Consider the following 125,344-nt stretch of genomic DNA (forward strand, 5'->3'; position numbering starts at 1 on the left):
CAGACTCGCATAGCAGGCGAGGGGGGATAAGACTTAAATGCAGGTTTTAAGTTCATTTCATCTTAATTGTCTGATACTAGTAGGACAGTGAAATTGGATCAGGCACAGAAATCCCAATGGACACAGCCCAGGTCTGTAGGGCTGTCTGCGTCCTGCCGGCTGCAGAAAACAATACCGCGCTCTCTGTGGCCTGGCACTGCAGTGGCAACACGTTGGTTTTGCTGTACATTCGATGCTATTCCTGGCAAGCCCCTTAGCTGCTCTTTGTACTTACATGCCATAAACACAGTCATGTAAACATATGTAATTATCTCAGCGGGGACGTTGCTGGAATAGCAAGGTTAATTTGGTGTGCTGAGTAACAGGCGAAGGAGGGTGCCCGCAGCCGGGGCTGCAGCGCCCGCTGCCTCTGCACAGCTGCTCTTCTCTTTGTCTTTTGTCTTGCTTTTGAAATAAACAGCATCTGGCCCTTATTCAACTACAGTGGTAAAAAACTGCTTATAAGACTAAGAATATATTCCTTTTTCCCTCTTATTTCCACCCTCCTTTGTCCTCTGAAAAATCTCCCATTGCAGGGCCCATGTCAGAGCTTTTTTTTAAAAAAGACTGAATTTAAAAAATCTCCCTTGTCACCACAAAGGCAGGAGCTCCTTTCCGTTTGGAAAATGACTGATGTGCTGTATTGGTTGTCTCCTCTTTTCCAATCCATTTGAGGGAACAGTCTTTGTTATCACAAGGTTTCTCATAATAATTTTTAAAGCTTCTTTTGTGCTCTTTTTTCGACTAAGCCATTTAACAAATATTATGCAACAAATCCCAGAAGCTACTAAGATAGTTACAAGCCAAGCAGAGATATGCTGGTGTATCTGTTTTTCCAGATTAGAATGTAATCATGCTCCCTGCTCAGGGAAAAAAAAAATCCAACCTGTTCAGCACGGCAATCATTAATGTTCTGGGAGATGTATGTGCATGTGATGAGGAAATCCCCAGGAACATTTGTGATTGAATGTCAGTACAAGAGTGACCGCTCTCTTGGTTTTTGGGGTGGTTTTCCACTTTTTTGTCTGAAAAGAAAGATAAAAGCGCCCACCCCCACCCCCCTTTTTTTTTTTCAGAATAATTGCATTTGCCAAGGGAGGGTGCAAAAGTGAAGGAGTGAAACTTCAGGATTCCTATCTGATAAACCGAATAAATTCATGACTGCCAAAATGTTAAAGTGAACAAAACTGAAAAACCGGCTGTGAGATTTTAAGTATTTCACCAAAAAGCACTGACCAGCAAAATGATAGTTGAATTTAGAGAGACCAAGATTTCTGCAAGATTTGTGTTGGTTTTGGTAAACTAAAAACAGCTTTAGGGTTTAAAATTACCGTGTTAGGACTTTTTGCCTAGTTTTGATGAGGTTCTGTAAAAAAAAAAGCAAAACACCAACCAAACACAACTTGTGGCAGCCCTGAGCAGGCTGTGAGCTTCCTCAGCACAAGTGGGAAAAAAACTCGGAAGAAATTTGCTTTGCTCTCTGCAGAGACTGAGAATACATTCCTCCTGCATGATCTTTTTCTTTTTTTATTTTTTTCCAGGGGTTGCCTTATAAAGGTATAGACAGAGGCATCTCCACAGCTGCCCGGGTTCGCCTCCACGACGCTCCCCAGCGTGTCACCCGCGTCCCCCCATCCCAAGCACGGAGCCAGCCCTGGCAGCGCGGGAGGGCTCCCACTTACCAGCAGCAAGGTGCCGCGGCCTGGCCGTGGGCAGCCCTGGGCAGCGGGCGGCAGCGGGCAGCGCTGGCTCAGCCACTCCATCTCCCCAGCCGGGCGAGAGGCTGCGTCCCCTCCGTCCCTCCACCTGCTCTGCCCCGAGCTGGGAAGGCTGCCTGGGAAGGCTGCCCGCAACCAGCACTAACTCCTCCTCCTCTTCCTCCCCGGCTGCCTGCAGGCTGGTACCCGCCTGTCTGCCCCGGCGCGGGGCTGAGGCGTGGGCCCGTGGGCCAGCATGGCGTCCCCACGGCCCCTTCCCTGCCCTCCCCTGCCAGCCCGAGCCCCAGCATCCAGGCTCCCCGCCTGCCGGCAGGCAGCTCCGCGCACAGCCCGCTGCCCGACCCGCAGAGCCAGGCAGCTCAGACGCTGGCGCCCGGCACCCCCAGAAGCGGGGTCGAGGCCGTGGCAGGGACGAATCCCCCCCCGTCGCATCAATGCCGATACCGAAAATGCCCGCGCCAACGTCTGCTGGAGAAATCTCTCCCTCCAGTGCAAGCACTGGGGTCCTCCCAGAGCCATCTCAGGGGCTCCGAGAGACTTGCCGATGCCATTGGGCACTTTTGCTTTAATTTTCCCATTTATAAAATAGTTATTTTCTCAGATTTAATATTGTTAGGGCTCTGTACTCTTTGGCTAGAAACTACTAGGAAGCTGCTAAGTCCTGTCGTGTTGTTTGGGCCTAAAATGCTCCTGTAAGCAATCCAGCGCAGAGGACACAGCTCCGTTCTGTCTCACGCTGTAACTTTATTACGTTCCTGTCAGTCCTCATAAGCTCTTAGGAAACCATCTTCATTGCCAGCCCGCAGAGCGCAGCGGCCCCAGCCCGGGTTCAGACGCGAGCCTGACGGCTGCACCCCTGCGGGAGACGCTGCGGACGCGCTGCCTGCTCGGAGGCCTCGGCGAGGCGTGAAATACCCCCAGGCCCTGCAGCACGGCAACGGCCGGGTATTTGCTACCCTCAGTTGTCTCCGCTGTTGTCCATGGGCTGAAAAAATGACTTTTTTCCCTCTGCTGGTGTGAAGTGACCCCCGTGTTTTCTTGCAGCGCGTCCCGCCGTGAAGCAGCCGAGCTGTCCCCGTCGCCGTGAGCGGGGACGAGGCAGGACGGGGGGTCCCGGCACCGCAGCTCCCTCCCAGCCACCGGGACCCCCCCGGGGCGCAGCTCCGCCACCTCAGCACCCCCGGGCTGCACCTCACCTCCCCATGTCACAGGCGTGACGCCCCTGCAGGGGCCTGTTCTCCCCGGCCCGGGGAGTGCCGCTGCCCGGGCGCACACCGGAGGGCGGCCGCCTCTCCCGGCTGAGGCGCTCTGCGCTCCCGCCTCCACGCCAGCACCATTTTTCCCCGTTTTCCCCCAAACAGGGCAGCGCTGCGCGGCCCCCCCCAGCCGCCCCTCAGCCGGGGCCACGCCCCGCGCCGACCCCACCCCGCTCTGGCACCGCCCCTCGCGCTTCTGTCCAATCAGACCGCGAGGGGGGCGGAGCCAAGAGGGGGTGTGGCGCGACCGCCATTTTGTTTACGGCGTGGCGGACGCGAAAGAGGCCCTTGGCGACGGCGCGGCGGTTGCTAGGGGCGGCGGGCTCTCGCGATGCTTTCCGGCGGCGCCAAGATGGCGGAGGCGGTGGTGGAGCTGCTGGAGCGGGCGGCCGGGCGGGAGGCGCCGCTGGAGGAGCTGCGGGCCCTGCAGCTCGCCGTGCAGGCCGTGCCGCTCGCAGCCCTCCGCGCCCGCCTCAGCGACGACCACCTGGGAGCGCTCTTCGCCCTCCTCAGCGTCAATGACCGGTCAGCGGCGGCCCGGTCTCACGGGCCTGACCCAGTCCCGCCGCCTCCTCTCTCCCTTTCCCCCGGAGCGGGGTGGCTCCTGCTGCTACCCCGTCTCCTTCCCTGCCTTCCTTCATGCGGGGGCTGGCACAGGTGAGGATCTGGGAGCCGCCGGCGGCGTCCCCCTCCTGAAAGGCTTGGTTCTCTCTCTGTCCCTCCCAGGGAGCAGGTGGCTGTGTGTGTTTCCATCCTGGAGAGGCTCTTGCAGGCCCTGGACCCGGTCTATGTGATCCAGAACCTCAGAGAAGAGCTTCAGAAAGGGCTTTTCCACCCCGATGACTCCGTGAAAATCCTCACCATATCTCAGGTACAGCGTTTTCCTCCAGGAGGAGGGGACAGAGCTCTGTCTTGAGCCAGGCTGGGTTAGTCCTAATCTGTTACTGCTGTTTCGTGTCGTAATTTGTGACAAAAGCAGTACATCAAGTGTTACCTGTAGGGATTGTGCTCTTACACGCTTACGCAATTTCGGATAAATACTGTGCAATGTGTTGGTATGTAATGCTTTATGATGCGTCTGTTAAAGAAAATGTATAAAACTATGTCTTGACAGAAATAACTTGTAAATGAATCTTCTGTCACATGTTCTGGATAAAGCTTTCTAAGCCAGCACTGACAGCGTAAGAACTAAGTGCAGCAATGTTTTGGTATTCGGGATAATTTGAACAATATTGTGGAAACACTGAAGAGGAATAGGCTGTAGTAACTTGACACTTGTTGCATTAATTTAAAAGAACGGAATCATGGAACGCTGTAGTTTGGAATGGACTTCTAGAGGTTTCAGGTGCAGCCCTCAGCTAAAAGCAGGGCCAGCTGGCAGCGGGCTGCTCAGGGTATTGTCCAGTTGAGTTCTGAGTATCTCCAAAAATGGTGATTCTGTCTGGCTGGGTAGCTGTCCCACTGCTTGAATGTGCTAATAGTGGAAAAAGTGTGTTTTAATGTTATTTTCTGTAATTATTTAATCATGTCTTTAGGTTGGGAGGATTGTTGAAAATTCAGATGCTGTTACAGAAATCCTCAACAGTCCTGAACTATTAAGGCAAATAATAAATTGCATTGGTGGAGAGAAAATAGCAGTGGCTAAAGAGGTAAGCGTTGCTTTTTTCTTCCTCTACAAACTGATGTGGACGCTGCACAGAACACCTTTTCTGCTGTGTCTGAGGTGACAGCTTCTGCTGCTCTTTGAAGAAAAGAGAGCTTATGTTGCTTGAAAGATGTTATAAGCATGTAGGTGCCCTAAGCCCAGAAGTTACTTAGATGTGATAGAAAATTTACCTAGAACTGTTATCTTCCAGTAGGTGTTGATGTCAAAGTGAACTGATAGATCTGAATTTAATGCCAGAGAGTTGAATCACAGTAACCATAACTAGCGCATGTCAACGATACGGTAACTCTCATTGAAAAGTGAATCGCAATTAAAATTTCAGATGTGTAACATGATTTAGTATGTTAGTAAAGAACAGTGATACTAAGTCAGATAGTCTTGGATTTTCTTCTCTTTGTGTTTTTCTTATAATAAGTTGCTGTTTTTGTTTTCAGGCCATCAAATCTCTCTCAAGAATAGCACAGACGCAAGATGGCTTAGAGGCTTTATTTGTGAGCAGTTTGTTGAGCGACTTGAAAAATGTCATGGCAACAAGTGATGTTGTTCGATACAGAGTATATGAGGTAGGGGTGTGATCCATGTTAGCATTTGAATGGCATGATGCTGCAGTTCTCTTGGACTGTAGTCCTGAATTACAATCTGGATTTTATGGCTTGCTTTTAAATTAGTATTCATCGCTGCTTTACAACCTTTTCTTCGTGTCTACCTTTTGTCAAGACTAGAAAGGAGTAGGAAGAGTACAGCAGTGTTGGCCCTCAAATAACGTCATAACTTCTCTTTCTCAGTTTATGGTACAAAAGTGTGAAGTAACGTTTTCATCTTTTATTTTCTAACTTGTGGTACCTAGGGCTTGGGAAGGGTTACAGAGAGTTACTAAAGATACAATAAAACGTTTGCTTCTCTGAAGGTAAAAGTGGAATAGCTGCTCTAGTCTCTTAACCTTTGGGTGTGAAGTGCTATTGAAACTTCTGGACGGGGGAAGAGACCAAGAGAGAGATGCCAAGTGTGTCAGTCTGGATAGGTATGGCAAAGGAGAAATAATACAACTTAGCCATTCTAGAGCTTAGTGGGGATAGCAGTGATGATCCTCTGAAGAAAAGATGACTGTGAATAGAAATCAAATGCATGTGCCGTAAACTGGGAACTCCGTATGAACTTGTTTCAGGCAAACATTTAGGTTAATTATGAAAACATTGTTAAGGGAGCAGCAGCCACCCGAGCATTCGCACGCCACCCAGGGAGTCGCACACACACCACCCGAGACTTTAACTGCTAGGACCGGAGTCCCTTCGCAGCGGGCAGCTCCACTGAGCTGACGGGCGCCCCTTTTTGACCCCTCGCTCACACACGCACACACATGCACGCTTACCCTCGGGTGCTTCCTCTCGCTTCAGGCTCGACCCTAGGTTTCCGTGAAGCAGAGTCTCTGACACGACGCACTCCAGGCGAATTTATTGAGTGGTACAGCGGTGAAGAGCAGCTCGAGCTGGGCACCTCCAGAGAGGGACCCTGAACAAAGAAATCCCTGGGCAATTACACCTTTACAGTCTAAGTTCCCCTCCCCTCATGCGATGGTTCGGTCCAATAGTGATATTTGGGTCTGGGGTCGTCTTGTTCCTCGTTGGATCCTTTCCCAGGCTCCAGGCAGGTCATTCTTTTTCCTGTCTTGGTTAGCTGCAGCTTCTGCTGATGGTTTCGGCTACCTTATCTTCCTGGTTTGCACCAGTCTCGGGGCCTTCCTTCATGTAGCTCGGTAGGAGTTCAGCATACGGTCAGCGTATCTAGGTGAAAGTTCAGTTTGCAGTCTAAGGCTTCAGCAGGCCTTTGGATTCTTATTTGAGCTAAAAATGACTTCTACAACATCATGAAATTCTATATTTAATTCAGCATTAGAAGACGTATTTGGCCATTACTGTGAACTGTTATCATTATAATGTTTTTATAAACCGTCCTTTTTTTTTTTTTTTTTCCCCTGTGCTTTTATTAGTTAATTGTTGAGATTTCTTCGGTGTCGGCAGATTCGCTAACTTACTGTGCAAACAGTGGATTAATATCAGAGCTAATTGGAGAGCTGACTGGAGATGATGTGCTGGTCAGGTATGTTGGTAGTGAGTTTGCCAATGAGATTTCCCCCATTGTTCAAACTCTGATGGTCAGCCTTAAAATAACACTCTTTAAACACATTTGTGTGTGTTTCTTCTGAAACCCTTTTTGGGAAGGCATTTTATCTGCCTCTTCTTAAACAGCCTTGAGTGTAAAATACTGTATACTTACATTTGAGAACCAAGATGAAGTTTCCCCAGTACGCTGTGGTAGTTGTAATGCTGGGCTGCAGTATAAACGCTTTAGAATTCTTTCCAACTATACACCTAAAGTAAGATAGCTGAGCGAGCTTGGAGGAGTGTTGGACAGTTGGGGTAGTTTGGTTTTTGGTTTTTGGTTTGTTTGGATTTTGTCTTAAGGGCAGAAAACCTGTTTTTTCTTAATCACCGAGTACTTCAAAAACCCATCTGAAATAGGCCAAAATAACTGTTTGTCTGTTACAGAGCTACATGTATAGAGATGGTGACCTCACTGGCCCATACTCCGCACGGGCGTCAGTATCTTGCTCAACAAGGAATTATCGATAAAATATCGAACATCATCGTTGGTGCAGAGTCTGATCCTTTCTCAGGCTTCTACTTACCAGGTTACATCATGCATTTCTTGTTCCCAGAGTTTACTGCTTGCTTTTATTAATGAGTTAAATTGAGAGGACTATTAAGCCGCTCTTTTTGAAAGCTCATGTAAATTTTTGAATATTAGAACATGTATGTTGGATGTGTACAAAAAATGCTGAAGGACAGTCTAGCACATGAATACTATTACTCAGTAGCAGTGGTAGTACAGGTAGGATCTGGAGAGGCTGTACTATACGTTTGAAGTTTGTGTTATTGTAGGCTTTTTTTTTAATGAATTCAAGATGACAGCTGTTACATCATGAATTAAGTAACTTCCAAAATACTGTCTTGTTCCTTAGTTCTGTCCTTATTCTGTTGCCTTTCACAAATGGTATTCGGACTTAATAACACTAGTTTAGCAGTGAAACAATCTTATGTTAATGTATGTTTAATTTTGACATTGCTAAAGTTATTGTTCCTCCACTCTGAATGTTTTTTTTTTTTGTCTTGTTCTCTCAGGATTTGTTAAATTTTTTGGAAATCTGGCTGTTGTAGACAGTCCACAGCAGATCTGTGAACGATACCCTGTCTTTATGGAAAAAGTCTTTGAAATGGCAGAAAGTCATGATCCGACCATGATTGGAGTGGCTGTGGACACGCTAGGAATCCTGGGATCAAATGTGGAAGGCAAACAGGTTTTACAGAAAACTAGTTAGTATAATTTTTTTTTTTCTTTAATAAAACTTCCTCAGTATGTCATAATATACAAGAGTGAATTGGTTTGGTGTAACAGAGCAAGGAGTTGAAAAATGTATTTATTTATCTAACAATCAAGGGTGTCTTAATAGCTGTGCTATAGCAGATGAGGGGTTTTTTACCTGTCTCGCCAGGCATGGCAGTGTGAAATGCCTGGCAGCTGGAATTCTGGTATTGCAAGCATGATTCAAGTTATTCTTTTCTAGTGAGCTGCATCATACGAATCGTCGGTAGTTGTGTTATTTTAGATTCCTCTGTTTCTACTGATGTCGTGACATTCTCGCCAGGATTAGAAAAATGTGAACTATCGTGTAATGATGCTTTCTGTAAAGACTGCCTTGTTTCTCTTAATATAAAACTGTTCAGAGGATTCAAAGTAGGTGCTAGACTTCTTGCTGCTAGTCCGAGCTTTGCTTTTGAAGTGAAAATCTGTATTGGCAGACGGCTATTGCAGCATTGTGGAATGGGATTGAAGATTTCTAATTACAAGCGTACTAGGGTCCACGCTTCCTGAGATAACTCAGTTATCTGTGACACATAACTTCCTTTTTGGAAATATTTGGGTAGTCTGGAGAATTAACAAAAGCTTTGGATTTCTCTGTCTTAGATCCATATGAAGCAGAGAGAATCTTACACTGCTTTTTATTATAGTAGATCAAGAAGTTGCCTTTCTCAGCTGTGACGTACAACACACTTTCTACCAGTTAATGTCGTATAATGTGACTGAGAGGTAACTTTGTACTCCTGTAGAGGTCTATCTGAATTAATTAAAAGCACTTTGTCCTTATTTTCAAAGGAAGTAGATTTCAAAATCTGTTGAACAGAATAGGGCACCAGGCAAAGAACGCCCCCACGGAGTTACGACTTCGATGCTTGGATGCAATTTCATCTCTTCTTTACTTGCCTGTAAGTTTATGGTTTGCTTTGTTGTTGTTGTCCTTTTTTTTTTTTTTTTTTTTGTAAATCTACAAGAATAAAATTATTGTGCATCTGACCATTGTGAAGACCTTTTTGCAGCATCTAGCTGAGGTAGAAGTGGTAGCTTTCTAGTATTTGGAGTCATTAATGTTACTGTTTTGAAATCCCTGATTTATTTGTTTGCTTAAAGTTTGAGTTTGTTTGTAAGAAGGCAGGTGTTCTGAAATTTGTTTATAAAACATGAAGTCAAGACAGCATTGGGGAGGGAATGAGAGTAAACAGTTTAATATTCTTGTGCTTTAAAGGGATAGTGGCAAACTGCTCTAATCCCTGTGTATGTTCTTTAGATCCAGTGATCTGGTTTTAAATGATCTCTAAATGAGCGAGTAAGCCGTTTTCGTTTGTCTTGCAGGACTGCACTCCAGCATAGCACTTATCTCACGTATCAAAATCGATTTATTTAAATCTGTCCTCCAAGCTAAATGTCCTATAGAAGGCCATTTCTTCATTCGTGAAAATAAGTTGAAAATTTAAACTATTGCAGTTTAATCTGCTGGTGGTTTGTTTTAAATAACTTCCTTAACTGTTGAACATATACTCAAAACTCGAAAGCTTTTCGTAATCCTAATCAAACTCTCTCATTTCTGTACATTTCTCTGATGCGTGTAGCCAGAGCAGCAGACAGAAGACCTTTTGAGAATGACTGAATCATGGTTCACAGCCTTGTCTAGCCAGCCGTTGGAACTCTTCAGGAGCATCAGTACTCAGCCGTTCCCCGATCTCCACTGTGGGGCTTTGCGCGTATTTACTGTAAGTGCTTTCTGTTTTTAAAGGTCAGGTAGTGAATTGTATTGCCATTTGGTCTCATGTTGTTTTTATTAAATTAATGCTATAAACTCCTTGTTGAAGGCCTGAAGTGGTGAGAAATAAGGCCTTTTTCATTGTGCCCTGCTTGCATTCCATTTAAATAATGCATCAGACATGTCATGTCTGTAATGCTTATTTTCTTATAAATTGGAGAGGGGAGGGGGGAAAAAAAAGTAACCGCTATGCTCTCGGGTGATTATTCAATATCGGAGTGCTGTGATAATTCACTTAAAACTTTAAAGCTAAGCACTGAGCTGTACTTGTTTTCCAGTGTTAAACCCTGCTGCTTGATTTGAGTGGTGGTTGTGTAACTACTGTGTGGAATGAATATCCCATTTCAGTTTTTCCTGTTCCTTGGCTATTTGCATAACAGCCTACTGTGTAACTGTTTTTTTGTTTTGTTTTTAAAATGAGGTGTTCCCCCCCCCTTTTTGTCTTCATGTTTAGGCTATTGCAAATCAACCATGGGCCCAGAAGTTGATGCTTGACAGTCCAGGGTTTGTGGAGTACATTGTAGACAGATCTGTGGAGCCTGACAAAGCTTCGAAGGATGCCAAATATGAACTGGTTAAGGCCCTCGTAAACTCTAAAACAATCGCGGAAATCTTTGGAAATCAGTATTACCTGAGGCTTAGGGCTTACTTGCGTGAAGGCCCTTATTATGTTAAGGCAGTTTCTACTACGGCCGTGGAAGGAGCAGAATAAGGTCATTGATGTCTTGGTTCCCCTTCTTGCAAGCCATGTTACTGAAATAGGTGTTAAGATATAAAGTGTCAAGACTCCCCACACTGGTGTCTCTTTAGATTGTCTCTTTAAAGGAACGTGAAGCACTTTGTTTGAAATGACAGTCATGAGAGCAAATCAAAACCTATAGGGCACAGCATAATTTCCCATAGAATGTCGTGGCAGAAGTTCTCTGTGTACTGTCATGAGACGAGTAACCAAGGTGAGCACTCTGTCAACTGCTGACTGTCTCGTTTTGCAGAAATTATCAGTGTTTAGTTCCACTGTTCTTGGGTTTGGAGTTCCTATCGCGTTTTCTCAGTAGATCACAGTTTAATTAAAAAAACAAACACCAGAACACCTCGAGGCTTGTAACCTCAGATGCTGCCGTAGTCTGTCTCTCTCTTTTTTTAAAATTTTTTTATATCTGCCGAACTTGGCACTCGCATGGAACATACTCTTTCAGCCAGTCATATTCTGTCAGAAACCCTGTTGGTAAGAATAAGGTAGGAACATTCTGTCCACATGAGGGAGTACGAACTGGATTCTCTTCTATTTTCAACTCGCTGGATGTAAGTCTTGCTTGAATAAATAATCCTAAATATTGTTTACATTTATGCTGAGGATGGAAAAAAAGCTTTTAACCCTTTTTAAAACAAATGAATGCAAGCTCTAGTGCATAAAACCAAACTGGGAGCTTTGTCTCCCTTGTTGACTGCGACTTTGTATGGCAGCTCAGTTTACTTGCTCAAAAGGAGCATGAGCTATAGCACTACAAGTATACTTCAGAACCAAATCTTAAATTGTTTACACTATTTTTTAACAGAGAAATTTTTTTAATTTTAAGTGTTATTTTAAAAAAAAAAGTATGATTTTAGTTGCCTGAGTTAGAATAAAAGGGGTAAGAAGATAAAGCTTTCCGTTCATGCCCTTAAACATGAAATAGGAATATGGGAATGTGGTACCTTATGGAGTTGTGCGTCTTCCTCTGAAGACGGTCAGCTAGCTGCGGATGAGATGGAAGGCTAGCTGGACACTCCAGTGATGTGTCTTTGTCCATAAAACAGAGACCACAATGTACTTTATACGAAAGGTTTATATTATTTTTGTTGAGGGCATAAGAAATCTGAGGAATAGCTGGAAGGAGCACAATAAAACATGAAATTGCTACCTTGGGGCTTATTTTCGTAGTGTGTCAAGTCAGGTATGCCTTTATGGAAAGTACTGGCCTTGTGTCCCCACTCTGCCAAGCGAAGCAGGATGATGTAGGCACGCAGTAACTCTTTTCTTGCTTGTAGTAGCTTTGAGCTGCAGCGGAGGTGGTGGTATTGCCAGCCAAAAATTGCTGGCAAGGAGTCGAAGTGGACTCGGAGGAGCAGCGTAGCTGGGGAAGATCTCTTTATGTTCCATAAGCTGTCTGAACGCAGGTGATCTGCCTTGTTGCTTACGATCTATATGTACAAAAGTTGTCACCCAACGTTATGCTACTGCTGGCGCTTTCGTCCTGGATGTGCATAATAAACACCTGCTAGTGTGAAATGCAGCACCCAGTGTCTCGTTTGTGAATGGAGGGAGCACAGAAGCTTCGTGAATCCCCCATCCGAAAAAAACACGAAAGCACTACAAAGGAAACGAAAAAGTATAGAAGTCCTTAGTTTGCGCTTGTATTGGACAGTTAAGCTTTGTTATTTTAGGTGGCTTTGTGCGCTGGTAGCTCTGTATGAGCTGTATACTGAAATCTCAGTAAAAGAAATCGATATATAAACCTTTTCTGCAATTCATGAGTCTCTTCCATGTGTGTTTTCAGCTGTTGCTTTTGAAGGCTACTCTGTGTGCTGAGTCTTAAGCATCTGCTTTGCGTGGTACATTTGCCAAATACAATATTTTAGAATACACAGAGATGCCAAACAAGGGGATTTTTTATATATGCACAGATGCTTTATTTTGTTGAGCTTTGAGCTCAATGTTCTGATTAATTGATCAGGCACTTACCCCTTATTATTCACATGTAATTCCTTACCCATCCTGTATATTACCGTATGATTTACCTGTTACTGCTGCTGTATCTCGTATACAATGGGGAAATTTAAGCATGTTGTCCCTGTCCTCCCCCCGTAAAGCAGCAGGTGCAGGTAACTGAGGAAAAAGCAGAAATGGAATGATGGAGAAAGAGGATTGAGGTGACATGCTAAACTTGATGAACTTGGTTTTAAGAAAAAAACAAAACAAAACAAAAAAACCAAACCCAAACCCAAGCTCATCATTTGACCCTGGTTAACAAGCAGCATAACTTGGTGCTGAAGAATTGTGGATCCGTCGGAGCACATCTCCGGTTCCTTCGGTCCCCGCGGGGAGGGCGGACGGGAGCCTCGCAGGTACACGCGCGTCTCCTCCCGCGCGGCTGTCACGAGTGCGGAGCCGATCTGCCCAGCAGGTCTGTCTGCTGCTGAAAGAGCTGGTGTGGAGGAGTTAACCTGGAGGATGCAGGAGTTGTGGTCGGTGGCTGGTTCCTAATTTGGGGAATTCTTACATTTTGAGTAAGGTTGGTGTTACCAGTATGCTGGTGAATTTGTTCTGACCTCACCGCTGTTCTCCAGCATACCGTTAGGGCATCGAGCTGCTTGTGTCGGTGTTTCTCTGATGCCACGACTGACAGAAACACAAGATTCTTTACAGGTAAGTTGCATTTCTTGCCCGGGATCCCCCCGGGCTGGTTACCTCAGCAGTTCCGTGGCGGTTCCATGCCTGTTCCCACTCTGAGCTGTTGTGCAGTTTCACTGTGAAACGCTGCTCGGCCGTAGCTCCCGTTTGTGGACGGAGATTCCCCTTTGCTACAAAGCGCTTTGGAAGTAGGTGCTGCCTCACTCAGATTAAAAAACACTGAAGGAGTTCTGGCATAAGGTAGAGGACTTCAAAAGTCTGGAAAAGACGGGATACAAAGATTCTTGGAATACTCTGTTTCACTTGTATGCATGCGCTTGTGGGTACTTGGGTAGCTAGCGTACATCCGCCTCTCGCTGCTGTGACGCACTATAGCACTGGGAATTCATTTGCTGTTGCGGGGCAGAGAGCTGACTTTGCGAGGAGATTGTTATTACTGAACGTTACCAGGATAAAAGAGCTGGGAAAAGAAAATTCAGATTTTCTTCGCAAAAGTTAAACCTTAATCAGCGAAATGAAGAACCTCATTTTTAATTCTATCTAAGTTAAACTGTTTGAACTTATCAATATAGGTCAAAACCTTGCAGGACACCAGACCGTAGTACGTTTCCAGTAATGAGCAATCTTTCCCATCGCTTGTTTCCTTCCAGTCTTGAAATAACTCCTGCTCTTTCATGTTGGAAGAGGTGAAAATGAACTTATAGCAGCATCGATTGTAGCTGATGTGCTTCTCCCCAGAAAACCGAGAGCTGTGAATGGGCGTGATGCCAGCTTTTTTAGCACAGATTCCGACAAAGATATCGGGGGGCACTGAAACTGGCACCCCCTCGGCGGCCACGTACACCTTGCGAGCGACGTCCTGCGAGATGACGAAAGCGCTCCCATCGCAGTAATCCGGGTAAAACTCTTGGGAGTATTGATGGAGGGGAGCAAAGCCAGGGCTTTTGGGGGCTCTGTCGGGCACTCCGTGATGAACGACCCTCCCGATGTAAATGTCCTCTAGCTGTGTTAAGCTAAGCAAGTACCCAGCCAGACTTGGAATACCGACAAACACGTCTTCGTCTGTTTTGAGAATGTACCTTGCGTGGGGACAGAAAGTCACTGTCCACTCCACGCTCATCAACATCTTCTGTGTCTGCGTCTCAGGAGAATCAATGAAGCTGCCTTCAATAATGTCTCTGTGCTTTTGAGACTCCTCGTTGATCTCCAGCTGGGTGGTTACTGAAGCTGGCTTTCCTAAAGCAAACAGAGTAAGGACAGCGTAACCTCTCGCGTCTGTCACGTTGCCCCACGTCTGCCTGATCACGTTGCGCCTTGTCCTGTTTTCTGGGCTACTGCAGACAAGAATGAGCAAAAATATCTCTTGATCGGAGCACGTTGCTGCACTGGTGACGGTGTAAGAGAGGTTGGCCCTTAGGGGATCCGTATCTAGCTTCCTGGCCCTCTCCCTGATCTCGAGAGTCTTTGCGTCAGTGTAAGAAAGGGGTAACGACCGCAGAAAGTATTCCTCCAGTAAATCTGCTCCGAAAAGCAGTACGTGGAAAAGCAAGACATTAAAGAGAATGAAGCACCACTGGTGAGTCCGGAGCCTGCAGAGTGTCAGCTGGAGAAGAGAAGACATGGGCACTGAATTCTCTCGCTAGTAGAACAGAAAGGCTTTCCTTCATTTCATAATATATTCATGCAAAACAATCACGACTGTTAGACCGTGGTCTTTGTATTATTAGTGTAAGGCTCTTTTCTTCCTAGAAACCTAAGCAACCCTACTTCTTGTGGCACAGCGAGATCCCAAGCTGGGAAGGACGTTACCATGCTGTAGTTTAGAAGGCTTCTTTCTGTGTATCCATGTGGGGAAATACTGAGGAATAATTCACTATTAATATTTTCTGACTATTTTTAACCTGTTACTGAAGGCCTGAGGTGCTGATGAGGACATGGAATGTTAATATGCGTCCTCAGAGGAGTCTTTGGCACTTGGCCTGACAACGCCGTGTGGAAGCTGGCAGGGTAGGAAGCCAAGGGAACGCTGTTGTCCCCCCGTCCCAGAGGGAACACCTCGCGCCGGCCTCCCTGCTGCGGCTGAGCCGCGGGCCGAGGGACTTACCTGCATGGCGGTGGGAGTTCTCCCTGCAGCAGGGTCTGCGTTCACCGCAGAGGCAGTTTCTCCCCGGCAGAGGCTTTCGGGGCAGCGTCGGTATCTGGGTCTGCGGGATCCAGTTACTGCCTGGTACCCAGAGACTATGGCTTCCACCTCACCTGCCTGCGGGGAGGAAAGGTGATCCCAGGGGACGATCGTGTTGCAGCTGCATAAAACACAAAGCAAGCAAAACTCTAGCCTTTTAATTTCTAACACTTGTGGTTGGGACTCTGAGAAATAAAGAAGTGAAGCAACTGCTAGGGCTCACTTGGTAAAAGGGGTCCTCTGGTACCATTGTGAAGCTGTGCCAGATCTGCCAGTTTTTTGTTGTTGGTGGTTTGTTTTTTTTTTTTTTTTTTGTTTTGTTCCTGTTTTGTTTTTGTTTGTTTGGGTTTTTTTGGTTTTTTTACAGCTGTGCTATTTTGGTGTTGGTTCCCCCGTCCGGGGCCGTTGACCCCTGCGCTGAGCACTCTGCATTTCCCGAGATGGAGGTTTGGTGCGTGAACTTGTGGGTTCGCCTCGTGTGGGGTCCCCAGGGACGCGGAGGACGCCCTGAGGCCGTGGGCGCTGCTGGGCAGGGCCGTCTCTAGCACACGGGCAGCGGGCTGGGCAGGGAGAGGGGGACAAAAAGGGGCTTTCGCTGGGCTGGGGTTGCAGCTGCGGGAGCTGCGACCCCGCTCCAGGCAAGGCGCCTCGCTGGGCTCTCTTGATTGCTCCTGGAGCTGAGGAAGCGCAGGGCATCGTTCAGTAGCAGGCGCGTTTTCAGTGGGCCCCCGGAGCAGGGCAGGAAGAAGGGGCTGTGCAGGGGGAGCTGACGGCGCTCAGCCGGGAGGCTGGGGTTGTGTTGGGGTGTCCCCCCACCTCTTACCCCGCCAGCATCCATTTACTGAAGCGGGGACGTGAACCCTAACGAGCTGTGTCCGATGGTCCTTCGCTTTCTGTCCACACAACACCATTCTGTGGTTTTAAATGACTACGTGGATTTATGCTTTTGTGATGGTTGCATGTCCTGGTGAAGGGCTGCGGTGATCCGCCCCTGGACAGGCTCCTGCCTTTGGCGGTGGCCTCGGCTGCGCCGGAGCCTCCGTGTGTTAATGTTGGCTCAGCCGCGGGCTGCGCTGGAGCTGCGCGGCCTGGGGAGCCGCAGGGGACTGGAAGTGCTGGAGGGGGAAGTGCCAAAGACGCCACAAACAGGATGGAGGTGTCAGCAGGGGCGAGGGCTGGGTTTGGCAGCAGGTCTGCGAGCCGTGGGGCCTGCAGAGCACCGAGGGGGAGAGGGCTTTGCGGGTCCCCAGCAGCCCCAGGGAGGGGTGGAGGGGGTGGATGGCGGCAACGATGCTGTTTGATGGGCAAATTGTGGTGGGAGGTGTCAGCCTTCATCAGCACGAGCGTGGGAACTCCAGCCTCCATGTGAGGGCAGAGAGATTGTGATTTTTTTTTAAATTTTTTTTTATTTTGAAAAGACTTTTTTGTAGGTAAAGGTGCATTTCTGTTACTGCATCCTTGGGTGAAAGGGTGCAAGGAGGATGCAGTGTTTCTGTGGTTTGCCTAAGCCACGTGCCTTGCAAGGGCTCAGGGCGTGATGCTCTGACCATTGCAATCCTCCCTGGAGCATCCTTTGCGGAGCCTGCATCAGTCAAATGTCCCAGGGAGATGGAGAAGAGCTTTGATTTCTGGCTTGGGGTGACCAAGGGTTAATCCCCCAGCTCTGGCTGGGCCCCTCAGCTCTCCCAGCGCCTGCCCCTGGCTCTGGGGCGGTGTGGGGAGAGCTTTCCCGCACGCCTTGGGAAATCGGCGTTGCTGTAGGAAGCAACTGGAATTACAGAAGAAACCAGGTCCCCAGAATGTGGTCGCAGCTTGGAAGTGCATCGTGTTCCCCTGAAAGACGGCCCAAACACACACAGCATGTGTGTCCCAACGCAGACCTCGGCTTTAGGCTTTCCAGAACCGGGAAAAACTCCTTTCCCAGAGCTTGTGTGTACAGCTTCATCTGGACCAGCCTCACAACCACTGTCATCCTTGCAGAAGTTGTGCTTTGAAGCTTGGCAAGCTGTCAGCATGGGAAGTGTCAGTTAAATGTGTTCTCCGAAACAAAAAGCTAATAAGGAAATATTTTTTTATGTATAATAATATAGCACTATAGCCCCAGATACCCATTCTGGGAAAAAAATTCCTCCTTTGAAGATGCTCTGTCTCCAGCTAAACCATTTAATAAGCAAATAAATACTAGCATTTGAAACCACTTCCATTAAAAATATTGGCTTTCCCAATTGTGCGTTTTTAGAATAATAATAAAACCCACATGTGTATCATCCCTGTTGCAATTACACACAGCGTGGTGCTTGCAGTACTTCTGAAGTCATTTCTTCAGCCCTGCTTTGTGGTGGCAGCAGGACTTCAAACGGTCGCCGAGAGCGCGTATATAAGATTAACGCCGTCCAACCGCAGCCGGGGCGCGGGCAGCTCTCGGACGCGGGGCTGTGTTTATCCGAAGAGCCTGGCTGAGCGCCACTGGGAGAAAGCTGAGGAACAGAAACAAAAAAGCTGCTGAAGGGCAAAATGACGGAGCTGGAGTGCTACAAACCCCCTCGGCTCCGGGGAGCTGGCCGAGAGGTGATCCCTCCATCGCCTTTAAAACCCAGGCTTCAGGCAAACGTAACGCGCAGCAGCGTGCGTGTGACCTCATCTCGCTTTTCAGTTGGGTCAAGTCAAACACGTTCAGGGAAAACCTCACTCCCAGTGAGATCCAAGAGTTTCCAGCAGAAGAGTGAACTCAGGGCCCCGGAGTGGCTGAACTCAGGTCAGTCTGGGGAAAGGAGAGCTGGTCCCCCAGCTTCACTTAGACCCTGAAAAATCTTGTGGGTGTGAACTAGGGAAACAACCAGGAAAGCAGGTTGTCCTGAGCCGCAGGGCTATAATTTGCTTTATGTAAGGTGTTTTCACATTTCCCTTAAACTTTATGTCCAAGCAAACCTCATTTCAGGAGCAGGGATGTACCGACAACGCTGTAGACAACTTGGCCTACCATAGGACCAGTGAGTGTTTAGACTGAAGGATGTTTGGGTTTGATTTTTTGGAGAGGACGGGGCCCTGAACTCCGGTGATACCCAAAGGTAAAAGCAGAGATGCCCGCAGGGCGGTGGGAGATGCCGTTGAGCAGGACGAGCCCAGGGCCGGCGCTGCGGGGTGGGCAGCTGTGGTGCAACGTGCTGCAGGGGAGCGGCCGGACCCGCAGCTTCGTAAATCATCTCTTCAAGTCTCCTGGCTTCCCGCCCAGCGCTGTGAACATTTGGAAGGGGGGAGCAGAGCCCGGCTCCTTTCAGTTCTGCTCGACTCCGCTTCATGAAAATGCGAAGGCTTTGGATGACACACCGTTCTCTGGCGATGGTGCAGGCGAGGGCGGGCGGACGGGGTTTGTCGGGGAAAACCAGTGAAAATTGATTTTTCCAATACAGATTTGCTCCAGTATAACAGCCCGAGCTCTGCCTGCCCCAGGTGTCCGTGCGGTCCCTCCGTGCCAGGCACTATCCTTCCCTGCAGGGTGGACACCCCTTTCCATCCCCACCATGGTCCCCCTGCTCCCAGGCTCTTCCCAAAAGCCAGGTTGATCCCGCAGGCAGGCTTTCAAATCACTCAGCTGCTCCGGAGACGTGCCAGCCCGTCGGCGTAGCCCGCCCATAGGCAGGTGGTTTTTCTCGCACAAGGGCCTCTTTCCACGAGGCATTCCCCGTGCTCTCATGCTGCCTCTTGTTTTATTTTAAGGGTCAGAGCTGACCCTCGTCCCTGGCACCCTCCGCCGGTCCCCAGCCGGGGTGCTCCTGGGAGCACGAAGCACCTTCCCCGTGTTTCGGACCCTGCCACAGGGTCGCCTCTATTTACAACCCGCCTTTTGCAGCGCCTCACCAGCACACAAAGACTCGACGGCACAAGAGACTGGGAAGGGACTTGTCTGGTTTTTAATAACAGCGTCAGTTGCAATAAATAAAGGGAGACGACTGTTTTGGTCTTAGTCACCTAATAGCAATGTTTTTGCTTAAAGATATGATTCAGCTCTTGCAGGCAATTCTTCACCTTAAGTTCTCCATGAGGCTTGGGAGATGACGGCAGAGAATAAGAGTTACAGAGTCTGCGTTTCATCTGAGTTTTGATATTTAACATCCCTTCAGGTGATGTTTTAAGTAGAAAACTTAAAAACAAGCTAACAAACCGGAGCGCTGACACGCTCGACAAATAGATAAGCCGCTCCTGGTACACAAATGAGGGTGTCTTTTCTTCCTATGTAGTGGCTCAGCTGACTAGGTTAAAAACATGTTTTTATAGCCGAGTTCCTACCATTCATTTTTTCTTTGCATACATCAGTCTCTGAGTTACAGAGCTCTATCTTCTCGTATGGGTATGTTTGATTATTACTTCTTGAGTTTAATGACAGCTTTGACAACTAACTACCACTATATTCCTTGATAAAGACAGCTTAAACCCTCTGTGCATTCTGTAAGTAAGTGCTGCATTCAGCCTCAGAAACACCGAGCTAAATATATGCTGAACAGAGAGAGCATGAGCTTGCGAAAAATGGGGAGTTGCGAGGCCACAGGGCTCCAGCCCTTGGGCTGAGCTGGTTCCCGAGAGGTGGTCTCACCGCCAAGGTGTCAACTTGATGGAAAAGTTGCCTATTTTGCAGCAGACCAGAAGTTTTCCCCTCGTTATTCATTGTCACGGTGTGCCGTGCCGGTTACTTTGCCTTGCCCTTTCATTCCGTGAAGTTAGACTCAGGCTGTATTTGTGCCTGGCAAATCTAGATTTTACATGAAATTCATTTGACACGCACAACATCTGAAGCGTTTGAGTCTTGAATCAAGCTCCGCTTTGATTAAATTCAGTCCATGCTGTGGCAATATTTGCCATCGGGAGCAGATCAGGCGTTGCCGTGCCTGACTCCGCGGCCGCTCTGCAGCTGCAGCGGTGCTGGGCAGCAAGCTGGGGCATTTCTTCTGGGGAGCTCCTCGCCCTGGGGTTTTTGGGGTGCACGTGTGTGTATGTGTGATGCACCCAAAAATGCAAAGCTTGCCTGAGGTTGTGGAGGGAAACAGGAGCTGAGTGCAGGTCCTGGGGCTCATGCAATGCCCCAGCCCATCCTCTCTGTGTCCCATGGTGCTGGATGGATCCAGCCGTGCTCCAGCCGCATGGACTTGAGGTGCCCTGGGGATGGGGAGGGGGCTGCAGCCCCCCAGCCATGGCCAAGGCTCCTGCCGGCGGGGCCGTCCCCCATTGCCCTCCTGGCAGGGGGGTTTTGGGGAGCTCGAGCAGGACGAAGATACCCTGCGAGCCAAATACTCATTTGCTGCTGAAGCACCGTGGCGTGCTGGACTTGAGTACCGTGTTCCTTGGAAGACGACTTTCTCTCCCTCTTGCCTCTGACTCATCCCACCGTCGCCTCCCACAGATTTATTTATTGCTCCCTGACACAGAAACGGCAGAGCTGAGTCTCCGCTGCCCCAAGCCAGGCCCCTCCTCGGGCAGCCGGGGCTGTGAGCTGCCTGGGGCGGCCGTGCCTCCCCCGGCGCACGGCCCTCGGGGGGTCGCAGACCGGGGGTTTGCCTCTCCCGGGAGCCCCCCCACCGCCCCCTGAGCCTGGCTCCACTATGGGGAATGCCTGTGTGTGCACACACAGCACGTGGCCCTGCAAATGGCACTGGGCACCCCTGGATGCGCCCGTTCCCCGGTGCTGCAGGCTCCCTGCCCAGGCGGGAGACAGCCCTGGGGGCCACGTGCTCCCGCCCGCTCCGGGGTGCGAAGGGGAACGCCGGGATGCGGGAGGGGGTCCCCAGCAGAGCTGCAGGGGCTGAGGGAGTCGAGAGGAGGAGGCGCGGTGTTGCCGTAGGTACGTGAAATCCTGGTTGATTTTACTTTTTGTTAATAAGACGACCGTTGGGAAATGAGGACTTGTAGCGTCGATGGCGTTTTGGTGAGTGCTGCAGCTGAAGGCAGGGAGGACCGTCTCAGCTGGACCCATGCCCCCAGGGTGCTGAAGCTTTGCTGAGAGCACCGTCCTGCCTTCCCCCTGCCCTGCCTTCCCCCTGCCTCAGCTCTGGGAGCACAGGGCAGGCATGGCAGCCCAAGGCAGGCGCCGACAGCACCCTGCCTGACCCCCGCGGCATCTCTGGGGCTGAGAGGCCAAGTGCCTGTGATATACTAATGATTAAAGGTGATGTTAAATCACAGCAGCTGGGAAGACACAGTCTTTACCACACGGTAGTGCTGGCTGGGACCCGAAAGGCCTAAAAGAGTTTCCAAAGAGAAGTGAATTTTACCGCTATTGATCTTGGAAGAGTACGGAAGAGGGGAAGGGCAGCATCTCTGGGCGGTGCTCGGATGGGCAGGCGGAAGCAGGAGAGTGTGAAGAGAGCCCCCAAAATTACCCAAAGGCTGGAGAAAATGCCTTGGGGAGGAGGGAGAGCGCTCAGCCTGCCTCACTTTTTGTGAAGAAAAGGAAGAGGTGTTTTGTGTTGCAGTATGTGTTCATGGGGAGGAAGCGCAGGATGAAAGCAGACTCTTGATCTAGTGGGAAGAGGCAGGCTTCGCCGCGGCTGGAAGCCGCAGTCAGACGAAGCCTCGTCAGGAGGAGGGGGTGCGGCTGACTAATGAGCGGGGGCGTGCGGGGAAGCCACGGGAAAGAAGCACCGAGGGAGGGAGATGTGGTGATCTCAGCATCCACAAATGCCTCCCTGGAGGTCAGACGGGCCCGGGGCTGGCCAGGGGTGGGATGCCACCACCTCCGTGTGCCGGGGAAGGGACGGGAGGCCCGGATCAGCCCCTCTGGGCTCCGGCACAGCCAGTTGCCTCTGACAGGGAGAGCGTGAAATGGTCTTGCCTGGCACCGCTCGAGCGTGGCACCATGAGGGAGTGGCAATCCAACACGGACCCTGGCCTGGACATCCACCTTTCCCAAAGGCACCCAGCTCCCAAATGCATCCAACCGTCTGGGCTCCTACTTGGGTTCAGGACAAGATCAGACCGTGCTCTGCCGAAGGGCAGAGGAAGAACAAGCAAGCTCAGCCCGGGGGCCGACACGGCTCCCGTGACGGCCAGTGTCAGAGCGTAGACAAACCCCGTCCCTTGGTCGTTCCCTCTTTTACAATACACGCTATACCCTGGAATACTTTCTGGAGTTAAATAATAGCAGGGCAAGGAAAAAATAACTGATGGGGAAGGAAGGAAAGTATTTTGCTTTTTATTCTGTTAACTGCAGGTTGCAAAGTGGTTTGTTACGGAGGATCCTCTTGTGCCCGTTCAGTGGGAGAGGAAGCAGAGACCAGAAGTGCCGCAGAGCAGCAGGGCTGATCCGGGCCGGAGCTGGGAGCCGGCCCCAGGCAGGACCTCTCCTTTCTCAGGTAGGATCCCACCAAGTGCCATCACCAGGACAGCTTGTCCCTGTGCCCAGTGACCGGGCCTCTGCCCTCGGCATCCCCCTGCTCCGCGGCGGGACTGGGGAGGCACCAGCGCCCTTCCAGGCACGGCTCCACGGCCGGTCCATTGCCGGTGGCAGTGCCAGGGCGGAGGGCAGGTGGGACTGGGCCGACCTCGCCGCTCAAGCTGCAGCGTCTGGGTGGGGATGTTCTCTTCTTCTGGCTCTTTCTCTTTCATTTTTCATTTTCCTTCTCTCCCCGTCCCCACCCCCTGTAGCTGTTTTAAATAATTCCTCCTCCACGCCTGTTGTTATCACCTAGCATGTCAATATGCTGCTGTGCCACCCACCCCTCTCCGCACAGAGCTGCGCGTTAACATTTTGCACCCGATAATGTGAGGCAATTAGTGAATGAAGAATAACTTTTTCCTACTTAAAACCATGATGGGTCGGGAAGCATCACACGGATGATTGCACGGGGAGTATAATTGCTTTTCTCTCAAATGACTCCTAGTGTAGGAGAGTCCATATGGAGAGAGAGGGAGGAGGAAAAGATGCTGCGGGAGAAACGAAGTCCTAGCGAGAAGCGTAAACCCCAGCGCATGAGTGGGCACTTTCCTCTGGAGCTGGGGGGCCGCGGCGGCGAACGGCACCGTGTGCTGGGTGCATCGCGCGAGGGCTCCCGGGAGCGGGCGGCTGGGTGCGAGGGGCAGGGGGCAGCCCAGGGGCGGGGGGGGCTGGGGGCTGCCCGGAGCTGTCGGAGAGACACCACCACTCTGGAAGCAGCGAGCTCCTGGCCCGGGTGGCGTCCCCCTCCCCTGGGGTCTGACCGAAGCGGGCTTTGGCATTTTGGGTGACTGAGGGGGCAGAGGAGCGTTGCAGGAGGCACGGGGGGCTGCCTGGCCGCTGTGTCTCTGGGGGAGCGGTGCCCTTGTAATAAACGGTTCTCGTTGGGGGTCTGCGCAGCCCCGGGATCCCGTGGATCGGCACCACAGCAAACTCCCCAGCACCCGCGCAACAGCGTGGTCTCTGGAAAAGTAATCAAAAGAGAGGTGAAGAAGGAGAGGAGCGTGCCAGCGCTGGGCAGAACTGCTCCCCGGGGCTCCGCTCATGCCTGCCCTGCCGCGGGGCCGGCTCGCTCCCCTCCAAGGCCCCGGGCCAGCGTGGGTCGTGGGTGCGCAGCGGGAGCCCGCAAGGAGGCCGCTCTGTTCGCAGCGGCTCGCATCCAGCCCCCCGAGGGGGGACGCAGCTTTGGGGCACTTTGGGCTTGGCCACACCATTACGGACGGCACCTCCTGGCACGGGGCATCCACCGGGCTGAACTTCAGCGGGGAGAGAAGGCACCTTGGACTCCATCCCGTTAACCCTTTCCCGGAGGTGGCCGGCTCGTTTCCAGGCTGTCCCTGGGCGGGGGCGTGCCTGCAGCAGGGCCGTGTTATTGCAGCAGGGACCCCCTGGAAGATCAATGCTCCCCGGGCCGGCCGCGCAGCACGGCACAGGAATTCCCCAGCAGGCCGGGGCTCGGCCAGCCTGTTTGCTTTTGGCACAACCCCAAGGCACAGCAGCGCTCAACACAAATATTTATACGGCTAGTAGAAATAAAATAAAATAAAATAAAATAAAATAAAATAAAATAAAATAAAATAAAATAAAATAAATAAAATAAATAAAAATTTTAAAAGGAAAAAAAATAGAAGAAAGCCCCCCCCCCCCTCCCCGGGGGGAGGCGTGCGGGAGGAGCCGGGGGGCGAAGGGACGCGCCCTGGGCAGCCGCTGCGGTGCCGGGGGTCGCTGCCCGCAGCCCGGGCGGGGCGGCGCGGGGCGGCGCGGGGCGGCGCGGGCGGCAGGGGGCGCCGTGGTGCAGCGGCGGGGCCGGGCGGGGGCCGGCGGGGCCCCGGCGGCGGCGAGGTGGCGGCTCCCGCCCCGCCGCTCCGCGCCATGGGCTTCCTCGGCGGGCAGCGCCGCGGCCGCGGGGGGCGAGGGGCGGAGGCGAGCGGGGCCGCCGCGGCGCCGCTCCGCCGGTGCGCGTAGGGCAGGACCCCCGCCTGCCGCCCGGGGCATCGCCCGCCCCGCCCCGTAACTTTCCGGCACCTGTTGCTGCCCGCACCCCGCCGGGCTCCCCCGCGGCGGCCGCCCCGTCCCCGGCATGCGGAGCGCCGGGCCGGCCCGCGGGCTGCTGCGGCGGCGGCGGGGCGCGCCGTGATGGGCGGCCGGGCGCGGGAGCGGGAGCGGGACGGCGGCGCTGGCTCTGCCCGCGGCCGGCGGCCCCCGGCCGGCGCCTTCGGCAGCGCGGGGCGCCCGTGCTCTGCTGCGCCTCGCCTCTCCGGGCACCCGCGCCGCTTCGCTGATGCCTTTCTCGGGCGAAGAGCGGAGCCTGCAGGGGATCTACAAGCCGGCGGGGCCGGCGGAGGGCAGGGCGGCCGGCGGGGCGGCCGTCTGCACCGAGTGCTACACCAACCGCTCCTTCGTCTACGACGATGGCAGCGCCCACAGGTACCCGCCGGCGGGGGTCGGTCCGTGGGGGTCGGGGTGGGGGGGTCCCCGGGGGCTGCCTCTGCCGCCGGCGCGGGGAGCCGCGGGGCTGGGGGACCGCGGAGCCCCCGTGCAGAGCCGAGGGGAGCCCCTTCCCTCCCCGCCGGGACCCCGCGGGCTGAGCCGGGCTGGGCCCGGCAGGACCCTCGCCCCGCATCCCCACCGCCCGTCCCATGCCCCGAGCCCGGAGGAGAGTTTCCCCAACGCCTCCAGGCCTGGCTGGGGTCCCCTGTGAACACCCCTCACGGCGGCATCCCCTTAGGAATGGAGTAGTTAGAGGCTGCCTGGGTACAGGGGATGCTCGGAGGTCCCCGAGTTGTTCCGAGTCATATCCTTCGTGGGAAAAGGGCCCATGCTGCCCCTCTGTCGTGCCTGGCACGGACTGAGGCTGTGCTCCATGGCGTGCAGGTCAGGCAGTGTTTAGAGGAGCTGGTTTGGCTGAGCCCTGAAGCCACCCCAAAGCCTTTCGCACGCCGGCGAAAAGGCTACGTTTTCCCTGGGTGCATCACAGCCCACGCTCCAGCTTTGGGTTGTTTTCATGCCAAAGTTACGATGGCCGGTACGAGGGAGGGGCTGCGGTGTAGAAGCGAAGAGGTGCTCAGCGGGGATCACAGGGACCCAACGCCACCGTCCGCTTGTGCCCAGACAGCAGCAGGCGTGTCGCACAAGGGGACGTGTGCTTGTGGCTGAGTATCCCAGCTTTTCCTGATAACTCCTTTGTATTATCATCGATATGATTATATTTACTAGCATGGCTCTTCTGACTGTCACGCTCATCAAATGTCAGCTTAAATGAGCAAATGAAGCGTGTGTATCAATTCATTCTTGGCAGACAAGGACCTTGGCTGGGTTTGTGCCCTGGACTGATCAGCTGGGGTTTTTTTCCTTGACATCTGCTCGCTATGAGTTAGGGGGACCATCTTTGATTCCTAAAAGCGTAGATGGAAAAAGAAGGAACAGTCTCTTCCGTGAACTCTAACTTTCAGTACGTTGCCACTGACTGGTTAATTGGTAAAATCCTCGAATATCGGTTCTTGGGATTAAGTCCCTCATCATTTCCCCCTGCTGCCCTCTCTGTCAGAGGCACAATGTCCGATGTGGCCAAGGCACCGCGGTGCCTCGGGAACCAGGACCACCTAACTCCTGCGAACGCCGGTCGGTTGCCGGGGGGCTGCGGCACCACGGGGCCTTCACCAAACCCAGTTTCCTCATTTTGCAGCTGCGCTTGGTGTGTTTGCAGAAACGGCATCCTTGAGGAGGCTATCGAACGCGTCTCGGGGGAGATCAGAGATCAGGCTAGAGGCGGCAGCTTGCAGGGGGTTCGGACTCCAACGTTACGGGAAAACGATGAGTTGCTCAGCCCAGACAGCAGATATTGCTCCTTATTCCTTACGCTGCAGTACTGCTCGGGGGCATTTAGCCTCATCTAATGCACAACAACGAAACCCTTGTCCAAAGGTCTTCCCCTCTATCTCTTTCAAGTCTGAATAGAAGAGCTTTGTTTTCTAATTATTATTGTACAGCTTGATGTGTTTCTAACCCTCTCTGGCTCTGGAGAGGTTGAAGTGCCGTTGCTTTCCGTGGCTCGGCTCGTCTGCCTCTGCCTTCAGCCCCTTTGCTGCCCTTCCAGAGATATTGAACCAGCTGGCTGCAGCCCTCAGGACTCGGCAGCTTTGCCCGTAGCCTCCTGTTTCCCCAGCTCCAGCTCGGAGCAGCCTGGATCTCTAATGTACTTTTTCAGTGCTGTTCAGCTGAAGAAGCAGAAAATGATTGTGGTAAAATGGCTAAAGAGAATGAGCAGGAGCAGGCAGAGCAGTAAGCGCCATCTCCCCCATTAGATGATCCCGGGGGCCCACTGGCTAATCTGCTGTTTGGTTTCCTCTTCTGCAGCTTGGACCGGGTGCGCATCCCCTTGCGGTGGGTGATCGTCCACGTTTAACAACCTGCTGTCGCTCAGCCTCTGCCTGCGCAAGCGTTTCTTCCTCACCTCCCGTGGGTTTTCCCTCTGTTCAGTTGAAAGGGCCATGGAGGCAGCACCCTGCCCGTGGCTGACACGGGGTTTGTGCCTGACGGGTGCGCGGTCCCCGGGGGAGACCAGGGCTCGGGCGTCCCACGCAGGCTCCTCGGCTCGTCTCCGCTCCGTGCTTCCAGGCGCATACCCGTAGCTGTCGGTGTGATGGCAGACAAGCAGACCTGTCACCAGAGGTGGGTGCGAAGGATGTGAGAGCCAGGATATCTCTGAGCAGCAAAGACGTGTAACACATTCCGTGTACCTTGTGCTAAGTGTTCGAGGGGACTTCAGCTGGGCTGGCCCTGTTAAAATAAATGGAAGCCTCAATTATCCCCTTGCTTAGCAAATCTAGAGATGGCTTAAAAGCTGTGGAAGAGAAATTCCATCTTCTCAGTTGCCTGAGTGTGGAGGCGTGTGTGTAAATGTCTGTGTGCTTTCTCCTGGCCCTCTTTATAAGGGGACAATGGTCCTGAAAGTCCCTTCCAGTCGGAAAGCAAGGGGTTAACTGTAAAAGCACTTGAAAGTATGTTTGGAGAGCAAATACATGTTTCTGGCACCCAGAGGGTACAAATAACCTAAATTTTACTTTCCTGCCTCGTGGGAAATCTGGGTAAATGTTTGTACAAGGAGCTAGTCTGTCATTTAGGGGAATACAGGATTTCCTCCGGCCAGCAGCTCTGCTTCCTCTGCCTTGCCCATGTAAGGGCAGTCTGGCAAGAAGCAGTGATGGATGAGCGGTCATATGGAAGGACTCGTGCAAAAATATCCTGCACAAGTAAGGGGCTTGCGGGAGAAGCAGGGACATGCGAGAGGAGACCTGTTTTTTCCATCCGCTCCCTCCTGCTACTATGCCTTATTTAAGAAGAAAAAGGGGAAAGAAGGCGGCACGCATGATGATACCTGGAGAAGCTGTCTAGGAAGATCGTGTCTTTGCATTAGACGTACGTGGCTTTTCTCATGTCTGTTTTTAATGTCTCTTACAGGATGTCTGTCTGTCTGTCTGCTAGACTGCACCGCTCTGCTTAGGTTCAGTGCTGCTGTTTGTACTTGGGGTAAACAGTAGATGTCCTGTGCCGAGCAGGGCGGGTTCGGGTACCTTGCCGTGGATTTGGGAGCAGGACATGGAGGGAAGGTGGGTCCCAGCTGGAGCGGCTGCTCCGGTGCAGGTGCTTGAGAAGCCGAGGTTAGGGGCTGGAGAGCAGCAACCAGAGAGACCTCGCTGGCACGGCAGCTCTGGACGTGCTTACGGAGCGCCTGCTAGAGACGGCTTGGCTTGACAGGGGCTGTGCTATGGTGGGGTCTGTCCTCAGTCCCCCCCGACTGGGCAGCCAGGACGGATCGTGCTTTCTGGCCCTAGAAATCACAGCAAGATTTGGAGCAGTGGCAGCAAGGTAGAAAATACCTATAGGCACCTTCTGCTGCTCTGGTCAAAGCCTCTGCCCGAGTCCAAAGCCAGGTGTTTGCCTGCTGTCCTCGCTGAACCCGAGGTGATCGGTCGGTTCCCAGGGCTGTGTCTCTATGAGGGAGCTTGGGAAAGTTGATCTGAATCCATGAAGGAAATGAATGCAAAAGAAAAAGAAAAAAAACCTGATTAAACTGGATTCTTGCTCAGTGTGAACCCACTCAGGCAGACTTGGGTTGACTCTCCCATGGCTTCTCCTGCTACACTTCAGGTGTGTCAGCGGGGCTGTCTCAGTTTGGCACAAGGATGGTCCCCGCAGCTGAGAGCCTGTTGTCTCCTAAATTTCTATTTTCTGAAAATGAACGGGAAGATGCTTCTTTGGCAGAGCTTGCACTGAACCAGACTCTGTAGCTAATTAATAACCAGTTCCTCCAGGCGAGATTATTGGCTTAGACATTTATCAGCTTCCAAAAAGTCAGCCTTGAGGATTGCAACAACTGTTGCTCTGGCTGCCCGTGGGGATCTTGGCCTCGCTGTTCCAGGAGAAATTGCAATAGGGAGCCATAAAACTACAGGGCCAAACACCCTGTGTTTTCGGAGTGTTTGTGCAGCAGAGATATGAAGGAATCCTGCTCTTGTTTTCCTCAGCTGATTAAGAAAGGGAAGCGTGCGGCTCTGGCAGGAGTCTGAAATTCGGGGCTCGGCAGGGCTGTCAGCAGGTGGTGCTGCGAAAACTGCCGCAGGGGAGCACCCAGCAGCGCACCTGGGTCAGTGGGAAGAGATTCCGGGGACCCCCTGCTACTCCGTTTAACAAAGGACACCCCAACATGCTGAATGTCCTCTTTAGAAACTGCCGTTGGGTTCTGGCACGGCTGCATGTCACCCTTCGCTGGAGAACAGCAAAGTAGGTCATTGCCTGCGCTCAAGGTTCTTTCTGCTCTGCAAAAATATTTACAGCATCTGTGTGAATCCTCCCAATTCTCCATCAGCGACCTCTTCCTGACCTCCAGGCCTGGATCCCAAGTGCTGCACGCAATTTGTTTTGGAGCCTGTTAGCGTTTCTCTTGCATCCATGCCAAACTGTGCTGGAGTGTGGAACATCTCATTCATCCTCCTTATGAATAAAAACAGGCAAAGAGCCGTACCAGGTCTGAGCAGAGGGGCCTCTGGCCTGGGGTCCTTTGGCAGCGGCCGGTGACAGGGACAGAGGGCAGGTACAGAGCAGCCCTTCCCGGGGCTGTGCTGCTGCAGCCTGTCCTGAGCTGGAGGTTGCACCCAGCGGTTGTGCTTAGAAGACATGGATGGATGCCTCCCCTGGGATTTGCCTGGTCCCTCTTGAACCCCCTGGTGCTTTCTGCCTCCGCAAGAGGATGTGAATTCTCCGATGCAGCTGCTGTGCGTGAAAACATGCTGCTTTTCCTGTGAGCCTGCTGCCCTGTGATTTCCCTGGGTTCCCACAGCTCTTGTGATGTGCTTGCTCCCTGGTCGTCCGCTCTGATTTCACCTGCCTTTCATCGTGTCTTTTACCAGGCTAGGGACGCCTCCTGATCTATTTAGTCTCTCCTTGAACAAAACGATTTTATAACCCCGTAGTTATCTCTGTCGCCCTTCTCCGTGCCATATCATCTCTGAGGAGGGGAACCAGAACTGCGTGTGGCTCCGCGGTGGGTTTAGCTGTAGTATAACAGCCTCTCCTGACGTTTCAGGTTTTGACCACCGCTGACAGTCCACTATTGGCTTCGTTGTATTATCTACGGTGACTTTGGCTCTTTTCTGAGTGCTAATTTGCAGACCTTCTAATGCCTGTGCAGGAAGGTTATTCCCCTCTCCCCCCTTTTGGATTAGTTGGCATTTACTGATGCTAATTTTCATCTGACATTTTATCATCGGGTCACTCAGTGCTTCACGATCCTCCAGCAGCTCTTTACAGTCAGGTTTAGGTTTGACCGTCCTGGATAATTTGCAGTCATCACCGTCACTTCTGAATTCACAGAATAGCAGAGAGCCTTGTGGGACCCCACAGAAAATGTTTGCTTCAGTGTTCCTCTCCTGTTTGTCTCCCGTCTTCTAATCCGGGAGACATCCCCCGCTTCGTCCCGTCGCATCCTGGTCTGGCAGGTGGGTTGACGAGCCTGCCTCTCGGGGTTTATTTCTGTAAGTCTTTGTATCCTGAGCAGTGTGAAAAGACTCTTCCTCCTCCCACGTCTCTCTATTATTTTCTGCTTTCAATAGAAAGGAGCGTTCTGCAGGGGTCTGGAGTGCGGAGAAGTTTCTTCATGCTTCATCCCTAGCTGCTTGTAGCAGTTTGGGGCTGTGCAGAAGGGAGAATTTTCCCAGCAGATCATTAGCAAGAATTAGCACTTTCCTGATCTTGCAGCCTTTTTTTTTTCTTTTTGATGTCAACCTGGAAAATGCTGGACATCATTGGCAAATTTGGTAGAGAGTATAACAGCTTGGGGTGAGGGGGGAGTGAGACACCGCCAGGATCCTGTGCCGTGGGATACCAGATACGCTCCTGTGAGTAATGGTTCCGGAGAGTAACGAGCTCTGCCTTGAGAGCATCTCCTTGCCCACCCTGATGAGAGCTGGGAACAGGTAGCATTGTCCTGCTTGCAACCGGTCATCTACCAAGAGGAGGACTGTGGCTGGTTCCCGGGGTGGAGTGGGTGACATTGATCCCAGGTAAGCTCCGTGTGGGAGGGGAAGCCCCAGGAAAAAAATGGATTGGGCAACAGCAAGAGGGCAAAGGACTGTTAAGCCTCGCTTTAGCTAGAGGTGAGCTTTTCTGTCCCCCGGGCTGGAGGAAGGAGGGCTGCCGTTGCCTGCAGACAGGTGCGCTGGCAGGAGCGAGACTGTGATGGAGCATTAGGATTGTGGGGGGCCAAGGAGAATCCTCGTGGGAGAACTGTAACTGGCCAAGACCCGCTTGGCTTTCTGGTCTTCCTCGCCATGCCAGCTGCTGGAGCAGGGACCCGTGGAACAGCCGAGGGGTAAGTCTGGGCGGTGAGTGTAGCTGCACTGGGATAAGCGATACCTAATGGCTGTGAACAGAGGAGCGGCTGAGGTGCTTGCTGTAGTGTCAATATGAATTAAATTCCCCTTTTTAAGCAGGTAATAGTAGAGGGTTGGCTATTGGCTCCAGGAACAGAGCCGGAGGCTGTGACAAGTGAATTGCTCTTTTTTTTAGTTTAATAATCTGTTTAGGTTTAAGATTTTTCATGGTTGGTAGGCATGAATCATGAGCCCGGTGTTATCCCTGTGTGCAACAGCACCCTGTCATTAAAGGCTGGGTGATTTCCCAGGGGAGTCTGGTGTGCACAGCCTCCGAAATCCCCGGGGGACTGGCGGGGCCTCGCAGTGAAGGCACATTAGCGAGGGATTGTTTCTTACTTCCAGCAGCGTGAGTCCTTGTTGCTTGATTTCTTGAGCATCGGGGATGATTCTGCTTTTAAAGGAACTTGCATGTGCTCCCAGGCTGCCTTGCAAACCCAACACTGTGATGAGGAAAAAAGGGTTATGTCCTTGCTGGGGAAGGGCCGGATGCTCTGGGAAACCTGCTCCTCAGCATATACTCATACAAGGAAGATATGGTTTAATGTTGTAATCCATAAATAGCCCTGGAGATTGCTGGATCAGGAATTTCCCAGCAGGATTAGTGACCTTGGCTCAGCAGGCTGAGTGTGTTTTGGATTTGCCCCTCCTTCTGAGGCTGTTGAGGGCCGAGATGCTGGTAGGAGCGCCGTGGGCGCTCCTGAGCCTGTCCCCGGTGGGAAGGGTCGGGCTGGATGGGTGGCTGCAGGCAGAGCTTGGCCAGTGTCGTGCCCGTCCTGTCCTTGGGTGCAGATCGCTGGTGTAAGTGGTTTGTCTCCAGTGGGGAGGTGAATCTTCACCTCTGGAGGAAGGCGAGCGAGTGAGGTCCTGCCGGTCCTCCCGCGGCAGGAGCCCTCCTGGCTGCAGGAGCAAGGCCCTGGGAGACCTCTGCCCAGGGCGTGGGATGGGAGCAGAGCTGTGGCCTTAGGAGAGCCCAGGCCGGTTCCCTGCACTAGCCACTGCAAACGCTTTCTTCAGCTTTTTCTTTTGGTACTACTTAATATTGCCAAGCAAAGAAGAGGAGATAAGTGCCTTTTCCTTCCAGGAGGTTCTTTGAGAGAGGCTGAAGCCTGTTTGCTGCCAGAAGTCGGGAGATGTTTTTTGAATTGCAGCATGTCTGCAATGCACTCTTGCTAAAGGACGGGGCTTTGAGGTTGTTGCGGGTGGCCCTTGGTGCGTGCCTTCTCCTGTGCTCCTCATCTCCCTCCCCATCAGCCCATCCCTGCTGTCTCCAGCCTGTTCCTTGTCCCACACGGTTGCAGCTGTCTCTGCACAAGGGAAGGATGGGACATGCAATGCCAAAAGTAAAATAGCAAGGCTTAAACTGGAAACTTGGAGCAGGTGTGGAAAGGGCTCCCAGGCTGCGGGTGTCCCTTCCGTCACCTCCCCACCGTGGCACATACCCGTGCCTCTGGCAGAGGAACGGGGAGCGGGAGCGCAGGGGCTGGGGGCGGGTGGTCAGGAAGGCGCTGGGATCAAGTCCGTGCGCTGCAGGACAAGGTGCGTGTCAAGAGATGAAACCTGGCCGTGTGCCGTCGTCTCGCTCCGCTGACCTGGCAGCCCCAGCCCAGGCTCGAGGAGAGGGAGCTGGTCCCCTCACCTGCCAGGAACCCTGCCAAGGGTGCGGAGGGTGTGCTTCCCTCCCTCCTTTCTCCCGGTGTTAGTTAGGCTTTGCAGTCAGCAGGGACATCAGCACGACTTCTTCACCTTTCCTTCTGTTGGAAGCACCCCCAGCCCTGCCCGGGCCCTCCCTGCAGGACGCGTGGAGCCGGAGGAAGGGGCTGGCTGCGGCTCCCGCGCCCTCGGCCGGGGCACCGATGGGTACCGTCAGCGGCCTCCTGGCCGTCGGGGCTGGAGGAGCCGAGGACACTGCCTGCCCGTGCCACTCGTGCTCGATGTGCTGCTGTTGGGATCAAAGAGGAGTGAAAAGACTTCTCAGTGGGGCTTTGCCTTCCCTGAGTTTTACCCTGTTGTGCAAAGTGTACGTGTGCATCAGGCCAGAAGGGAATGGGGCGACGTGGGGCTGAATTGCTAATACGGGGTTGTCTAATAAGAAAAACGGCTCCGGACCTGGAAGGTACAATTTCTACTTTTATCTTCTAGAAAATAGCATTGCCAGCGGGGGGAAGGCTTGTGGAGCTTTGCACTGACTCACGCTTCCTGTTCATTTTCAATGTGAAATACACAAAATGCTAATTTTTCCGTGAGGCCTGTGGTGCTAAATTGCCTCCGCACGTTGAAAGCGAAGCGATGGATGGATTTGTCAGAGGGCTCAGCAGTTCCGCGGCAGTTTTCAGCAACAGCAGCCCCCGACGTGGACAGTCCAGCTGTCCATGGAGGTGCAAAGTTGGATGCAGGAGTTTAATCTGGGAGACTGAGCACTTCATATATTGCGTGTATGTATGTGCGTGTGTATGTGTGTTCTGCAGCTGGCGTACCCACAAAGCATCGCTTGGGCCAAAGCTGCTCGGAGTATCTGGAAATCATGGCTTGGATGTTACTATGGGCCTGTTCGCATCCCTTGGAGCACTTTACACTCTTTGAATCAAAAAGTATTAGATCCACGACCATCGTACAAGTAACAAGAAGCTGACAAAACAATTAAATGAAGTGGAAGGCGGTTGCTTGTGGACAGAGAAGTGCGTGTGAAGTAGAGAAAATGATCTCATTAAAGGAGATCTTTCCCTGATTCCCCTTTTCTGTATCAAGCTCAGGGCGTTAGTGCTGGGGCTTTAGTGCTGGTCTTTTTAGCTCTTTTTCCTACCTGACCACAGAGTCACTTTGCAAGTTCATTAGTTCATCATTCCTGTCGCCCTGGTTTGATCGGTGGGATTGCCCACAAGAAATGCTCCCTTCCCATGGCTGTTCCACGCAGGTGTGGCAGGGGCAGGCTCTGCTCGTGCAGCCGGCAGCATTTGTGCCTCTCGCTGATGATCTTTAAGGTTGGGAGTCATTCCGATTGCAATGGCTTATCACTTGGTCATGGGATTTGTGCTTGGAAAATGGAAGAGGTGTTTTTAATGTATTTTGTGGGGAAAGAACCCTGCCACTTGGCCCGTGCGTGTGCTCCTCCCCACCACGGCCCCTCTCAGAAGGCCATTCAGGGCACACCTTGCTGTAGAAGACCCTCCCGTGGCTCTGGACGCATCGTCTGGGTTCCAGGACTGCTGATCTCTATGAGTGACATCAATAAGTCGCCGTATGACCTCTGGGGAGGGAGACAGGATGGTGGGATAACAATCTGGGGCTCTGACAAGCTGAGATAGCCGACAGCGATGCTCGCTGGTGCTCACAGGGAGACAAGGAACACGCGCTGCGGAGGCTGTGGCAGAGAAAGCGGCTCTGTCCCTGAAATGAGCACCCCAACTCTTCCACAGGGACACCCCTGCAGGGAAACCCTGCCCTGAAAGCTGCTGAGGTTGGTGTCTGGGGACGGGCGATGCCGCGCCGGGGTGCGAGGCACGCCTGTTGTGGGACCTAGCCTGCGCGCGTGTTTGCCCACGCATGTGCAGATCTGCTGCTTTCCTCCCCTGCGTGGTCTTTGCCCTCTCCCCCGGCTGGGCTGTGTTGTGCTGCCGTGCCAGCTCGCTGCCCCTCCTGGCCAGGAGAGCGGTGCCAACGCCTGCAGCAGTCGCATGTCGCGGGAGCGGGGTGCTGCCTTCCAGCCCGGCTCCGGAGACTGAGCATGCATCTCCCCGCTGTCCTGGTTTTGGCTGGGATGGAGTTAATTGTCTTCCTAGTAGCTGGTACAGTGCTGTGTTCTGGATTTAGGATGAGAATAATGTCGATAACACACTGATGTTTTAGCTGTTGCTCAGCAGTGCTTGCACCAGTCAAGGACTTTCCAGCTTCCCCTGCTCTGCCCGGTGCCCAAGGAGCTGGGAGGGGGCACAGCCAGGACAGCTGGCCCGGACTGGCCCAGGGCTATTCTGTACCATATGGCGTCATGCCCAGTATAGAAACTGGGGGAGCTGGCCAGGGGGCAGCGATCGTTGCTGAGGGATGGGCTGGGCATCGGTCAGCGGGCGGTGAGCAATTGCATTGTGCATCACTTGTTTTGTATATTCTTTTATCATTATTATTATTATTTTATTATTTTATTTTTCTCTTCCTTTGCTGTCCTACTAAACTGTCTTTATCTCAACCCATGGGTTTTATTTATTTTTTTTTTTCCGATTCTCTCCCCCGTCCCGCTGAGGGGGGGAGGGTGAGCGAGCGGCTGCGTGGTGCTCAGCTCCCAACCGGGGTTAAGCCACGACACCCACGCGCTCGGGCCATTAGGGGACCCCACAGGGATGTCACTCAGAAGCAAAAAACAAAAAGAGAGGGGGGGGAACAACTGTAACCCGGTAACCATAAGAACTGTGGGAGGAGAAGCAAATAGAAGATGATTGTATATATTTTAATAAATATAGAAAAAGAAAGGGTAGAATTTCCTGTACAGCTTTGTTCATCGGAGAGGCTCTCGGAGCCTGGCAGCGCCTGTGCTTGCCTTCACTGATGGACCAGGGATGCAGGGCCAGCCTCTGCAGCCATGGCTGGTGAAACACAGTGGCAGGGAGGAGAGGACATCGCTGTCCTGGGGCAGCCTGGCTCCAAGAGCCCTCGTGAGAAGTGTCCCATCCCTTAAGTGCAATGTAGACACTGTTGCCTTACGATGGGTCTGGGCCAGCAAAGAGCAGCTGGAGGCTCCTGCCCCACCAGTGCCCGTTTGCTGCCCAAAAGGCTGGGTTTAGCCTAGCCCCGGCCATGGCCAGGCTGGCTTTGCCTCTCAACAACAGGTCATGCTGCAGCCCCACGTCTCTTCCAACAGCAAGAGGAAGGTCAGACCCTGCGTCTGGCTCTTGCTCCACCATTGCTGGCAGGCAGGGGTTGTCCTTCCCGTCCCGGGAGAGGTGACAGGAGGCACAGCAGCAGCTGGCTGCGGTGTTGCAGTATGTGCTGGGTACCGAAGGCTGAAGAAAAGTGGCTTTGCCTGGGGAGGGGATGTTGAGAGTGGACACAAGGTACTTGTTTTCCTGGCTACACATCCAGGCTCCCCGGACATCGTCCTGGGGAAAGGATGGAGTTGGGACAGACAGCTGCCAGCAGGACCTCGTGCCTCTGGCTCCTTTTACAGCATGGAGCAGTGGGAGAGGAGGGATTTAGACTGTAGGTTATGCAAGAATTTGCCCCAAATGTAGGTTCAGCTGTTTCTTCTGTTTGTGCACCCCAGTACCCGGAAGGAGGAGAGGAAGGGCGTTCTGGGAGGGTCTTCAATAATTTTTGGTGCCGACAGAGCAGGGGGTGTCACTGAGAGCTTTGGAGCTCCTGGTGGTGCCTGGCAGGTTTGGGCAGTTACATCGCGGGGGTACCAGGGCGTAGGATTATGGCATCTGTTAATGACCCTGGGCAGTTTGGGGTTGGTTCGAGATGGGAAGCAGGAGGATGGCTCGGTGGTTTCTGTGGTGTGTAGTGAGCAAGGAGGCAGAAGAGGAACTTGGGTTGTGTCTTTCCTCCTCTTTGACATATACAGTCAAAAATAATAACAAAAATCCCAAAATACCTTGCAACAAGCTCCCAGCCCGTGGAGTTTCCTCTGAGGCAAAGCTGCCTTCTGGGTGCTGGGAACCCGAACAGCCTCTGCCGAGCTCCACAGGGCACGCGCGTCGCAGAGCCCCCGTGGCCAGCCGCAGCCCCAGCTGGCACAGGCAGATGTGCGGGCTGTCACTGGTCTTCTGCCTGCATTTCCAGTCTCAGGGGACGGTGCTCTCAGCAGCGTAGCTTTCCTGTGTGCCCCGGGTGGAAATACAGCAAGGGAAGAACACGATTTCGACGAGCCCACGCGTGAGAAAGCTTAGTGAAGAAACCCAAGGTTGGTGCAGCTCTGCAGCTCCTGCCAGAGTCTGCTCCAAGGGGCAGCTGTGTTTGCCGAACTGGTGGTGATTGTGTCTGGCTGCGGTTTCACGGTAGGAGAGATCAAAGGGGAGATCTGGTTTGGATCGCACTCGGCTGGGTCCCAGTTGCCGTGTTCCCAAGATGCTGAGCAGGAGGGTGTCCCCCTCGCGGCGTGCCGATCGCTGCCGGGGAGCTGGCCAAGCTGGGGGAGAGACGGTGTCGTAGCGAGAAAGTGGAATAGTGTTGAGGTTTCCATATGCTGATTGCAGCGTGCATTTTTAGTGGTACATGGTTCTGGAGGAAGGAAGGAAAGGGAAGATAAAAATAAAGCTGCAGTCCTGTATTTAGCTATAAACCACTTTGGGATTTTTTTTTTTTCAGTAGTATTTGAAGACTATGCAATAAACAAGCTTGTTCATGAATTTTTTATTTTATACCACTACTGCTTTGAAGAAGTAGCCGGGTTGCTGTGGCATTTCTATAGCTCAGAATCCCTATGTTTGGGCAGAGAGGAGGGTTGCAAATTCTCTGTGCTGATGTCAGGAGATCTGTGTGCAGCGCAGGAGCACTTTTTTCTAAGACACTGATGTACAACTTAGCTTAAAGTCACTGTAATTGATAAAGACATCTTTATCAAAGAGGTGCATGCAATATTTGTCTTACTGAGCCTTCATCCAGAATAAACAAATGTGCCAAATTTTTGAAATTCTGAATGATTTCATATGCGAGAATAAGAGAAAATATATTCTAAATGTAGCTGCTACTGCAGATGGGAGAAGAACCTCAGATGCAAATACACAGCAGAAATTGTGTTTCCAGAGAGACTGATATAATTGGATTTTACTACAATTTCTTAACACTAATAAAAGACAGTAAATATTTGCTTTGTTTCATGAATCTGACACATGATCTGAGGCCAAGAGAGATGGATTAATTGGGTTTGAAAAGAATCATGTGGACTTTAAACACCCCCCCCCCCCCAAACCCCAAAAGAGAAGTGTTTGACGTTTGAAGAGGATGGTTGTGTACAGCTATGAGCATCCTCAGCTTCCCGTGGCGCCGGGTAAGGGGGGACCTGCCTGCCTGGGCCTCGGGCAGTGGGGGCCGTAAGAGGGGGTGGTGGCTGTGTGTAAAGGTGCCCTTTCCACCTGGCAGTCGGTGCGTCCGCGGCTGTGCAGCCGTAGCGCTCGGCCTTTCCTCCGGGAAAGGAAACACCGTGCTCCTTTAAACAGGCACTTCATAATCAATGGAGATTGCTGTGCGTGACAGTCTCCTTCAAATGCAATTATAATCGCCCACATTTGGAGTTAGGCACCTGGCTCCCCACTTTAAAGGATGCATTATAATAAGAGAGTGGATGATTTTTAAAATGTATTTTTTCTCTCCCTGAAAGTCCAGTTTTAGGATGCTGGCCTGGCCTCACAGCAACAACAAATCTTAGTTGGGCTAGAACTTTGCTGGAGGCGGTCTGGTGAAAGTACGCTTTTGGCAGAATTTATCATAGTTAAGCTCTAAGAGGAAAGACTTAATTGTGGCTTTTTTGTGATTAGATTAATGTTAGCTCCCCCTTTGCAATGTGAGCTAGAGATGGTCAGCTAACTTCTGTGCTGATATCAGTTGATCCAGAGGGAGTCCTTGTGTTGACAGGAGTTTGGCTTGATTTCTCTTACGGACCAAGTTTTGGATCAATGTCTATCATAGAATAACCTCCGTGATGCCCAAGGCCCTGCACAGATGCGTTACTCAGTGCGGAGCCTCGGCTGCAGTGTGCATGTGGCAGCTAAAAGGAATTGAAAAGCTCTGGGGGTATAGAATTAAGTGGCAAATAACATCAGTGAAAATCATCCAAAGCGCTGAGAGTGAGCTGCGTTGTCTTCTGGGGCTGTGTGCAGCAGAAATTTCACATGCTGGTTGCTATTCCAGAAACCCGGGAACAACAGCTGATCAGGACTTTGGAACCTGGTCAGCTGGGAACTTATTTACAGGGGTTTGGGTTGTGAAAGGTAGAAGACGGTCTGAGGAGCCTCAGATCACATCTCTGCAGCCAGCAGCAAAACCCTAGATGTCTGCTTATTGCCAGTTGAGTGTTCAGCTGTTTGAAGCCTGTACAGAGCTTATACAGTATGCGCTGGAGGCAGAGCTGTGGGAAGGTGGTAGGAGTGGGTTGGAGAGGCTTGGGCGAGACCCTTGGAAGTACATCTGGCAGGAGTTGGAGCCTTTCAGCTATTTGCCTGCCTCACGCTCCAAAGTTATGTGTGAGGGACGAAGAATCGGCTCACTGCAGAGGCACCGTGTCTCCTCTTCCAAGCTCTCCCTGTCCTTCCCGCTTGCCACAAAGGGTCTGTGAAACTGGAGTTACTGTCGTGGCACAGATGAATTCCACTGGTGAAGGCAGAAGCCAAAGGATCAGACCTGTGGTCTTGCCTTGCCTGTCTGTACGCTGGCTTTACAGCATTGTATGGCTTTGCTGCCTTGTGAAGGGGAGCTTCAGCTTAACCCTGATCTGTTATAATTAGTAGTTCTAGCTGACACAGGGAGCAGAGTTGTACCCATGTTCTGGTTGGTAAATGTGGTTTGAAAAAGGAGAGCAAAGACAAGCTCTTAGCCCTCTGAAATTATAGTTTGAGAGCTGGTTGAGTTTCATCTCTTTTCTGTGTGGCAGAGCAGACTGCCCGGGGCTGGCCGTACGCGGCTCTGTCTGAGCAATCACTGTGGGTCTCTCCCAGGCGTTGCGATCCCCCCACCCTTGATCAGAGACATCAGCGCACCAAGGGATGGGTGATATATGCTCCCGGCCACGACACTTGGCAGCTGGACAGCTGACTGACTCATCAGTGTTCGCGGTTTCTCATTTAATACCGGGGCTGTTCAGATGATTTAAGTGCCAGCAGTCCAGCGAGGAGGTTGTGCTTCTGCTTCCAGCAGGGTTGTGGAGCCATCGCCTTGTCTGCCTCCCATCCATACTTTTCCTTGCGGGGGGAGGCTGGGGGTGGATCAGGGTTTGGTTGTCAGCTGTAGATCGAGCCGTATCTTGCGAGCGGTTTTATTTCCTCCTGGCGACTGGGCTTTTCCATTGGCTCCTCTTCCTCTCTGTTGTTTGCCTGCTGAGGAGCAAATGTCCTGTGCAGAGCGCTGCCCTGCGCAGCGGGCTGCGGGGCGCTCCGGGGGCCCGGGCTCCGCGCCCTGCCCACCCCGCCGGCCCCGGGCCTGAGGCCGCCGGAGCCCCTCGCCACCCATGCCCCCGGGGGGAGCGCTCTGCCGGGGGGGCACCGCCGCCTGCCCCGCAATGTAATTGCAGCCGGCGGGCTGGCAGCCGCTCCGGGCGCGGGGGGCCGCGGGTCGGGGCAGCGGCGGGGTGCGGGTTGCGCGGGGCCGGCCCCGGGGGAGGTGCCGGGGCGGGGGCGGGCGGTGGGGGCGGGCAGGGCAGGGCAGGCCCCCCCCCCCATTGCCGCTGCCCCCTTCTCTCCCGCAGGCTCTCGTCGCCCGGCGGTTGCGGCGGCGGGGACGGCGGCGGGAGCTGCAAGAGCGGGGTCATTCTGGACATCGCCGCCCTGAAGATGACGGAGCTGGAGTCCGAGGTGCTGCCCCTGCCGCCCCGGTACCGCTTCCGCGATCTGCTGCTGGGGGACCAGTCCTTCCAGAGCGACGACAGGTTCGGGGAGCGGCGGGGGGGGGGGCACGGGGGGACACCCACCCAGCCGGGAGGGGGGTGGCGAGGGAGGCAGGCACGTACCTGGGGACACACAGACGCTCCCCGGGGACGGGGACCCGTGGCGGGGCTCGGGGGCACGGGCGCACCCCCGCGGGCGGGACGCCCACGCAGCGGGGGCGGGGGCCCGGAGCTCTCCGCGGTGCTGATCGCCGCGGGCGCGGAGCTCTCCGCGGTGCTGAGGGCCGGTCCCGCCGCGGCGGCCTGGGCGGGCGGGGGGGGGCTGCGGGCAGGCGTTGGGGTGCGGGAGGGTGCGGGACGCCGCGGGACGCGTTCGCAGGAGCCAGGGGTCGTGACCGGGCGAGAGGGCACCGGGACGCGCGGGGGTGTGCGGGGGGCGGAGGCCGCGGGGATGCGTGTGGGTATGCCTCGGCCGGTACGCACCGCGAACGCGTGGGTGCTCCAGCGCCGGTGGACATGCCGGAGCTGCTGGGCGTTGGGAGCTGTGGGTATGCTGGGCCAGCAGACATTGAGATGTGTGGGTATGCTGGGCAGCTTGCTGTGTCTGGGCGTCCCATCAGGGTTTGGCAAGGAGGAGAAGGGACCGCTGTCTGGGAGATGCATGGGCTACAGTTGGTGAGGTGAGGGGCTGGTGAAACTCCCTGTTAAGCCGTATGCAGAGTTTGGGCTGAGCGCATACATTTATTTAGGAGGTGAGGCTCATCCCGGCTGTTCTCAGAGGCTGTCTTTGCAGCAGGCGATGCTGATGGGAGCAGAGTAACTCTAAAGAGCTGCTGTGGATGTGGCACAACTCTCCCTTTCTTGGGCTGTCTAGAGAAATGGCCTTTATGGGTTGAGTGCCAAGCCTGCTATTCCTGGCTGGCTGGCAGGGAGTTATTACCAGGTTGAGTGAGCTAAAGCAAAAGGAGAAATGCCATGAGTGGCAAGTGAATTCCATGAGCAGAGCGGTTAAATGAAGAGGAACAAGAACGACCCTCCCTTCAACTCTGTTCATATCATAAAAATCAAGGAGCTACAGTGCTAACGGGGAGTCAGTAAGATTGTCATCTTTTCCCACCAATTAATTGCATGACGTAAACAGAGAGAGGTGTAACTCTTGTTGAAAAAAACCCTTCAGTTGCTGGTGAGTTAGCCTTTGGCTAGCTGCTGTGTATTTGGTACGCCCGCATCAAGGCTTTTGTGCGTCTGTGTTAAAAGGTAATGTCATTTTTTTTACGTGTACAAGTGTCATGCAAAAAAAAAAAAAAAAAGTGAATTTGACTTTGAGAATGTGGGATTAACAAATGTTCTAAATAAGTGTTCCTAACTTTTATAGCCCTGCAAGAACTGATCTGTCTTGAAAATGAGTCTGTGATCCTCAAGATTTTAAAGCCCAGATTTCCTTAATGGGCACTTAAACATTAGTATAGTTTTATAGCATAGGGTGAGAGGTTGGTAGGAAATTCTTGCTGCAGAAAGCATCTGGATTTCAGAATGGTTATGATACGGCTCATTTGGATAAGTTTGAAGTTTGAAGTTTTAATAGTTTTCATATTTAAGTATTTGAATGGATCTGAAATACAGAAGATGGCAACTGCAAATTGTGGTTTTTCTGCATTTCACTGGCATACCCCTTAACCTTCGTTTTCATCTAGATTTGAGTGTTTCTGATTCAGAATCTCTCTTTAATTTTAGTGTGGGGATACTCTGGATTATTTAGTTAAATTCATTAGCCTTGTTTCTCAAGATATCTTTATTTCACTGGCTTTATGTGCTACTATCTGTAGTTCTTTGACTTTCCCCTTCATCTAGAAAGTACTGAAAACTTCACAGTGTGTTTGGGAATGCAAATCTGTGAGCACACGTTTGCTATTCACGTGTAGTCCTCTTGACTTCCCTGGGAGCTGAGGGGAGCCACTGCCGCAGGCTTTTGGAAACGTTGCTGTTAGGCCTCAGTTTCAGTCCAAGTCATCAATGGTCCTGGGACCTTATAGGTGAAGCAAGCTCGCTGGAGTAATTATGACTAGTAGATTAGGCTGTTCCAAACCAACTGAATAAGGAGCTGATTTAGGCTATCAGAAGAAAAGCAGAAAGCCTTTTTGGCTTTGCTGTGCTTATAAATACTAAGCAGCTCAGAGATGTGCTTTGAAGTGCTTTGTTACAGCACTGACAGGAATGTGCTGAGGAAAATTCCCCCGCGTAAACAGTATGGGGAACTGTGAACGGTAAAATAGAGCTCATTGGACTTACAGATCTAACACTGAAGGAAAACACCCTTAGCACTAAATATCTCATTTATTTATAAAAGCAATGCTAAAAACATTAACGTCTCAAATATCTGCTTTTGAAAAACTCCTCTACAATGATAGTGGGCTGATGAAAGTGAGGAGGTTTCTGGGGTCAGCAGGAGACTAAAAGGATGGGAGACCGTAGGGGAATCCAGGTTCCGCTGCTTCTGGGGAATTAGAACTGCTTCTGTTAGAGATGTATTACTCCATCCTCATCACAGAGGATGCTGAGGAGACACCAGCACTGGACTGAGGTAAGAGAATGAGGTAATGCCGGAGCTTGAGGAGACGAGAGCTTGCTGGAACAAGTAGATAATTGGAGAGCTGTGGTACAGCAGGAGGAGAGAGCGTGTCCAGATAACCCACGGAACTGAAAGCGCTAATCAGTGAATATGAGGTGGAATAGGTAAAATAGGCTGCTCCTAATTTATTTTTCTTTTTAGAATGCGAAAGGTGAAGTCAGTCAGTCTAACTAAGTAGGGCTTACTCTTTGGCAGGTAGACTGATTGACATGAGAATTAAAATAATACTTTGAACGTTGTGTGGAGGATGGTAATAAATCAGCCAGGAAGCAAATAGGAAAAGGCCGGCTAGAAAAGGAATGGGGGAGGTAAATGGATTTGTGCAACTGAGAGAGAAAAGCCTAATGATAAGCAAATCTAGAGTTGTCAAATGGCAGTGCTCCTTCCAGCATCTTCTTATTCATCTTGGGAGCTCACTGCCACGAGGCATCTGGAAGGCTTTGGGCTTAGCTGTATTTCAGTGCAGTGCAACTGTACTTAAATACCGTGCTTGACATTTTTGCAAGGCAGGTCTTTAGGCTGTAGAAACAGGATTAACTGTCATTCAGCTCTGAATTTCCAGAGGACACAGACTACTGTCTCAGGGCGTAAATCTGACTGATAGGGACCAGGAGGTAATTTCTCCTTTGGGGAGAGAAAGGTTCTCTTTGGGAAGCTTGCAGTTACCTCAGTTGTCTGCCTTAAGTCCTGTCTGGTTCAGAAGTTTCTTTCCCTCTTTTTGGAAGGTTCTGTCAGTGTCAATACTGGGAGAAAAAAGAGATCTGTTCTGCTCTCTTATGGCATTATTGCATTTCTTCTCTCACTGGTGTTTTGTTGTCATGCAAGTATTCAGAGCCACTGGAATATAACAGTCAAGGCAGAGTTTAAGATGTTGAGCCTGTAAGAAAAAGAAGGTGAAGAACTGGGGGCAGGAATGCTGCTTGTGCCCAGCTGCCCTGTCCCACGCTTGGCACGCGACTGCTCCGGCCGCGGGAATCCTCTGTGCGATGGTACCTGCGTGTGCAGCAGCAAGGCCAAGGGGTGCTGCTGGAAGGAGGGAGCTGGATGCAGCATCCCGTCGGTGCTGCAGGTTTGGGCTCCCTGAGGAAGGCTTCTGTTCTAAAGTGATACTGGTGTTTGCTGATGAAAGGCAGCTGAGAAAGCACATCTGCTGAATTGATAAATATTGTTTTATACCACAAGCTGTGGCATCCCTTTGATCTTTGCTGTCCTGACTATGGCAGTTTTTGATCTCCTGCATTCTCTTCTCTCGGGCAGTGCTGACAACTGGGTTGGGGCATGTATAAAAAAAGCCCATAAATAAAATTAAACTGTATCTCAGAGAATTGCCATTAGAAGCTTATTTGTTGCCTAATTTAAATAGTCTGAATACTTTCCAGAAAATCATCGTCAGAAGCCACAGTCCTATTTACAGTAGCAAGAAGGAATGGATGTCACTTTGATTAAGTGCATTTTTCTGAGGCTAATTATCAGCAAAGAATCATTTTGATGGATGAGGATGTTTGGAAAAGCTGCTTGTGCAGAAGAGTTCAGCAACATCTCTATAAAAATTTTCACATCTTCTGTTTCAAATAAAAGATTTTTCAGATGTTGCATAACCAAGAGAAGAGAGGCTTTTAACAACTGGGACAAATTCTTTTAAGTTTCTGCTTCCAGGTTGGATAGATTTTGAAAACTTCTTTGTCTGTTAACTGACGTCTGGTCTTTGTCTCTTGAATTTGTCACTGAGTGGTGGCTCTGAATCATAGGTTGGCTTGTACTTGGCACGAGCAAACCGTAGTGCTGAAATATCAGGCTTGTAGGATCTTATCCCTGCAGTTTTCATGCTAACGTGCCCCAAGTGACTTCCTCATCAAATGCATCATTACAGTAATGGATCCGAGCAGTTTTGTGTCCCTCTGTCAGGTTCCTTGAATATGTCTGTGGCTGAATCTCCACTCATTGCCATTTGATTTAATGGGCAATTTTTCTCATTTTATTTGGAAGATGCAGATGCTAACTTGAAAGTTCCAGTTTGTATCCAGAAGCTAGAGACATTTATTTCTGGGATGGTGAGGTAATGGACAATATTTTAGGTGCTGGACTGCAGCATCTGTTCAGGCTGAGCCATCTGCGCTTGTGAAGGTTTGTACCTGGATTTAGGAGATCCAGCTCTGATGCCTGTGTGCCACAAAATTCCTCTGGCGAAGGCTCTTCATCTCCCAGCAGTCTGATCCCTTGCTTGTGAAAGCAGGATGAAGGTATTTATTGTCTAATGCCCAGCCCCTCAATAAGAGTGGTAAGGCCCAGTCTCCCACCAGTGCAGAATCACTCAAGGGGTGACTCAGTCTCGGGTGCGATGCCTGAGCCCAGCTCCAAACCGAGTAATAAATAATGCTGGTGGAGACGGTGGGGGCCGAAACAGAAACCCAGGAGTGCCTGTGTGACCACTTGAATTGAATTGCTTCTCCTCTGCTTTTGCCACCTGGCAAAGCAAAATCAAAACATTTATTAATTGGATTAGGCTGTTTTCCTGAGTCAACACTTTGTCAGAAAGTTTCTGTCTGACAGTACACAAGCAAGTGCCTGCTGCTGAAAGCTCAGCCAGCCTGCAGCAGTAACTCCGCTCCTGGTTGGAGCGGTTGCTGCTCCGCGTGGGCTCCGGCTCCTGAGCCGGGCAGCAGGGCGAGTCGGGCGGGTGACACATACTGATGTAGCTCTTTCCAAAGCAGATACCTACAGCTCCTCTGTGTCAGCCAAGGCTGTGGACAAGACCGAATTCAGTCCCCAGGTGCCATCTAAGTTGTTGGAGAAGCTGCTGACCAGGAGAGCTTATGGGGGGCAGGCTGGACACACTGCACTCCTCTGATGGGGCTTACTCCTGCCCTCTGAATGCGTGGGCAGGGGCATCCCAGGCCACCAGCCCTCCGGCATGGCTCTTCTGAAGCACGATGCCTTAGGTCTAGACTAGCAGAGCTTATAGCAAAAAAAAGGAAAAAGCACCCGGGGTGGGGTGTTGGCGTACTTAAATCTGCTGCCAGTCCCATTCGCCGCCTTGCGTGGAAGAGTAACCAAGAAGTCTGCAGTCCTGGGTGGCCGGGCCCCTCCAGCGAGGGTGGCCGCAGCAGGTCCGCTCCCTTAACAGAGGCAAAATCAACATGTATCGCCGCTGCGTTCCTCAGCTCGGCTCCAGATGGGCTACGCAGGGGTGAAGAGCGTGTTGGGACAGCTTTATAAAAAGGGTATGGGTTTCCTTCTGTTTGTCGATTTTGTTCTTTTCATGATACGTAACATTCTTAATGGCGGTTTGCTTTTTCAGTTGTTCTGAAAGGCTGCAGTGATGATTACTAACGCGGTTATCTTAACTGAAGTGCTGTTCGGAGTTTTTTTAAATGGATATTTCCTTGTAGCTGTTGGCGTGCCTTTGATATTCATCTTAAGCCAGAAACCCCTGGACATCAGCAGGAATATTAGGGAAGTTATGAAAGTAATAGAGTAAGAGAACAAATGCGCTTCTCTTATAATTATATGTATTATTTTATAAAAAAATGTCATTACTCTTTTCAGGGATATTGCTTTTACTGTAAGTAATGGGCCCTTGCTAGTAATAAAAGTAAGTGCACGTAGCAGTCTGGTGGAATGAGTGGAGGTGTCCCTGGAGTGCTGCAGTACGTCCAGCTGTGCCCTGATGAAAAGGAAGAACAACATTGATTTTCAGTTATTTAGCACAATTTAACATTATGGGCTCAAATTTCCATCCTTCCCTGGTGTGTTTTGTTGGTTTGTTTACTTTCACTTTGGTTTCTGTTCGATTTATTGGGAGGATGGGCTTGAAAGGGAAAAACGTAGTGTTTCAAGTTACCTGAGGGTACCTGTCCAAGTGACGGGGAAAGCGCGAGCAAGGGTGGCAGAGGGCCGCGTCCCTGCTGAGAGCGGTGGGGGTAGTCCCAGCAGAGAGTTACACCCGTTGAGGATCTGGGTTTTGGCTCACGTTGTGTGCAAGAGCAAAGGGGAAGAGCGGGGCCATGGGGAGGAGCGACAGCCCTCGCAACCCAGCAGTGAGCGCTCCGTCTCCTGGCGCTCTGCGAGGTGGGCACGCTGTGAGGGGAGCACCTGGGTGCCTGACATCGGCCTTGCTGAAGGAAAATTAAACACATGGGCAAAATGAACATTTTTAGTCCCCTCAACCAGTTGTACAGGATATGCAGAAAGTCCTAATTGAAAAGTTTCCTGCAGTGAAACTGAAGAAACAGAGTCCAGAGTGGCCTGAAAAATGCTGGCGTCCTGGGTCCTGCCATGGTTAACTAGGGCAAATCTCCTTCCACGTGTCCCTGGCGTGAGACTGAAGCCCGGTAGGGACATCGCCGGTTGCTCCAGCTGTGCATGGGCACCTTTCTGCCTGGGGCTTCTTGTGCTCAGATGGGCGGCTGCTTAAACTTGCCAGTAAGAGCAGAGAACAGAAATCACACGCGAGCCAGTGGAAGAAGCTTGGTTGCATCTAAGATGTTGGCACAGATCTACAAGGGACGTGGGTCCCTTTTGCACCAGGGAAGTATCATGAATGTGAGTCTGCGTCCACAGATCTGGTGAAGGAATGATGATATTTGTCATCGCAGCAAAACCTTGTGTCTGCAGAAATCAATGGGAGTGTCGCCGTTGGCTTGGGTGAGGGTGGAAGGTCAGGCTGAGACCGAAGCTGTCACCGCTGCTGTAGTGACAGTATGAGAAACAACTTGGCAGCTGTAGCTGTAATTGCAGAGAATGCATTAAATTTTTCTGCTATGTTTCCCCACCGCTTTATCTCGTCACAGTTGCATCTTTGTTCCCAAGGGAAATAATTTATTGCCGTTCTGAAGGTGGTGCTCATTCCTTTTCCTCTGCACAACCTGTTCGGTGACTGACTGCGTGCAGGGAGCATCGGAGCTTAGGCATCCCCCGCTCGCTGCCTCGGGGGCGACGGGGCTCGACTCCTGCCGCACCATCGCTGCCTTCTGCAGCCAGCCCCGGCCTAATGCCGGCCCTGCCGGGCGTGAGCTGCTCTCTCATAGACCCCTGTGTGGTCACGGTAAAGGAGATCACAAACAGAGCTTAAATAAATTGGTTAGTAAATCCCCCCCATACATTCTCCTGTAAGGCATAGCATCTCAGAAACTTCATTTTGTGGTAGACTATGCAGCAGAGGGGTTTAGAGAGGAATAAAAGGTCTGAAATCTGAATCAAAACGTCTCTGTTTCTGAGAAGTTCCACCAATAGAGAGGATTAATTCTTTATTGTCTACTATTTTCAGCTCTGCTTATCAAGAGAGACGTGAACACATTGAAGCCCTGCAGCTAGTGCAGATTTCCTCGCCATGCTGCATTTGCCTCTGCTCCACTGGCACTCGCTTGGATCCTTAGCAAAGTTGTAGGTCTTAGTTTGCAAAGAAAATACCCCACGTTCCTCCTGACTGACAGCTCCGTGAACGGGTCATAGAGGCACTGTACGGATCTCTTGCCAGGTACCTACGGAACCGGGCTGGCCGCGGTTTGCCTGCAAAGGGCTGGCGGTGCAGGCTGCTGGGCAGTGCAAGGCTAAGCAGCACCAGCCTTCAAGTCCCTGAATCTGGAGATTTCTTCTATTATCAGTCTATTAATTTGCTGCTTTGCTGCAATAAGAATAATTTTATCTTCTATTCTTATATTTCAGAGAGTTCAGAGTTTAGATTACATTGCTACATCACACTTTGTGGAAAATGGTAATGTTGAATTTCATCTGCCATCATGACCTTATTTCCTTTCTTTGCGGAACATTTAGTTGCCATTTTAGCAAATTCACGGCTGCCTGTTTTACTGCAGGGAAACGATCAAAGTCCAACCCACGGGAGAGCGCAGGTCCTTGGGGGTGAAGGCTGGTGGGGAGGCGGCAGTCTCTGCTCTCCTCTCCTGTCCTCGCAGCCTCACCGTGGGTGTCTTAAAATCTCCCCTGCATAGCCAGAGGGCTGGTGGGTGCCCTGGGTAGGCTTCAGCATCGCCCCTGCAATTATTCTAGACAATAAATAATCTAGAAAATATAATAATCTAATGTAATCGAAATATTCTAGACAATAAATGATCTAATAAATATTCTAGGCAATAAATATGATAATGAAGGAGTTCATGGTGACAGAGTTGAAATACAGGGCTGAAGTCTTGGTGGGACAGATAGGTTGTTGATGTTAGCACGTTGCTAGCAGATTAAAGTAAAAAAAGGCATGTTTTCCAAACCTCTCGAACTCAGAAAACTTATCCCTTCAAGCAGGAAGCCTGTAGTAGCGGGTGAAGCGATGCTTTGCAACAGGTACGTTAACTTGCAAGCATTTTAAAGAGCTGTTTTCTGTTCTAAAAGTACATCAGACCTTTGTTGCAGGGCGCAGGTGTGCTCTGCCAGGGCCATCCACAGCTTGCTGGCAGAACTCCAGGAGCTTTGCGTCGGCTTTGCCTCTTTGGCCTTGCACCGAGGCCACAATTGCACGGTCTTATGTCTTCTTCCTAAAGAGAGACCATCTGGTTCTCTTCTGATCGTCTTTCTTCAAGAGCCGGTCTGGGTCTGTGCTGTTTGCCGACAGTCAAACAGGACACAGAGGCAGTGTTTTGTGAGGAAGCTGTAAAGTGAAGCCTGCAGCCAGGCGGAACGCGTCGCGATCGTGACATCCTCCAAAGTGATCGCTCTGTGGTCGGTTCCAACGTGCTGGGGGCAAGCCCTCTACTTCGGGAACGAAAGTTTCTGCAGTCAGATGGTATTTGCTGTGTGTGAGGGTACCTGTACGCAGGCGTGTTTTCCCCTGTGTTTTTCTATGACATTTTCCCCATTGAATAGGATCCCTCTTGCAATGGAGAGGGTGCAGCTTGCTCACGCTCTCTCCAGTCCGATGCCATCATTGTTTTTCCCTGCCTGCTTTTTTGCAGCAGTTGTGTGGGTGTGCACACACGCGTAGCATGATGTACAAGTAGCCATGGCCGCAGCCTTCGACAGTTCAGAGCCGGGCCAGGACGTGGGCGCAGCCGGAGGGAGGGAGGGAGGGAGGGAAGGAAGGAAGGAAGGAAGGAAGGAGGAATTGTGCTGGAGGCTGAGGCTAACAGCAGGCGCTGAGCGAGCCCATGAGCGGGGGGTGGGTAGCTCGTGGGGTCAGCTGGGTGATGTAAATAGTGAAATGGCAATCAATTAAATGGGTGAGAAAAGTGATTTGCTTCAAGGGCGAAAGACTGAAGTGTGGCGAGAGAGGGGATGTGTACAGCGAGGTGTCGCCTCGGTGAAGCCGAGAGGTTCATTCACCTCTTCCCTTTGCAGAGCTGCTGTTTTGATGTATTAAAGTCTTGGTTCAGCAATAACCTGCTTTTGCTCAGTGTGCAACCGCTGCTGGCAAAGCTGGGCACCAGGGAGGTGCTGGCTGCCTCGCGGCGGCGTGCCGCTGTGCCGCTGTGTGCCTTGGCACGCTCCGGCGGGCTGGAACCGAAGCTTCCCTGGCTCCCTGGCGTTGGAGCCGCTCCCAGCTGCGGCCTGAGGAGCAGCGCTGAGCCCTCGCCTCTTCCCTCGGGGAGCAGAGCAGCGGAGCAGCCTCCCGCTGCCCGGGGAGGGGTTGTGTCCCCGGACGGGTGCTGGGTGTTGCAAGGAACTGATGGAGGAGAGTGCAGGTGTTCGCTGTGGCCAATGCAAACCTCCTCCCGTTGCTTGGGGGTGCCCATCTCGGACACGAGCTGCTTTCTCACCCCCACGGCATTGCTCCCCTGACCTGCGTGGGGCTGCCCAGTGTCTGACCCTTGCTCTGTGCCCCGCCGCTGTCGGTTTACTGAGCTGGATTTCATGCCTGCTGTTGTCAACGGTTTCTTTGTCACAGATGATTTTTGTTGCTGCTCTTTCATAATACTGTGGTAGAGCCCTCTTGAGGACAACGCAAACATGACTCCTATCCAACAAAACTCCCCAAACCCAGGGCAAAATTGTGATTTTATTATTCTCTCCGGGACTCTCCGCTGTCACCTGTCTTCTAGCTTTTGGTTGTAGCTTTGCATAAAGCTGACTGATGTGGTGCATTTGCATGGGAGCTGCTGGATATGCTGTCTGTGGGGTGCAGGGGGGTGTGGAGAGGGTATGTCCATGTCTCCTGTCCAGGCAGCAGTCCTTGTGCTCCCCCTGCAACGGCAGCTGAGCCGAGGCTGGAGGCTGAGACCCTCCACCCGGCCTGATCCTGCCTGGGGATGGGCGAGGGTCCTGAGGAAGGTGCTGTCATCCTCCGGTCTGCAGGCCCTGAAACTCTTGGAGTTAAACGTGCGTCTGTAGGTTGTATCCCCCCTTCCTCGTGTGCTGCTTGCTCTTCTTCACGCGCTGGATCTTTCCTGGTCCTGGTTTGCAGAGGGCTGTGATGAGTTCCTCGCTCCGGGCTGGGGCTTGTTGCTCTCCTGCAACACTGGGAACGGACACAAATACTGTGTTTGTCAGCCTCTGCTAGCTGGTACAACAGCGGGATTTTTTTAAAAAGTTTCATTTTAAGGTCGGGCAAAACCCACCACATCTTCTGTGATTGATCTGTGATTGAGATCTGCTGGATTTTGTTAAGTTTGGGTGGTGATTTCTGCTGCGTGGCGAGCACCCGTGCTCCCCGCTTCGCAGGCTGTGCCTCCCGCGGGGCCTTTCGCAGCTTGTTCGGGCTCTGCGCTGCTCAGACCTGGTCTCCAGCCGACGGGCTCGTGTAGCCACCGTCCACCAGCGCTGCAGATCAGCACGGCAGCAGCTCTGCGGCGGCGGCGGGAAGGAGCCGTGGGGGAGTGCGGCGGGGAGGCTGCGGAGCGAGTGCCGGTGCTAGAGCGGCTGTGTTTGGATTAGTGACTCTGCCACGCTTCCTGCAGCCCACGCAGGCTCCCGCAGGAGCGGGAGTGTTGCTCTGCAAATTTAGCAGCTACCTTTAGGCAGGGAGCAATTACTTTTTGGGCTGTGAGTAGAGTCATCGAGCCTTTCTGCGTGTCTCATATCCGTTCCCGGTATGCCGGTGGTGACTATTAGCGATGCCATCGCTTTGATTGAGCTTTGCTGCCATCGGTTTCTGACTTCAGATCGATACAAGCAGATCTATTTGGGAACTGGACTTTCCAAATGCCGTGCTGCTGCTTTGGCCTGGCCAGCCCTCTGTGAGCCTCGGCTGTGGGTCAGCGCCCCTGTGAATCCAGCACCCATTGCCAGGGTGCCAAGCAGCAGTTAGAGCACGAAGCGCAAACACCGTGGCGCGGTGGCAGCGTACATGCTAGCTCCCCGATGGCAGGAGCTGTCACGAAAAACGTCTCCTCTGTCTAGGAGAGAGGAACATTTCTGGGGAGCAGGTGGTGAAGATGTTTAGCAAATGTCAGCTTGAGACCTTGCCATCCTGTGGGCAGAAGTGACATCGGTGAGAAATGTGTTATCCTGTCAGAAAGCAGTAAAAAATCCACCAGCTAGCTGTTTACGAGCAAGGCAGGCCTTTGCCAGAAGCGGGTGTTTTTCCTACCCCTGAGACTCATGGAGCGAGAGCTCCTCGGAGCAGCGGGAATCCTGCTCCTGCACACGTGGAGGCTGAAGGCAGGAGCCGTCGGCACCGGGCGGGCAGGGCATCACCGTCCCTCCTGGGCAAAGCCTGCCAGCCTCTGCTGAGCCCCGAGCCACGGCTCCTGCCTTCTCTTCTGGGTTCTTTTTTTTGCTCCCTTGGCTCCTCTCTGGGTTTTAGCAAGACGCAGCCTCTGAGCTTCCCCCCGCCTCTGCTCGGGAGCCCGGAGCCTCGCTCTGCGGGGGCGGTGGGAGGATCTCACCTCCTTCCCCTTCTGCGCTGAGCAGGGACCAGGCAGGGGCGATGCCAGACGAGCAGCTCTGGCGAGACGCAGATGCCTCCGTCTGATGAGCGAGGCTTGGCCTTGCAACTCGTGTAACTTGGGGTTTGACAGAGCTTGGGTAGCTGGGGCTCAGCCAGCGCTGCCGTTTATCGCTGGTCCCGACGTGATATCTCTGTTTTAACGGAGAGATCAGGCAGCTTGTGCCCCGCTGCAGGCAGAGAGGAAGCGAATGCTCTCGGTTTAGAGGCAGTCTCAAGTCTTCTGCTGGTGCAGCTGAGTTGGTCTTGTAACTGTTGCCGTTAGGACATAAGCATCTGGCCAAGCCACGCTGCGTTATTTCTGAATGCCTTAATCAATCCCCTAGAGCTATTTAATTTAAAAGTGGCCTTCTGACTGCATGCAGTGTGCTATTTTGTATGTGAGCAAAAAAGCTTAAACAGAAAGGTTTCCTGCAGACGGGTGCTAAATACAGTTTTTTCAAAGCTAAAACACTGTCTAAAACTTTTCCTTTCAGACCAGCTATGGATGTGATTGCATGACTGGGAGTGGGGAGAGCTGCAGAGCCCAAAAGAAACTCATTTGCCCAGTGTCAACGTGTGAAGCGCATAATTACATCTGGGCTAATAGCTACATACGGGAGTATTGTTTGAAAAATTTCTAATTTGATAAAATGGGTAGTAATTGGTTATTAGAAGAGAGTTTAATTGAAATAATTGGCATGGACACTAGTGTGCTAATTTAGCTTGGTATTTATAATGCGCAGTCACATTGTTTGTTCAAGGACAGAGAAATGGGTATTAGGTGGTGCCTGTATTTCTCAGCAAGAAGTTACAGCTGGTCTCTGGAAAGACATTTATTCGAGGAAGCTATTTAGTCACTGTTCTTGAGCTTGGATTTTGAAGATGGATTTGCTTCATTACAGTTTGATGCAATTACACCCACGGTGCTGAGAGCGAAGGCCTTCTCTGACACTTCAGTTCCCACTTCGGATGACTTGAGATTGGTCTTTCTAGTCATCCAGAGCAGCTCCACCTCTCTGGCACAGGGACATTCCCTTCCTGAGGCGCTCACACACACATACGTGCATGAGTGTGCTCGCCCACATGCCGGCATGCAAGCAAGAAATGGGACGTTCATCTTCTCCGTACACCCTTTCATCCCCGCTTGTCTGACGTTCCTCAAGACCTGTACACAAGGCATCAGTTCCAGCTCGGTAAGTCAGCACCATGAGGTTTTCCCATGCGGAGAAAGACTTTATAGACTCCTTCCAGAGTGGAGATGTCTCATGTTGCCATCTCAGAGCTGTTGTACAGGGATTGCCATGAGCTGGAAGGCTCTGCTGCGGGAGTTAGCAATCTGTCGGGTCACTGGAAGTGTTACATGGTGAAGAGATGGTGACACGAAGAGCCATTACATCTCATCAGCCTCTTCCAGAGCTGACATTCAGCAATTGTTCCTTTTCATCTTTCTCCAGAGTGCTTTTAAAGCTCAATATTGTCCCTTTGTTTGGATTCTTCCCAAAAAGTATCTGCACTTAGAACTGCCCAGTGCTGATGGAGAGGTTTATTGCCAGCAGCTATTGTGCTAAAATTGAGAGGAAAAACAATTTCTAGTCAGCTCTTGTTATGGTCTCTAATGGGAGATATTTCTTTCCTGCTAAGAACTTGTAAATGCGTTTTAATGCCAGATGCAGTGCTCCATGGCTAAGAAATGTTCAGCCTTCCAGGGTTCAGCAGCAGCAATATTTCTGCTTACAGACATGTGCAAATCACATTGCACATGTACGAAGGACGAATGCCTTCCCAATGGTCCAAGTTAAAAAAACCCACACCAACAACTATGAAAAAGCAAAGCCCAGCTATCAGACCCCAAAGCTTGCTCTCCAGCGCCCAGGGCCATGCCTCATACAGCTTTGTGAAGGAGTCCCGGCTGGCAGAGCTGTGCAGCAGGCTCAGGTGAAGCCCAAAAGGTTAATTAAGTCCAAAGCCACCTCTTGCGTAGCAAGGCTATGCTGCTGAAGGAAGCCCTGTGCTGGTATGTAGAGGAGGGCAAGCGTCTTCTGCTCCGTCTGTGGCGTGCAGGTTTTTCCAAGAGAAGCTGGCGATGTGCTTTGCCCCAGGAAGGCATCCAGCTTTGGATGTAAGGGGCCAAGTTTGTTCACCGTGGAAGCCTGCTGAAGCAGGTGGCACTGTGCCAGGGCATGGCTTTGCCCTGCCGAATGAAGCTGCCGTTCGCACCCCCAGGGATTGCTTTGCCGGCATCGTGTGTGGTACCGAGCTCCTGAGGGACCGCTCTGCTCCAGAGGGAGCAAGCTGGGGGAATGTGGATCGGGATTTCAGTGGGAGGGAGAAGGCAAAGGAGGGACGTTCATCTCTGTTGCAGGGAATTATGAATGACTGAGATGAAACACATGTCTAGATGAGTCCCGTGCCCTTTTCCAGCACTGTGGGTGCTTTTTTAGGTGCTGATGTGATCCCCCGTTCCCTTTCCACAGAGGATGATTCACAAGGGGCACAGCGGGTGCTGCTGATCCAACGTGTATTAGTGAGCGCAGGAGAGCACTGAGATCCGCTTTGGGGCCCGATAGCTGCTTTTCTTGAGCAGCTTTTGAGAGCTGGAACAATTATCCCACCATTTAAGGCCTTTTTTCCCCTCTAAGTTGCCCTGTTTCCCATTACCAGATCTTAGGGAGAGAAAGGAGTACAACTGAACCTGCTGGTGCGGATATTAACACAATCATGATATAATTTAATCTTGATCCCATTAAACACCCTTAATGATCAGAGAGTTTCTCAGTTGGTTTAATGGACTCTTTTCCAGATGATGAGGCTGCAAGATCAGACACTTGTTGTAAATGTCTGTTTATTAAACAATCTTTCTTCCTAAAAGCTTCTGCCTGGCAAGAATGAATATAAATGGAGCGGATGCTGTTTGCAGTTCAGTCTTTAAGGAGACACTGTGTAAAAAATTGGGGCCTATTCCTTTTTATTTTTGTGTGTCTTGGTATGAGAGGTGAGAACAGGCCAAGACATTTTTTTAAAGCGTGCTTTTTACTTTAAATGTATGAGGCAGTCGAGACTCGGCATCCGTGAAATAGCATCTGCTGTCAGACCGACTCCTGGAGCAGATATTCCCCTCCCAACAGATGATTTGTTCATGGGAGTTGAACCAGAAGCTGATGAGCAGATAGGACCAAAGTTCTATAATAACCTGACTTAAAAATCCTTTTCGGTGGCTTTAGTTCACCTTTGGCTCTTGACCGGGCATGCTCAGCAGAAGGCAGCGCTGAGCTTGCATGCGTACGGCAGCGCTCATCTCCTTTGGGGAGAATTTCAGGGTATTTTGTGCAGAAGAGGCCCCTGGGGCCTCTTACGTGAGGGACATGGTGGTTAACGCCGTCATCTGCACGCTTCACTCGTTCACTTCTGAGTACACAAAGTGTGTCGATACCCAACATTGTAAAAGGCCTTCGCCATTGCGTAAATGCTGTGTTAAGGCTTTTAGGAACACGGTGCCTGTTTGTGGTGGCGGTTTGCATGGCCTGAGCAGTACACAAGAAACCTTTCTTTCCCTTTTAATGTCTTGATGCCGAGCCCTGCTTTGGGCTGAATGTGGAAGTAGAGAGACCCTGTTTGTCAGATCCCCGACGGCATCTGGGCGCAGCGTGAGCTTTGACTTGGGCATTGCACATCGCCCGGCTGGCAGGGACTCCCACTGCAGGGCAGAACTTTCAGCTACAGCCCACTAGTGATCGGTAAGCAAATTTTTTCTCATTGAAGTTAAAATAAGAAACGTACTTGAAGATCAATGATCTGGTACAGCCCCTTGTTCTAGTCCTTCCCACACACCACGATGAGGCTGTCACAGACTCCATGGAGTTCCTGCCTCACTTCTGCAGCGCATTGTGGTTTCTCTTCATACGGACTTGCCGTTTTCTCTATCTTATATAATGTATTACAAAAGGAATGGTGTCAGAAACGGGAAGTGTATGGCAAATGGGACCCAGCATAATCCAGCGACCCCGGAGAGGGAAGAAAATTTTATTGCTGTGGGCCACAGTTGGCAGAGCTGCTGGAGAGTCCCAAAGCCTAAGTTTCTCCTTTGAAGATTCATCTTTTTAAAAAACAAACAAAAAACCCCCATCCAAGAATAAAAGTTTTAAGAAGGTTTTTAGATGCTAAAATTCTCCACATTTTAAGCAGAAACTCTTAGAGCCATTTAATAAGTAAACACTGTTTTGCAGTTTAGCAGAGCATTTCATTAGAATTTTAATACTTTAGGAACAAAGTTGCCACAAAAATGTCACGCAAAAAAGGCTCAGAGTCCTTTAAAACTGCAAAGTAGGAATCACTTTGGCATTTCGAAAGTCTCTGTGAAATTGCTTCCTGGCGAGCTCTGCCGGGGAGCTCTGAGAGGTGTTTTGCAGCAGCGAACGAGCTGAGCACAGGCTCCCGGCTCATTAAACGCCGGAGCGTGTCTCCATCCGGAGCATCACCGGCTCCTGAAGGCTCTTTGATGCTGGACTGGAAATAGCGAGCGCTTGAAGAGCTGGCGAGAGGCTGCGTGGGGAGGCACAAGGCACCTTTTCAGCTCGTGTTGCCTGTCGCATCCCCTGGGAGAAGCTGGAGCGAGTCCCAGGGGAGCAGGGTGTCCCCGGGAGCAGAGCGTTATCAGACGATGTGCGGCAGGAGCCGGGGGTGAGCACGCTGCTGTTGGCCGCCCTGCCCTTAGCCGCTGGCCGGGGATGCTCAGAGCATCCCTCTCCTTTCTCCAGGTCTTGGCTCAGCCGCCTTCACCCACAAGGGGAAGGTCCTGGCCTTGGAGGGGAGCCACCGGCTCGGCCCTCGGAAAGGCTGGAGGGAAGTTAGAGGATTGCCACGGTACTTATGCCACGCGACGTGGGTTTACTGCCTCCTCCTGACCGACCGCTTGGGCGTGGGGACCTCTCCTGCCCCGCTCCTCCTGCAGGTATCGCGAGCGGTACCGAGGGATGTTTACAAGGTGTTTTCAGATTCATGGGGGAAAAGTACTGCACAGAGTAATAAACATTTATAGTGCAAAGACTGTTACAGCTGGGAGGCAATAAATTGCAGCTAATGGCAGTTGAGGGCGGTTACCCAGCCTGCCCATCCCTGGCACCCAGCTCTGCCGGCCCCGAGCCCTGTGCCTAGGGGAGCCCAGGAGCCTCCTGCTCCTCCCGGCTGGGCTTGGGTCCTGCCCTGCCACCGCCTCTGAGCATCGCTGCCTTCCTTTCTGCTCACCGCATTGCTCTGCCTCCCCGCGCAGAGCCGGGGCTGACTCATGCTCTGGAAAGCGCTGCCCGTCCCTGCCGGCGCAGGCTGCCAGCTCTGCCTGGGTGAGGACCCTGGCAACGCTCTCATTAAATCTTGGGAGGCGGATAGTGACCCTGTTGTGTACTCACCTGGAAAAGTGACTCGGCCGTGCCTGATTACTGTGCTCTGCCTGGAGACTTTTCATGCTTCCCTTGCAGATATATATTTAGGTTATACCCAAGGGCTTTTAATTTCCTTGCTGACTTGAGCAGCTGTGACAGGTATAGAGACAGGTATACAGATACCTTCCCTTTTTCCTCCAGCCATTTTAACCTGTCATCAGCTTTGTTAAGAAGTGGGAAGAGATTATGAGCCACTGTAAAGCTTCAGGGTCTCATTGCTCTGCTTGTATGCATGTAAAATGCACCACAGAAATAGGAAACTGTTGTCGGAGGTCCCGTGGCTTTGTAGGGATATTTCTTCAGCATCTGCTCGGGTCTGCTCTATTTCTTCTTCTCCCTGCTAAGCACTCCCAAGTTAACATACTGGGTTTGCAGCTTTCACGTTCGTCGCTGATGAGCCACACTTAGAGAGGTAAAAATGGGTTTGCAAAGGCTGCGATGACAGTTCTGGGATTCAGCGCGCGAGGCTCTTGCGTCGCAGTTATATAATGGCTCTCGCCAGCTCTCCGGGTAGTTGGGGAGTTACTTGGCGAAGGGGACCTGCCGTCCCTCTGCCGGGCTAGCCGAGAGGGGAATTGTTTGCGAGTCCCCTACATCCATCTGCGGGGGCCAGGGTGTAGCCGTGGGGGGTCCGGCCGAGCCCCCCCGGCAGTCGGAGCAGCGGGGTGCTGGGGCTGGCGTGGGCACCGCTGGGTGCACCGGGTGGGAGGGAAGCTGCAGGGCACGGCTGCCTGTTACTGGGCAGGTTTGGAAGTCCTGGGTCTGTAAAGGAGGTGCTCCCCCCTCTTCTAAACGCTACCATTTTGAAATTGTTAACATTTGAAATGTTAATGCAGAGAACTGGGGAAGAGGAGAGAAATCAAGGGCTCTTCTACTCTCAGACACACCGTCCCCCTCCAGGCTTGCAGCCTGCCTGCAAGCTCTGTATGTATTCTCTTACTTTACATAATTTTTCCATCTCTCTCCATCAGCCCAGCTCTTCAAAGGCTTCCTTCTGTTTCCAGCTCTCTTGCTGCTGCTAAATATGCTCTCCTCCATGTTTTCTAAAACGTTCCTTCTTCCCTGAAACTCCAGTGCTCCGGTTTATTAGAGAAGCCTCCCAAACTCTGCTGTGAAGAGAGGCTGGGTGAGGCAGTGAGCTGCTGCCAGGTGCCGTTGCCTGATTCAGCTGCCAAGACTAAATAGGGGAAGCGAGGGAATAAAACGCAGCCAGTTAATTTCTGCCTGTGTCATGCAAATCTTTCAGGCGCCTTCAAGTGCCTGGTGTCTGGTGCGGCACCGGTTGGCCAAAGATTTCCGCAGCTGTGTGATGGTGTTGGCGAATTTGGGTGTTCCCCCGCTCCAGGCTCTCTCCTGTTGGGTTTCTTTGGTTTGCCTTGGTGCCGAGCACCCTCCAGAAGGGCCCTGGGGGATGGAGCTGCCCCCCAAGCCCAGCGTGGCCCCACAGGGCGGGTGCTGCAGCAGGGAGACCCTCGGGGGTGACACCCTTCCTAAGGGGGACGTGGCTGCAGCGGTGGCATCGCCTGCAGTAAACGTGCTCCAGTGGGGACTCCGCAATGGAGACGGGGACTTCGGTACAGTTGTGGGTTTGGCAGAAACCGCTCAGCCCAGTTGCCATCCCAGCCAGCCGCTGTGATGACAGAAATCCCTGCAGTTTGTGAACTTTTCCTGAAATGCTTTTAATGACAGTTTAATAATAACACTTAGCGCTTGGTACAGAGCTTCTCGCCCCTGGAACTGAAATGCTTTGCTGAGAAGGGTAAGGACCATTATCCCCCATGTTCACAGGGGGGAAATAGCTAGATTTTATTTCTGAGAATAATTATAACAAGTGGAATTAATCAACTTTTCATATGAATGGTGTTGCTTTTTAAAGACAAACGTTGGGAAAGAGTCCCAGATACAAAGGAGAACTCACAGTGGTGTAGATCCATCTGACGGCTTCTCGGGGAACTCGTCGGTGCCTGTGGTGCAGAGGCATTAACCCTGCCAAGGCAGCGCGCGGAGGGAACAGAAACCAGTGAAAATAAACGCAAGACAGGGCACAGCGTTTGCTTGCTGGTGCCCTAGATCTTGGCGAGCAGGCGTTGCAGGGAGCTGCCGTTCCCTAGTCCCAGTGTGAATTGCTCCCGCTGCACTTCGCCTCTCCAGCCACTCAAAGCCCCGTTGCTTGGGAAGACTCTCCCGGCTCCTGAACGTCCCCTGGCTCGTGGTGTGCTCCGCGTAGTGCCTGGAGAAATCACACTGAAATAATTGCTGTTTCTAGTTTCTTAGCTGGAGGGCTCAAAGAGGCCATAACCTCTGAACAAGCTCCTGCGAAGTCACTAAGGGTTGGGCTATTTTTCCTCCTTCTCTGTCCTGCTCTACATCTCCCTCTTGCATCTCGGCCCTCTTCAGACTGCAGGTTTGCAGGGGAACAGGGCTGGGTTCTTGTGCTGAGCCCAGGAAAAGAGGCTTGTTTTGGCTGGGACCTCTTGGTGTGACGGTAATGCACACGGTGAATAATAATGCCTCTGTGCACCGTGAACGCAGGTGGGAGAGTCGCTGAGATGCTTTCTCATGTCGCTGCCCTGCTGCTTACAGCCCATTACTGGCTTTGTTTATGGAGATGCCAAGACATGGATTCACCTCAAAGAAAACCGAAGTCCGGGGAAATCCTCCCATTATCTTCGGCAATCGGCTGCCGCAGGCCTCTGCTCGCAGGCCCCGCGGGAGAGGGGGAGGCAGGAGCTGTGATCCTTCAGATACAGAGCGCTACAGGAGCTTAAATGAAGGCCACGTTTGCAAGTACTTTGAATTGCAAAGTGCTGCCGTGGACTTGCCTGGCCCTGACCTGGCGCGGAGCAGCGGTCTGGCAGCACCGGGCCCCTGGCCGCTCCGGGGGATCCACGTCTCTCTCGTGGGGAGCCGGCTCTGGGAAGCCCCAGGTCACCTGGATGCGCGTCTCTGGGAACAGCAGGGAGGAGTCGCCATCCATCCCTGGTTTCCCCCCAGCCCCCTTCAGGAAGGATTTGATCATCTGTGTCTTTGAAACCCTGATCTTCATTGCACGCCCATCTCCGAGGAAGATCTGCTGGCTCTCCACAGCAGCTGAGTGCTGAGGTCCTGCTCCCGTGCTGGCGGCCATCTGCCAGAGACGACCTTCCTCTCCAGGCGAGTGGAAAGAAAGTGAAGAGGAGTTTTTAATTTGCCTCCGGATCAATACAAACTGTATTTTCTAAGCACTTTTATTAATAACTACACACAGAGAAGACTCCCAAGCATGTCCTGCATATTTTAGTCTCTCTGCGATCTGAAGTAATCAAGGTATTGGTATCATATTTTTGACTATAAAAGGAACTGAAACTCTTTGGATTCAACCCTCTCATTAACTGCAACTCCACCTACGGATCGATGGTCAAAAATACGGGCAGAAGGACCCGTCTTGTTTGGAAAAGAGTTACTTGGGCCAGTCTTGTGCGTGGTGTGCTGTTCAGGGGAGCGGGCGAGGGGCTGCTGGGGGTCTCTGGGGTCTCTGAGTGTGTCCGTGCCCTCCCGTGCAGCGCTGGCAGCCCACGGGGATGGAAGGGCCGAGTCCTATGCAAAAAAAGAGCATCAACTTTTTTTTTTTTCCATTTTTTTTCTTTTTGACAAATTTGTTATTTTAACTGAAACAAATGTCAGGGGAAGAATATTCTAGTGAGGAAGCGGGAGCTTCGTCTTCTGTGATTTTAACTTCCCAGTGGAAAAGAGAACAATTAGTAAACAGAAGAAAAAAATCTTTACATTCCTCAAAAATACCGACATTGCCAGGCAGCTCTGCTGAAGAGGGCTGCTTCTGCTGGTGCTCAAGCAGTGCTGCTCGCTGCGGCGCGGTGCTCGCCTGGTTGCAGAAGCCTCGCAGCGAGGCGTGGAGTTGTTTTTGCAGGGCTGTGCCTGAGCCTTGGCAACCTCGAAACATTGGCAGGTTTTGAAAAGCTATTTTGCAAAGTGCACGGTGATGATGTAGGGCATTTCCCGGTGACTAAAGGGCAAAGCCAGCACGCGTACACTGCTTGAAAAACACTTCAGCAAATGGCTGGGCCAGAGAGGTTTGTAATGTTTGTCGAAGTATTAGTAGTGCTCTGAAGTTTATTAAGCTGTTAAGGTCATGCGATTACATTTGTAGGGGTCTTGAAATATAGAAAGTGTTTGTGGTGGTAAAAAAATTGTGTGGGATCTTGCTTTTTCTTGGAGTCAGTGATTGTGTAAAGGGAGGCCAGGACTGCGCTGCAAAGGCAGCACAACCACAAACGGGAGCAGCCGGAGGGGCCGTGCCGGCCCCAGTGGAAAGGTGACTTTCCCAGAGCAGCTCACCAGTGGGTCTGCAGAACCGGGGGTTCGCTAGAGAGATGATAATGAGCCTTAATGAGTTTTCAGCTCAGGGTCCCTCAAATTATCACTGCAGTTGTATGAACGCAGCCCCTTCTGTAGAGCAGCAGCTCTGCGGTGGCTGATAAAGTCTCTCGTGAGATGCTGACGTGGTCATGAACGCGGACGTGTTCTAGCAAAACGTGCTGTCCTACACAAGCTACCTTTTGTGGTTGTTGGAAGTATCTTGACTTAGTCGATGCCTTTCAGGCTGACTTTTCAAGATTTTTGAAGGTATTAAACTGGCTTTTCTTACAGAAAGCTCTGCACACCAACCCTTTTGGGTTGTATCTCAACATAACAGGTTTGTTTGCCAGAAGAATTTGAAAAAAATGCAACCCCTTCCTGTTTCATCAACTAGTTATAATGGGCTGGGTCATGCTTTATTAATAATAAGTGGAATAGGTGCATAAAAGGAGTTTTGGCAATCGGGACTTGACAGCTACCTAGATAAAAGAGAATATTTAACAATGCATTTGCTGCGGATTCAGTCAAGACTAAGGAAAAATCTGCTTCTTTCTAAATCTTATGTTCAGACATATTATTACTACTGCAACTTCTGCTCAGCAATTCCCAGCCATCTCTCCAGCCCCCGGCACAGCAGCGGTCTCTGCATAATGCAGACGTTGAAATGAGAAATCAGCAGTTTGTAATGGGCTCTCAAACTAAAATTAACATTGATTTCCTAGCTTACGGTCAGAGGGTTGGCATTCAGTTAGCCGGATGAATGTTCCTGAACCAGAGGAATTCTTATTGGGACTTTGATGTTACCGAGGTTGTGTTTTGTTGATTTGCGTGCCTGGGTTCCCTTGGAGAACGTGCTGTACAACCAAGGTGTTTGATGTGTCGCTTACCCTCGTATGCCACGGGTGGACACACAGACAACGCGTCCCTGCGGAGCAGCCTCACCGAGCTGTGCTTCAGGTTACGTTTACAGCCGTGGCTCTTTCTAGGAACGCGCAGTTTCCGAGCAGGAATGAGCATCCTGGATGCACCGAGGGATGCGTTTACCTGTTGCGTTACTGGAGTTCTGGGTAAGCGTATAGCAGCCACCAACGGGCATTCCCAGCACAGGGGGCCTGCAATTAGTCTTAAATGTCTTTTCCTAAGTAACAGCCCTTCACTCTCTGAGTTCCAGGAAAGGGCTTTATCCATTCAGTGTGATCCTTTGCCCTTTGACCGACAGCGACGTACTCCTCCAACAACCCCGCGCTCGAGTGCTTTCATTTTTCCTTTTTTCTCGTCAGCGCCCTGGCTTCCCGTCTCCCAGCCGGGAGGACCGGGGTGCTCTGCTCTTCCCGCGCTGCCGGTGGCTCAGCGACCCGGACAGCGCCGGGCTGCCGTTGCTCCGAGCTCCTGCCTTACTCCTCCTCCTTCGGCGGCTCTTACTGACACGACAGCGCTCGGTGCCTGGCTGGGAGGTGGCCGGGGAGGAGAGATGCTGCCGGGGCTGTAGGTCTTTAGGTGAGCTGTGGAACACATCGCATTGCCTGAGAGAGGAATGTTTTTCAGACAGGACTGCAGCAAAGGAATTGCTTCAGCAGCCCGAGGCAGATGGGAGCAGTCCGAGGGGCTCTGTGGGATTATCCAGCCCCGGAGAGGTTCTCCGCAGCACCAGGCGTCGGCTTTTCTCCCTTGGGAGGGAAATGGCTACTCAACGCAGCAGCCCCGTTTGCAGTTTCTCGTGACCCTGCGTTGGATCGCTCCCCTCTCTTCGGGTTTTCGTGTCTCGGTTTGTGTTTGAGTGCTTAACAGAAAAGGCATCTTCATGTAGAGCCTCCTGCAGGCGGGAACTCAGTTTCTCAAAGGGTTCTTTGATGTGGTTTTTGTCACCTTCCATACAGCAAAAGTATGACAGGAGAGTTTCTATTTTCTGTTAAAATTCCCCAGGTCTTTCCCTAATACCTCTTCTGTTCAGTGCTGCTGCTGGATGGCATTAGTGCTGAGATCGTAATTTAAGCATAAACCACTTTTCACATCAAACCTCCATCTTGAAATTAATGTTCTTCTGGAACTGGGAATACAATACAATGTAGAATTTGCAAATAGCTCCCTAAAAGAGAGACCCGATTGCCCCAGTCCCAGTGACTCCTGTTGCCCAGGAGGATCCATCAGGCCCTGAGCTGCGCACAGTCCAGTCCAGAGAGCTGACAGCAGTAATTGTGTCTGGGGCTTGAGAACAACACCCTGAAGTACACAGATACGGAGCAATAAGCTGAAGATGAGGCTGAAGCAAACCATGAAGCAGAAGGGAATGACTCTGTTAGAAAATGAATGCATTGAGCTAATGAATCATTTTGAGGCAAAAGGAGAAATTAAATGTGTGCTGAAAGCTGGCACATTAGGAAATGGGCTGTGGGTTTTGATCCATTTTATGTTTTAAAATGCTGAAATAAGGCCAGGTTGGACGGGGCTTTGAGCAACCTGGTCTGGTGGACGGTGTCCCTGCCCCTTGCAGAGGGGCTGGAACCAGATGATCTTTAAGGTCCCTTCCAACCCAAACCATTCCCTGATTCTATGAAATAAAGTATGTCTTATGGTGAAATCCCATTAAGTAATCGTGCTCTGAGTAGGGAGACAAGGGTTTGGTTAACAGGAGATGGGGACTCGGTTTCTCTTCCCGGATCAGCCGGGGTGTGTCATGGGGTAATTCACCCTTAGGTACCAGCCTTAGGGGGAAGACCAGCAAGCAGAGCTCACACTTGACAGTTCAGTGATAAGAGAGAGGAAGAAAAGGACTGGCCTTTTCTTCCCAGAGTTTGGCACAGGGCGGTGGTGCCGGGTGCTCCGCTAGCCTCGCGGGGGTATGGAGTTGTGCGGTGTGGTCAGGGCACGCCGCTGGTGCCAGAGGAAAATGTCAGCTTTTCGTTCTGGAAGTGAAGTACTTTGGGTCCCAGGTTTCCCAGCTTCTGCCCGCACCTCAAAGGCAGCCTGTGCACAGCTGGCCTTTCTCAGGCTTTGGGGAGACTCTTCCAGGTATCAATATGTTGAGTCTTTGTACATAATGTTCATTTTAAAGAAATCCTGTGGTGGAGTTTAATTATTTGCATTGGCTTTTCATGTCACGATGTCTCACTGAGTGAATTTAGTCAGTCAGTGAATTTAGTCTTTATTTAAAGTATACAGTGGTGCAGCATTGCCATGCAACAGTGGCGTGCAGTGGAGCAGCATTGGCACGCCACGGGGCAGCATCGATGCACCGTGGGGCAGCGTCGGCGTGCAGTGGTGGCGTGCAGTGGGGTGGTGTTGGCGTGCAGTGGGGTGATGCTGGCATGCAATGGAATGGTGTTGGCATGTCATGGGGTGATGTTGGTGTGCAGTGGGGTGATGCTGGCATGTCATGGGGTGGTGTTGGCATGCAGTGAGGTGATGCTGGCATGTCATGGGGTGATGCTGGCGTGCAGTGGGGTGATGCTGGCGTGCAGTGGGGTGGTGTTGGCGTGCAGTGGGGTGGTGTTGGCGTGCAGTGGGGTGGTGTTGGCGTGCAGTGGGGTGATGCTGGCATGCAATGGGATGGTGTTGGCGTGCAGTGGGGTGGTGTTGGCGTGCAGTGGGGCGGTGCTGGTGGGCGTCATTGGGGCGCTCCGTGGGGGCGGTGCCGCCGCTGTCCGTGGTGCTGAGCCATGTAATGGGGTGGTGTTACCATGCCATGGGGTGGTGTTGGCATGCAGTGAGATGGTGTTGGCATGCCATGGGGCGGTGCTGCCATGCCGTGGGGCGGTGTTGGCATGCCATGGGGCGGTGCTGCCATGCCGTGGGTTGGTGTTGGCATGCCATGGGGCGGTGTTGGCATGCCGTGGGGCGGTGTTGGCATGCCGTGGGGCGGTGCTGGCATGCCGTGGGGCGGTGTTGGCGTGCCGTGGGGCGGTGCTGCCATGCCGTGGGGCGGTGTTGGCATGCCGTGGGGCGGTGCTGCCATGCCGTGGGGCGGTGTTGGCGTGCCGTGGGGTGATGCTGCCATGCCGTGGGGTGATGCTGCCATGCCGTGGGGCGGTGTTGGCATGCCGTGGGGCGGTGCTGGCATGCCATGGGTTGGTGTTGGCATGCCGTGGGGCGGTGCTGGTGGGCGGCATCGGGGCGCTCCGTGGGGCGGGGCCGCCGCTGTCCGTGGTGCTGAGCCCCGTGCCCGGGGGCGCAGCGGCCCGCCCGCAGGCGCTGCAGGAGCAGGAGCAGGAGCAGCTATGGGCTGGCGGCATCCCCAAAAGAGGGCGGGGGCCACGACCCGGCCCTTTCCAGTCCCACCTGCGCACGGAGGGACTCACGGGTTTAGCTCCTGCTCGGGACACCCCTGCCCACAGTGAATCCCCTTTTCTGTTTGTTGAGAAATCGATGCCAAGCACGTTCAAGGAGCAGCAGCTTTTGTTCCCACCTGGAGGGAAAGCTGGGCCATGCTGGGACAGGTGCTGTGCACCTCTCCGGGCGCTGTTTTAGCCTGGCCAGGTGAGCAGGGGCTGAGCCCCCGTGCCCGCTGGCAGCTCAGGGGGGAGCGGCAGCGAGTTCCCCTCTGCTCAGCTCACAGCGGGTGCGTTTAGGAGGGGACCTTCCTCTGCTGCTTTGTGTCTGCGAGCCAAGCACGCTGAGTCTATTCCCTGGCATGCAGTCCACACACTGCTCTTTACACAGAGGAATAAGATAAAATAGCTTCCTCCCCCTCACGTTGCTACTGAAAAACAGGGATGGGGAAAAAATAATCCCTCAGCCCCTGCCCTGCTTGTGGTGATAAGAGCAATGCAATCGTTTTTTTAAGGGAAGCAGCCAAGGCAATTGCATTATTTACTAAACAAAGCCATTTCAGAGATTTCTGCATTGTGGTTGGTTTCTCGGTCGTTTTGCACCAAATGCGTTGCAGCAGCAAGGCCAGAGAGTTTGCCTTGACTCCCCTCACTACCAAAATAAATGTACAGGGCAGGATTGTTCCACTGAGCAGCCGTGACTGGGGAGAGAGAAGAAGGAAGGAGATGGTACGTGCCGACAGCTCTAAACTGAATGCGGTGAGGATTGCTATGTACGAGAGAGTTCAGGGGGGAAAGAGGAGGAAGTCACAGAGGCAGCCAAAGCTCGCAGGATGGCGAGAGCCAAGCTGAAGAATTCCCCTTCAGAGAGCAATTCCCACGTAAAAACCGTCCCACCGGCGACGACAGAAGATGTCCATGGGGTGAGCCCCTTGCTGCCGGCTCGGAGGATGGGATCCCTGGGGAGCGATGTCGGACAAAGGTATGGCAGGACTGCAGTGGTGCGTGGGGCTGTGTGGGTGGGGGAGGCAGCACCTTTTATCTTTTAAATGAGAGGGAAAGGATTAGTGCCACCACGGGCTGGAGGGGTGGTGGATCAAATCCTTCTGATAGCTATGTTAAAGAGCCACACCAGCTCCAAAGTTGTATTATGAAACAGGGAGCCAGAGCAGAAGAAAGCTAGTTCCTTTAAATTTTTTATAAGTGCTTCTTGGTTTTTCATATGCCAAAAGCGTGTCTGAGTGGCCGCCCTGGGACCGTGGGGCTGCCCCACCACACTGTTAACTTGTATTGCGCCTTGTCTGTGCAGTATAAGACTGGAGCTTATTGCCACTGCTGATGCCACAGTATGCACTGTACATAAGCACCATGTTTGCATGGAAGAAGAGATGCTTGATCCCCCATCTGAGGAATAATTTATTTGTAACTGCAAAAAAAAAAAAAAGCTACCATACAAAATGCTGCAGCCTCTTTCTGCAAGCACACAGCTGATGTGTACAGAAAGAAATGAGCTGTTTTTCAGGAGGATAAAAATGCTTTACACTGCACTTGAATTACAGTGTTTCAGAAGAAGCCAGGTCCCCTAGTTATGAGGATGCGTATGTCAGTAATTCAGGTCTTGTTCTGTTCATTCCATTTTCTGTTTCGTTTTTTCCCCATCTGTTCAGCCTTTCAGCCCATCCATGCTGTCTTCCCTCTTGGCAAAAATCACCTCACCTGTGATTGTGTACTGTATATCTTCTAGGACATAATTCGGTGCTGTTTCTAGCTCTGGTTTCCAATGCAAATGAGCAGTGTAGGAAAGCTTCTGCTCATGGTGAATTTTACTTGCTTGGCTTTAGATTGGAAGGAATTAATGCCTCAGCTTCAGTATCTTGGCGGATCTCACTGGCGGGCTGGGGGGAAGATGGCAACAAGCCAGGATGAGCAGATGTGGTCCCCACTGGGGAAGCCGAGGAGGGAGGCGTGCATTGCGGGAGCAGGGCAGGAGCATCGCCGTGGTCATTCCCCGGTGCCGAGCTGTGCCGGGCACATGCTTTGGTCTCCAGGTCCGGGAGGCAGAGTCCTGGCGTACTTGTGGAACTGCGAGTTCATGTCTTGGTCTGATGTGTGGTGTGTCAACTCTCCAGATGGCACCGATGCTGGTTCCCTGGTGAGCAGACACTTGGATCTTGTGGGTTGTTGCCTTCTGACTTCGTGAGGCAAGGGCTTACACGTGTGGAAAGCTGCAAATGGGCATCGTGTGTGTGCGTTGGAACTAAATCCCTGAAGCTTGCGTGGTCTCAGCACATTTTGACAAGCAATCTGAACTGCTCCCGGTGTGGATCAGACTGCTTCGCTCTGGTTTTGTGTCTTGCTTTCATTGCTTCAAAAAGACATCAAAGATGGACCTGTTCTGGGGGTACCTACATCTCTGAAGGCACGTCCTGAGCACTACTGCTGGCAAAGCCTTTGGAGTGAGCTTGCTCCCTCTCTGTGCCCTTTCAGGTACTGCTGATGTACCCCTCGTAACAGTGCCAGTGTTCAAATCCAGATGCACTGGGGCTAGAAAAAAACTCATACTTGCAACCGGGGGACTCTTACAAACTCATCCCAGCCACCGCTAATCGGCTGTGGTTAAACATGCAAGAGGGGCTTCTCCTCTCCTGCGCCCAGGGGCTTGGTGGGTTCCTGCCCAGGGCCAGGGAGCCAAACCTTCATCCCAGGGCTGACCCTCCCTGGCTCTAGGGGGGAGCATGGCACGAAGGAGGGATGCTGCAAGACGTCATTGGATCTGGGGGGGACAGGGGGCAACAGTTCCAAAAATCGCATAGCTACAGCGTTTTAGTGGACCCTTGCCAGAAGGCCAAGTGGCGGAGCACGCCAGGGTGCCGCAGGTCTTTATAAAAGAAACCAATTCCATGGGTTTCACTGCAATTTCAAGTGTTTTGCTGCAGTCTTGTTGTAAGGAACTGATGCTGCTGAGAGGCAGAGAAGTTGATGGCAACAGTTTTACACTCCTCCGGCAGTGGGCAGAGCCCTGGGAGCTGCTGCTTGCAGTGTCTGAATTCCCGACTGCCGGGCTTTCCTTCCTCTCTGTGCGCTGCTTCCCAACAATTGAGTTGGCAATTAAGATTAAGATTTGTGCACTTCTCTTTCACTGCGTATGCAAGCGACAAAGGCAGGAAGATTGCTTCAGAAATGATGAATAGCGTGTTTGAGATGCTTCGTCTCCTCCAAAGGCAGACACAAGCAGCGTTATCAAGTTAGCAGCGACGATTGTCACTGGGAGTTGGGAGTGAAATTACCAGGTGATGGTGGAAGAAGCTGCTGCGTTACAGGATGTTCGCAGGGATGCAGATGAATTCTCTAGACGTCTGAAGCCAGTGAAGTTTATTCTCACCTACTTTATTTACCTCTTTACTCTGTCTCTTGGTCATTGCAGCATCTCAAAGCTTTTAGGGGTTCTCAGTCAAAGCAGGAGGAAAGGATTTGAATTCATCTGAAGAGAAACCACTCCACAACCGTGTATTATTCCACACCTGGAGGCAAAAGGGGGGGTTCAGGGCTGACCCTGGGCATCCAGGACGGGGATGCTTCCCTGCGGCTGGAGAGCTGCGGGTGGGATGGGACCAGCGCAGGCTGCTCATGGGGAAGCGGCTCCTGCTGAAGATGCTTGGAGCAACTTCTGTACGTCAGGGGCTGCTCTGAGAAGGGGACGCAGCCAGGGCAGCCTCCCGGCCGCGCCGGGGAGGGCAGGCCCTGCTGCCAGGCCTGCCACCTGGGCACCAAAACTCTCCTGGCACGCAGCAATCGTGCGGCTGGAGCAAGCCGTGAAAGGTTGAGTCTTTCCCCTACGAGCTGGGCTTTTCCTGAGGCAGGTTGGGCCTGTATGGCTTGTGTTGGGGGGGGATTTGAAAGAGAAAGGTGTGATAGGGAAGAAAGTCACGGAAGAGCCAAATGCTGCGCTGTGCTCTCCATCAAGCACCTCTGTGTTTGGAAACTGCTGGCAGGCGTGAGGACGTGTAAATATCTGTGTTTGGATCTCATTTCATGGGCTGGTGATCTCTCTGCAATACCAGAGATGTGGCTTTAAAAACACAAACAAGCCTTTTTACAAGATAATCGTGTCCTGTTTATGCAGCTCTGCTGGAAGCAGGGGAAGCTCTGACCACTACCCATCCTGGGGCACACTGACACTCCTAAGGGATTGCACACATACCCTTAAGGTATCTGGTTTTGAAGCTCTGCCCTAAGCCCTGGGAGGGCCAGAGCCTGGCAGCGCTGCGTCTCCCCTCCCTGCCTCGCGTTTCCACCTTCACCTCTTTGAGCGAAGCTGAGCTGCTGATAGCCGAAATCTGAACCGCTGAGGTTTGGGGAAGAAAATTAGCATTGCAGAAGAGTTGAGTTGGAAGGGACCTTTGGAGGGCTCTGCTCCAACCCCTTCTCAAAGCTGGACTAACTTTAAAGTTGGCTCAGCTGGCTCAGGACCAGTTCAGCTGAGTTTTGACCGTCTCCCACGCTGGAGATTTCTCAGCCTCTCTGGGTGCCTCGTTCAGGGCTCGATCACTCTCTGGGGGAATAATTTTTCCCTTGCTGTGTCTTGTGTCTGTTCCTTCTTGTCCTTTTACTGCGTGCATCCGAGAGGAGCCTGACTACACCTCAGCCGTCAGGGAGCTGAGGGCAGCAGTTAGATCCTTCCCTCCTTTCTCTCCTGCAGTCCCACCTCCCACGGCCTTGCCTCGTCTCTCGATTCGAGGTATTTTTGGCAGGAATAAATGGGACTTTGCTTCAGCCATGTTACAGTCAACGAGGTGGCTGGAGTCTACTCAGCAAGAAATAGCAGCGCTCTGCTGGGGCGAGTTTAGTGCAATGTTTCTTGGAAGTAAAGCACTTTGGGGAGCGAGGAAGTCACCCAAACGTGTCTGGAGATGGAATTTCTGACCAATCGATGTTTGTTCCCCCAAGGGGCAGCCAGGCATTAACAAATAGGTCTCGCTAAATGTGTTTTCATCGCCTGACACTCACACGCAAGCAAACCAGTGGAAAGGTCCAGTCTGGCCATTGAAACCACTGTCATCACTCTGTCCTTGCAGCCAGGTTTCCCAGTGATGGTCTCCGTAGCAGGTTGCAGCAGCAAGTGCCTGGGTGCAATTCCCCCTGCTGTCAAACCATTGCTGTGCCGCATTGCTGAATCCCCTCCCAGGGGGACAATAAGTCAACAGAGAATTTATTTGTTTTTAACCTTTTTTTAACAAAAGCTTTTTCCAGCAAAGAGCTTTTGGAGACCTATCTCTGTCTTCAATGAATAGCATATGCTGGTTTGCCACTTCAGCTTTCGGTGAGGTGTGTTTGTGCAGGAGAAACGCTGTGGCAGGGCCTTCCCCTGAGCAGGGTTTGCTCACCCCTGCCCCTGCCAACACGCGCGGTCCAGCCTCGATTCTTCTGTTGCCACTCTCTTGGCTGCCTGCTGAGGGTTTATATCAGAAATTTGAGAAATGCTGAGGCCGAGGGTATCGGGATGGTTTGGTTATGGAAGGATTTCTGCATCTGTGCCAGACCTAGCTCCTGCACTTCTCCTCTCTGAGCTGGGACCGTCTGTGCCAGTTTGTGAAGGCGGCACTGCCGCGTGTCCCTGGGGCAAGCAGGGACCGGCATCGCTGCAGGCAGGGTCCCTGCGGGAGCCTTCACGGAGAAGACCTGAAAGAGAGCCCGGGGAGTCCAGAGGGCTTTGCTTACAAAGTGCTTTGGCCTTGATCCGCTCTCCCTCTGGCTGGGCTGGGCAGACCCTTGCAGGGACGTATTTCTGGTGGCGGTTATCTCTGTACAGAGAGCGCTGAGTCCACGTCAGGGTTCGCTGTGCTGCGTGGCTGTTTGCTGACAGGGTGTTGGTGCTCTGCGATGGTTGCCCAGACTGGAGCACGGCATCTCCCAGCCTTCCCCCAGCAGTAACCAAACCGCGGGCTGGTCTTGGAGCTGGGGTCCAACCACCCAGCCTGCCTGCGGCTCCGTGCCCAGTGTCCCCGTGGGAAGGTGCCTGCTGAGCATCGCCTCCCCTCGCAGCCTCGGGTGTACTTTCCTTGGGTTGTTCTTCCAGGCACTGTCGTACGACTCTGGGAGGGGTGGCACTGCTCCTGCACCATTTAACCCAGGCGTTTCTTTCTGGCGTAGCAGCGGGCATTGCTGTGTGATGCTGAGCGTGTTTTCAGTGTAGGACCACTGCAAAAAACGGGCAGGGTGCTCAACTCCATTATGAGGGCAATATGCAAACGCACGGCTTGATCCTGATGAACAGGGAACAATCCCAGATCCCGGCTGCCAGCACAGCGAGCTGACAGCTGGCATCCTTCGCACTACACAGAGCCGTTCGTAAACACAGCCAGCGATTTCATCCCGGGCTGTGGTGTGGGGGCTTGAGCCCGGCTGTTTCTTATGCTCGTCCCGGAGCTGCGCTGGAACGGCCCCTGAGCTCTGCTCACCCTCCCCGTTTTGTACCCGCTCCTCTGCGCAGGGACAAGACCCACATCACTGTGTCCCAGCCAGGGCTCAGCTCTGAGCTCCATCCTGTGGGTTTCAGATGTGTCTTGGTGGCTGGTCCCGTGTTTGTGGTCCCCATCCCTCAAACCCCTGTCCCCAGGCACACCAGCAGAAAGCGTTTGCACCCCTCTGGGCGCAGGGCGATGCGAACACCTGAGCTGGCAGCGCTGCAGCCGGGCGCCTGAGGGGAACAGGCTGAGTTTTGGAAGTGCTGAGCGCTCCTCCCACGGCTGCTGGTGAGACGCCAGCGCCGCTGAAAATCTCGGTGCCCTATATAGGCGCTGACATGCAGACGAGGTGCCTAACCTAAGGATGCCGACACTCAAAATGCGCACTTGGGCTTTTGCTCTGTTTATTTTAGGTCCCTCATTCCCAACCAGGTCCCATCAGGGCATGGGGATTAGCACGTTCCTCCTCCTCCTCCTCCAGTGGAGGCTTTCCTGCTTGCATGGGATGCATGGCCATGCCTCTGAGCGGGCACCAGCTGCCAGCCCGGCCGTCGGGGTTGCGCGGGACCGCGACAGAGCAGGGTCTCGCAGCCCACCTCCAACCTCGTGCCCAGTCCTTCCTCTGCAATGCTCAGCCGCTTGATGGGACCGCAGGGACAGTTTAGCTCATTAGGAAAGGCAGGGAGGTGTGCCTTAGAGCAGCCTCAGCATCTGTAGGGCCTTTTTTCCCAGCAAGCAGAGCCCAGTGCCCAGGCTTGGCAGTGCCCCCGGCTCTGGGAGAGCCAAGACTTTCTGGAAGGTAATGTCAGGCAGTGCCAGGAGCTGCCGGGCACTGGGCTGGGAATGGCTCCTCCGGCTGCAGCGGGCAACGCTGCTTTTTTGGCACCGTGCCTTGTTTGTTTCTAAACTTTATGTATTTTAGTTGTAAAGTAGGTTTTGCAGAGGAAGGGCAAGGAAAACTAGCTCTGTGATTAAACAAGAGCCCCTCGAGGAGCTGCTCGGTGGGGCGGAGGCAGCTGTGCTCACGCTGCCGGTGCGCTGCCTGCCTGCCTGCCTGCGCGGCGTGCTTTGCTGCCGGTGGCGGGAGGGTTTGTTCCCGTGGCACTTCTCCAGCCAGCAGGCAGCTGTCAGCCTGTGCCTGGAGCAGTCGGTGGCTTTTCTGGGTGCCCGCCAGCACAGCTTGTTGAGCTTCCTCCGGACCGGGGGTGCCGGGGGCTCGAGTCCCTTCCCTGGGGTCACCCCTGCCCCGTCCCGCAGCCGGGGGCTGCCCTTCCCCGGCTCTGAGCGCGCCCTCCCCTCTCGCACGTGTTTGCCAGCGGGACGCGTGCATCTTCCTCTCCCTTTCCCCTTCCTCTTGCTCGTTCCTTCTCCCCCTCTTTACTTTCTTTTTTCGTCTCCTCCCATCTGTCCTTCTCACATCAGGCTATTTTGGGGGATGAGTTTCTCACTGTCAATATGGTAGGAACCATGGTGCATCTCATGCCTTAGAGGATGAACGCCGCGTCGGGAAGCCTTCCCAAGCGGTTACCTTGCTTGGTTCATCTTAACCCCCCTACCTTGCCCCTGGCTTGGAGGCATTTTGAGACTGAGGGGCTAAAGGGCACTAAACCCGACAGCTCTCTCCTCTGGCTGTGAGACTCCGTCTCGAAATGCCTGTGAGCCTTGCAAGTGGTTATTAAGCAGCCTGAAGCTGAGTGTGGTGTTGGCAGGTCATTAGTTGTGTCTTTGTAACTTCCAGGGGCTTTTTGTCAAGGCAGGATTATTTTTTTTACTTGAAAGTAATAAGAAGAACTGCAGGACCAGAAGGGAATTTTTAATGCCCTTCATTTACCAAAATACCTCCCGGAAAAATCAGGAGACAGCGGCGAAGGCGCGGAGCTGGCAGGGAGTTTGCTGGGAGGGAGCAGATCTCTGGGCGAGCTCAGCTGAGCCGCCGCCGTGCTTTGCTGCTCTCTCCTTCATCTGAGCATCTTCGAGCAGTTTAAACACAGGGGAAGTATTTAGCCTCAAATTGTCTGCATGAGACGGAGGAGCTAAATGCCACCCAGATCCCGCAGCGCCCTGGCAGAGCTGGGAGGAGAGCTGGGGCTTGGGGCCGCTGCCTTCCCCGCTCCGGAGCGAGGGAGACCTGGTCTGCAGCCCGTGTCGTAGTTGTCTTCCATGGTAGGAGTGAGATGAGTTGGGGTTTGTCTGCACAGGGGTACTCAGGGAGGCAGATCTTCATGAAAGGAAACAGTGAATTTAAAGTAGATTATCTAAAACACATTAAAAGCCAGTGTAACCTTTCTGACTCAGTTAAATGGCTTTAATTCTGTGTATTGTAAATCTACTCTTTCCTTTCAAGCGAGACTGTGCACAGAAGGGTTCGTGCCATGCTGCTAATCCCCCGAGCAGTTAACCTGGATGAATTGTCAGCTAAGTGACTCTGCAGAGCCCACAAAGGCCGGGGTGGGCTTTGTCAGGAGCAGCAAGGGCAGGGGGCTTGTGCAGCCCCTCTGCGCGGGCTAGGGGCCGGTGCAGGGCTGGTCGCCGGAGCCACGCACGAACGCTGGGTTTGAGGCTGGTGCCTGGCAGAGAGCTGTGGGGGAGCGGGGGCGGCTCGGCGCGGGGCAGTGCTGAGCATCCCGTCGGCCTGTCCGTCCTTCCTTCTCCGGCAGAAAATGTGGCCTTTCTGTAGTAAACCAAACTCTCTAAGTTGAAACTTTTAAAAAGTTTTTGGGGTCTGGAAAACAACCCTTTTCAGATGGGGATTGGAGTGATTTTTAGTTTTCTTAAAAAAAAAAGTCCATATTTTCTCAGCATTTAGACTGTTTCTGAGCATTTGGGTGCCTGGTGGGAAGGAGAGATTGCAGTGTGACATCTCAGGGGCGCTTCTGCCCCCTGTGATCGGCATAAAGCTGTTCATTCATTTGGAAGCCGAGAGCATCTTTTTGTTACTATTTTATCACATGTGCTTTAACCACGGCACAGAGCAGCCAGAGCCACTGCTGCGGAGGTTTATGGTCTGTCCATCGCTTTGGAGTCCCTTTTATTCATGGTACCTTTTTATGAGTGAGATATTTGCCTCGCGAGCCCATGGCTTGCCTGTCTAGGGAAGGTGTCCTGGGAATCGTACTGGCCCATCCCGGTGCTCTGGGTGACAGCAGACCTTCGGGGTCCTGCAGACCCCGCCGAGCTGTGCGATTAAATGTGCCGTTGGTTTTCAGGAACGTTCTTCTGCCTTGGGGAGCTCTGTCTGAAATAAGCCCCTCTTCGTACAGTCTTCCCAGTTGCCAGCTGGCAGTATATTAAGAGAAAACCAAATCATTTGCTGTTTCTTTCCCATAAACGTCTCTGTGAGGCATAAAAGGCTCCTGTGCAAAACCAAATGTGAATGGAGGGGCTCGAACAGCCCCTGCTGCTAATGCGGGATAATCCAATTTGGCAGGAGGGAGGCTGAGCTGGCGGGGCTCCTTCCCGGGGCTGCGCTTGCCTCTGGTTTGCAGCTGGAGAAAGTCTGGGTTCTTTGTCATTAATAAACACCGTTGGCAGAGCTGATGGACCCACCCGGGGGCTTGTTATCGCTGGGAGAGGTGGCACGAGGGACCACTTGGGTGTGAACTAACCGCTCCGTGATGGTCGCACAAGCAAGCTAAAAATTAGCAGGGCAGAGGGGGAAGATGGCAGGTCAACAGCGTTCCTTTTGCAAATGGATTATTTGTGGGCAAGGCTGGGCGTGCGGCCCCGGGGTGCAGACGCAGGCTGGGGGTGCTGGGCTGCCCGCGGGAGCCCCCCTGGGCTCCTCGGAGGCCCGGAGCGGTGGCAGAGGCTCGGCCGGGGCTGAGCCTGCAGAGCGAAGGTGGGCGCCCCTGACTCTCCCCGCCAGCAGCCCCAGCACCTCCTGCCCCATCGTCCCCCCGTAGCTCCCTGTGGACGGCTGGCGACCGGGCTCGTCGCGCAGCCGCCCGCTCGTGGGCTGCGTGGGAGCCTCTCGCCTAGGCAGAGCACCTCCTTGGCCCCCGCGCCGGCTCCCTCCCCCAGGCCCCAGCGTCGCTCCCAAATCGAGCATCTCCCGCGGGTCTGCTGGGTCTGACGTGGGGGGACGTTGCTGTCGGTGTCACCCGGGACGGCGGCTCCGGTCGGCACAGTCTGTGCTCTCTGCAGGCGTTTCAGCTCCGGGGCGACGAGCTCCTCCCTGCAGCCTTCGCACAGATCATAAAAGAAGAGTAGTAGCAAACTGAATCATGTCGCAGGGAGGCTGCTCGGTGTGCCTTGTAACTGAGGGATGAATTAGCTTTCCTTTGGACTCACTTTGTAATTGAAATGTGAATTTATTGCTTTTATTTAGTGTGAACTATATTGGAGTGCTGTGGACTCATAAAGCACAAAGCAAAATAAAAGAAAAACCTTTATGAGCCGCAACTGCCCACTTTGCTTTGGATAGGTTTCTCAATTGCCCAGACTCCCGTTAAATAAGGAAAGGAAGGAGGGCACTGCTGAAGCCGGGGCGGCAGGGAAGGGCTGCGGCACGCGCCGGGGCAGGCTCAGCTACCGCCCGCGGTGACAGGGACCCGTGGCCACCCGTGGGGATGGATATATCTTGAAAAGAGTGTCGTTTTTGCAAAGGGAATTTTTTTCCTTTGCAGCTGCAGTTGCTTTGTTTCATAGCGCTGTGCTGCTGTCCGTCTGCCTGTCTGTCTGCGGGATGTACAGTACACGAGCACGGGCCCTGGGGGTGCTGCTTCCAGGGCCCTTTGCCCTTTGCCTCCCCCCCACTCCCGGACATTTCTGTGTTCTTCTTTCTCCCCCTGCCATGACCCCCCATGTTACCCTCATCATTGCTTTCTCTTCTTTTATTTTGTTTTCCCTTCTCTGGTCATCACCTGTGTGTATAAAACCAGCTCTGTGAAGGTGTGCGTAGGAGAAACGCAACGTTAGGTTCCTAAAAACACCCCAACCGGCACCTTTCAAAATCTAATTTCTCTGCAGAAAGCGTGACACTGATGGGACACAGAGCAGCGATGCAGTTTGCGAGACATTAAAAAAAAAAAAAAAAGCATAAAAAATGTTTTTATCCGTGGGGCTGAGTCCTTAAAGGGGCTGTACACTGGCAAAGCCACCAGAGCATCACCGGGTCCCCAGCATCCCCACCCTGGGGACCTCGGCAGGGTCACGTCCCAGGCACGGCGCAGCCCCCGGCCGAGCACTTGGGCGGCTGTTTGTCCCTCCGGCGTTGACGTTCCCCGTGGCATGGCTCCGGCTGTCGCTCTGGTCTCTGCCCGGCAGCTGTACGTTTCCCTCACCTCCTGTGATGCTCTTGCTCTGTAGGCCTCACGCCGAGGACTTCAGCGTGGATTCCTCCTTCTCGCAGTAAGTGCACCGCATGCATTTCCCTGCGCCGGCGCTGCGGGGAGGGGGTTGAGGGCTGCTGTGGCACCGCCGGCCTCGGGGATCATCGCTCTTCCAGCGGGGAAAAGCCAACCGCGTTCTCCAGAGAGCAAAAACCCCTTGCAGTTTGGGGTGTTTGTGCGGTGCATGTGTGCATGGTGTCTCATGAGCCAAGTATTTTGGGCAGTGCCTGCTGCCAAGAACAGCGGTTAGCCTTGACTTTAAATTAGTGATAGATTATTCTGCTTTTAAGGGAGCTGATAAGCAGGAGGTTGGTCCTTTGCTGCTCTTGGCACTAAGGAGTTGCGTACGGGACCAGCAAACCCTTCTGAAAGAGCAACGGTTCCCACCATGGGGAGGACTAGCTGTGCTCAGAGATAGACAAGTTTCTTGGGGAAGAAGTTATATCCTTGGCAGCAAATTGGTGATTACCCATTAGCGATGAGCTCCATGCGCAGACTCTAATTAAACAATCCAGATTCATCAGCAGAAGCAATTATAGGAGCAGACTCATGAGTGTCAATCTCCAATGTTGCAAAACAAATAAGCCAAACAAAACACAGCGTGTTATTCCGTTGCTTCTTCTCTTCCTGGGTATTAATCTTTTTTATTCTTATTATTTTATTAAGAGCAAGTGGTGCTGCTGCCCGGCCGCGAGCAGCGTGGGGCCAGGGCTGGGGCCGCTCCGTGCATCCGCGAGGCTGCTGAGACCTTGGATGGGAGGTGCGGCGGGAAGATGAGTCGGGGGGTGAGCGTGTCCTTGCCCAGGGCCCACGGCTGGGACGCGTGTCCTCGGTCAGTGCCGAGCGAGAGCCCTCTGCCCGCCGCGGGGAGAGGCCTGGATCAGGCCCCCGCACAGCACATCACCGCTGGCAGGGGCTCCCCGTCCCGCCTGGCTTGCACGGAGCGGTCTTCAACTGCAACCCCTGAGTGCATCCTCGCTGCCTCCAGTGCTTTGTTTGGTGCCTGAAAATGAGCGCTGCAACTGCTAAACACAGTTGGAGGGGATTATAGCTGCCTTTGGGGAACGAGGAATTGATAAAAATCCCATTTTCATCGCGATGTCCTCCCTAATAAAAAAAAACAGGAGAAAGAAGTCCAGCAGCAGATTTCTTTTCTATTACTCCAGGTTGGTAAAGCCTTTCCATCAGTGTGTGCCAGGGCTGGCCAGCCCCCGGCTCGGCGGAGCCATTGCGGCCTCAGTGCGGTGCCTCCTGCCCTGCCTTTGTCCTACCAACGCAGGAGTGCTTGTGCGGATGAGTTCAGGGCACCGTTCAGCTCACGGTGCAAGATGAGTGGCCCTGAGGACTGGCCTTTGAGGCCAACCTTGGTCTTGGGCAGAGTTTTTCCAGAAGCAGCTGCTTGGAACCTGCTTTTCATCCCCCAAAAATAAAATTGCAGTGTTACTGCTGGAGCCAGGATGACATTACCTGCATCCAGCTGTGTTTAATTTGCTGCAGAGTGGTTGGCAATATCGCTTCTTTCTTTGGGCAAAAATCACACTCCATAATAAAACAGGAGATGCTTTTTTTCTGATTTATTCCCATGGTAAATGCATGAAATCTTCAAGAAACAAGGTTTTGAGCCGGTCCTGGGGCAATGTGTGCCACAGCATCCTGGTTCCCAGTGCAGCGTGTCTATTGGTGTGGGACTCAATTTTGCTAATCATTCGTGATGTGCCTCAGCATGTTCCCAGCCCGGAGCCCGAGCGGCTCAGCAAGCTCATTCCTGGCACTGTGTGCATTGGGGCTCAGAGTGCTCCGGCAGCCTGGCAGGGCCAGCCAGGCAGCCTGGCCGACAGGCTGCAGCCGGCGGGAGCGGCTGCCTTCCCGCGGGGCTGCGACGGTGCCGTGGGAGCTGCGATGGTGCCGTGGGGGCTGCGACGGTGCCGTGGGGGCTGCGACGGTGCCATGGGGGCTGCAGTGGAGCCATGGGGGCTGCGATGGTGCCATGGGGGCTGTGATGGTGCCGTGGGGGCTGCAATGGTGCCGTGGGGGCTGCGACGGTGCCATGGGGGCTGTGATGGTGCCGTGGGGGCTGCAATGGTGCCGTGGGGGCTGCAACGGTGCCATGGGGGCTGCAGTGGAGCCGTGGAGGCTGCGACGGTGCCATGGGGGCTGCGACGGTGCCATGGGGGCTGCAACAGTGCCTGGGAGAGACTGATGTGGGACCTGCTGAGCACCTCGGGGTGGCCAGTGCCACGATCCATGGGCATTGGCTGGGACTCTGCCGAACAAGGGGAAAGTGCCTTCAGTATTGCACCTACTGAGGGGTGGGGGACAAGAGTGACTCGTAGAAAACGGGCGGGTTTCCCCTGTTTGCAGTACTTGGCCTTTTGGACCATGCAGACCCCCCCACTGGTCTCCCAAGTGCTCTCATGTACCTCGCAGGCACTGAAACCTGCCCTCCTGGTGCCAGCCCTTCGCCCTGCGGCAGGGCTCCCCTCTCCCCTTCCCTCCGCGGGTTGGCAGTGTTGGCCAGGGGGGCTCTGCCCCCCAAAGCGGGGAGAGGCGAGCGATGCCCCCGCTCCCAGTCCCTCTCTGGTTGCTTTGTGCTTTCTTTAAAAATGTGCCAGAGTTTTATTGGAGAAGCTGCTGCAGCGAGGGGTCTTTGGGGGTGTTTGATAAACCCCTGGGGAAGCGGAGCTATTAATGGAGGAAAGCTCCCGGCCGCGGCGCTGGCGAGCGTGCTGGCGGCGCTACACGGCTCGGTGGGGGAGCGGCCGGGTGTCCAGCTGCGTTTGGCTTGCAGCACAGCATCAATCCTGCCTGGCTTCTCTGCAGGAGGGCCGAACCCACGCATCTCCCCGGCCGATGAGGGACATGGCGCAGCACGCTGCCGCTGCCCTGCCAGCACCACAGCCTGGGCCACCGCGGGCTGCCAGCCGAGCCTGAAGTTTGCAAAAAATGCCATGAAGCGAATCAGGAGGTAGATTTTGCAGAGCCCCTGTTGCGGGCTGGTCCCCGCCCGGCTGCCTGGTGCACGGGGGGATGCAGGGGACAGCGGGGCTGCGGCAGGAGATGCCCCCCTGAACCGTGCAGCCCCGTGCGGTTTTGAAGCCGTTTTCTTGCACGCTCGCCAGCACTGAGCCGGTACAGCCTTGTTGAAACCCACAACCTTCCTCCTTTGAGTAATTGTTCAATTACTGCTTATTGAGCGTGGGGGCAGCCTGTTCCCTGTTTCTCACTTTGGCAGGCGCCCAGGTTTTCTAGACGCACACAGCCGTACAGCTATTCCCCCTTTCCATCTCAAAGCTGTGGGCTGGGAGCAGCTCATCGCACCGGTGAGCGGGGAGCAAAGGTGGGAAGGGCTGTACCTGCCCCCCGTCCTCTGCCTGCCTCGGGAGAGACGGAGGATGGCAAATGAATATACCACAGAGGTGGTGTTCAGTACGCAAAGCTCACTCAATGTCATCCATCTTACTGTAGCTTTTGTAGCCAAATGCCTGTTACCATCAAGAAAACAGTGGGAAAAAAGGAAAGAGCATCTCCGAAGGAGATCAGGAGGGCTGGCAGCTGCTGGAGGTGTGTCTGTCTGGGCAGTTTGTGTGGCTGCCATCAGCAGGTATCCGAGCCTCAAGCAGGCTGGCTCGGTGGCTTATTTGGGAAGGACTTTGGCCCCTGCTCAGCTTCCCCTGGCGTGGGCTCCGCTGGCACCGGCCGCCCGCTGTGCCGGGCCGGCGGCTGAGCGAAGGAGCGGAGGCAGCCCGGCCGCCGTGCGGTGCCTTGCTGAGCAGCACGCTGCCTTTTGCACAATATCCTCTGCTGTTCCTTGCACTGCAGGATGCCGAGAGCAGAAACAGTGCAGATCTGCACTCCCAACGCTGCTCCTCACCTCCCTCTGCTCAGGGCTGCGGCTGGTGCCACAGCCCATCCCCGGTGAGCCCACCTGGGCCATCAGCACAGTTCTTTAATCTCAGCTCCTGCATGCCGCAGCCACGTTTCTTAGGTATTTGACCCATGAGGTTTTGCAGGGAGGATGCAGAGCCGTCCTCCGGGCCCAGCCAGAGTGGGGCGAGGAAGCGGGGTCTCATTTGAGACTACGCTGTCTTGGCAGAGGTGGGTGTTGGCAGCCACCAGACTGCAGAGATTTTGGTTTTCTTTTCTTTTTTTTTTTTCCCCCAAAATGCCTGAAGAGTCTTGTTTGCATCCTGCTACATGATGGGAAAAGTTTCTTGAGAATTTTCCTGGAACAAGAATGGCGTTTCCCGCCCAGCTGGAGTGTGAGAGCAAGGATTGGAGGTGTGGAGAGATGCTGAGATTTTTTCTTGTCTTTCAAGAGCCGTATTTATTTGACGATAACGCTTCTCATGGCAAAGTCTCTTTTATGAACTAGAACAAAAGCGCCTGGGCACCTAATCCCTTCTTTAGAAAGCAGCAGGGAGGCTCTGGGCAGCGTCCCGGCGCAGGGGTGGCAGCTCGCTCCCTCGGTTGGCCGGTGGATTTTTGGAGCCGTCTCAGTTTTCAGGCCGTGCCCGGCAGCTGTCACATGCAGGGGGACCGGAGGGGAGCTGCCTGCGCCCGACCGCCCATGTAAGTCTCCCGGGGCCGCAGAGCTCGGGGGTACGTCTCCGTCCCCCCGTCCCTGCCTGTGCGGGTTTGCCCCGGTGTGGGGCTGCACGTGGGTTGCTATTTTTCATGGTTTACTTGTCTTTAAGTGTTTATCCCCAGCTCTCTGGGGAAGGCACAAGTATGGAGCCGGGCTGTGCTCCTCGGCATCTATTTTAATACTGGTGAGCTGGGCTGTGCTCATCCTGGTCTCGCATCCTGCACTTTTCCAAACAAACTATTGTGTCTTTTTTTTAGGAGCTCATCATCTTAGAACAAATTGCCTCTAATCTTAGATTAATAAAGTACAATAAATAACCGAGCGAACAAAATGAAATTGCTTAGGCATTATGAAGTGCATAATAGCGGTAATTACCCTTCCAAGCAGAGGGCTTGTAGCTAAACCTGTGCTGCGATGATTATCTGCGCGGCCCGGGGAGGTTCAGCCGGGGCGAGGAGGGGGAGCGGGGTGCTGCCTGCTGCCTTCCCGCAGAGCACGCCGCTGCCTGCGCCCCTCGGTGCTGCCCGGGCTGGGCTGGCATCACGCTGCCCGGCCGGCGGGAGGGATGCCCGGCTGCGGTGGCAGGGATGGGGGCGGTTTAAATGGACCAGCTTGGCTGAGATGCTGTGAAATCAGAGCCCGTTGGGGTTTGTGATTCGGGGCGGTGACGCAGTCGGAGTTTAGCTTGATTTTTATTTGAAGTTAACTTCTTGACAACAAAATTAAAGGGTACGTTTTAGATGAAATAATCTCCTTCCCTCAGCTGGAAACAGAGTAGGAGCTTTGATACTTTCTGGTGGTTGCTGCTGCTTGGTAAAAGCCATCACCAGTTCAGCTGTGGGTCGGCTCTGGGGTGCTGGGTCGACCTGGCGCTGCAGAGCGGGTGCCAGTGCTGGAGCGGGCGGTCGGACCGGGGTGCCGTCCTGGTCCCCGTCATGCCGAGCCCTTCCTCTGCCCTCCCTCCTCCTCCTCCAGACAGAAGCCCCATGGGACGGTCACCCCGCGGGGGCTGCCAAGGCTGCAGGGCCCCATGCAGCGCCGGGGCTCAGCACAGAAAGCAGCGAGGGCAGGTTGTCTGCACAGGGACACGTTCTTTCTACATGCTTTTATTTCTTCATCTCTTTGCAGTGATAAATACTCTCTTTCCCCCGCAAGACCGGCTTCAGTTGCTTTCCAAGTGTTTCTTCTTCCTGTGGCCGTTATGATGGATGAATACATGGGCTACTTTGTCATAAAAAGTTAGAACTCTTCTAATCATTCAGTTCTCTTATCCATCAGCGTTTATATTCATAGTCTCGAGGTGGGCTGCAACGCTATAGATCAGCGAACCATCTGTCTGGCGACAGAGATTTATATTGCTGTTTGTTTCTTCGGTACGGAGGCGAATGTCTGGGAGAGGAATCGTGCTCCCTGAAGTCTCCCTCTCCTCCATGTGCTTAATCCTCAGGGACTCTGATGAATGGGGTGCCCAGCGCTCGGGATGGAGCTGAAGGCCAGTTCCTAGCATTTCCTGGGCATTTTTAATAATAAGAAGGTGCAATTAGCTTGTGTGTGCAGTGTTGTGAGTAGTTGTGGCAGCTGATTTATGCCCTGACACAGATAAATTATTTGCTAAGTCTGGCTTTGGAAATGATTAATTTTAACACATGTTAAAGCTATGCTTACGAAACTCTGTGTTTATGGCTGCCTGCTCCTAAGGCATCATGCTGGCTGAGCCAGCACCCATAAATTCTCCTGCTTGCTCCCCAGTGCTCGTGGTCCCTGCAGCGAGGTCTGTGGTCACCCGGCCGCCTCCCTGCTCCCTTCTCCTGCCAGCGAGTGCGGCTGGTGAACGCGCACCGGCTTCGGTGCAAAGCCCCCCGGCCGCCCTCCCTGCCCCTTGGGCTGGGCGGTCCCCGCGAGCATCGGGGCCCCAGGGGAGATGCAGGCTCAGCTCCCATCCCCGCTGCGGCCGGCTGGGGACGTTTGGGGTGAGGAATGTTCTTGGTCAAACCCCGCAGCTGCCACCTCAGGTGCATTTGTGTTTTAGCATTTTCCTTACTGGATGCTATGAGATGTCCTGGTGAGGAGCGCTGCTCACATCACTGCTGATGGGTTTGCTGAGCGCTGCCAGCTGTACCTGGGCATCTTTCCCCTTGGCATCGTAACCAGCACAAATGCCAAATGTCTTAACGGAGGTTGGTGACTGCCCCACTGAGTCTGTTGGTTATTGTCACCTCTGTTACGGAGCTGCTCAGTGCGTGACATCCCCCCGCAGGACCCGGGCAGGGCGCAGGGTCTGCAGGGGACGTGCCTGCACGTGGGCAACAGGAGCTCAGCATTTGCTTCCCAGTTAAGGCTCCTGATTACTTTCCTCTTTGGCTGTGTCGATGGGGACAAGATGAGCCCGCAGCAGCTCTGGAGCTGGAGGGGCTCAGACGGGTGCATCTCACCCAGCTCCCGGGTGCTGCCTCTGGTCCCGGCTGTGCTGCTCCAGCAGCGTTGGGGAGATGCTGAAGGACGGGCTCGTACAGTGGATCGGCCACCCCGAGCCCATCGCGTCCCTGCCGGCCGCCAGACCAGGCAGCTGCCGGTGGGTTCCCACTGCCTCACTCCAAGGCCAGAGAGCAGTTACTGGCTTATGGCAGAAGCATGTAAAATTTGATAGCCTGTATAAAATTTTATCCCAGCTATCATGCCTGAGGTGATGGGTTTCTCTCCATGCATTTGCTTTTTGTACGTAAGAGCCTTGTAAATTAAAAATCTGACTATTCAACCTGATAAGGGAGTCCAGGAGAAGCCCCGAGGAGCTCTTATGGATGTGCCACGCTTCTTACACGCCAGGCAGTTTCCCCACGAGCGGTCAGGCTGGCTGTGAAATGCCAACGGGCGCCGGTGGGTACCGGGACGAGGGGCTCCTGAGCAATGAGGGTCTCATAAAACCCCTTCCCAATTTGCTGCCCAATCAGATCGGCATTAACGCTCAGTAAATATTTGTTTATCCCTCTGTTGTCAGAGCGAGTAGCAGCTGCTTTCCAATAAATCACGATTCGGTGGCGAGTGCCAGGCAGCATGCTCGGCTGGAGCCGGCATCACGTGCACAGGGGTTGCGCAGGCGAAATAAAATGGGGTGGTAGGTTTAATGACTGTCATTGTGAATTTGCTCACCTCGGTCTACGCCTTGGCTTGGTAATATGCCTGATTAATGCGATCTTGATGACCTTCCTCCAAGCAGTTAAAAAAATAGTAATAATAGTAGCACTTCCCTAAGAGACTTGTTGAATACAGTGAAATAGGGGAAACGGCTAATTCGCTGCACTTAACTCCATTGTCAGCTGTAACAGTAATGAACAGACTTTGTCTTGCTCGGAGTCTAAAGCCGAGGCATCAGGAGACGATCCCTTTTAGCCTGCACGTAGCAGGCAGCAGTGTAATTTATAACCCTGCCTGGTGTGAATAAGTGCGTTTGCAAAGGGCTGCAGGCGTTTATAAAGTAATAGGAGAGGCGGGCGGCAGATGAGCCGAGCAGGTGCCAGTTTTGCCTGCACACCCTTAATCCGGGTGTGCTTGATCCCAAACCCCGCTGATATCCATGGTGAGGAACCTCCAGCCTTTCCAGGCTTTCCCCCGTCCGCGCAGTCACGGGCATCCACCCGGCATGCGGGGACCAGCAGGAGGGCTGCGGATGGGGGTCCGTGATGGAGACTGGAGCAGCTGAAGATGAAGAAATGCCCGTGGTGGTCGCAGCGGTGGACGGGGCATTTTCCGTTTCACCTGCGGCTCCTCCCGGCCGGTTTCTGCACAGTGCCCCGGCGGGCGGCTCTCTGCCGCGGCGCCTTGTCCTGGTGACACAAGCCACCGGCGGCTCCAAATGCCAAGTGACGTTCGGAGTTGGTTGGCAGCTCCTGGGTTTTTCTGGAATGGCCAAATGTGGTATCTTAGCAACAAAGGGAATTTTTCTCCTTTTAGATCGGATTTGTTTTTTAACAGCTTCAAAGCTGAATGTTGCTCCTACTTGGGCAGAGCCAGGGCATGGCTGTACTGGGGACGTCGCCCTCACCGGCTCCTGCTCTGCTGCAGCCACGGAGGGTCAGAGCAGATAAAGCATTGCTGGGGGAGACTGCTCCAAGGCCACCGCTTTTCTGAGAGGCTTTGAACATTGTAAAGCGTGCAGGAAAGGAGAAGTTTGCAAGTCCAATGTCAGCTGGTTGCATGTGAATGAAAGCAAAACCCTTAACACAAAGTAGAACTGGCCCCGTGGGTCGCATCGGCTGCTTTGGTAGTTGTCGATGTGCCACGTCTTGGTGCTCATGGCTGGTGGTACTGGCGATTTGGTATGGTGGGAGCAGCTGGGAGCCCAGGGCGGAGCCTGGGGTCTGCTGTGGGCTGCTCTGGGGGGTCACCCACCCGGGATGGGGGGACAGGGCTCCGGGGGGGCTCTGGGTCTGACCTCCCGCCCCACTGATGTGCTCCTCTGCGTGCTTTCCCCACAGGGTGCAGGTCGAGTTCTATGTGAATGAAAACACCTTCAAGGAGCGGCTGAAGCTCTTCTTCATCAAAAACCAGCGATCGAGTGAGTGCTCCATGCGTGGAGCCCGAGTGTCTGCTGGGAGAAACCAAACCCTGCCCGAGCTCGAAAGCCATGCTCCATCCTCGTGGGACGAGAAGCCATTGCCATCTGCTGGTGGCTGTTTCGCCATGTGTCCCCAGCGCTGGCTGCCTGTTGGCCTTTCTGTTGGGTGTTGGCCAACTTGGTTTGGGGGGACGCGGTTGCACGGGGAGGAGGGGATGCTGCCTGCCACCTTTGCTCACTGAGGACAAATTTTTTCCTTGCTACAGCACAGGAACCAGCTGGGACAAATTGGCTGGGAGCAGGGTGGGCATCAGGAGCTGCCCGGGGGGGTCAGGGAGCAAATGTCTCCGCCACGGGGCCGGCGATGCGCCCCGTGCCCACAGGGAGGTCAGCGGCTGTGGGGACAGCGGAGGCAGGCTGTGAGTTGCTCACTCCCACTTCAGCCATCCGAATTAGCCTCCACTTGACTAATGGTGTTTTTATTTTCTTTCTCCAAGATGTCATTAGCTGTCTGGAGGGAGTCCACTCGTTAATTTATAATTTCACATTTTCTTTTCCTCCCTGCATCCTGTCGTCTTGTTAAAAAGCTAGAGCGCAGCACAGCAGGGTGCCTGCGGGGAAGTTTTTAATGAAAATGTGATTAATTTTGCACTTGTAATTTGAGTAATAACCCCCATGAACTGGCTGGGGAGGGAGAGCGGGTAAAGCAGCAGCTTTTTCTTGCTCTCCCTCCTCCTGCAAGCTGTTTGCAGCGCGGTGAGCAAAGTGGAACCCTGGCCCTGCCTGTCTGATGCTTTTTAATGGATGCCTGCTAATGAGGGGGATACACTCCAGCAGCTCCCTCATTTGTCTCTCACATCTATTGGGGCCAGCAAGGAGCTGACTCATCGTTATTTATTTCTGTATTCATCTCATATATATTTGACAGTGGGTAGGACGTGTAGAGCCCCGGGCAAAGCGTGAGCAACGTTTGTGTGCTGCGCTGGGGCTCCTGCAGCTCCCCTGGGGCTCAGTGGGCTCCTGCGGTGCAAGGGGCCCTGCAGAGCTTGTGGGAAACGAAAGAGGCTGTGCTGTGGGTCGTACAGGGTGTCGGGGGTGCCCGGGGTACATCGGGTGCCCAGGGCGCGCTGCCTGGCCCACGCCGTGCTCCCCTCTGCCGCAGGCCTGAGGATCCGTCTCTTCAACTTCTCGCTGAAGCTGCTCACCTGCCTCCTGTACATCGTCCGCGTCCTGCTCGACAACCCGGAGGAGGGCATAGGCTGGTGAGTGCCGCTGCCGCCGGGCTCCCCGCTCCGCCCCGTGCGACGGGCAGCGCAGACACGACAGCAGCTACTCAGGGCGGGTGTGAAGATGCACGGTGGATGGTTTTTCTCATTCCAGCTGTTTGAATTGGTAGTATAGCCAAACTTGCCGGTCTGGTGGGGTTTGCTCCTTGCTCAAACCCCACGGACAGGCGTGTGGGCGCCCTGAGTGGCGCACGAGGGGAAGGTGGTGGAAAAATTCAGCATTCATTTCCAAATGCTGTCTGGCTCTAATGGTCAGGAGCGCAGCGTGGCCTTCAGACACAGGCAAGAGCTCATGATTCACAGGGCATCACCGTGCAAGTATTTTCTGAATCCTGATGCCCTTGAAAACACTTATGCTAAATCCCATTTAAACGTTTGGGAAGGAAATATGTTTTGCCATTTAGATCCCCGAGGTGACAGATGATTACATACATCAGCTTTGCTCTGGGTTTCAGTACAAGCCTATTTTTAATATGTCCTTGCTTTGTTTAGCTCACATACAGTGCGGGTTTTTTTCAAGAGCTAGGAGAATTAGCAATTTGATTTTCTCTTTGTAAAGGTTGCAGACTACCAAGTACGTCTGCATTGTCCAAAAGTGGTTTCAAATCTGTAAGAATTAAGCGTGACACAGATGCATCTCCTGGAAAGGTTTAGCCCAGCTGCAGTTCAGGGAAGTCCATTTTCCCGAGGGTGAGTGGCAAAATAAAGGCTGGCCAGTGGGAACGCATCCCTCCCAGCAAGGCAAGGGGAGAGCTTGGCTTCGGTGCTGCCTGCCTGGCTGGCCGCTCGGGGCCCACCTAGCCTTGTTCTAGAAGCCAAAGCTCAGCAACTTTTGCTAATTGTAACCTGGCAATTCCCAGCTGCAGCCCTGTGTTCGAGCACTGTGTGCAGGGAGCCCCGTGCCCGGTGAGCGTCAGCATTTCACAGCATCTCTGGTATGGGCTGAAGTACCTGACAGGTCGTGTTCTCCCGTAATAAGATATTAAAAGCTGCCCAGGTGAGATAGGCTCCTGTGGAAAGCCCCGGCTGTGGGGACCAGTGTGCGTTTGGGCCCATGGGAGCGTTGTCCGGGGGCCTCTCCCAGCACGAGAACGGAGCAGCGAGGGCACCCCATGAGCCCGGGCAGTGCACACCAGCACCCCTTTTCCTTCCTCCCCCCTGCTGACTGCTTTCCCCTGCTTTGTCTTTCTCTTCTCCTAGCTGGGAATGCGAAAAGCAGAATTACACGGCGTTCAACCAGTCCACGAAGATAAACTGGTGAGTCCAGCGTTGCTCCAGTGCTGGGGTCCAGCTCTGCCAGGATGCGGGAATGCAGTGGTGGACGTGGCTGGTGCTGGCAGCTGCCCGTGGCCGTTTCGGGGTCACCGGGCTGCTCAAGGGATGCGGAGCAGCATCCCAGGATCAAGTCAATTGACGAGTGCCTGTGGCTGCACCCTTGGGAACGGCTTATTCCCAGTGCAGAGGCTGCTTGAACAAACTGTGCAGTAAGGAACACCAGTACCAATCCTGTGCTGGATCCTGCATCAGTGATGGCCTCAGATTTGCGTTCGGTGGGGGGTAAAGGCACTGCTAGTTGGGCTACAGTTTAGATCCGTTTTGAATTTTCTTTGCAGGTCACACATCTTCTGGGTGGATAGAAAAATGCCGCTGTGGGCTGTGCAGGTGAGTGCCCAGACCTCGGGCGTGGGCGTGCAGGAGCGCAGCAGGAGCTGGGGTTTGGGCTCCGCCGCCAGCGGGTCTCTGTGCATCCTCTGCCCGCAACAGCGAGGGGCAACAGGTTCTCTTGGGGGAGCAGCAAATGAGCTGGGGCTTCTGCTGGGAGCAACAACATGGCCCTGGGTGAAAATCCCAGGGACCGATAGGAGAGGAAAAGCTGTAGGAAGATAAAATCAAGAGGCTGGCTCAGCTCCTCCCCAGCCCAGATGCAGCTGTACCAGTAACATGTATTTTCAGGCTGGGCAGCTGCCTGGGGAATCGCTCACAGGAGGGTTGAGCACCCGTCGGCTTCTGCTCGGGGCTGCCCGCACGCTGTTGCTCATGCGTGGCAGACACTCGCGCAGATGGGTGCAGAGGGATCAAATGGGCCCACGTCTGTGATTCCCACGGGCTCCTGGTTGCACAGGGCAGGGAGGGCTCGGCAGAGGGGCTCGCAGCCTCTGATCGACTGCCGCCGCATCGCATGAGCCCTCAGCAGCCTTTGCCTGTCTGTCTCCGCAGGTCAGCATAGCTTTAATCAGCTTTCTGGAGACCATGCTGCTCATCTATCTCAGCTACAAGGTAAGCGCCCCGGGGCGGGCGGTGGACAGTGATGTGCGGGCTGGGTCTGACCCCCCGGCATGAATTCATTTCTCTGTCTTTGAGCTGTCTGAAGCCTGAAGCATTCTGAGAGGACGTTTGTCTCGGCGATGTCTCAGCTGACTGTGGCTGTTTTCCTTTCTCATTCCCCCTCGGACTGCTGGATAAGTGTTTGGCAGAGCAGAGCTGGGGGATCTCTTCTTTTTCCACCTTCCTTTAAATTCAGACATTTTTTACAAAGGGTCACTGCTCTTTTGCGGGGCCAGATTGATGCACGCTGAGTTTCCTAAGGCTGAGGACCTGGAGCTGAGCTCGGCAGCATGACCCCTGCTTGTGCCGAGGTCTGCTGCCTCCGGAGGTAGCCGGCACTGCTCCGAGCCAGACAGGGAGAGGCACAGGCTGACTCCTTTGGATCAAAGCCCCTTAAAATGGCCAAGAAAAGTGACCTTAACAAATGGCATCTTCTCAGGGTCCCTGGGACAGCTGGCAGAAAAGACTCAGACCCTGTGCCACCCACCTGGTTTGAGTGCCAGCGATCTCTATCAGTCACTCTCATTCCCCGTCCTTGCACGAAGCGTGGTTGTCCCCTGGCTTTGGGCAGCAGCAGTGACGGACAGAGGGACGCCGGGGCTGCGGACAGGACTGAACGGTTTGGGAAGGTGTTACTGACTCCAGCGCGTCTGCTGCCAGCACTGCATCTCCCGCAGCCAAACCGGGGCATCTTCCAGGCTGCTCTGGCGTGCTTCCCCCATGTAGCATGGTCTGTGGCAGAGCGGGGGCTTTTAATTGTCATTTGGCAGATTTTTAAGCTTATTTCGTTATTATTTGTTTTTAATTCCTCAGGGGAACATCTGGGAGCAGATTTTTCGCATTTCATTCATCCTTGAGATGATCAACACAGTGCCATTTATTATCACGGTGAGTGTTTCCCAGTAACATTTTAAAGCAGCTTTAAGTTTAATAAGTACTGTAGTTTTGGTGGCGAAATAAAGAAAAATGGATGTCTGGCCAAGTGGTATTTAAAGCTGGCAGGAATTTTTTTTTCTTCAATATTTTTCAACATAATGACTTTCTCTGGAGCATTATCCCAAAAACCATCCTCAGTTTTCAGCGGCCCCACTGCAGCCAGGGGAGTGGGGCCGCTTTCGGTGGCAGCCTCTGCAGAGGCCGGTGCTTAGTTTGGAGATGGATCCTTCCCGCCAGGGTTCAAATTGGCTGTTTATAGCTTTTTCTGGTAGAGAACATGGATTTTTCTGCGAGTGACTCTTGCTTTCATAGATATTCTGGCCTCCTTTGCGGAATTTGTTCATTCCTGTGTTTCTGAACTGCTGGCTTGCCAAGTACGCCCTGGAGAACATGATTGTGAGTGACCGGACGCATCCCAACCCTTTCGCCCTGGGTCCCTCTGCCCTGGCGACGCCGGGGGTGGTGTGGCCGGGGGGGCCCTCGCCTGCCGCCGGTTCTCGGGCAAGTTTGTGGTGCCCGGTGCGTGCAGCCGTGCTGGGGTCGGTGGGCGGTGAGGCTTTGCCAGCTGGTGATGCTGGGCTGTGGACCTGAGCAGGAGCCCTTCGGTGTCTGAGCCATGTTGACTCTGTTGGCTGTGTATTGACAGGGATGGCCTCTGGCTGTCCCCGGGATATGGTATTTGAGCAGGACGAGATATTCCAGCCATTCCCACGTGCCCACTTGAGCTGTCGCTCCTGGCAGCAGAGCCCAGACCTGCTCACAGAAACGCACATCCCTTTTCAAGGGCCAAATTCTGGCCTGACCTCCATCTGCGGGAGCATTGCTGGAGCCAGCAAGACAGCAGTTGGTGCTTGGAGGAGTACTTTACCCTCAGCATCCCCGAGTTAGTGAGTCCTCTCCTCTCTTCCCAGAACGACCTGCACCGCGCCATACAAAGGACCCAGTCTGCGATGTTTAACCAGGTGCTCATTCTGATCTGCACCCTCCTGTGTCTTGTTTTCACGGGGTGAGTGTTGCTCCTCGGTTCACTCAGCCACCTTCTTCACGCAGGGAGATCAGCTTTGCATGTCCCAGGGGCGACTGGCAGAGCCGGGCTCTCGCAGGGCTTACAGGAGGGGGAGGTGGGGTGGGACCTTCCCAGCTGTGGTGGGATGGCACTGCCAGGACGTAAGGTGGTGATTTGGGAAGCCGGAGGAGGTTCTGCCTTTAAGTGGTGTCTTCTAGCTTGATTTTTCAGCCTGAGAGGTTTGTACACGCTGAAGAGAGCATAACTGTTCAGGGCTGCTGATCAGATTGAGCTCCCAAGTCTTTGGCATCCTTTCTTTGCTAATGGGACAAGTCTCAGTTCCTCGGGCTGAGTTTTGGAAGCGGGGGAGCCATGGCGAGGAATGTGCCCCAGGTTTCCATGTGCGTCCGTGGGCTTTGGCTTGGGCCCAGCCACGTCTGCTGGAGCTTTGGAAGGACCCCCTGCACCATCACCCCCGGGCGCCGGGCTCCTCCCTGCCTTGCTTCATTCCCCAGCACACTGAACACTGGGAAGATCAATTCCTATTTTAGAAACTAATTATCCTCCCTAATTATATGATTTTAACAGAAACTTTTTAACAAACAGGCCCGTGTGAGGACAAGGGTGTTGTCGGAGGGAGATGGGTGGTGCGGGCACACGGGTCTCAGAGCAGGGCTGTGAGTGCTGCAGGGTCGAGGGCAGGACAGCAGCTTCCCGCGGGGACGCGGGCTCGGACGCGTGTGACGGCTCATTCACCAGGACCCATTGCACTTGCTGGCTCCGACCGCGCTCTTCCTCCCCGCCAAGTTACCGTGGCTGCTGAGCTCGTTTGTGTAATAGGCCACTGGGGCTCCTGCTAATTAACCGGGCCCTTTACCCCGCACATTGCCAACAACAAGGGCATCTCTTTATAGAGGAGTCAGTTCTCATCGCTGGGTACTTAGCTTTGAATTAGGCTTCTTGAATTTTCCTCTGGCTCCCTTGGTCTGGATTTGAAGCATATAATACCAATTAAGTTGCTGAACGGACAGGAAATGAAGCTTTTAGGCTCCTGAGTCTTTGGCAATAAAGGCGATCCTCTGATGTGAATGACTAATGCAATTGCGGAGCTCATCAGCGCTCGCTGCCCGTGGCACCTCCTGCCCGCTGGGGCCGTGGACGTGTTTCTTGGTGGACGCAGCAGGGCTACAATTTGGGTCCAAGATGACTTAGGTGACGCTTGTGTTTAGCAAGATGACTGAAACTGCAGGTTTGTGGAGTTATGCTGCCTGCCTCACCATGGGGAGCAAGGCGGCTCTGCGGCACGGCTTTGCAAGGGCAGCGGCACAGGGCCGGGAGTGGGCGATGGGATCTGCCTCCTGCCTGCCGGAGTGCATCCCCCCATAAGAGAGAGGCCTTCCCGGGGGCTGAGTGCCCCCAGAGCCTTACTGGGACAGCTGCTCCCTTCCACGTTTTGGTTTTTTGCAACACAAGGATAGCCCCCAGGTGATGTTCACATGCCATCCATGGCATGGTCTTATCGTGACCCATCACCCGGGACCTAGACTCCCCCATGCTGCTTTGGTGAGCAACCACATCAAACTAACTCCTTCACCTGTAAGCACCGTTAGCTGAATCACTTCTGTTGGCGACATAAATCCACTGCTGATGCTGACAGCGTGTTACAGACAGATTTCCTCCAGGGACATGGGTGTAAGTCACGCTCTAGGGTTCCCCACCGACTTCAGCAGGAGCTACAGGCACTGCCCGTCTCCCAGGCAGGGAAGCGCTTGCTGTGATGTGTGCTTTCTCCCTCCAGGACCTGTGGCATCCAGCATTTAGAAAGAGCAGGTGAGAAGCTCTCCCTCTTCAAATCCTTCTATTTCTGCATCGTCACCTTTTCCACCGTGGGCTATGGAGACGTGACACCAAAGATCTGGCCTTCCCAGCTCCTCGTCGTGATAATGATTTGCGTTGCCCTGGTCGTGCTGCCGCTCCAGGTTAGACCCATGTGGCCGAGGATGGAGAGGGATGCAGAGCCTGCACCCGGGCAGCTCCGCCGATGGGGACATCAGCTCTCTGCCTTCGTTTGCAGTTCGAGGAGCTCGTCTACCTGTGGATGGAGCGGCAGAAGTCGGGAGGCAATTACAGCCGTCACCGTGCCCAGACGGAGAAACACGTCGTCCTTTGTGTCAGCTCCCTCAAGATTGACCTCCTCATGGACTTCCTCAATGAGTTTTACGCCCACCCGCGCCTGCAGGTGAGGACCAGCCATGTTCTCATGTGCTTGGTCAACGCTTGCCCTGGCTGGGCTCGCAGCCTTGCTGGGCACGGCCGGGTCGCTGCTGGTGGTGAGTGCCCTGCTCAGCTCCAGTGGCTGTAGCAGAGAGTAAGGTAAAAACCATCCAGCCCAGCACTGGAAAGCACGTGCTCCACTGGCCAAGGAGAGGTGACAAGTGGTACCCTGTGGCCACCTCACTTTGCCAGCTCAGCCGTGGGGCTCTCTCTGCCCGAGCCACCCCGTTTTCTGGCCAGGCCTGTTACAGCACTGTGTAAGCACATGGAGAGGGACCAGAAGGACTTTTCTAGATTTGAGAGTGTCTTTACTGAATGGAGAATCTCAGACAGAAACAGAACATGTAATTGCTAAACCTCAGTGGGATTTACCCAGCGCTAACTGGAGTATCCCCACATAATAAGTGATCTTCAAGCAAATGACTGTGCCTTTCCATCTCCCCAGGACGAGAGCATCACAGACGTGTTTCAGATTTGCATTTCATTCCGACACTCACATACGCTTCATTACCATCCCCCAGCCTTGGTTCCACACATTCAAGCTTTAAAATCCTGCTTGTTTCTGTATCTGCAAGAGGCTCCACTTTGCTGTGGGCTTGCAGCTGCGCCTGCATTGGCTTTGTTATGCAGAACGGAGCGGTGAAGCTGCTGATGTGTTTTCCAAGACTCTTGCAGGGCCCTAGAGCAGGGGCAGGGGGTGTCACATGTGGGAACAAATATCAGAAGCCCCAGAGGAGCCATTCGCTCAGGCAGCAAAGCCCCGTTTCTCAGCTGGCTGCAGCAGGCGTGTGGGACCTCCAGCCTGCCGACCCACGCGAGCCTCTCTCTTTCAGGATTACTACGTGGTGATACTTTGCCCAACAGAGATGGATATCCAAGTGCGGCGGGTCCTGCAGATCCCTCTGTGGTCGCAGCGAGTGATCTACCTCCAGGGCTCTGCGCTGAAGGACCAGGACCTCATGAGAGCCAAGTGAGCAGAGGGACATGCTGCACATCCACGGCGCGGCTCGTCCTGCCGTGCTGCTGAGCTGCCCGCAGGCCTTGGAGCCGCAAAGGAGGGTGCCCAGTGATGTCAGCCCAGATGCAATGACAATGGGCGTCCCTGCATGCTTTCACTGGGGTCTCGGAGGGGCTGGCAGCGTCCTGGCTGGTACGGGCTTTGCTGGCCCATGCAATTCATGAGGTCGCGGCTCTGTTTGCAGGATGGACAATGGAGAAGCCTGCTTCATTCTCAGCAGCCGAAACGAGGTGGACCGCACCGCGGCGGTAAGCCAGGCCTGGGGGATGGCACGGTCAGAGATTATTTCATTTCTCAGGCCAGAAGGGACCAGGGTGATCGCTGCATCTTGCCTCTGCATGGCACAGGAGCACGCTGGGGGCAGCTGGGGTGAGAGCGTGGGGTTTGAGTGCCCTGGGTCAGCTCACCCCAAAAACCTCCTTGCCTAATGCAATCTTACCCGAGCCTGGGCAGGGACTTTGCTGGGAAGATCTTAGTTTTGGAGCCATGGGAGAGGGAGGAGGTGGCAACAGTGACAGCTCGTGCTGCCAGCCGGTGCCAGGGACGCTGCCCGTGCTGTGGCGGTGGCTCCTGTCTGCCCGTGCCGTCCTAAGCCTCTGCGGCCCCGCTGGAGGGGTCTTTTCTGCAGGTGCTAACGCGCGGAGCGGAGGCTGCTGCGCTGCCTGGCCCTTCCCTCCTTTGGCATTTGGCACTCCTGCCTGTAACGAAGCTGCCCAAGGGTCCCCGCGGGCAGGCAGTGACCGCAAAGAAACACAGAGGTGGCATGGGGATGGCATGGGGACACGCGGCAGCACGCCGCCGGCTGAGTCCCTGCGGGCTCACCTTCCCTCTGCTCTCCCAGTTTCCCATCAGTGCTGGGTTTTGGGGAGCAGGGGAGGGAGGTTATCCGCCGTTAGCTGTGGGTGTTGGAGGAGCCCTTGCCATACGTCTCCGCAGTGGCTGGATGCTTTGCAGTTCATCTCGGGCGTAGAAACGTTGGGGAAAATACGCCATCAGACAAGTACCTCTTGCTCTTCTCCTTGGCTAGGACCACCAGACCATCCTGAGAGCCTGGGCTGTAAAAGATTTTGCTCCAAACTGTCCTCTCTACGTTCAGATCTTAAAGCCTGAAAACAAGTTTCACGTCAAGTTTGCCGGTGAGTCAGAGGGGCTGCGCAGCAGTGGGCAGCACTGCTCGCTTCGCTGGTCTGGACTGTCTTACCTGCCATCATGGATGTTTCCAGCAGTGTTTCCATCTCGGAGGAGTCCGTGACCTGGTGCTGAGACTCCTCCCAATTGCTGGAAGATATTTTAGGGCCGCCAGCCCCCTTGTCACGATGCACACTAAAGCCTGCAGCAATGCGCCTGGGGCCAGGGGAGAGCCGGCTCCGGGCTGCTGCGGGGTGGGCTGCGTGCGGGCACACCGGTCCCATGAGCGCCTCGGTGTGCGTCCCCGTGGACGTGGCGGTGGTGGGCTGGTGTCCACCTGGCTGGTTTCCAGCCTGTGTCCCTGTTTTCCTGCCTGCATTAATCCCATTTGTGGTGTTCCCCGTGGGCTGTTGATCGTCTGAAAGCCCTCCCAGACTGGCAGGAGGACAAAGCACCCAGCCCCCAACACCACCCCAAAAGTACCGCATCCCCGGGCACCGCCGGCCGAGGAATCCGGCCGTCCCCCTCCCCATCGTGACGGTCCCCTCTGCCTTTCAGATCACGTCGTCTGCGAAGAGGAGTGCAAATACGCCATGCTGGCGCTGAACTGCGTCTGCCCCGCCACCTCCACCCTCATCACGCTGCTGGTGCACACCTCCCGCGGCCAGTGAGTGCTGCCTGCCCCTGCCTGCCCCTGCCTGCCCCTGCCTGCCCCTGCCTGCCCCTGCCCGGCTCCCTGCCCTCACCTCTGCCACCCCAGCCTGGGCATGGAGGGACAGCAGAGCTGGGGGGGCGGGTTTTGGGTGCAGGGGGGTCTGGTGGGGGTCTGGGGGAGCACACTGGGACCCGCAGCCAGGTCGGGAGCAAAAGCCAATATTGTAGAGGGAAAACAGCAGTGCGGATGGGCTGGCCTACACCACCTTTCCAGAGACTGGGAATAAAAATGTCATCTTTATACTGGCCTGGTCCCGCTGGAGGGAAGGTTAATTCACAGCCCGTGGAAACCCGGACCCTGCAGGCTGTTTGGTGGGTTTATGTAAAGCACCGCTGGAAGGAGCTCCGCCAGCCTGGTAAAGCGGTGGTGTGGGTCCTGCGCCCCTTGGCCAGTCAGAAATTTCTGAATTTTGGGTAATGTGACATCAAAAGAGTTATGAAACATCCTTCCCAGAGGACTCTCACCCCACACTCGGAGCCGTTTGCCAACATGGGCTCTGAACCCCACCTCTGCGCCCCGTGGGAGCCCTCCTTAAAGAAAAAGGCACTTAAAATCAGAAATGAAAACGAGCTCGTCCTCAGCCTGCGAGCACCGACAGCTCGTGGCAACACGTCACCATAGCCTCACCCCTGTTGGTCTAAATGGCAGCTTCAGCGCTTATTAGCACTCCCGCCGTGCGGCTCTGCCCTGGGAGCTGGCTGGCGTGCTGGGGTCTGTGCCGGCACGGGGGGGTCCCGTCCTGGCACAACGGGGGTCCCATCCCAGCACGCTGTTGCTGTCGTTGCAGGGAGGGCCAGGAGTCCCCGGAGCAGTGGCAGCGGATGTACGGGCGCTGCTCGGGCAATGAGGTCTACCACATCCGAATGGGCGACAGCAAGTTCTTCATGGAGTACGAGGGGAAGAGCTTCACCTACGCCGCCTTCCACGCGCACAAGAAGTGAGGGCAGCGGGGTGACGGGCAGGGGTGGGCAGGGCGTATCTGCCAGTCTGCATCCCTGGGGGGTCAGGGCTGGGGCTGGAGGGTGCTGCGAGGTCCTTTGTGCAGGGACAGAGCCCCAAAGGGACATTTCTCCAGCTGTGACTGCCCACGTTGTGCTCCCGGCACAGGTACGGCGTCTGCCTGATCGGCATCCGGAGGGAGGAGAACAAAAGCATCCTGCTGAACCCCGGCCCGCGGCACATCATGGCAGCGTCCGACACCTGCTTTTACATCAACATCACCAAGGAGGAGAACTCTGCCTTCATCTTCAAGCAGGAGGAGAAACAGAAGAAGAAGGGCTTTGCGGGAAGAGGCACCTACGACGGCCCGTCCCGCCTGCCTGTGCACAGCATCATCGCCAGCATGGGTGAGTCGGCCGGGCCTCGGCGGGGCTCCCCGGGAGGGCAGGGCAGGATCCCGCACACGCCGCTCCGGCTCCTTCCCAGGTTTGGTTTCAGCTCCTTCCCCAGGTTTGGTTTTATTTTGCTTTTTGCAAACTCCTGGCCATGCCCACTACCTGGGTGTGGCTGGGAGCCACTGAAAATCCCTTTCCATCCCTCGTCCCAGTCGCCTCACCATTAACATACACACTGCTCCTTGTACCCTGGGTGCTCTCAGCAAGCTCAAATATCATTGTTAAAGCTCGTGATGTCCATTATCATTAATGGTATTTACATAAATCCATCAAGCTCTGGCTGGAAGAATAAATGCTGTTGGCTACATCCTAAATAACGTTTATGATTCACAGCCCAACAAAGAGCATAGTTTGCTCTGCAGCGAGTGGTGCATTTTTGCAAATAAAAAATACCATGAGTCATTACTTCCAGCTTGTATCTGGGGAGAGTGAGTTTTGGGGAGGCTGCGCTACACGGGCAGATTATATTTCAGGCAAATAATTTATGCATTCGTACTCACGAGCAGCAATTTGCATAGATTATCCGCCAGCAAGCCGCAAAGCACTTTGCTGAACAGCATTTGTCAATGATGTTCTCATTACGTGGCTTGTTCGCAGAGGGACGTTTGGCAAAGAGAAACGAGAGGGAGAGAAACCACGCGAGTGCAAGCAGGGCAGTGATGCCCAGCAAGCCCAGCGCCGGGCTTTGCCTGCTGGGAAACTCCGTGCGTTCCCGACCATCTAAAAGTCACTGTTTGGCCAAGACTCAGATGAGAGCCTCAGCAGGAGGTGGCCACAGCTGGGGGACGGGGAGGGTGATGCACAGCCCCGTGTGCTCCCCCTCGTCCCCATGCAGGGCTCAAGGGCGCGATGCTTTGCCGATGCAGCTCTCTTCACCTCCTTATAGCGTGTTTGCTGTGCTTCCTTCCCCACCGTGTCCAGGTACAGTAGCCATGGACCTGCAGAACACGGAGTGCCGCCCCGCTAACAGCAGCAAGCTGGCGCTGCCGGCGGAGAACGGCTCGGGCAACCGCCGGCCCAGCATCGCACCCGTCCTCGAGCTGGCCGACACCTCGTCCTTGCTGCCCTGCGACCTGCTCAGCGACCAGTCGGAAGACGAGATGACGCAGTCGGACGAGGAGGGGTCGGTGGTTGTGGAGTGAGTCGCCCGCCTCCGGTCAAGCCGTCCCTCGTATCAGAGAGACGGGGACCGTTGTCAATGACGGGCATTCAATGGTGCCTGAGGGAAGCCCCTCTCGGCGTTTTCTGAGCACACCAATGTCTATAACGTGGGCAGTCGCCACTTGGCCGTAAGCCTTTTGGGCTGCTTTGGAGAAGTCTTCTCTGGGTATCAGAGAAGTTGCGCTGAGCCAGACACTGCTGGGGATGGGCAGGGTTGTTCCGGCAGTCCTCTCGCCTCCCTTCACTCACCAACGTGAAGAGGATCCTTTTCTCCATTGCACATAAACAAAAAATACAAAATAAATGTTTACTGCAGCTTTAAAGCTGTTAATTTATGACAGCCAGATAAGCACTTGCTTTACTGGTTACCTGTTTGGATGCTGTCACAGTGATGTGGGGAGTGTACCAAGTATCTGCAAACTCCTACCAAGTGGCTCTTAATTCATGGCCACCTTTAGCCACTTTTTAAATGAAATTTCTGCTTCTGGTTCCATCAAAAATACAAATGGTGATATTTTAAATATCTGTTCACCAAAACAAACTCTAAAAATAGACCATGAGGTTTTTTGCTTCTTTATATGGCTCAGCATCGCCCCACTCTCCCAGAGCGTGCTGCCCTGTCTCCCTTCAACTGCACTCGATGGTCCTATCTGCTGCCTTCTCCACCCGTGCTGGGAACGTTGCCTATTCGCAATCTCATGACCCTTTCCATAGCAAAAATGATTCCTAAATATGTGTATTTTGGAAAATTGCCAGCTGCTGCAGGAGAGTTTTGCAAAGCATTTGCCAGTGATGTGCTTGAGCCCTGGGTCTGCTGCTTTGAAATGTGTTTCCCAGCATCTGAGAGCTGTATATGCAGAGAACTCTCCCCATGTCCTCACACTGCTGGATTTTCTCTCTGCTGCAGGTACGTGAAGGGCTACCCTCCCAACTCCCCCTACATTGGGAGCTCCCCGACTCTGTGCCACCTTTTACCCGAGAAAGCCCCTTTCTGCTGCCTGAGGCTGGACAAGGTACGATGGGGCTGCAGGCGGCTGCCCGGGGGCCGCGGCCCCCCGGGAGCGGGCGGCCGAGCGCTGCGCGCTGAGTCCCCGCGCTGCCTTCCACCGCACAGGGCTGCAAGCACAACAGCTTTGAAGATGCCAAAGCCTACGGGTTTAAGAACAAACTGATCATCGTTTCGGCAGAGACGGCTGGGAACGGACTGTATAACTTCATCGTCCCCCTTCGTGCGTACTATCGGTCCCGCAAAGAGCTGAACCCAATTGTGTTGCTGCTGGACAACAAGCAAGTACTTTTCCGCAGATGTTTTCCATCGCACCGAGCCCTCCCCTGTGTTTTCACGGGCATCTCATACTGTGGGGATGGGAGCGTGGGGGAATGGCAGCGCCACCGTTGGGTACCTTGGCCCTGGGGACTCCTGTGTGGGTTTTGTGTCTGTCTCTGTCCCGTGGACTTGCTGAACCACCTTGCTCTCTGTTGCTCTTCTTCCAGGCCTGAGCACCACTTTCTGGAAGCCATCTGTTGTTTCCCCATGGTTTACTACATGGAGGGCACGATTGACAAGTAGGTGTTTCCACGTGTGGCTGTACGGTGATGCCTAGATGTGTTGCATTTACCCCAGCCCAGACTTTTGGGTCATCCCACGAAAAGCCCCAGGGTTGGTACCGCAGAGCTGAGCCCGCCCTTGGCTTCTCGGGTTGTCGAACCCCCCCGGTAGTTGGGAGGAGGTGAAGAGCTGGTGGTTGGGAGCAGCCTGGGCTTGCTGTAGCACGTCGCAGCGTGCTGCTTCCCTGTGTCGTTTCCAAGGGCTGACCCTGCGCTCTTCTCTTTGGGGACTGCCCAGCCTGGACAGCTTGCTGCAGTGCGGCATCATCTACGCCGACAACCTGGTGGTTGTGGACAAGGAGAGCACGATGAGCGCCGAGGAGGACTACATGGCGGATGCAAAGACGATTGTCAACGTCCAGACCATGTTCAGGTGAGGGGTGACCACTGCCCCGGCTCCATCACGGCCACTTACCTCTGCTGGAGGCAAGACCAGGAAGGGTGCCGGTGGCTGTGGTGGTGGCTGCGGGCAGTGGAACACATCTGCGGCTGGGCTTGCTCTAGGAAACAGCGTCTAATCGGCTATTTCTGACCTCAGACAGGCATAGGGATGGTTTTGGTCTTCCTCAGGCTTTAAATGCAGGGAGTGCCCTCACTTCTGAGTGAGTGGCAGGACAACAGGTCTCTTTCCATTGCAGGCTCTTCCCCAGCCTCAGCATTATCACAGAGCTGACCCACCCCTCCAACATGAGGTTCATGCAGTTCAGAGCCAAGGACAGTTACTCCCTAGCCCTTTCCAAGCTAGAAAAGGTAAGAGAAGGTCTTCCCCTGCACGCGGGGCCTGGGAAGTCAATGCTGAGAGTGACCACGTTTGAGCTCCTCAAGGTCCTGTGCTCTTCTGCATGCTGCAGCTACCACAGTTAGTGTGCATCTTCCCGAGATAACCTGCAGCAAACCAATATGTGGCCAGTCAGTCTTCGGACTAGCTACCTCCTTCTACGTATTTATGTATTTGTTCGGTGGCTGGAGTTTGCGCTGCTTTGCCTACTGCTGTGCTGGGCACACTGGACCTCTGAAGCAGGTTTAATGCTGTGACTGCAGTAAGGGGGGGCAGCGGGGTCACTGTGCTGAGACAGATCTGCAAGGGGGTGAGTACCCCTGAACCAGCCACTGGGGCGTGTGAAAGGGCCCATGTCAAAACACCCCAACCATGTCTCACACATTTCCATGGAGAAAAAAACCCCTCTTTCAGCCAGTGTAAGGGTGCTGCCCTCATCCCCTCCTGGCTCACCCGCCAGAAACGCTACGCTGGTGTCCTCCCATTTTCATGAGTCTTCTAGTTTCTGTGCAACCAGTGTGCAGGGGAGGCTGCATGGTTTTGCTTTGCTAAATGCCCTGGAAGGATGTGAACCAGCCCCTGCCAACGGTGTTTGCCTGCGGGTGCTCACGTCTCCCCTTCCTTTTCCAGAAAGAGCGAGAGAACGGCTCCAACCTGGCCTTCATGTTCCGGCTGCCCTTTGCGGCTGGCAGGGTCTTCAGCATCAGCATGCTGGACACGCTGCTCTACCAGGTGAGAGCCCGATGGGCTCTGGGTGATGCACCCCTGCAGCTGCGGCCGCCCCTTTGCGTCTCCCGGTGAATAACCGAGCAAACCTTTTCTCCGGCTTCCCGCCCAAATGTCTCCCCCCAGTCATTCGTGAAGGACTACATGATCACCATCACTCGGTTGCTGCTGGGTCTCGACACCACGCCGGGCTCTGGCTACCTCTGTGCGGTAGGTGCCATGTCCCTCTGGGTTGAAACCATTGGGCCAAGAAAGCCTGGATCCAGTGGGATCTGTCACCCAGCGCGTGGGAGTGGCGGGTTTCCCTCTCCTGGGGAATGGCGGGGAGACGTTAGGCAGAACGTGCCAGGTCATTGCTCCCCTGCATCGTGTGTGGGGAACCTCAGCGCTACCAAGAACCCAAAAGCCCAAGAGCTGCCAAGGACCAAAGTCCCCGTTCTGAAGGCTGGGGTCGGAAATTGCCTCTGGTCTTTTTGTGGAGCCCATCTAGCTTTTGGGATTGACATCTCTGAGCTGGGTGAAGCTCAGGAGCAGCCCCGAGGTGCTCCTCAGCGGGCTCTGCATGGCGCAGGGCAGTTGATGTTGGTCCTCTGTTGCTCAGATGAAGATCACTGAAGATGACCTGTGGATCCGGACGTACGGCCGGCTCTTCCAGAAGCTCTGCTCTTCCAGTGCGGAGATTCCCATTGGGATTTACAGGACGGAGTCGCACATGTTTGCAACCTCCGAGGTAGGGGCACAGCGGTGGAGTGTGCCGGACAGGGGCTGCTGGTGGTCCCAGCCGAGCATCGCTGCCCAGCAGAGATGCGGTCCGTGAGGCTGGCTGGGTCCATGCCGCCTCTTGGACCTGGTTGCAGCAGCGGTGGGGAGGAGCGAGGGGAGGGGAAGCTTTGCCTTTGCTTCAGCGGCCCCATGTCTGCGTTATGGTGGCGGTGTCCCGGTTCCCCAGCCGGCTGAGCTGGCTCGGCGTCAATGCCCGTCTCCGGGTAGTGGCCTGGCTGCGGGCAGGTGGGGGGATTTTCTCGGCACAGCTCTGCAGTGCTGCGTGGCACCGAGTCCCCGGGGAGCGGGGGGATGTGGCACAGCCAGGCTGCCCGTTTGCTGGGCTGACACTTTATTTTTCCTTCCTTTTCCCCTGCTGCAGCCCCACGACATCAGAGCGCAGGTGAGTGCCGCTCGCATCCAGCCACCGGGCGCTCGGGCGGTGTCGGGCATTTCCCTGGCTGGCAGCGCTGCGTCCTGGTCCCCCCCGACATGGAGGCTGACCCGCGGGCAAGCGCTGGGCTGGCTTATGCCAGTGGCTTCTCTGGCCACCGAGAGCCACCGCGCGCCTTGTGCCGGCGGTCACCCCCGGTGCTGGTGTGGCACTGCCTGTCCCCACGGACAGGAAAAGCCCTCGGAGCCCTGAGGTGTAATTAACTGGGATACGGGGCAGGGCAGTGAGCCAGGCTCCGTTTTAAATACCTTCAGTTTTCAGCTTTGTAGGAAGCAGCTACAGGGAGCCAAAAGTTGACATTTAATTAAACGCAACCCACCTCTTTCTTAGAGCTGCTTTAAAGCGCTTTATTAAGGAATTCTGGCTCACCAGTGGGGATTGCTGTGTCGGAGACGCGGCAGCACGTCTGCTGTAAGATGAAAGAGAGGGAGACGAGGGCTCGGCTGGCCCTTGGGCAGCCCAGGGATAATCGTGGGAGAGGAGATGGCAGGCGCCCATTAGACTCCACTTAACAGTGCTTATCCCAAATCTGCCGGCCAGGTAGTTTTAGCAGCACAGAGATGATGTGCTGGGAGAGTGCGTGGGGATCAGAGGAAGGATCCCGTCCCGTGGGAGAGATCCCACCCCATCAGAGACAGGACAGGCTCCTTTTGGCACCCCCCGCCCCCCCGTGACCTGCTGGGCTTCCAGTCACAGATCTCAATCAACGTCGAGGACTGCGAGGACACAAAGGATGTCAAGGAGCACTGGGGCATCAAGACCAGCCACCACAGGAACTCGTGCTCCAGCGACCAGTCCGAGCACCCGCTGCTGCGGCGCAAGAGCATGCAGTGGGCGCGCCGGCTGAGCAGGAAGGGCAACAAGCACTCCAGCAAGACGGCCGAGTGGATCAGCCAGCAGCGCCTCAGCTTGTACCGGCGCTCCGAGAGGCAGGAGCTTTCCGAGCTTGTCAAAAACCGTATGAAGCACCTGGGCTTGCCCACAACCGGGTACGGTAAGTGCCGTTCAGTTGCGCTTCTCTACGGTGATGCATCCCGCTTGCAGGCTCCTCAGGTAACCCTGTGCCGAGCCCCACCCCAAGCCCAGCCTAACCCCAAGCTGAGCCTAACCCCATGCCAAGCCTAACCTTGCACCAAGTCTAACCCCGCAGGCGCTGCCAGGCCCGGCTCCGAGCAGCACCTCATTCCCCGGCTTGCTTGTGCTTCTGCAGACGAGCGCGTTCAGGCTGGGGCCCCGCAGCGCAGAGCCCCCTCGCCTGCCACCCCCGCCGGCTGCAGGCAGCCACCCCCGTTTCAGGGCTCGGGGATGGGTCCAGGCAGGAGTTTGCAGCGGCAGAGTCACTCTCGCCCTTCTGCCTGCAGCTGGACCCAGCGCCGCCGTGCAGCCTTCGGGCGCGATGCCCCGCTTGCCCCCCACTTTCTGGCCATGCAGTAACGGTGGTTCAGGACACGCTGACTCCAAGCCAGCAAAACCCTTCTGCCCGAGAGCCCCCCAGTGCGGCAGGGAGAGGTGAAGCCCCATCAGCTGGCACAAACCCCTTCTGTTATAGACTTTAATCCTTCATAAAACTCTTCCACGGAAAACATTGCGGTAGCTACAGGGCTGAGCGGTTTGCTTCATTGTGTGTGAAACTAGTGTCTGCAGGCTGTGGTGAGCCCACCCAGCCCGGGGGCGTCCGCAGCGCTCAGGGTCCCTCCGTGCAGCCGCATTTCTCGTGAAGCTTCTCACCTGCCCGTCGGTGCTGGCGTCTGTGTCCCCCCCGGATGATTCCCCACCCTTGGTTACGACAAAGTCTGTAGCCCACAGCTTCCTTGGTTTGGTTGGTTTGGTTGGTTTTTTTTTTTTTTTTCCTTTCTTTCTTTTAAGCCATCCTGTGCTGCTGCCTGTTTGCTCCATCCTCGAAGAGCGTCCGTCCGCCCCTGCCCACATGCACGCTGGCACCGTGCCCTGGCTGGGCCAGGAGCCGATTTTGGGTGGCTGGTGGGGGGATTCCTCCTCTCCCATCTTGGCTTCTCCCTTGCATCCATTCAGGGATGTGAAAGAGGAGGAGAAAATATAAAGAAATGCAATGCAGGAGGGGGTTTGGAGTCGGAGGGCAAACGGACCGGCTGCGGGCATCGGCCAGCCTCCGCGGGCGGGGAGGCAGGAGAGCCGGCCTGCGGCGGCACAGCGGGGGCACGGGGCACGCCAGGCGGGGGCTTGCAGCGGCGCATCCCCCGCCTCTTTTTTCCCTACATTACTAGTCCTAAAAGTTTCTGCTGTTTTTTCTGGGGGACTCCCAGCTCCCCTCAGCTCTGTTGCAGAGTCCGGAGCACGGCTGATGACATTTGCTGCCTTAAAAAAGCTGTTTTACACAGCTGCCGGGCGTGGGAAGCCGGGAAAGAAGGTGCAGCCGAAGCACAGCCCACACACCCGAAGCAAGCGGTGCGGCAGCGTGTGCCGCTGAGGGCAGGCCACGGCGTGGCATCCCCTGCAAGCGCGGGCAGAGGCTAAGGCAGAGGCGGCTTCCCCGTCTGAACGGCCTCGGCTGAGGATGCCGAGGGGCTGCCCTGCATCCCCGCCTGCCGGGACGCTCAGGGCACCGTTGGCTGGGTTAGCGTCAGTTTGCATCCTTCACCTGGCCGATCCGGCAAATTTTGGCTGGAGCAAACTGGGGGAGCTCCGGCACGCGAAGGGGCAGCGGGGGTTGCAGGACCCGTCTCCCATCGGGGCGGGAGGGTGATGCCTGGCCGGGAGCGGGGCGTTGGGCATGGCGGGGGGACCGGCAGCTCCCTGGCCCCTGCAGCACGTCTGCGGCCGGCTGTGCCCCGGACAGCGTGTTGTCACTGTGTGTCACCGTCCGTGTCTGGACACCCATGGCATTTTGGAAGAACACGTTGCTCTGCCTTCTCCCCCTTTCCTTTTTCTTTTGCTCATTTTATTGCTGCAGTGCAGGAGCTCGTCTCTGATATTTGCCGAATCATGGCTTGCTGACCTCTCTCTCTCTCTCTGTTTATGTCTGTGCCTTTCCCTGTATGTTCTGTAGAGGATGTAGCAAATTTAACAGCCAGTGATGTGATGAATCGGGTAAACCTGGGATATTTGCAAGGTAATTCCCGTTCCCTGGGAGTCCCGCGTGACTCACGGCGTGCAGCATACAACAAGATCATGCCAGCTAAGCCCAATCCACACCCTTGCCGGTTTTCACCTTAGATACCCGAGCCTTTCAAGCGCTAATTTGATGGGTGACATTGGAAAACAAAAGTCCTGCAGCGATGGTGCAAACGCAGGGCTCTTTAACGTCACGGAGATAAAAACCTGAGGGACCCTTTTCTAGCCGAGTTCTTACAGGGAAATCACAGCCCTGTTGTTAAAAAAAACCCTCCCTCCTTTGCTTTGCAAGTTGGTTTTGGTCTGTAAAGCCAGCGGCAGTGCGAGGAGGGGATTCGCGGGAGGCCGAGCGCAGCGGAGCTGCCGGCGCGCGCTGCAAGGTGACGCTGGAGCTCCTGCACCGGCCCCTTCGCCTCTCGGCTGCTGTGGGGCAGCCGCAGCTCCGGGGCAAGGCGGCACTTGGAAAGCCCTTCGCAGCCCTTGGTTTGTGTTACTGGACAGCTCTCTAGCGTTGGCAAACCCCGTTTTCTAACCGGGGAGGTGCTGGGCTTGGCGCGAGGCAGCAGCTGCCGCCGCAAGCGCGCTCATGCTGCAGATGCCCCGGGGCACCTTGTTGGCGTCTGCGGGAGCTGCAGGGTTTTTGCACCATTTACACCTTTACGCAGGGGTGTAAAGTGCGCCAGAAAGGCCCCTTTTTACTGCAGCAGCCTAGAGATTAGCAATAGCCCGACCTAGCTGGATTTTAGGCTTCGCTAGCCCACGCTTAAGGTGAAAAGTTGGCATTTTCCTATGAACTGTGTCCTTCATCAGAGAAGCAGCCCCAGCTGGGGCTCATGGAAGCCCCACGCCAGCAGAGTATATTGCCAGCTGGCCGGCGGGTGCTGCGCAGAGCTCAGACCCCGCTGGTATCTCCCCCTCCCGCAGAAGAGCTGGGGCTGAGGAAGAGCCCGTGTCCTGCCACAGAGGGGCCCAGCACCATCAATTCACTCCCCGCTAAGCCAGGAGACCCCACGGGGAACGTCCGACGTGGTGGCATCGCTGCCGGGGGCTGCGTGGGGGCGGGAGCTGGAGCTCAGCGCTGGCTCCCCCCCCCCCCCAAAAAAAAATTGCTGGAGGTTGTGGCTGGGCTGAGCCCTGCCGCCGTGCCGCAGGGGACGATATGGCAATATACTTGGGTTTAGCAGTGCCTGGCTCGGCTGCATGGGGGTCAGGAAAAGGTGCTTCCATGGAGCAGGGAAACCTGCCATGAACCAGGGCCCTTCCCCACCTCCCCCCGTCATGGCAAACCCCCGTGTCTCCCGTCGGGTCCCAGGGTCTGTGTGCCACCCGCGCCCCAGCATTGCCACCCCCTGTCCCCGCCTGGCTGTAAGGCTCAGCACTGGGATGGCCAAAGCTCTCCGGCGGCTCCAGGGACCGGCCGGCGCCTGGGGCTGGGCGCCCCGGCACGGGTCGGTGGGTCCCGCACAGCATCTCCCTGCGGGCAGTCCCAGCCCTGCGCTGGCTGCGGCAGCTTCTGTGGCCTCAGAGGTGCCAGGGAGGTGCCTGAGCAGCAAAACAAGGGTCTCGTGTGCCCCTGCAAGCGCCTCTGTGTGCCGTACCGGTGCGATCCGGCCACGGGGATGGCCCGGGGTCCATCTGGACGTGCACTGGCCAAATGCATGGCAAAGGCAGCCTGGGGGGGACCTGTTTGTGTCCCTGTCCAGGGGGCCAGGCCTGGCAGCTGTGGTGGCTTGAGCTGCTGTGGCTTAGCTCATGGCTGGAGAAAAGCACCACTTCAGAGGTTTCACCCCAGTCCTGAGGCCGAAGAGCAGCAGTGCTCCTCGCCCACGGGCTGGCTTGGCCACTGCGCTGTGCCCAGGGTGATCGTGCACCTATGGGCACTGTCGTGGCAGGGGACTCGGCCCGTGTCCCGCCGTGTGGCAGGGCAGCCTTTGACCGGGGGATCCGCTCCGGATCGCAGCCGGGGCAGGGGACAGCAGGGACGGGGTGGTGGGAGCAGCAGGACGGGTCACAGGGAGAAGCCCCGCGTTAACGCCTGTCCCGGTGGCCGGTCCCTGGTCCTGCTGCCCGCCAAACCGAGCTCCGTTTGTCCGAGATCGGCAAACACCTGGTGTGCACTGATGCTGCTCAGAGGGGCCTTTCTGATAGCCGGGAGAGGTGTCCCAGTGACAAGCCTTGCAGCAAGCTGGTGTCCCGCCGCGCTCATCATGCTGCCCCTGGCGTCCGTCTGTCCGTCCCCTCTCCATCCTGTCCCTCCGCACCCAGTCACTCAGTCTGTAAATGGTGTTATTTGTCGCAGCTTCCACCCCCTCCCCGGCCGCCCGCAGCCTTGCACCCCCATTCATTTCACCCATGATCTTGTTCTCAGCTATTTCGGAAAGCGCAGGGCCCCCCCGGCCTCGAGGCCGCCCGCTCGCCCCGCGCAGCACCCATGGGTGCAGCTCTCGGTGGCCCTGAGCCTCCCCAGGAGGTCACCGTAGTTTAGAGCCATCCCCAAATGGCATCGATGGCTCTGAAACTCCACAGAGGTGGTTTTCCTTGGGCAGGAGAAAGAAGCAATTGTAGAACTAAATCCTCGTGCTGGATGATGCTAAATTAAGTAATTCAAGAAGGGGAGAAGTGGGCAGAGCGTTCGAGCGGCCCAGGGGGGTTTGGCTGCCCTGACCTGGTGGTTGGAGTTGGTGTGCTATACCTAACGTGGCAAGACTAACCTGTTCCCTTTTTTGCACTAAACCAAGGTAAGATGTCTTACTTCTTTTTTGGGGGGGGGCGAGCAGGGATTTTGAAGAATTATGTCTGCCAGTCCCCTGGGCTGTGCTGTGGTGGGGGAGCGGCTGGGGAGGCGCGAAGGGCGGTGGCAGCAATGCTCTTGGTGCTCTCCTGGCAGCAACGCCATTGCCCATGGCCTCCCTCCATGACGGGACTCATTTGCTGTCCTTGGGGACGAGCTGTGACCCCTCGGAGCCAGATGCTCAGGGGTAGCAAGGGCCACCGGGGCGTCCATCGGGGTGTCCGTCAGGGCATCCCTCATCAACTCTTTCCCCTTCTCGCAGATGAGATGAACGACCACCAGAACACCTTGTCCTACGTCCTGATCAATCCCCCCCCGGACACGCGGCTGGAGCTCAACGACATCGTGTAGGTGCTGCCCCTGCCCGCCCGCGGCCCCTGGGACACGGAGCCACTCGGCCGGGCTCCCCCCCGGGCCGGAGCGCTCCCCGTGCCCCCAGACCTGCCCCATCGCCGTGGGCTGGCCCCATCACATTGCTGTGATTTCTCATACAGGCCTGCAGTTTTTGCCACCTTCCCGGGCCGTTCCCCCTCCCCGTGTTCCTGAGCAGTGCCCAGGCCGCCCCAGCCCCAGCCGTGCTCGTCACTGCTCCGACCGGCAGCGCGGAGGTTTTCCCTTGCCTTTGGCCACTGTGCAGCGCCACGAGCAATAACTCCTAATTATTTTAACAGCTGCTGCGCCACCGCGAGCAGCAGCGAGCAGCACAGCACCGTGGGGCATCCCCACGTGTCCCGGCCTCGAGGATGGGCCAGACCCCAATTTAGGGGGTGCACAGCTCCCTCCTGCCATTGGGGAACTGCGGGGGGGTCCCAGTGGCATAACCAGGCTGTGCCCCGCAGGTACCTGATCCGCTCCGACCCGCTGGCCCACGTGGCCAACGACGGCCACAGCCGCAAGAGCAGCTGCAGCAACAAGCTGGGCCCCTGCAACCCCGAAACGCGCGACGAGACCCAGCTGTGAGCAGCCCCCCTGTGCCCCGCACCCCTGCCGGGGGCCGGCGGGCTCCGGGGAGAGGCGGTGAAGAAGAGGACGGCCAGCCGGAGGGGAAGGCTGCTGCCGCCCGTGGGTGCCTGTCGCCCCGGGGGAAGGCGATGCCCAGCCTGGCTTTGTGCCGTGGAAGGGATGCCCGGACCCCCCGGAGGGACGGGACAGCCGGACAGACCGACGGCCGCTGGTCATACGCCTCGTGGCTTTTAACTTTTTATACAAATACCGCAACTAGTGAGAAAGTCTTCGCTGGTGCTGGTGGGACGTGGCTGAGACCAGACGACAAATGACCCTGTGGGAGCAGGAGGACTGCGTTTAGTATTGTCCCCGGACGATGCAGGTCATTTGCATTTGATGGGGGTTGTCAATACAGGAGCAAAACTGCACCGAAACCCTTCTCCTCCTCTTTCTCCTCCTCTTCCCCCTCCTCCTCCTGCTCCTCCACCAGGTATCCCCCGGGGTACCAAACTTCTGCTCTTTCACCCGACTCATGTTCTTCACCCTCTGTTGGTTTTCTGTTACGGGCATCGATGAGAGGAGCGCTCGGAGCTCTGCCGGGAGGCAGGGAAGGACTCGCCGGTGGCCGTGGGACGGCTGGGCTGGGATGGGACGGGGCGGTGCGGCCACCTCCGGTGCCATGGCAGGGGCTGCACTGCCTCCAGCGTGTCTGGAGGTCTGAGAACCAAACCACACCAGACCCAGGTGACGGAGAGCCATGCCATCCCTGCGGCAATGCCTGTCATCACACCTGCCCGGCTCTAGCCCGAGCCCCAACTGCAGGCACCGTGTCCCTGGGTTTGCGTCCCCTGCCGAGCTTGTCCCCCATCGCTGCTGCTGCTGGAGCTGCCTGGGGCTGCCCGGGGGGACGAGGGACGCGGGGGTCCCCGTACAGGGGGTCGGACGGGGCAGGCTGGCCGGGGACACGCACCGTTGGGTGTTGTGGGTCGGTGTCACGGCTCGGCCCCTTCCCCTCCTTCCCGGGGCAGGTTGGGGCCCGACACCCCCCGGCTGCGCAGCCGGGGCCTGGCTTTCCCTCCGTCCCCTCCCCTGGGTCACGGACTGGTGACACCGTTAAAGGCAGCGGGTTCTGCCCGCCGCGGCCCCCAGCAGCTCCCTCCGTCCGTGCTCAACTTTAGAACCCAAAACCACGCGTCCGAGCGGCTTCGCCTGCAGCAGAGGTGCATGGATGTACAGAACAGCGTTAAACCACACGCCGCAGCATAGCGTACGCTGGCCAGCCGCTTGCGGTCTGCATCGGCCGCTCCCTAGGGACCTTTCGATAGCAGAAACACGAGATGTATTTTCCATCTATTTTTGCACACTTACTTACAACATTGATGCGTAAAAGTTTTATTTGACTGCCAAGTGAATAACCGAGTTGTTAACTTTATATACTTTTGCATTCACATATTAAAACTCCGATGTGATTTTTTTTTTTTTTTTTTTTTTCTTTCCTCTTTAAATGAGAAGCCTGTAAAGCACAACTTTGCCATGAAATCCCATCAGCCGTCCCGGACTTGCTGCCAGCTGAACAGTTTAATGCCATTAACATTCGCTGTTAACACCTCCAATAAAAGTTGTTTACAAAAAAAACCACCACACCCCACAGACCACCAAATCTGTTTAAAAAGTGTCATTTTTAAACAGTTGGTGAGGTGTCCCGGGGCAGCCCCTGCCCGTCCTGCCCATCCCGTGGGAAAAGCAGCGCTGGGGAGAAATGTGCATGAGCGGGACGAGGCTGGCCGGGGTAGGGCCCGTCCCGAGGCTGGCGTTGCCTCGAGAAGGTGCTGGGAAAGCCCTCCGGGGCCTGGCTGGGGTTTGGGGTCAGTGTTTTTGTTTGGTTTTTTTTTTTTTTAATTGTTATTTGTGCCTGACGTGCCGGTGACGAGGCCCTGGGTGCCCTGCACCAGGCACCGTCAGCCGACGGCGCGCCACGGGCTCGGCGAGCAATGAGCCCGGCCTTTCCCCTACGCTTAGATGTGGGCACACAGAACTGTCTCTGACGCTGTTTTGGGTTGTTTTGGTTTGGTTTTTTTTTAATTATTAATTTTTTTATCTCTTTGGTGAAGGCAGATACATGTTTTATTTCCTTCCATTTGTAACTTAGCATGCCAAAAGCATCATTTAAAATAAAGTTTTTGTAGGCTAAAAAGTGAGCGCAGTTGAAGTACAAAAGCAGACGTTGGGCCTGTGTTAATTTGAAGCTCAGATAACTCCAGAGATGCCTCTTCAAGTGTTAATATATTTAATTGTCTAGATTTCAGACAGATTCCAAGCAGCATGGAGGATGTGATTACCCGCACGTGTTTAACTACTCAGAACATGAGTGTTTCATATTTTTTTTTCGTTTGCCTGGCTGCCGGGTAAAGGCCTCCGTCAGCGCAGCGGCTGCGGGCGCAGAGCAGCGGGCGCAGCTCCGGCAGCGCCGCGCTCCTCGGCCAACCCCGGTGCCGCAGCACCCGGCGCCCGGGAGAGCAGGGCGCGAGGGGTCCTTGCGCCGGGGCCCCGCGGGAGCTGGGCTTTGGGTGCCTCTCCTCCCCGGCGGGGCGCTCCCAGGCCTGACCCACCCTTAGTTCGAGGAGATCATTAGCGTGAAAGGAAACCCACGTACCAAAAGAAGTATAGACTACATGCGGTCTGTGCTACTACTAAAATAACAACCCTCAGTATTACTGTATTTTGACAATGCTTCTGTTTGTTTAATGTATAAATATATGTATTTAAAAGGAAAGCTATGTGTATAAACCATACGCGTTTTGCATACGTTCTTTCTATGGTGTAAATTTATAGCAGACATTCTAATGGGATGTTGAAATAAATACTGTAGATACTTACCTGTGGTCGATGCAAGTCTAAGAACAAACGTTTAATTTTTCTAATTCTTTAGACTCCGTTACAATACTAATGTAAAAACAAAAGTATTTTATTTTTGTAATGGTCCTGGAAACGTTGATGCATCAAGAAGAGTCGTTTCTGCTTGTGAAAGGGCTGTCCGGGAGCGGGGCACGGCGGAGGAGAGGGAAGCGAGTGCTATGGCTTCCAGCTGCTGACGATAAGCCCAGAAAAAGATGGTTTTTCTGAAGGGAAGAGCTGTGTTCCAGTGCAGAGCCGTGACAGCCCCGGGGGGACGCAGAGACGAGGACGGCTGCGGTATTGTCAGGTTTACCAGCAAACGGCTCCATCGCGCGTTACGTGTCCACTAACGGTTTCATGTGCTAAATACGGACTAAATCCATATATCATGCTGCATTAAAGTACAATCACATATTCAAACAAATGCTAGAGTATATTTATTTCCCGTTATCCCCCTTTTTACTTCCATCTCTCCGGAACAGGACGGGTTTTTAGCAGCAAGGGCAGATGGAGCTCCCGGCTGCCCTCTCCCAGCCCCGCGCTCCTGCCGCGGCCGGCTGGGCCGCACCGCAGCCACCCCCCCGAGAGGGTTTTGTGCACTCATTCCGGAGCTGCTTCACAGTTCTGTAAAGACCAATGACACTAAAAGAGCTGCGTGCAGCACCAGTAGAGCCTGCCGTCTTATTTTTTTTTCTGGGACCAAACTTTTCTTTTAAAATCCACAGCAAAACGAGGCTTTAGAGCACCAAAGTCCCCAGGCGCACGAGCCCGCGGTTCAAGTCATCTCTCCCAACGCTGGGACACATGGAAACTTTTCTTATTAACCTCACTTTGCAAAGCGCTTTGTGCATGAATGTAGAAAGCGCCTGTGAGATCTGCTGTTGCGTTGCAGAAAGAGTACAGCTCCAGCACTGTAGTTAAAGGTCATTTAATGTATTTATTTAATCTTTCAACACATGCATTAAATTGTGTGGCTATTTAATTGAACTTTTTTTGACTGAGGTTGAGCCAGGGTTCAGTGCGTGTTCTTCTACCTCGAAGCACGTCAGCATTTCTCACTGACCCCGCGGTTCGCGTCCACAGCCCGAGATTTCCAGAAAGAAACCCCATCTCTAGAGCACGCCACGTCCCTGTAGGCTGTAACTTTGCCATCAAATGCAAACCGTGGGCAACTGGAGATTGTTGTTATTAGACATTTTAAGAAAATACTGTAAAAATTATATTTATTTAGAAGTATACAGAAGGACACAAACACTATACCTTAAATAGCGAAGATAATTCTAGGATTAACATACATCTGCAAGTGAGAAGTTTGGAAGCCATCAAGTCATTTTGCTGCAATTTGCCCAAGTCGAGGACAGCAGGGAGCCAGGTCCCTGTTAAAATCACTTCTTCACTGTCTTTAAACAAGACCACTCTATACACGGAGAGCAAATTCCTTCCGATGTGCCAGCACCGCTGAATTATGCGGTTTCACCACCACCAGTAACAGCCCTCACCGATCCGAGAACCCATCGAAGGCTGCAGCACAGGATTTAATGCTCCCTACAAGCAGCCCCGGGGAAGGAATCGTTCTGACCAGGCCGTTCCAGTTACGCACTTCGTTGGCTACAACACAAAACTCAGGGTTTTTTTTTTTTTCCCACATCTCTGCCTTTGCTGGAGTTGGTTAAAAAAAATTGCTATTCCTGATGGTGGTCTTTCTAGTGAAGCTGCGAAAGCTGGTCCAGGCGCCTGCGGCATCGCCGCACCCTTCATTGCTTAAGTAGCCTTGGTTTTGGTTGCCTCCAGTTTCCACTCAGAGAGCCCTGGCTGCGAGATCTCCCCTGCCCGCCTCCATTTCATAGAACCATAGAATCATTAAGGTTGGGAAAGACCCTTGAGATCATCGCGTCCAACTGTTAACCCAGCACTGCCAAGCCCACCACTAGACCATGTCCTCCAGCACATCTACCTGTCTTTTAAGTCCCCCCAGGGATGGGGACTCAGCCCCTGCCCCGGGCAGCCTGGGCCAGGGCCTGGCAGCCCTTTGGGGGAAGAAGTTTTTCCCAATACCCAACCCAAACCTGCCCTGGCGCAGCTTGAGGCCGTTCCCTCTCGTCCCAGCGCTTGTTCCTGGGGAGCAGAGACCGACCCCCCCGGCTCCAGCCTCCTTTCAGGCCGTTGCAGAGAGCGATGAGGGCTCCCCTCAGCCTCCTCTTCTCCAGGCTGAGCCCCCCCCGCTCCCCCGGCCGCTCCTCCCCAGCCTGGTGCTCCAGACAAGCCCCGGCCGTTCTGCGGCGCCGTTCCCAGGGCCGGGGCGCGCTTCACCCCTGCTCCCGTCGCTGCCGCCAGCGCTGCGTCACCACGCCAAGAGGACCTCACCGCTTCTCGGCAGCGGCGTCGTCACCGGGTTGTACCCGCTTTTTGTCTTGCTTCACCTCGCACAGCAACAGGAGCGGTAAGAGAGGAAATAACACTGGAAAATGAACTAAAATTCATGTAAAACTTTCACCCGGTTGAGAAAAATTAGCTTCTACCACTGAAAACTTCTAAAAGAAGAGAAAACTCCAGAGCACTAAAATATACATTAGAAGGAAAAAAAAAAAAAATAGTATTGATGTGGCTGGGAAACAAAAAGGAAACCAAAACCATGAAGCATTTTTTGGTTTACTGTAAATTCAGCTTTTATAGTTATTCCCTGAAAGACATTCATTCAAAAGTAAGTTTTTTCTTTGCTAAGATTTCCATGTAATACTGTGGTAATTCTGGGAGTTTTGTCTGCTTCAAACCATGCTTTCAAGTGCCTCATTTGAATTTTAACAAATGCTGTATATTGAATATTTAATCATCCCTGCTGCACACATCAGTTTAAGCAGCTTTCCCCAGAGGTTTTTTTTTCCCCTTCAGTATAATAAATACGTTATTTCTGAACCAGTTCAGAGGGATGTATCAGAACACTACGACAGTATTTCAGTACCAAGATGTAATTTGAAAGCAGATTTATATTTAGCACAGACAAGCAAATAAATCCATCCCGTAACTGCAACAGCAGCGCGAGGGTGTCCAGCACCCATGGTGCAGGCCAGCATCCCACTGCAGGGGCAGGCGGGGGCGTGAAGGAAGGCGCATAAAACATCACAGCCATCCTTGCCGTCACAAAATGAGTTTTGAAAAGCACAATCTGAAATAACGTACTCGACCTTCAGGGAAATCCGCCCGAGCAGGTGGCACCTTACTGAGGACGGCTGGAAGTCAGGAACGTCGCCCAGAGCCATTCCTTTCCCTGCCGGAGGGCTTTGAGCCGTTACAACCGGAGCCTTTTCCAGGAGGGAAGCGTTCAGCAGCGCTGTGAAACCAAAAAGCGTATCCCTGGAAAAAATCTATCGCTTCAGTGCCTAAATATGCTTTAGAGAACTAACGCGGTACGATCTTGCAACGTGAGGTGTATGGAAAGAATCAATCCTGCAAAGTAAAGGGGGAATAGACTACAGGTAACTCAATTTTTATATTTCTGTCATAATGAGTCTTTCAGTTTCTGGAATTGATCCTTTTGCCATACGGACTGTACTGAATATAGTTCAGCTACTGAAATACCAGCTTATTTTTGTCATGAATTCTACCCAAACATTGGGTAATTTTCTGCCTGCAGCCTGCGGGACAAGAAGAGCTAATCCTAAGATTTGAGATCATTTATGAACTGAAAAAAAAGCAGCATTTTAACCAGGTAATCTTTTCAGTCAATTTGACCTTCACCCAGAAGGGACATCCCAGTTCCCTCATATGAAGAGCCACCGTTACAACAGCAGTTTTCCTTGGATGATGTCATATTATGGACTTTTGACAGTCAAACTCTCAACGTAAAACGACAGAGAAGAAACAGAGATTTTGCTGTGCTTTTTACAGTGTAAGCTCAGTCACATCCTCCTCGTACTCTTCAATATCATCCTAGGCAATGCGCTTAGTACAGAAGTAGATCTATAATACAGTATCCAGAATATATTGCCATCCGTAATGCTCCGTACTGCACACAGGAACGTTATCAGAAATCACTTAAAATGATATGAGGCATTAACATCTAAAATGATAAATGAAGTCAGAATCTCTATAATACCCAGACCTTTAGTGCTCAGATCATACAGGACATTTTGTAGCAGTGCTTAACTCTTGTTTTGCCGGTTCTCATTATCTGAAGTTACTTTGTTCCTATTTATTCCAGAACACTGAACTTGCACCATTTACTATCTAGCAGAAAAAAATCCCACACCCTGAAGAGGACATGAACAGTTCCTTGGACTGTAGCTTCACCGTTGGAGATATCCCCCTCAACACATTTCTTGATAAAGTAGATATTACCAGACAGATAAGTCAAAGTTAGCTTTGATCAATGCTTCAGGCTTTCACCTGCAATCTCATTAATTTTATTGCCCGCTAAGTTCAGCACGGTCAGGTTAGTGAAACTGGGTAACATACTGGGTCCCATTTCCTGAACAACATTCAGAGACACCAAACAATTCTCTGACCATCCAGGTTTGGAAAGCCACGAAGCAGAAATTGAGTTGTTTTGATACAAACTGAGCTTTGTCAGGGTTCTGGGGGGAGAGAAGGCTCCAGGTTTAGGCCTTGCAATGCTGCTGTTTGCTAGAGGGAGGCGTGTGGCAGGCACAAGCGCTAGAGCACAAGTCTTCCGAGGAGCGGCCGGGGGAGCTGGGGGGGCTCAGCCTGGAGAAGAGGAGGCTGAGGGGAGCCCTCATCGCTCTCTGCAACGGCCTGAAAGGAGGCTGGAGCCGGGGGGGTCGGTCTCTGCTCCCCAGGAACAAGCGATGGGACGAGAGGGAACGGCCTCAAGCTGCGCCAGGGCAGGTTTGGGTTGGGTATTGGGAAAAACTTCTTCCCCCAAAGGGCTGTCAGGCCCTGGCCCAGGCTGCCCGGGGCAGGGGCTGAGTCCCCGTCCCTGGGGGGATTTAAAAGCCGGGGAGATGTGGTGCTGAGGGCCATGGGTTAGTGGTGGCCTTGGCCGTGCTGGGTTAGCGGTTGGACTCGATGATCTTAAAGGTCTTTCCCAACCTAAACCATTCTGCGATTCTAGGCTGCAAACGGGGGCTGCCGAAGGCAGTAGAATGGGTAACTCCAGTCTTGGTTGCAACAAGCACAGCCGAGGCCAGGCTTCCTGGGAAATCTAGGGAACAAAGCAAAGAAATGCTTGCATGAATACAGACAGAGAATTTCTTTTCATATATCAGGATTTAATCTCCTTACAGTTTTAAACAGATTCTAGCCAGATTGCGAAATGTGAACATGAATGTGAAAAATTAAGCTCTTGTTACTAACGCATAAGTTTTATTTTTTTAAATAGCAAAATTTTCCCAATCATAATATAAGTACTAAATGATTGGTTAAATATGGACCAGAATTATACAAAAGGTCTTTAAAATACTGTTATATTAACATAGATTAATATAGCCTACTGCAAAGAACTCGGACCTTGGCTAACTCCGCAGAACACTGTAGTTAACAGTCTTCAATTCTTTTATGCACACACACAAAAATCCCCAAATTACTGACAAATAACTAATGGTGACCCTAACAGACCAAGCCAAGAGAAAACAAACAACGTATTCCTATTTAAGTAAGTTTAAGTGGTAGGAATGGCATTTTTGGTAAAAATTCGGTTTAATTTTTAATGTAAGAGTTTAACTTACCACTTGCAACAGAAGAGCAAAAATACCTTTTCATATGCACACTGGAATCTTGAGATCTTCAAAACCCCTAAACCCAAAATAAGCCTTAATATACCTGCAAACAAAAAGCTCAGAACCATACAGGAAATATTTGGCTTATATAATAATTTTATATTAGTAATATATCCAAACAAAATTAAAAAAAACCAAACTAAATATTTTTTACTTACTACATGGTAATAGTAGTCCATCGTCTGAATGGCGATCTCAAGTGAATTGCAAAGTTTTCAGTGCAATGCGGGCAATATACTTACATTTGATGATGTGAAAGTTCCTCGTAATTCTGGCATATTTGTCCTGACGATCTGCGTGAGATAAAGGACTCTAACAAAGCATGTCGTATCCCTTTCTCAAAAAACAAGTCAAGATTCACTGTTTTCTTCTTTTAGTTTCTGAAGCATATGACAGAGGCGGATTAAACGTGCCTTCATACTGCGACCGCTCATGGTTACCTGTGGGGAATCTCTTCGGATGCATCACATCAGTGTTCCGTGGTTGCTGCAACGATGTATTAAAGCTAAAGCCATGATCAGGCTTGCCATCCATCGAAATTTTAAGCATATCATAACGTACGTGTAACACCAAAAAAAGTTACAGAGGTAAGATGAAGTAAACTTTTTCTCCCATTTTTAATACTCAGTATATATAATTAAACAACAGGACATCTGATCAATGTGAGGACAAGAATTCAATTTTTTTGGCTTTAATGTGTTGAAAGATGTATTTTAGACATCTAAAAAATATACTCAAGTCGACCACACGAATATCTCAATTTCAAACTGTCCTCAAGAGTATTATATAAAAGTTTGCACTTAGCAGCAGCACACACAAAACACCTCCCCCACAAAATACTTCACAGATTTCTCCAGTTCTGCATATGTAACAGCAGTAAAAACGGGTACAAAATCAATCTCAAAAATCTTCTTTGCGTGTCCCTTTCTGGAGCAGTGTCCTTGGAGTGTCACAGAAAAACCAGCCTCATCCGAAGTCTCCGAATTCAGCTTCTGTTTGGCATCCTAACCGCAAAACCCACTGCAGAAACCGTACCCTGGGACTCATCCCCACCACGCCATCCTCGGTCACACCAGGACGCAGCCACCTGCATCTCGCTGAACTGCTTAAAATGAATTCATTTAAAACGGAAAGCTATTTAATTGGATAAGCAGAGCATGGATAATAGCTTAATACACAACCGTAAAGACTGGCTATGCTAATGTACGACTGAAGAACCCCAGGTAAGATCCTGCTGTCAGGAAGGACAACAGATGCCGAATTCCAAGGACAGTTCAGAGCGAAGGCGACACATTGTGTTTGTTGCTATATTTTAAAAAAAAAAAAAACAATTAAAAATACCAAGTGAGGGGGTTTTGAGTGTTCTGACACTGCCCCTAGAGAGCAGTTCTGAAGGCTTGTGGGGGGGAGAAAGCAAAAGGAATGGAAAATTCAAGTCCTGAGAACTCATTCATGTTACTCCGACTTTATACTATAGCCCCAAACCATCGGTTGGAGTAAGGGAAAACTCCAGAGAGATCACCAGTTTCTACGCTCTTAACTCTCCAGTGTAGCGGGGAGAAAAATCAGATTTTGGTTTTTTGCACACTCAACTGTTCTAGCAGCCCAGCACATAGTGCTGAACTGCATTAAGGTTTTCAAAATAAGTCAGTCTTTTGAAAACTCAGATTATCCTTGCTTGAACTCTTACTCTACCGGAGAGCACGATGAAAATGAGACAAAGACACATTAACTACAAATGCAAACAGCACGCGTAAATACACAACAGACTGATGTATGAAAGTTTTGAGAAAAAGAAATTGCATTTAAAAGCACTTTAAAGATGTACATTCTTGTATTTGCTACGTGTAAGAAACACTAGTAAGAAATCCAGAGGGGTCAAAGACAGATCTACTTTCATACTACTCCATACGGGAAGCTAATTCTCTAGCTCAGAGCAAGCACAGCGAGCACGCCGCGGTCCATTCCCAGGGAGCGCTACGAAGGCTTACGGATTGTTCGGCTTAGGCACATCTTCAGAAAAGTCAGTGGGGGGAAAAAAAAAAAAAAAATCACTTGTTTTTAGACAGCTATTACAGCTTACTCCCCTTCTCCAGTCCGTAGGAAAAGCTGATACGGTAGCTGTACCTACAGCTCCCGCTCCCTCCCCCTGCCCAGGCGCCCAGCGAGAACCTTTGTGAGCAGCCGGAAGGGTTTTTTTTAGCCAAAGCCAGTTCTGCTTGCTTTTACACGGCTAAGAGGGAACAACCCTGGCTCCAATTAATCCTGGTGAAAAGCAAACTAAACAAACAGCTTAAGCTGCAGGCTGACAAATTATTTCTACTTTATCTACCGGAGGCACCCAGACACACAGCATAGTACCACACTACTGAAATAACCGATAACTTCCCACGCATTTCAACCGTAAGGCTATTTACACAGTACTCTCGAGTGGCTGTGGAAAGGACAAAATTTCATATTCTGAGCAGCGATTTTTAGAAGAAGTGACATCAGCAAATAAGATGTTGGCACCATTCTTCTGCAACGGTTATCGGCGTACAGATCACCTAACTATTCCTACCCATAATGATTTCCAGTCATTGAAAGTGAAGCATTAAGCATGATGTCACTAAAACCACAGTTAGAAATGCTATGTATTCAGAATTCGATAAACTTAACACAAAACGCAACACTAAGGAAGACATGTAGCCACAGTCTTACAAGCACATTGCACCCTGGGCTGACACCAAGCAGTGAACACATTTAAATCGACCTTTTGGATTATACAAAACCTATTTAAGAAAACGAATTTTTCTCCCTTCTGCAAAACACTGTCTGCATTCGCCTACACACTTCTACAGTTCTCCCCTGTTCCTCTGCACATTCACCCCCAAATTCTACGTTACATTCTTACAAACAAGCTTCTCTCTCTTGCTGTTTCCAGACTAAATTAATACACCGTATTCCTTGCCAAGGTACTGGAGATAAATGTTTTTTCAATAACTCAAGACTATCAGTCTTTCAGAGAATTTAATCTCTTAGAAAATGACTTACTCCTCTACAATCCTCAGCCTGGGACTTGGGACTACGCGCTGCCTACAGACGAGGGACTCCCGGCCTCCTCCCCCTCTCGGAAGGGATGTCACCTCCTACTGGTTCCAGTAGTAAACGAGCCACGTTGCAGCAGGAAAAATAAGGACCTGATCTAGCGCACCGAGATCCAGGAGGACACTGAAGGTGCCATCGCCTTCTTTTATTCCAGTCCTTTCTATGGGCAGCAATATCTCAGCCTGAATGAAATACAGAAAAGTACAAATCACTGGAATCGCTGATTTTTTTTTTTTTAATCTCTACAAACAAGGACTATCTTCTTTGAAAAGTTTATTGTACGGTCGCAGGAAATTATTTCTGCATTGGAAAAGTCTATGGGTTTGAGAATGCAAATTTCACTTCTGTGCGACCAACATGGATTCGTTATGAAGCTTAAACAACCAGCTTATTTCTAAATTCTAGAGGCAACTTGTCTTTACAAATCACAAGCAAGCTAATACTGAAGAGCCCAACAAAAGAAATTCCCTTGGTGCTTCCC

General features: G+C 53.4%; 4 protein-coding genes across 7 annotated transcripts in view; 2 read left to right on the forward strand and 2 right to left on the reverse strand.

Annotated features, from left to right (window-relative positions):
* LOC309597863 (protein CutA homolog) overlaps positions 1–1,802 on the reverse strand; it is a gene marked incomplete at both ends in the record, with an annotated part of 8,997 nt that extends 7,195 nt beyond the window's left edge. Inside the window, one exon of the mRNA XM_082327837.1 lies at positions 1,722–1,802. Coding sequence (XP_082183963.1) covers positions 1,722–1,802 — 81 coding nt within the window. The remainder of the gene's footprint in view (positions 1–1,721) is intronic.
* Positions 1,803–3,289: 1,487 nt separating this feature from the next.
* PSMD5 (proteasome 26S subunit, non-ATPase 5) lies at positions 3,290–12,348 on the forward strand. Its single transcript, XM_082327255.1, has 10 exons — positions 3,290–3,538; positions 3,740–3,884; positions 4,549–4,662; positions 5,114–5,242; positions 6,667–6,776; positions 7,226–7,368; positions 7,859–8,050; positions 8,892–9,001; positions 9,683–9,823; positions 10,328–12,348. The coding sequence occupies exons 1-10, from the start codon at positions 3,345–3,347 to the stop codon at positions 10,583–10,585; spliced, it is 1,536 nt and encodes a 511-aa protein (XP_082183381.1). The 5' UTR covers positions 3,290–3,344; the 3' UTR covers positions 10,586–12,348.
* Positions 12,349–13,276: 928 nt separating this feature from the next.
* Positions 13,277–15,696, reverse strand: B3GALT9 (beta-1,3-galactosyltransferase 9; the record flags this gene model as incomplete). Its single annotated transcript, XM_082327850.1, has 3 exons — positions 13,277–14,867; positions 15,369–15,524; positions 15,670–15,696. The coding sequence occupies 3 exons, from the start codon at positions 15,694–15,696 to the stop codon at positions 13,767–13,769; spliced, it is 1,284 nt and encodes a 427-aa protein (XP_082183976.1). The 3' UTR covers positions 13,277–13,766.
* Positions 15,697–25,150: 9,454 nt separating this feature from the next.
* On the forward strand, positions 25,151–113,164 carry KCNT1 (potassium sodium-activated channel subfamily T member 1; the record flags this gene model as incomplete). Of its 4 annotated transcripts, none has more annotated exons than XM_082327138.1 (32): positions 25,151–25,296; positions 41,188–41,367; positions 88,673–88,752; positions 89,915–90,014; positions 91,239–91,295; positions 91,652–91,700; positions 92,256–92,315; positions 93,177–93,251; positions 93,612–93,695; positions 94,211–94,305; positions 96,104–96,284; positions 96,380–96,544; positions 97,413–97,549; positions 97,782–97,845; positions 98,625–98,733; positions 99,284–99,392; positions 100,228–100,377; positions 100,548–100,786; positions 101,756–101,972; positions 102,903–103,008; positions 103,110–103,286; positions 103,497–103,561; positions 103,842–103,976; positions 104,242–104,353; positions 105,012–105,113; positions 105,234–105,317; positions 105,709–105,837; positions 106,252–106,272; positions 107,014–107,317; positions 109,349–109,411; positions 112,467–112,551; positions 113,044–113,164. In XM_082327138.1, the coding sequence occupies 32 exons, from the start codon at positions 25,151–25,153 to the stop codon at positions 113,162–113,164; spliced, it is 3,801 nt and encodes a 1,266-aa protein (XP_082183264.1). The 4 variants fall into 4 exon arrangements, with proteins under 4 accessions (XP_082183264.1, XP_082183267.1, XP_082183265.1 ...); XM_082327139.1 differs by lacking the exons at positions 25,151–25,296; positions 41,188–41,367 and adding exons at positions 68,655–68,803; positions 79,593–79,634; XM_082327140.1 differs by lacking the exons at positions 25,151–25,296; positions 41,188–41,367; positions 109,349–109,411 and adding exons at positions 68,655–68,803; positions 79,593–79,634.
* Between the last annotated feature and the right edge of the window lie 12,180 nt (positions 113,165–125,344).

Source organism: Platalea leucorodia (genome assembly GCF_965183815.1).
Source record: "Platalea leucorodia genome assembly, chromosome: 15".
NCBI classification, from domain to species: Eukaryota; Metazoa; Chordata; class Aves; order Pelecaniformes; family Threskiornithidae; genus Platalea; species Platalea leucorodia.

What these genes read in the sequence shown, in the direction of transcription:
- PSMD5 (XM_082327255.1), top strand. Translation starts at nt 3,345, where the DNA reads ATGCTTTCCGGCGGCGCCAAGATGGCGGAGGCGGTGGTGGAGCTGCTG. An exon ending in GGAGATGATGTGCTGGTCAG is followed by an intron (nt 6,777 to 7,225) that starts GTATGTTGGTAG and finishes TGTCTGTTACAG; the next exon opens with AGCTACATGTATAGAGATGG. An exon ending in GGGCTTTGCGCGTATTTACT is followed by an intron (nt 9,824 to 10,327) that starts GTAAGTGCTTTC and finishes CTTCATGTTTAG; the next exon opens with GCTATTGCAAATCAACCATG.